At 37.1% G+C, this 144,179-nt stretch overlaps 4 protein-coding genes and 2 long non-coding RNA genes across 7 annotated transcripts; all 6 read left to right on the top strand.

Moving 5' to 3' along the window:
* The first annotated feature begins 2,413 nt into the window (after positions 1 to 2,413).
* LOC129924025 (uncharacterized) lies at positions 2,414 to 3,542 on the top strand. Its single transcript, XR_008775968.1, has 2 exons — positions 2,414 to 2,481; positions 2,950 to 3,542. It is a non-coding gene; the product is annotated as an uncharacterized LOC129924025 (long non-coding RNA).
* A 3,439-nt stretch (positions 3,543 to 6,981) lies between these two features.
* LOC129924027 (uncharacterized) lies at positions 6,982 to 8,217 on the top strand. The gene is made up of 2 exons (XR_008775970.1): positions 6,982 to 7,042; positions 7,504 to 8,217. It is a non-coding gene; the product is annotated as an uncharacterized LOC129924027 (long non-coding RNA).
* A 5,564-nt stretch (positions 8,218 to 13,781) lies between these two features.
* Positions 13,782 to 24,293, top strand: LOC129923879 (cell death abnormality protein 1-like). Of its 2 annotated transcripts, none has more exons than XM_056016667.1 (5): positions 13,782 to 13,924; positions 16,121 to 16,270; positions 17,046 to 17,147; positions 22,977 to 23,055; positions 24,043 to 24,293. In XM_056016667.1, the coding sequence occupies exons 1-5, from the start codon at positions 13,918 to 13,920 to the stop codon at positions 24,155 to 24,157; spliced, it is 453 nt and encodes a 150-aa protein (XP_055872642.1). In that variant the 5' UTR covers positions 13,782 to 13,917; the 3' UTR covers positions 24,158 to 24,293. The 2 variants fall into 2 exon arrangements, with proteins under 2 accessions (XP_055872642.1, XP_055872643.1); XM_056016668.1 differs by having other exon boundaries at positions 16,127 to 16,270.
* Positions 24,294 to 27,279: 2,986 nt separating this feature from the next.
* Positions 27,280 to 59,605, top strand: LOC106065949 (uncharacterized). The gene is made up of 17 exons (XM_056016587.1): positions 27,280 to 27,381; positions 32,048 to 32,121; positions 33,256 to 33,359; positions 35,094 to 35,191; positions 35,597 to 35,638; positions 37,218 to 37,385; positions 38,329 to 38,463; positions 40,891 to 40,955; positions 41,873 to 41,983; positions 44,357 to 44,541; positions 46,231 to 46,400; positions 48,803 to 48,904; positions 49,442 to 49,622; positions 51,594 to 51,684; positions 53,405 to 53,452; positions 55,445 to 55,643; positions 58,766 to 59,605. The coding sequence occupies exons 1-17, from the start codon at positions 27,377 to 27,379 to the stop codon at positions 59,067 to 59,069; spliced, it is 2,082 nt and encodes a 693-aa protein (XP_055872562.1). The 5' UTR covers positions 27,280 to 27,376; the 3' UTR covers positions 59,070 to 59,605.
* A 6,037-nt stretch (positions 59,606 to 65,642) lies between these two features.
* Positions 65,643 to 112,862, top strand: LOC106058458 (uncharacterized). The gene is made up of 18 exons (XM_056017528.1): positions 65,643 to 65,742; positions 69,224 to 69,314; positions 69,787 to 69,887; positions 72,109 to 72,215; positions 74,230 to 74,394; positions 76,025 to 76,168; positions 78,481 to 78,545; positions 81,131 to 81,235; positions 82,211 to 82,383; positions 90,637 to 90,788; positions 96,100 to 96,204; positions 98,640 to 98,817; positions 103,216 to 103,306; positions 105,254 to 105,301; positions 107,262 to 107,402; positions 108,137 to 108,235; positions 109,727 to 109,988; positions 112,483 to 112,862. Exons 2-18 carry the CDS (start codon positions 69,251 to 69,253, stop codon positions 112,601 to 112,603), a joined length of 2,121 nt encoding a protein of 706 aa, XP_055873503.1. The 5' UTR covers positions 65,643 to 65,742; positions 69,224 to 69,250; the 3' UTR covers positions 112,604 to 112,862.
* A 3,027-nt stretch (positions 112,863 to 115,889) lies between these two features.
* LOC106053767 (uncharacterized) lies at positions 115,890 to 143,024 on the top strand. Its single transcript, XM_056017660.1, has 17 exons — positions 115,890 to 115,986; positions 117,599 to 117,691; positions 117,984 to 118,084; positions 119,581 to 119,687; positions 121,450 to 121,614; positions 123,377 to 123,520; positions 124,956 to 125,020; positions 126,208 to 126,321; positions 127,813 to 127,991; positions 131,785 to 131,942; positions 133,848 to 133,949; positions 134,953 to 135,130; positions 137,713 to 137,803; positions 139,376 to 139,423; positions 140,915 to 140,959; positions 141,905 to 142,082; positions 142,568 to 143,024. Exons 2-17 carry the CDS (start codon positions 117,628 to 117,630, stop codon positions 142,818 to 142,820), a joined length of 1,992 nt encoding a protein of 663 aa, XP_055873635.1. The 5' UTR covers positions 115,890 to 115,986; positions 117,599 to 117,627; the 3' UTR covers positions 142,821 to 143,024.
* Positions 143,025 to 144,179: the final 1,155 nt, after the last annotated feature.

The following is a 144,179-nucleotide window of genomic DNA, read 5'->3' on the forward strand; positions in this document are numbered from 1 at the left end:
ATAAATAAAAATGACATGTTAAGAATCGCAGCAAAGATGTCCAAAAGATTTTCTTCCTTAAGGCAAGTAATTTTCTAAAGTACTATAATTTAGGTATATAAAATTAAATTTTGTTTCTTTTGACCAATGCATATTACAGAACAGGGGAATTGAAATTATTGATAAAACTCAACAAAGCAAGTCAAATTTTTTTTTTTTTTTAGATTTATGCATGCTAATTGGAGAATATGTATTATGTTTCAATAACATTCTAAGAATATTTCTACTAATGCTTTTGTAATTTATTTTCCACTTTTGCATAAGTTTGATATAAGTTCATCTCGTGGCATAGCATTTATAGAGCACAATCCTGAGTACGCAACTATCTAAGTTCATTTAAACACAAATTTGGTTAGACAGCCCAATGCTCTTTTCATTCATCTCATAATATTCTTCAGATCAAGTTGCAGAGATCTAAATGTTTCATACAAGAAGAAAGAAAAAAAAAAAAAAAAAGAGGCATGCAGAGAAATGGAACCATCATCTAATAGGGACATGCAAAATATAAAAATCACAGCAAGGAATTTTTATTCTATAAGGCGAGTAGTCTTTTAAAATACTATGTTTTAGCTGTATTTACTTAACTGTTTCTTTCAATGTATGCATTGCATATGAATGGTAGGAAACTCCAGCAAAGCAAGTAATCTGGGTTTTTCTCATTTTTTTTCTTGTTTTTTTTTTTTTTTTTTGCATGCAAGTTGAAAATATTTGTGTTCAACTAAACATAAAGAATAATTTTCAAAAGTTGTCAACATGTTTTTATAATTAATAGAGCTAGAATAATTTATTAGTTCGGTACATTTCAGTATCACTAAGACTTTCAATTCATTCTCTTTGATTTGGCTGCCAAATATTTTTTCAGTTGGAGATCCAACTAGAAATATATCAACATACAGTCAAATGAAGCCGTCTCCTAGGAGTAACAGGTAAGGTTTGAAAGCTACATACAAAGATATGTACAGCAAGATGTCTAATAGTTGCTTAGTTGAAGTCACATTTTACTGGGACTTTAAAATACTTTGATTTAACTTATTTAAAATTAGATTCTTTTGATAAATATGCATGATTTGGAACAGATTAGCTAAGAAACTACAGGTAAATATCAGCCAAACGTAATTTATTTTTTTAATCTTTAGGTTTTATGCATGCCAATTAATGTGTTTTCAGTGTTCTAATAAATTATACTAATTTTATTTTAATGATTAGTTTTGTATGTTGGTAATCAATAAAACTCCCATAGATAAGCAGAGTAAATACAGAACTTTTTAAATTCAATAATATAAATACTAATGTAGTACGATTTTCAGCAAGATTTAAACATATCTTTGGTTAGACTGCCTAATGTTTTATCCATTTATCATTTGAATCATAATCACGTTTTGAATTTTGCAGTTCAGGTGTCTGAGTACATTCTAGCACTATAAAGCAGCATACAGACAAATAAAACCATCATCTACCAGGGACAGGCAAAATAAATAAAAATAACATGTTAAGAATCGCAGCAAAGATGTCCAAAAGATTTTCTTCCTTAAGGCAAGTAATTTTCTAAAGTACTATAATTTAGGTATATAAAATTAAATTTTGTTTCTTTTGACCAATGCATAGTACAGAACAGCGGAATTGAAATTATTGATAAAACTCAACAAAGCAAGTCAAATCTTTTTTTTTTTTTGTTTAGATTTATGCATGCTAATTTGAGAATATGTATTATGTTTCAATAACATTCTAAGAATATTTCTACTAATGCTTTTGTAATTTATTTTCCACTTTTGCATAAGTTTGATATAAGTTCATCTCATGGCATAGCATTTATAGAGCACAATCCTGAGTACGCAACTATCTAAGTTCATTTAAACACAAATTTGGTTAGACAGCCCAATGCTCTTTTCATTCATCTCATAATATTCTTCAGATCAAGTTGCAGAGATCTAAATGTTTCATACAAGAAGAAAGAAAAAAAAAAAAAAATAGGCATGCAGAGAAATGGAACCATCATCTAATAGGGACATGCAAAATATAAAAATCACAGCAAGGAATTTTTATTCTATAAGGCGAGTAGTCTTTTAAAATACTATGTTTTAGCTGTATATACTTAACTGTTTCTTTCAATGTATGCATTGCATATGAATGGTGGAAACTCCAGCAAAGCAAGTAATCTGGTTTTTTTTTTCTCATTTTTTTTCTTGTTTTTTTTTTTTGCATGCAAGTTGAAAATATTTGTGTTCAACTAAACATAGGGAATAATTTTCAAAAGTTGTCAACATGTTTTTATAATTAATAGAGCTAGAATAATTTATTAGTTCGGTACATTTCAGTATCACTAAGACTTTCAATTCATTCTCTTTGATTTGGCTGCCAAATATTTTTTCATTTTTAAGTTGGAGATCCAACTAGAAATATATCAACATACAGTCAAATGAAGCCTTCTCCTAGGAGTAACAGGTAAGGTTTGAAAGCTACGTATAAAGATATGTACAGCAAGATGTCTAATAGTTGCTTAGTTGAAGTCACATTTTACTGGGACTTTAAAATACTTTGATTTAACTTATTTAAAATTAGATTCTTTTGATAAATATGCATGATTTGGAACAGATTAGCTAAGAAACTACAGGTAAATATCAGCAAAACGTAATTTATTTTTTTAATCTTTAGGTTTCATGCATGCCAATTAATGTTTTTTTTTAGTGTTCTAATAAATTATACTAATTTTATTTTAATGATTAGTTTCGTATGTTGGTAATCAATAAAACTCCCATAGATAAGCAGAGTAAATACAGAACTTTTTTAATTCAATAATATAAATTCTAATGTAGTACCATTTTCAGCAAGATTTAAACATATCTTTGGTTAGACTGCCTAATGTTTTATCCATTTATCATTTGAATCATAATCACATTTTGAATTTTCCAGTTCAGGTGTCTGAGTACATTCTAGCACTATAAAGCAGCATACAGACGAATAAAACCATCATCTACCAGGGACAGGCAAAATAAATAAAAATAACATGTTAAGAATCGCAGCAAAGATGTCCAAAAGATTTTCTTCCTTAAGGCAAGTAATTTTCTAAAGTACTATAATTTAGGTATATAAAATTAAATTTTGTTTCTTTTGACCAATGCATAGTACAGAACAGCGGAATTGAAATTATTGATAAAACTCAACAAAGCAAGTCAAATCTTTTTTTTTTTTTGTTTAGATTTATGCATGCTAATTTGAGAATATGTATTATGTTTCAATAACATTCTAAGAATATTTCTACTAATGCTTTTGTAATTTATTTTCCACTTTTGCATAAGTTTGATATAAGTTCATCTCATGGCATAGCATTTATAGAGCACAATCCTGAGTACGCAACTATCTAAGTTCATTTAAACACAAATTTGGTTAGACAGCCCAATGCTCTTTTCATTCATCTCATAATATTCTTCAGATCAAGTTGCAGAGATCTAAATGTTTCATACAAGAAGAAAGAAAAAAAAAAAAAAAAGAGGCATGCAGAGAAATGGAACCATCATCTAATAGGGACATGCAAAATATAAAAATCACAGCAAGGAATTTTTATTCTATAAGGCGAGTAGTCTTTTAAAATACTATGTTTTAGCTGTATTTACTTAACTGTTTCTTTCAATGTATGCATTGCATATGAATGGTAGGAAACTCCAGCAAAGCAAGTAATCTGGGTTTTTCTCATTTTTTTTCTTGTTTTTTTTTTTTTTTTTTTGCATGCAAGTTGAAAATATTTGTGTTCAACTAAACATAAAGAATAATTTTCAAAAGTTGTCAACATGTTTTTATAATTAATAGAGCTAGAATAATTTATTAGTTCGGTACATTTCAGTATCACTAAGACTTTCAATTCATTCTCTTTGATTTGGCTGCCAAATATTTTTTCAGTTGGAGATCCAACTAGAAATATATCAACATACAGTCAAATGAAGCCGTCTCCTAGGAGTAACAGGTAAGGTTTGAAAGCTACATACAAAGATATGTACAGCAAGATGTCTAATAGTTGCTTAGTTGAAGTCACATTTTACTGGGACTTTAAAATACTTTGATTTAACTTATTTAAAATTAGATTCTTTTGATAAATATGCATGATTTGGAACAGATTAGCTAAGAAACTACAGGTAAATATCAGCCAAACGTAATTTATTTTTTTAATCTTTAGGTTTTATGCATGCCAATTAATGTGTTTTCAGTGTTCTAATAAATTATACTAATTTTATTTTAATGATTAGTTTTGTATGTTGGTAATCAATAAAACTCCCATAGATAAGCAGAGTAAATACAGAACTTTTTAAATTCAATAATATAAATACTAATGTAGTACGATTTTCAGCAAGATTTAAACATATCTTTGGTTAGACTGCCTAATGTTTTATCCATTTATCATTTGAATCATAATCACGTTTTGAATTTTGCAGTTCAGGTGTCTGAGTACATTCTAGCACTATAAAGCAGCATACAGACAAATAAAACCATCATCTACCAGGGACAGGCAAAATAAATAAAAATAACATGTTAAGAATCGCAGCAAAGATGTCCAAAAGATTTTCTTCCTTAAGGCAAGTAATTTTCTAAAGTACTATAATTTAGGTATATAAAATTAAATTTTGTTTCTTTTGACCAATGCATAGTACAGAACAGCGGAATTGAAATTATTGATAAAACTCAACAAAGCAAGTCAAATCTTTTTTTTTTTTTGTTTAGATTTATGCATGCTAATTTGAGAATATGTATTATGTTTCAATAACATTCTAAGAATATTTCTACTAATGCTTTTGTAATTTATTTTCCACTTTTGCATAAGTTTGATATAAGTTCATCTCATGGCATAGCATTTATAGAGCACAATCCTGAGTACGCAACTATCTAAGTTCATTTAAACACAAATTTGGTTAGACAGCCCAATGCTCTTTTCATTCATCTCATAATATTCTTCAGATCAAGTTGCAGAGATCTAAATGTTTCATACAAGAAGAAAGAAAAAAAAAAAAAAAGAGGCATGCAGAGAAATGGAACCATCATCTAATAGGGACATGCAAAATATAAAAATCACAGCAAGGAATTTTTATTCTATAAGGCGAGTAGTCTTTTAAAATACTATGTTTTAGCTGTATATACTTAACTGTTTCTTTCAATGTATGCATTGCATGTGAATGGTAGGAAACTCCAGCAAAGCAAGTAATCTGTTGTTTTTTTTTTTCTCATTTTTTTTCTTGTTTTTTTTTTTTGCATGCAAGTTGAAAATATTTGTGTTCAACTAAACATAAAGAATAATTTTCAAAAGTTGTCAACATGTTTTTATAATTAATAGAGCTAGAATAATTTATTAGTTCGGTACATTTCAGTATCACTAAGACTTTCAATTCATTCTCTTTGATTTGGCTGCCAAATATTTTTTCATTTTTCAGTTGGAGATCCAACTAGAAATATATCAACATACAGTCAAATGAAGCCTTCTCCTAGGAGTAACAGGTAAGGTTTGAAAGCTACGTATAAAGATATGTACAGCAAGATGTCTAATAGTTGCTTAGTTGAAGTCACATTTTACTGGGACTTTAAAATACTTTGATTTAACTTATTTAAAATTAGATTCTTTTGATAAATATGCATGATTTGGAACAGATTAGCTAAGAAACTACAGGTAAATATCAGCAAAACGTACTTTATTTTTTTAATCTTTAGGTTTTATGCATGCCAATTAATGTGTTTTCAGTGTTCTAATAAATTATACTAATTTTATTTTAATGATTAGTTTTGTATGTTGGTAATCAATAAAACTCCCATAGATAAGCAGAGTAAATACAGAACTTTTTAAATTCAATAATATAAATACTAATGTAGTACGATTTTCAGCAAGATTTAAACATATCTTTGATTAGACTGCCTAATGTTTTATCCATTTATCATTTGAATCATAATCACGTTTTGAATTTTGCAGTTCAGGTGTCTGAGTACATTCTAGCACTATAAAGCAGCATACAGACAAATAAAACCATCATCTACCAGGGAAGGCAAAATAAATAAAAATAACATGTTAAGAATCGCAGCAAAGATGTCCAAAAGATTTTCTTCCTTAAGGCAAGTAATTTTCTAAAGTACTATAATTTAGGTATATAAAATTAAATTTTGTTTCTTTTGACCAATGCATAGTACAGAACAGCGGAATTGAAATTATTGATAAAACTCAACAAAGCAAGTCAAATCTTTTTTTTTTTTTGTTTAGATTTATGCATGCTAATTTGAGAATATGTATTATGTTTCAATAACATTCTAAGAATATTTCTACTAATGCTTTTGTAATTTATTTTCCACTTTTGCATAAGTTTGATATAAGTTTATCTCGTGGCATAGCATTTATAGAGCACAATCCTGAGTACGCAACTATCTAAGTTCATTTAAACACAAATTTGGTTAGACAGCCCAATGCTCTTTTCATTCATCTCATAATATTCTTCAGATCAAGTTGCAGAGATCTAAATGTTTCATACAAGAAGAAAGAAAAAAAAAAAAAAGAGGCATGCAGAGAAATGGAACCATCATTTAATAGGGACATGCAAAATATAAAAATCACAGCAAGGAATTTTTATTCTATAAGGCGAGTAGTCTTTTAAAATACTATGTTTTAGCTGTATATACTTAACTGTTTCTTTCAATGTATGCATTACATATAAATGGTAGGAAACTCCAGCAAAGCAAGTAATCTGGTTTTTTTTTCTCATTTTTTTTCTTGTTTTTTTTTTTTTTTTTTTTTTGCATGCAAGTTGAAAATATTTGTGTTCAACTAAACATAAAGAATAATTTTCAAAAGTTGTCAACATGTTTTTATAATTAATAGAGCTAGAATAATTTATTAGTTCGGTACATTTCAGTATCACTAAGACTTTCAATTCATTCTCTTTGATTTGGCTGCCAAATATTTTTTCATTTTTTCAGTTGGAGATCCAACTAGAAATATATCAACATACAGTCAAATGAAGCCGTCTCCTAGGAGTAACAGGTAAGGTTTGAAAGCTACATACAAAGATATGTACAGCAAGATGTCTAATAGTTGCTTAGTTGAAGTCACATTTTACTGGGACTTTAAAATACTTTGATTTAACTTATTTAAAATTAGATTCTTTTGATAAATATGCATGATTTGGAACAGATTAGCTAAGAAACTACAGGTAAATATCAGCCAAACGTAATTTATTTTTTTAATCTTTAGGTTTTATGCATGCCAATTAATGTGTTTTCAGTGTTCTAATAAATTATACTAATTTTATTTTAATGATTAGTTTTGTATGTTGGTAATCAATAAAACTCCCATAGATAAGCAGAGTAAATACAGAACTTTTTAAATTCAATAATATAAATACTAATGTAGTACAATTTCCAATATCTCCATTTTTAAGTTAACTAGTTGTTGTTTTTTTCTGTTACAAATGCTGATCATACATAACTAAATTGGAAGAACAGATGAAGTCCAACAGAATAGTGAGGATTTTGAGGCAAGTATTTTATGACTATAGTTCTAAATGAAATAGCAAAGTTTTCTAAAAAAAATATTTTAAGGTAATATATTCATTTGTTTTGGACTACTGGTAATTAAGATGTGACTTAGGATGACAGCCAAGATTATGATTTAAGGTGTTGACATTGTTCTATATATTATTTTTTTGTCATATCTGTACTGTCTTTTGACTAGTAGTTACCACAGTATTATTTAATTATAGCTTTACATTTTAAAGTTAACAAGTTGTTTTTTTTCTATTTCATATGCTCTGCATACATAACTAAACAGGAAGTGTTTTATGAAAATAATTATATTTAAAATAGAAATTATTTATGAAAAAAAAAATGTTTAGGTAATATATTCAGTTGTTTTGATTTACAGACCAAGATGAAGTACGTCCTGCTGATTTACAGACCAAAATAAAGTACATCCTGCTGATTTACAGACCAAAATAAAGTACATCCTGCTGATTTACAGACCAAAATAAAGTACAATCTGCTGATTTACAGACCAAAATAAAGTACAATCTGCTGATTTACAGACCAAAATAAAGTACATTCTGATGATATACAGACCGAAATAAAGTAAAATCTGCTGATTAACAAACCAAAATAAAGTACATTCTGATGATTTACAGACACTTGTATGGGCTGCTTGTAATAAAAAATGATAGCCAAGATGAAACTTTGTGAAATTATTTATTAGCATAGACAAGACATGAATAAATAAAAACATCTGGTAGGCCTAATTAATTATTTTGTTTGATACCAACAAGGGAAACAAATCCTTCAGTATTCATAGATATAGATGAATTTAAAACATTTCTCCCTCACATTTTCAGATTAATTTGATAATATATAACTATTTACTCTACCTAACAAAACATACACAGAAGGAGCATGCTGGGCCCATAACCCAGAGGTTCATGGATTGGAACCTTGCTCTGCTATCACTTAATAAACTAGAAAAGCTACACTTGATAACCATAAATAACAACACCAGATTCATGAGTGAATTTATTTAGACTGTTAACACACATGATACATAATCTAACATTCAATCCCTTAGTCAAGGGGAATCATTACAGATAATTATATAAAAAATGTCAACAACATGAATCAATTTAAAAAATACACAACTAGTCAAATAATTATTTGTAATTGATATCAAATCAGGGAAATAATTTGTACACTATTGATATACTTTTTTGGCAGAGTTCTTCCCCTTTAGTTAAGCTTTTTTTTTTAAATGGAATTTTTATAATTTGCTTTTTAAAAATCTTATTATAGAATGAAGTTGTAGGTGGGTCTTAACTTTATTTTTAATGGTCTCAAGTAAAAAAACTAAGATGATGAAAAGGTCATTTGTTTTGTGGTCCACAGTTAACAAGGGTGTGGTGTGGGCAGCACATTGAACAACCAATTTTACTTTTCCCCAACTATTACCCAATTTGTATGATAGCAGTGAAAGATTCAAACTTTATAGCAGAAAAACATTAAAACTGTATCAATAACAGTAAAGAATTAAAACTTTATTATTGCAGTAAAGCATTTCATTTTATAATAGCAATGAAACAATTAAAACTTTATAACAGCATTGAAAAATTAAAACTTTATAAGATCAGTAAATTATTCAAACTTTATAACAGCAGTGAAAAATTTAAGCTTTATAACAAAACATTTAAACTTTATAATACCAGTAACTTTCAAACTTATTAAAAGCAGTAAATTTAGTGCTCTTGTACTAGTCTAGATCTGGATAAGACGGAGTAGACTATATTTTCTATGTAAATTCTAGTGTAGATATTCTATTTCTATACATAGAATTGTAGAATTTTTGAAAATCTACTTCTAGAGTGACATAGTGAGTAGGGCTTAACTCAAGTTATAATGGTGGACAAGTAAGGCAGATGATATACAGGTCATTTGTGTCTGTAGCCTACAGTAAACATTAAAACTTTATTATTGCAGTAAAACATTTATTTATATTGGCAGTGAAACTATAATTAAAAAGCAATAAAACATAAACTTAATAACAGTTAAAGAATTACAACTTTATAGCAGTAAAACATTTTAATAGTAGCAAGACATTATAAGCTATTGGTCATTGTGCTTGCCACATGACACACTGCTTCTTTTTTAATTCTTTAAATAGCACATATATTTGAGGCTTAGAATTTAGTTCACATTTCCCTTTACAACTCATAAGGAGTTAATAACTTTTTTTAATGTCAATTGGGAGTTTCTAAATTGTTCAAAGTGTTTATAAGAGAACTCGTTAAGAGTTTAGTACTTTATATTTTCTTTTACAGGTCATTAGGAGTTGAAAGTTGTTTTAAAATAATAATTAATCAAAATAATAATTAATAATAATAGTATTAATAGTAATAAAAATAATAATAAAAAATGTATAGGCTTACATTTTGTTCTGCCCATAAGCTACTAGCAGAAGAACAACAAGGTTGCATTGAAGAGTCGATGGGCTGTAAAGTATAGCTAACCATAGATGATACTATAGTGCACCAACCTAATAGAAGAAAGAGAAACTTAACATGTGCTAATTCGACTACAAAAAAAAAGCAGTTGATTCAGTTCTTCGAGAGTCTGGATAACTGGAAGATAAATCTACATCTGAGTTTAACCCACTGTCTAAATTACTCCATTGCACTACGTACAGACCATAAGGTAGACACTAAATTTAGAAAAATGTATATCTCGCCTATTATACAGAGATGATTTAAATCTATATGCAGAAAACGCGCAAAGTTACACACCACAATTAAAACTTAAATGACGATTTGTTTCTTTTGGCCTGTATAAGTAGACCCTATGGTATAGCCATTGTAAAAGTGCCAACACCAACATTGCATTTGACGGCATCGAGGGAATTTAACTCTGCCTCTCTTTACAAATATCTTGGAATAAACCAGAATGCCACAATAAACCATAAAAAATTAAAAAAAGGACTGTCTTTGTAAATATAAGCAAAGATTAAATAAAATCCTCAACACTAAACTGTCTGGTAGTAATCTCATCACTGCAATAAATAGCTGGACAATCCCGACCGACCTGCATGACAATTACAGACTATCAAAAATACTACGAACCAAATTTCAATGTTTAACCACAAGTCCTCCACCAAAAGAGATTCGTCATTGGTAAGAAAAAAACACTCCACGGAAAATTCCCGGCATTATTAGATGGGGAAAACCTTGACAAGGCTGCTTCTCTCCCCTAAAACTGAAGGCTTTGTTACAGCAATACAAGACAGTAGTTAGGACAAAAAAAATACGAGAAACATATCCAAAGACTCTATTGTTGACTAATGCCGAAAATGTGGGTGAGTCAATTGAACACTTAATGGCAGGATGTTCAGCCCTATCGGAATCTGCCTACCTAGGTCGCCATAACCAAGTTGCAAAGCTAATACACTAGCACTTGGCTTTGACACATAATTTGATAGGTAAGGATACTCCTCCTTATTAAAAATAACAGGTTCTCAAGTCTAGTGAACATCTGCCGTACTGGGATATGCCTATTTTGACCGACAAAAGGGTTGATTTTAATCTGCTGCTTATCGATAAAAAAGAAAAGTCGCTATCATTATTGACATAGCCGAACCACTATCTCATAATTTAAGAAAAACTAGTAGGAAAAACAGCGAAAATATGGGAACCTAGGCTTGGAGATTAAGCGTTTATGAAAGTTATCTAAAACAACAATGTACCCCATTGTTATATCAACCGAAGGGATAATGGAACTGACCTCACAGATAGTTTCAAGACCCTTGGCATTCCGTTTGATCGTCAAAGAGCTGAGCTGAAGACTCTTCGATCTCTAAGTTTAAAAAAAAAAACTGTTTGAGCGTCAAACAGTAAAAAAAAACCAACCTGTGTGAAAGTACAGTTCTGTCTGGAAGAGACCCAAGTCAATGCCTATGTAAAGTGAAGAAAAGTAAAGGCGGTTGGTAGTTGTGCTGGCCACATGACACCCTTGTTAACCGTGGGCCACAGAACCAGATGACCTTTACATCATCTGCTCTATAGACCACAAGGTCTGAAAGGAGGAACTTTACTAGTTTAGGACACACACACACACAAAACAACACTGCAATTTTAATGTAGCTAACTTTAATCTCTTCATAGAAACACTATAGCACAGCGGTTCTCAACCTTTTAGGCTCGGCGACCCCTTTTTACAATCCCCAACTCTGCCGCGACCCCCCCCCCCCCGCACATACATTCAGCAACAGAAGAATAGACAATAACAATCCATTTTTTCGATGGTCTTAGGCGACCCCTGGCAAATCGTCAATCGAACCCCAAGGGGGCCGCGATCCACAGGTTGAGAACCCCTGCTCTAGCACTTCTACGCTAGCATAACATACTTCTTATAGATTCTATTTTGTAGGCTAATGGGGCCTATTGGTATGAACATTATTCTGTTCATTTAATGATGATATTTAAAAAAATTAAATTCGCTAATAAAAGCATTGAGCAACTTAATTGATTCAGTTCCGCGAGAGTCCGGATAACTGGAAGATAAATCTACATCCTAGTTTAACCCTTTTTTAAACATGTGAAAACAAAAAAAAATGTCTTTGATAGCAATATTACTGAAGCATAGATGACTAGATGCATGACGCGTAGGACGTAATCATCTTCTTTTTTTTTTTTTGAAGTAGCGTCTGTATTATAAGCAAAGAAAAGATAAGTTATTAAGTTAATGAAGAGTACAGTATTTTACGTGACAATGCTGACCATTCAGTGACCTAAACTTTTTGTCTCCGACGCCAACGTAGGTCTATTGGAGATAGGGTAGGATTGAATTAGGATAGAGTGGCTTCAAAGTGTGCAGCTATGTCCAACGAATGGACACGCTAGACCTGTGTGCTCTATCGATGACATTTAAGGCTCCTCAAACGCTTTAATCAAAGATGCCTTCGTATCATAATGGGCATGCGCTGTCTAGTCTACATTACAAATACATTCTGCTGGGGGCCGGTATGAAAAGTAAAGAATCACTATTTAGGCCTACCATTCGACAGCTGTATCGTGTCTATGGCGAGATTAAAAGAGGACAGCGTAACAGAGGTGCCCACCCACTATAAAGATCAACTCAGGCGCCATTTCGCCCTCACTGGCACAGATGAAAGTATCTGGTAGGAGATGGTCTTTGAAAGAGACAGTTGGAGAGATCTCCCAAAGGCTGCGTAACACACATTTGAGGCCCAAAGGAAAGCCTATAGTGATGATAGGCGCAGAAGACGGAAAGAAATCTTAAATAGACCGCCAGCGGACAACATCTTTGCACGGCGGAAAAATATGCAGGTTACAACTGGGTTTGCATAGTCATGTGAAACACTGCACTCAGCCTTAATCTTCGGAATAGAAGAGATTGCCATTGGTACTTACCGTACTTACTTTCATAAACTAAGATTATCTAGTGTCAATATTCCTACGCATATACGTGATCATAAATAAGGCTTGTCTTCGAGTCCGAAGATTAGTGAGAAATTCATTATTTCCCGTGGCTGCGCAACCCCAGCTGTGACCTACATATTTTGCCTCATCCAGGGCAAGCATAACCATTGTCCGCAGGTGGTCGATTTAGATTTTCTTTTCGTCGTCTGCGTTTGTCCTCGGCAGCAGATTATCCCGCGGCCTTGGTGAGTGACCTCCAGTTGTCTCGTTCCGACTCAGCCAGGTGCTCTCTTCTATGTCAGCCAAGGAAAGTTGACGCCAAAGCTGGTCTTTGAAGCGTTTCCGTGAGGCGCCTCTGTTACGTCGACCACCTTTTAGCTCACCAATAAAAGACTGCCTTTGACATACGTTCGTCTCCCATACGGGATACGTGCCCTGCCCAGCGTAGCTGTCGAACCATAAGAAGTCCCTCTGTACTGTCCATACCGGCGTTCGCAAGGACATCGCTGTTTGTAGTGCGGACTTGCCACCGTATGTCCACGATGAAGTGCAAGCATCCTTGTTGGAAGCGCTCAAGAAGTCTTAGTTGTTTTTTATATAGTGTCCATGTCTCAGAGCCATAGATCATAGAGTTCCTTTAAAGCGTGTATCTAATAATAAGGCTTGTCTTCGAGTCCGTAAATAAATGAGGACGCGTGTATCTATGTCCTATAGACTATAGATCTAGTTCACAGACCTACATATAATATATATAGGTCTGTGTTCTTGTTTATTTTTGTTTGTTTTTTTTAAATATATTTTATGATGCTAAACGGAAATTGAGAAAACAATGCCAACATGACTGTCATGTTTTATGTGAAGTACACGGTGTCGTAGGTCTGAACTCTTTATTTTGGAAGTCGCATTATGTATTTGAGAAGATCACATTTAAATAACACTTAGATTTATACAACTAATGAACGGTAACAAAGCTTTCGTCCTTCTTTATGTAATAGATTACAAGAGATGCTAATAAAGCCCTAGGCGAGTCCTGTGTCTTCATCTAGTAGTCTATGTTATTATAGTTATTATTAATAAGAGACTCAATCAATGAGTTTTTGTTAAGGGTCGAGCTTGCATCCTTTTAGACCAGTGGTTCCCAAACTTATTTGTCTCGTAGACCCCTTGCCATGTTTTCTGATTTTCGGTAGACCCCTGCTTAACTTATATTGCATTTTTGCACATTCACAAACTAATTTTTTAAACTAATTTCTAACTGCAGTGAGTCAAAGAGTAAAAAAGTAATGTAAAGCTACATCATAAGTTAGAGAGATCTTTTTTTTTTTTACAGATATAATTCAAATTTAAAACTATTAAAATAACAATTAATATGTACTGCTGGAATCACCATGCACATTGGAAATGTTTTTTTGTTTTTTTTTTTGTATGTTCATCATCCTTCAAACATTAATTATTAATTCATTAATTTGCCTTATGTATTATTTGTTTTCGCAAAGAGTTTCTCGTGGATTTCTTGATCTTTCACGTTTGACTCAAATATTGGGCCCGCGGAGCTGTTTTCATTAACAGGAGAAGGGGCAAAGGTGAGTTACTGGCGCCTAAACCAGTAAGCTTCGGGCAGGAGGGACTCATCAGCCTTGGCTTGCAGCCCGCCTAGCCGAAGGAAAATAGAATTCAAACCTCTGCTGCTTTGCAGCTATACACCCAAACATGGGAAAGGTTTCGTGGGTCAGCCCTTGGGAAAAATATGGAGCTGAAGACCATTAAGCAGTTTGCAGCTTTATTGCTCACCCCCTCGATGTGCCCTTGAACTGTAGTGTTACTAAAAGAAATTTGTTTCATAATATCAGATGAAGGTTTGTGTAAAACAGTTTTTAAAACTACTTCAAGGACTGGTAAAATCAATGTTTTATCTATAGTGTTTTCCGTATTTGGCTATAGATAAAGAGATCTTGTAAAATGCTCACAAACCACCATCTTTTCTATATGATGTTGAAGAAAGATTTTGTGAGTCTATTCTGAACTTTTTTCTCACTTTTCTCTTTTTATCAGGGTGGCATCGTCTCAAATAATCCTAGAGTGTAATTGGTTTCTTATAGAGTCATAAAAAGGCTCGTATTATAGACAATCTCTTATTTAACAAGGAAATAAATAATCAACGCTTTAAAATCAAGATTTCTTTTTGTTAAGCCTTGGTTACATGTAGACAAAATTAACTATTTAAATAAGTATTTTAATTAAATACAACTATTTTACTTTTGAACAGACTGACAGATATTTATAATTAAGGTACAAATCATTTATAAGTGTTTGAAATAGTTACATTAATGGGGTGTGAACATTAAAGTCATAGACCCCCATGGGCATCTCATAGACCCCCAATTTACTTTTTCACTTTCGTAGACCCCTTGGAAGTCTTCGTAGACCCCTGGGGGTCTATATAGACCACTTTGGGAATCACTGTTTTAGACCATTGGCCAAAGGGAAGGATTTTGCTCAGATATATGAGAGATTGGATCTTCACCGACCTCTCTGTATGGAGACCTTTTCCCCCACCGTCAACTATATTTTATCATTTAATCACATCCGTTGTTGTGAGACACAGCCCTATAACCGGCACCTCTTGGTTTCACTCCATCCCGTTGAGGCCGGCAAGCAAACGAGGGGTTCCTACGTATTTCTATCTAGATGCTAACTCTTTTGTTTTACTATGATTTAGTTCAACTTCACCTTTTTCACCCATGTTGAACCGGTTGGAGCACTACACAAGATCTGTCAACCGTCTTTCTCCATTCTTCGTTGTCCTTTTTCTTGGACAGAGTTTCATTCGATGACAGGCCTGTCCATTCTTTGATGCTGTCTTCCCATCACTTCCTCTTTCTTCCTCTTTTTTTTTCTTATTCCTGGTACTGTTACCTAACGGAGCTCTGTGAATCTTGTGATGTGGCTATAGAGTTTACGTTTTTTTTTTTCACTTTGGTTAGCAGGTCATCGTAGGGTTTAATTGCTGTATTAATTCAGTTTCTAATCTCTTCATTCGTGATGCGGTCTTTGTAAGTGACACATAGGATCTATCTGTAGTGTTACTTATTCAGTTTATATAGTGGAATTAGTTGCTATTTGTATAGATATATGTCTGTAACTTATTTGGTGCTCAGGAACAGGTACAAAGAAGTGTAACCCACAGGCATGGGGAGATGATTGCAGCAAGTCTTGCATCCATTGCGCAGACGAGTGCAACCAGGTGACAGGATCATGTACGAAGTGTCTGTCGGGATACAAGGACCCAGTTCTGCACTGTTCGAAAGGTGATTACCTCAACAATATTGACCTAGTTAACAAGGCAATAATCTGGTAAAACCTTTTCGATATAGAGTTTAGATCTAGAGTTAAACAGGTTTGTCTTATGATGCGGTCTGAGCTGCCTTGCTTTATAAGTTACAGATGTCCCTTCAGATTAATATATATAAGAACTTAATAACATAACCTTTCTGCTGGCTTTGTAGCTGGTGTTGTAGCAGTTGATGTAGCAGTTGATGTAGCTGTTGACGTAATTGTTGATGTAGCAGCTAATGTAGCTGTTGATATAGCTGTTGATATAGCAGTTGTTGTAGCTGTCGTTGTAGCAGTTGATGTAGCAGTTGATGTAGCTGTTGATGTAGCTGTTGATGTAGCTGTCGTTGTAGCAGTTGATGTAGCTGTTGATGTAGCTGTTGATGTAGCTGTCGTTGTAGCAGTTGATGTAGCTGTTGATGTAGCTGTTGATGTAGCAGTTGACGTATTTTTAATGTAGCTGTTTGTGTAGCTGTTTGTGTAGCTGTTGATGTAGCTGTTGAACTAGCTGGTGTTGTAGAAGTTGATGTAGCTGTTGATGTAGCAGTTGATGTAGCTGTTGATGTAGATGTTGATGTAGCTGTTGATGTAGCAGTTGATGTAGCTGTTGACGTGGACCAGGAGCTAGTCTAGAAGTCTCAGAAATAAACTTCATGTCTCGAAACCTGCATCCCCCCCCCCCTCCTGAAATCAAGTTTGATAATGTTAATGTCATAGCAACATACTTGACTCTCCTTGTTCCTCTCCTAGAATGCGATAAGTTTGAGTTTGGGGCTGACTGCATAGGCGACTGCAAGACGAAATGTGGGATGGATATCGACTGCATCAACCGAGTCACTGGACAGTGTCCAGGCAAGTCACTTCTGATGCTATTTCAAAACCTAAGAGCGTGTTAGAAAGAAAGAAAAGAAGAGAGAGAGAGAGAGAGAGAGAGAGAGAAATAGTGGGGAGGAGAAAAAAGAGAGTAGAAAGATAAAAGAGAAATGTTGAAAGATAGAAGGGATGAAAGAAGATAGGGGAACGATAGGAAAGAGTTTGAAAGGAAAGAGAGAGAGAAACCAAAATAGAGTATGGAGCCCAGGTGCGGACTGGCTATATGGGCAAACGGGCAAATGCCTGGTGGGCCGGTACCAAATGGACCGGTCTGGTCTCGACCAAAGAAAAAAAAAACTTCAATGCAGACAACTTAAAAACAAAAGTGACATCAGCAAGACACAAAGGCTCGAACACGTTTTTTTGTTTGTTCGTTTTTAATGATTATTACAATTAATTTTGTTTGAAATTCAACAAGAATATCAAGAAAAATACACTATACACTGTACGTATTATCATTTGCAAAACGTTAGACTGCACTTTCTGCTATGCACGAGAGACACAGGCTGCTGATGTCTTTGAGGCTGTGTTGGGCCCGATCATTTTGCTGGTCGGCATGGACCTTTGATGGCGATCCCTATTTTTTTTTTTTGCTCTTTCCCTCCCCCGTCTTTTGATGGTTCCTTTGTCAGTTAAGGAAAAAAGGAATGAGAGAGGTTAAGTTAGAAAACATTGATATAACGCAACAAAAATTGGTGCTGTTTAACAATACTTAATAGAAATTAACTTGAACATATACACACAGCCGAGGAATTGTAAACCGCCCAACTTATTCACAGCTCAAAATGGGTATAAAGTTCTACTTTCTGCGATTTGAAAAGAAATAGTAAGTTTCTTTTTGTTTATTTTTAAAAACATAGATCTAAAAATACTACACTTGAGGCTTACAAAAAAATATTATTTAATTTTTTAAAAATGTAGATCTAAATAAATTTTTATACTATTATAATTAATGGCAAATTATGCTTAGTATGAAGTCCTTAATGATGAAAATTATTACAATAATTACAATAATTTATATAGCGCTGTCACATCCGATAGTTAATGAAAGGAGATTTAATTTATATTTTAAATAATGGGTCATGGTATATTCATATATATAGGCCTACAAATCGCGTTTTTGAGAATGTACTATGATGAAGCAAGAGCTTTTCACATTAAGTACCTCTTTAACCGTTCTGCTTTCTCTTATATTTTAATGGAATGGGTTGCCTGAGTCAGCCAGGAAACAAATGATTTAGTATATTTTAAGTCACAGATCAACATGCATGACTAGATTGACACATGAAATGCGAAGAACGTAACTATCTTTTTTTTAAGAAACGTCTGTAATCTATAATTAATACTAAAAAGCTTCAAACTCATTAGTCTGCTATTGTATTGTTTATAGTTTCCAGAATACATACATGTATAAATAGAATACATTATGTAATCCTACGAATGCATCCATCCAGTTTTCGATGCGTTATCAAACTTGATATATTTTGTAGAGAATTTGGCTCACCCCTATAATATAACACATGGGCGTAGTCGGGAGAGGAGGGGTTCAAACCATCACTTGCCTCAGACCTCATTGTCTGAAAGGGAAACTTTACTTACTGCCCCAGTGCAGCCAACTTAAGCAAACTACAGTCACCAAATTTTATGAGCGTAGCCAAAAAGGGTTTTGTGTTTACCCTCCCCCCTCCAATACAAAAACTAAAGCATTTTACCATTTTCTACCAATCGCTGGACTCCAGTAAATTTAGTTTTTGAAATTTTTTTAGCGGAAGAGTAGCAGGCTAATTGCAATGTACATAACACAGAATATGCATTTTTTAAAGCTTAAAATAACGGAAATGATGCTTGGTTCCGGGGCTTTGCCCCGGACCCCACTGGAGGAGCTCACACCGCTCCCCAGGTCTCCCTACCTTTCTCTTAACGGTGTGTACTGTCTTTCCACTAATTATAGGAAGAGAGTATTCTAGGGTAGAAAAAACGTTTGAAAGAATGAAAGAATGAAAGATCAGAATGTAATGAAGATTAATTACATATACACACACATTAATATATATTGTGGGTAAAAATCCCACCGAAAATATATGGCATGCCATTTGTGGGCCGTTTATATAGTAATGCCCGGGCCGATTTTGATACCCAGTCCGCCCCTGATGGAGCCTTAAGAAAAAAGAAAAATAATTAAGAAATAGTTATTTAAAAAAAAACATGGCTTATATTAAGATTAATTAATTAATTAATTAATTTAGATCAGTCATGTAATTAATAGTAATAGATCCAGATCTATGCGATTAGAATTATTTTGACCAAGTGTTTTTGTTAAGCGCAATTTCATTCTTTTAACTTTCTCAATACGTCGGGAAAGAGATAGGGTGGATGAGAAGGAAAGGGGGTATCTGTGTGAGTGCTACCGCAATCGCTTTCTAAAGGTATTTATAAAGAAAGTTGAACAACCTGAATTCGAACTCGGGGGCTCACAGTCACGGAGGTCACGGCTCAAGTCATATCAACACAAAACCCCTGTTCCAGCGAAGTGTTTTTGAAAATAGATTTTTTTAAAAATAATTATCTATTGTTAGTTTCAAACTTTAAATTGGCGATCTATTTCTCTCTACTTAGCAAAGAGAAGACAAATCCAAATTTGACCATCACATCAGTCCATTTCAATTTCTTTCCCTTAGTCGATACCAAACATAAAATAATTAATAACTAATAGTTTATAAATAATTGGTTATTATTTTCTTTAGTGATTCTCGTACAAGAAATGATTGTGCAACATTTCAGCTTGATCCGAGTGGGTGTGGGAGAACTTACGTGTACAAACGTTTATCAGACAGACTGACAAACAGACGGACAAAGTTGATATATGTTTTGTAAAAAGAAAGAGAAAGATGACTAATAAAGAGGAATATATACGAAGAGAAAGAAAATAGAATGGGAAAGAAAAAATAGAGAAAGTATAAGAAAATAGATTATAGAAAAGCAAAAAGAAAACAAGGTTAAAAAAGACAGTTTGTGTGGAAACACAAACTCAAAATCGGCCCCCGAAGTGGTCCACTAAGGCAGGCTTCAATATTTTCAGAAAGAACATCCGAATGAAATTATATCAAAGACAAATGAGAGATAAGAATGGAGAAAGAAGGTTAACAGATCTTGTGTAGTGCCCCAACGGTCCCGCAGATCAAAGGATTGGTGAAAGTGAATGTAAAGTTAGATATGAACCTGGCCTAACTAGTTCCCCTTTCAGACCTTGTGGTCTATAGGGCAGATGATGTAAAGTTCATCTGTTTTTGTGGCCTACGGTTAACGAGGGTGTCATGTAGCCAGCACAACGACCAACTGCCATTACTCTTCCCCAACTAATGTCAGGTACCCATTAGAGCTAAGAGGCGCCCAAAGATTCCAAAGTTGAAAATCCCAGTCTTCACCAGGATTCGAACCCGGTACCCCCGGTTCGGAAGCCAAGCGCTTTACCGCTCAGCCACCGCGCCTCCCCTGGCCTAACTGATGTCTTATAATTGATCTAATTGTTTTGAAGAGGCCCAATCTCTTTTTCAAATCCTCAAAAAAAAAAAAAAAAAAAAAAAATTCCGGAAGTTGAAAAGGTCACAAAAATGAAGTTTACAAGATTACTATTCTTTTTAAATTATAAATTAGGTCTAACTTGCAATGCATACTAATTAGCTTTTTCTCATAAAAAAAACTGCTTGCATAACTGATTTTAAAAATTAGATTTTTCGCTTTCAGAAAAAAAAAAGTAGCCGTTGCATCAGAAATTTGAATGGTCTAAAATATTGTGATGTCCGATTTTCAATATCTTTTCTAGTTGACGAGATCTAAACGGGACGGACGGACAGACATTTCGCACAAAACTAATAGCGTCTTTTCCCCTTTCGGAGGCCGCTAATTAGAAACGTGAAAACGAATATGTAAAAATAAGAAAGTTGAAAGTAAGACAGAGAAATGTAGGCCTAATCGTTTAAAATTTGGTAGTAAATATTTTGAATCTAAACCAAAACCCTTTAAAAGAAGTCTACGAGCTTCAAATAGCATACATAAAAAAATAGTGCTTTTTACTATAATCTAATGTGTTTTTCTTTGGCGGGGGGGTGCGGGGTTGGGGAGTAAGTCTCTTAGCAATAAGATATTTATAGTAGCAGTACAAAGATAATGGCAGTAGAAAGATCTAGATAGTGGTATTACAATGATTTATATAGTAGAAGTACATTGATTTAGATAGGGCTAGTACATAATTAGTGGCAGTACATAGATAGTGGTAGTACAAAGGTTTAGATAGCGGCAGTAGAAAGATCTAGATAGTGGCAGTACAATGATTTATATAGTAGAAGTACATTGATTTAGATAGGGCTAGTACATAATTAGTGGCAGTACATAGATAGTTGTAGTACAAAGGTTTAGATAGCGGCAGAAGAAAGATCTAGATAGTGGCAGTACAATGATTTATATAGTAGAAGTACATTGATTTAGATAGGGCTAGTACATAATTAGTGGCAGTACATAGATAGTGGCAGTACAAAAGTTTAGATAGCGGCAGTACAAATATTTAGATAGAGGCCGTACAAAGGTTTAGATAGAGGCAGTACAAAAGTTTAGATAGAGGCAGCACAAAGGTTTAGATAGCGGCAGTACAAAGGTTTAGATAGCGGCAGTACAAAGGTTTAGATAGAGGCAGTACAAAGGTTTAGATAGCGGCAGTACAAAGGTTTAGATAGAGGCAGTACAAAGGTTTAGATAGAGGCAGTACAAAGGTTTAGATAGCGGCAGTACAAAGGTTTAGATAGAGGCAGTACAAAGGTTTAGATAGCGGCAGTACAAAGATTTAGATAGCGGCAGTACAAAGGTTTAGATAGAGGCAGTACAAAGGTTTAGATAGAGGCAGTACAAAGGTTTAGATAGAGGCAGTACAAAGGTTTAGATAGAGGCAGTACAAAGGTTTAGATAGAAGCAGTACAAAGGTTTAGATAGAGGCAGTACAAAGGTTTAGATAGCGGCAGTACAAAGGTTTAGATAGAGGCAGTACAAAGGTTTAGATAGAGGCAGCACAAAGGTTTAGATAGAGGCAGTACAAAGGTTTAGATAGAGGCAGTACAAAGGTTTAGATAGAGGCAGTACATAGATAGCGGCAGTACAAAGGTTTAGATAGTGGCTGTAAAAAGGTTTAGATAGTGGCAGTACAAAGGTTTAGATAGAGGCAGTACAAAGGTTTAGATAGAGGCAGTACAAAGGTTTAGATAGAGGCAGTACAAAGGTTTAGATAGAGGCAGTACATAGATAGAGGCAGTACAAAGGTTTAGATAGAGGCAGTACAAAGGTTTAGATAGAGGCAGTACAAAGGTTTAGATAGAGGCAGTACAAAGGTTTAGATAGAGGCAGTACAAAGGTTTAGATAGAGGCAGTACATAGATAGAGGCAGTACAAAGGTTTAGATAGAGGCAGTACATAGATAGAGGCAGTACAAAGGTTTAGATAGTGGCAGTACAAAGGTTTAGATAGAGGCAGTACAAAGGTTTAGATAGAGGCAGTACATAGATAGAGGCAGTACAAAGGTTTAGATAGAGGCAGTACAAAGGTTTAGATAGAGGCAGTACAAAGGTTTAGATAGAGGCAGTACAAAGGTTTAGATAGAGGCAGTACAAAGGTTTAGATAGAGGCAGTACAAAGGTTTAGATAGAGGCAGTACAAAGGTTTAGATAGAGGCAGTACATAGAAGTGTTTTTTTAATCTTAATGGTAAGTAAAAAAAATAAATAATGTCAGTTTTCTATTTTTATACTTTCTATCCCCCCTCCAGAGGAGCAAGGGTTTGCTTGGTACCTGATTATAACACTTCTGTCAGTGATCTTGTTTGCAGGAATCGTTTACTACGTTGTGTAAGTAGAAATATATACATGTCATTCGACGATTGTCAAAACTATTTTCTAGCATTTAGCCATTAATAGATTTTATGACAGAAGCATAGTTAATAGTTTGTACTTAGTGATAGAGTCATAGTCTACAACCATCTCATGGCAGAAGCATATTTATGAGTTTATTCTTCTTGATAGAGTCATAGTCTATAACTAACTCATGACAGAAGCATATTTGAGTCATAATCTACAAATAACTCATAACAGAATCATATTTATGAGTATATTCTTGTTAATACAGTCAGTCTACTTTGTGTAAAGTCTGACGTTATATGCAAAGATATTATCTAATATAGTAATGAGAAATAGTTGAGAAAAGCTGCCTTGTCTTAAACATGCACTTCAAGCTCGGTTGTCCTGGTTCAAACCCTAACCCTTTCATCCACTTTCAAACCTATTTATGAGGGCAAATGGCCTTCATTTGTTTCTATGGGCAATGGCTTAACGGGGGATCACAGGTGACCAACACAACGGCAACCCGCCGTTACTTCCCCAATATATGCCAGGTGCCCATTACCGTTGGTACGATGGAGCGTTTTGATCAAATAATTTCGGAATTGAAACTCCCAGTCTTCACATGTATTCCAGCTCGAGACCCCTCGGTTTGGATGCCAAGCGCCTAACTACTCGACCACCAAGCCTCAAGGTTTGAACTTTGCGCGCAAAGATTTCCTAGTGTCCAATGGACCTCATTCACCAATGATAATCAAACAACATTTAGTCACGTGATCTTCTTGATAAAACAACGAAAAAAAAAACTGTCACGTGACAACCATCCTGAATTAAACATAAGATCGTAAATTATATAGAAGAGATAGAGCCCCATGTGGCTAAATGTTGTTTGTTTACGATTGGTGAATGAGGTCCATTGGTCCAACAGTAAATGTGTTTGAGATTTCTTTCTTTTGCTTATTAAAATAAAGTCAATTTTTTTCTTGATTTCATTCCCAGCACAAAGAAACAGTCAACTAAAAATCTTGTGCTGAATGGATCCAAGACTTTAACGGCTTCGAAGTCTAAACTGAATGAAAAAGGAACCATGGGGAACCAAAGTGATGATGTTTAAAAACTTTTAAAGTGGAATTATAGTTTCTTGAGAGAGAACTTGGAGTCTGTGTGAAGTGTACGAACGATGAGTCTAAGAAAACATTTTAAGCAGAAAATGATTTCCAAGTTGATTGAATAAAGTCTCTTTGAACAAATATCATCTTCGTGTTAATTTTGTATGGAAACATTACGACCCTGGGAAAGAGAAATGCAGAGAAGACAAAACAAAGATGGTGTCTGTGAAAGTAGCTGTGGTATTCATACTCTCTTGCCTTGACTACTGCAACGCCGTTGATTGCAGGTATTCCCCATGACAAAATCACCAAGCTGCAACGAATTCAGAACAAAGCCGCACGAATAATTCTATGAAAAAGAAGTCGAGATACTGCTACCACTCTCTTGCGCACACTCCATTGGCTTCCTGTAAAAGAGATAATCGACTACAATTGTGGCCACACTTTGTCATCAGTGTATATATAACAAAGAAATGTCCTTGTACCTTAGCGAACTGATTACTCCATATGTCCCTCAGAGAACACTGCGCTTAACGGACTCAACGCTTCTAGTGGTGCCACGTTTCTCCCTAAAAAGCTACGGTCTGCGGGCTTTTTTCAGTGCATGGACCAAAGGTTTAAAACTCACTCTCCATCGATCTCAGACAGACAACACGCTACACTACACTCAAGAAGAACATTAAGACCTACCTGTCTAAAACATTTTTAGATTAGTTTGTCATTTTAGCTCTCGTGTTTATGTTTGTAATGTTATCACAGCGCCCTGAGCTTACAGTTTGTTTGTTTGGCTGTGTGAAGTGTCTAGTGTGGTAGCTTAACTTGTTGCCACAGCTGGCTAGCATTTGTGAAGGGGAAGCAATTTTGTAAGTCTCTCTTGCCAGTACACAGCCTCTCCACAGCAAGTCCCATGCAGTACCTCCTCGTGGCGGCAGATGGAAACTGAGGCTGCGAAGCCTCAGGCTAAACTGCAAGGATCTCGAAGTAGGTTTGGCCCCAAGATGTGAGGCAGGCATGGCCCATCGGCGTGCGGACACGCCCTGTTGCCCACAAACCAAACCCGTAGCCATAGGTCAATAGCCGCACTGCCTTGTGTGTGTGCCCTTGTAGGGTCTAAGGCTAAGGGAGTAAACCCTAACAGAAAATCCGGTCCTGGAGCCCCGTAGGCGGGGGGACAGTAGTAAGACTACTGCTCTCTGGCAAACTCCTGCAGCCACCTGTATAAATGAAATTGTTAAATTATTAGCTCAACAGAACTCAACTAGGACGAGAACGACGATCACAGAAAACACGGATGAGATCTGTCACAGCCTCATTAGACATTGAGTGTTATCTGTCACAGCCTCATTAGACATTGAGTGTTATCTGTCACAGACTCGTTAGACATTGAGTGTTATCTGTCACAGACTCGTTAGACATTGAGTGTTATCTGTCACAGCCTCATTAGACATGGAGTGTTATCTGTCACAGCCTCATTAGACATGGAGTGTTATCTGTCACAGCCTCATTAGACATGGAGTGTTATCTGTCACAACCTCATTAGACATGGAGTGTTATCTGTCACAACCTCATTAGACATTGAGTGTTATCTGTCACAACCTCATTAGACATTGAGTGTTATCTGTCACAGCCTCATTAGACATTGAGTGTTATCTGTCACAGCCTCATTAGACATGGAGTGTTATCTGTCACAGCCTCATTAGACATTGAGTGTTATCTGTCACAACCTCATTAGACATGGAGTGTTATCTGTCACAGCCTCATTAGACATGGAGTGTTATCTATCACAGCCTCATTAGACTCTGACCGAAAGTGGAATAAAGGAGTTTTTAAATCTTTCAGTTTTAGTCCTAATGAAAAGGAGACGACCACTTCGTTCAGATCTTATGTAATCGTGGTTTAATGGGTGCAGGTTGTCTTTAAGAATCGTAAGTTATTTTGGAAAGGCATCTTTCTTGGAAAAGCTCTTCAAGAGATAGTAGCTATACTTGAGTGATATACGATGCTTTTTTAATAAGTCTATTTATTCTACGTGCCAGTGAAGTATTACCATACCAGCAGGTGATGGAAAAGTTAATAAGACTGCTGACGGTTGCTGTGTAGAAAAGTTTGATTATTGTTTTGTCTATGTTGAGTTTTCTTAGCTTTCTGAAATAGAAGAGTCGTTGGTGAATTTTCGTGTATAGATTTTGACAGTGCTAGCTCAATTTCAGTTTGTTGTTGATAGTTGTTCCTAGATATTTATATTCTTGTACTTGTTCTATGGTTTGGTTGTTTATCTGAATTTCTGCAATATGGTCTTTGTTTTTCCTAAAATCAATAATCATTTTTTTAGTTTTCTGAACATTTAAAATTTAGAATTAAATAACTGACGGAACTATGTTTAAGAGCGCAAGTGGAAATAAAAAAAAAATAAAGTAAAATTGTGTGTGCGGCGGGGGGCGGGGTTGCATAGCACAACAGGAAGAAGATTTCTAGACAATGTTTTACTTAAGCCAAATGGCGCTATACATCATCAAAGTCTAGTTTTCCATTATGTCGCATATTGCCCTTTAGATGGTAAATGGACCTATTTTTAGCTGGTAATTTGGTTTGAATTCTAAGTAAGAGAAACAAGGAATTGATCAGTGACCTCTGTGACCTCCATATTGATAGCGATGATTGAACTCCCATCCGACTACTAAGAGAAGGTTGGACTTTGCAAAGACTATAGGCTTCCGATTCAATTCAACTTTATGTCCATTTTGTCACAAAGCACAAAAGCATTAAGAAGGCAGTCTGTTGAAACGAATACAAGCGCAAAAAATATACAGAGATAGGCTACTCGGGACAGCCCAGCTCTCCTTTTCTCTTTTTACCCTCTCTCCTTCTCTTTCCCTCTCTTTCTCTCTCTTTCCCTCTCTCCTTCTCTTTCTCTCTCTTTCTCTCTCTTTCCCTCTCTCCTTCTCTTTCTCTCTCTTTCTCTCTCTTTCTCTCTCTTTCTCTCTCTTTCTCTCTCTTTCTCTCTCTTTCTCTCTCTTTCTCTAGCCTTCTTGCCTCCAACAATGCTCTAATGATTAAAAAAAGGAAAAATTTCCGATTATGTGCACAACATTGCATCATAGTTTCCAAGTGCAATCAAAATAATCTTCTTTTGGAGTTCCTGATTCAGTCTGAAGTTAATGTAGCTGTTCTACTTTTTGCTTTGCTGTTTCAATTATTTTCAATCTCCTTCTTTGAAAGAAAACATGAGGTACCCTGTAGACCTGACTAGTAGAATTAGCTTTAAAGCTTTAATTAAGACTTCTAAAATTTAGTTGTGCCTAGTTCTTGGACCTAGTACTAGATCTGGATCTTATTCATGTCATTCATCTTAGATCTAGTTCTATAATCATAATGTAGCTACAATAATCAATCTTATAACTTATATTCCTACAAAAATGTCTATATCTATGCTTCATTACAATATAATAGTTTAGCATATTGCCGGAGTTTTGTAAGTGGAAGCCCTGTGTACATTTACAAAGGACGTACCAACCTCTTCAAACACCTATATAAATGGACTTGCATGTTCTAAAAAAGGTCTTTTTTGTACAGAGAAAAATACAAAAAAAATAGATGACTTTTAAACTTGATCTTTTTTCCTTAATTTTCATGTATTTAATATGCGTATGTTGTTAAAAAAATATAAGAAAAATGTGTAGGACCTTTTGAAGAGTGAGTCTCTTTGCTGCTATACGGTCTTACGTTGTTTTGAGGCCCGTCTCTTTACAACTTTTCCAATTGGGAGTTCAATTAATTTAATCTGCAAAATACTTCACTGCTGTCTTATTTAGAATACTATTAATTTTGGTGAAATATATTCTAAAGAACAATTAGTTTGGTTGTTTGTGTATGCATATTACTGTTTGGGGTATTTTTTTTTTTTTTACTTTTATTTATTAGTAATTCATGTGGTGAGCAATTTAATTTAAAAAAAATATATATAAGTAAAAATCTGTATGAGCTAAAAAATGAAAAAAAATAAAATTCTACTAATAATTAGCTCAAACATTTGTCTTAGTCTCAAACTGCAAAGTTTAATCAATTCATTTTGGCGCCTTTTTTTAAGCCCATGGAGCTGAAATTTAGCACATAAACTACCAAATATCGCTTTATTAATTACTAGACATATATTACCCGCGACCCGCGGGTCTTTATTTGCGCATTACTGTCGATATAGTCACTGAGAGTGTTTTGTAAACAATTAAACGAAATAATAATGTAATAAGTAAAGCGAATGTGTCAATGTAAAAATAGCTAATAGGCTTAAATCCATTTTTTTTAAAATTAAAACATTTGCTTTTGAATAATCTAGTGGATTGGATTTAGATGTATGTTAAACGTAGCTAATGATCCTTTCACGTTATTTCTCTTTCGCTACGAAAATAAAATTAGTTTTGCGAAAATGGTTTACCCGAAGTCGATACATTCTTATCTATTAAAAACGAAAAGAGCGATAGCTTTGTTAAATAAATGGGATTATAAAGTAACAATAAAACGAAATAATTTTAAGTACGCGAGTCATGAATAAATATAGATCTAGGCCTATCTCAACTCGGCTTCGCAGCTTTCGTAAACAAATGTAGCTTTAGTAAACCAAATTTGAATGTTTATTTGATCAAAATATGAAATGAATGGACTATAATTAGTATGTTTATGTGTTTAAGTATAAAACTATCTGTGCGAAGAGAAGTTTTATCATCTTAGTGTTGAATTAGAGTTTTAGATCTAGGGATGGGATTATAAAGTAACAATAAAACGAAATAATTTTTAGTACGCGATTCATGAATGAATATAGATCTAGGCCTTTAACTCGGCTTCGCAGCTTTCGTAAACGAATGTAGCTTTAGAAAACCAAATTTGAATGTTTATTTGATCAAAATATGAAATGAATGGACTTTAATTAATATGTTTATGTGTTAAAGTATAAAACTATCTGTGCGAGGAGAAGTTTTATCATCTTAGAGTTGAATTAGAGTTTTAGATCTAGGGATGGGATTATAAAGTAAACAATTAAACGAATTAATATTTAGTACGCGATTCATTACTGAATTGTCTAATGAAAGAATGTTCGTCAGGAAATCTGTAATCACAGATATAAGGAACTAATTAATGTAAAAAAATGCTTTTGAAACACAAAATTGAAGGTTAATTTTATTATAAAATGAAATCAATGGATCTTCTTTTGTCTTTTCATGTGTCAAAGTAAAAAACTATCTGCGCAAAGTGTATTTCTTAAAATTAGATCTAGGTCTAAATCCTTTCTATCTTTTCTCATGTCAACATTGTAGACATGGCCTAGATCCATAAAATACTATAGCTGTAATAGAGTCGGACAACTTTATTTTTTTTGAGGGTCTTAAGTTTGTTTTAGGGCTACAATACATACACTACGGTCTAAGTTGGTACCCAAAGAACATTCCTGCCTAGTTTTATCAAGATTGGTCAAGCGGTTTTGATGTCTATAAGTAACATACATACATACATACATACATACATACCCCTCACATTCTACTTTATAATATAGACTAGACATATATTACCCGCGACCCGCGGGTCTTTATTTGCGCATTACTGTCGATATAGTCACTGAGAGTGTTTTGTAAACAATTAAACGAAATAATAATGTAATAAGTAAAGCGAATGTGTCAATGTAAAAATGGTGTGAATGAAGCTATCAAATCAAAACAGCTAATAGGCTTAAATCTATTTTTTTTTTCAAATTAAAACATTTGCTTGTAGGCCTACATATATTTGATTAAAAATTGAGATGAATAGACTTAATTTTGTATGTTCATGTGTTAAAGTAAAAAGTAGATCTTGAGGTAGACATAGATCTAAATCTACACTAATCTAGTTGCCTTTTATAGAGTTCATTCTGTGTTGCGCATGCGTGACCTTTTTTCATGAATGAATATAGGCCTATCTCAACACGGCTACGCAGCTTTATTTAGCGAACAGCGAACGAATGTATTAAAAATGCTTTAGAAAAACAAATTTGAATGTTAATTTGATTAAAATATGAAATGAGTGGACAATAATTAGTATGTTTATGTGTTAAAGCATAAAACTATCTTTGCGAAAAGAAGTTTTATTATCTTAGAGTTCAATAAGAGTTTTAGACCTAGGCCTAGGAATAGACTCAGTAGAGAGATGTGTTAATCACTGTTAATGTGTAACCATTTGGTAATGTCTAATGAAAGGATGTTCGCCAGACATTACCCGCGGCCTGCGGGCCTAAGTTTGTGTTTACTAATCTAGTGGATTGGATTTAGATGTATGTTAAACTTAACTAATGATCCTTTCAAGTTTTTTCTCTTTCGCTACGAAAATAAAATTAGGTTTGCGAAAATGGGATTACCCGAAGCCGATAAATTCATATCTATTACAAACGAAAAGAGCGATAGCTTTGTTAAATGAATGGGATTATAAAGTGAACAATTAAACGAAATAATGTTTAGTACGCGATTCATGAATGAATATAGATCTAGGCCTATCTCAACTCGGCTTCGCAGCTGTCGTAGATGAATGTAGCTTTAGAAAACCAAATTTGAATGTTTATTTGATCAAAATATGAAATGAATGGACTTTAATTAATATGTTTATGTGTTAAAGTATAAAACTATCTGTGCGAAGAGAAGTTTTATCATCTTAGAGTTGAATTAGAGTTTTAGATCTATGGATGGGATTATAAAGTAAACAATTAAACGAATTAATTTTTAGTACGCGATTCATTACGGTATTGTCTAATGAAAGAATGTTCGTCAGGAAATCTGTAGTCACAGATATAAGGAACTAATTAATGTAAAAAATGCTTTTGAAACACAAAATTGAAGGTTAATTTTATTATAAAATGAAATCAATGGATCTTCTTTTGTATTTTCATGTGTCAAAGTAAAAAACTATCTGCGCAAAGTGTATTTCTTAAAATTAGATCTAGGTCTAAATCCTTTCTATCTTTTCTCATGTCAACATTGTAGACATGGCCTAGATCCATAAAATACTATAGCTTTAATAGAGTCGGACAACTTTATTTTTTTTGAGGGTCTTAAATTTGTTTTAGGGCTACAATACATACACTACGGTCTAAGTTGGTACCCAAGGAACATTCCTGCCTAGTTTTATCAAGATTGGTCAAGCGGTTTTGATGTCTATAAGTAACATACATACATACATACATACATACATACCCCTCACATTCTACTTTATAATATAGATTTGATCGAAAGCCAGGTGATCCATCGTGGACCTTAAGGGAACTAAATATTGTATTGTACTATCCTTATTTCTGAGTAATATCCCTTTGCATATGTCCAACCCCATACAAAGGACATATGAAAAGGTAAAATGAAAATGAAAGGGAACTAAAGCAGAAAATAATTTAAAAAAAAAAAAAAAGCATTAACAATTTTTTTTTTTTTTTATAGAAACAAAGCTTATATTGTGGAATAGAATCAATTAGTTTAAATCAGCCAGGCAATTTGCATGCGGGACCGCTTTCAACTTGATATCTGTTCGATTAAAAATATGTGTGCCTTTTTTTCTTTTTAAGCTTGAAGCTTTCTCATGCGCTATGATTTTATCACTTGTCTGGACCAGTTGTGAAAGGGGGAGGGAAGAAGGGGGGTATCTTTGTGAATGTTTACATGATCGTTTTTTTTTTCAATGCATAAAAAAATTCACACAGGTCTCCAGAGTCCTCAAGGGGACTAATTCAACGTAATTAACACATTTGTCAAGTACGATTTCTTTCCCTTGTTCAACGCACCAAACAAAATAATTACTTACCAATAGTTAATTAACTAATTGGTTAATCTTTTCATCATACAGACAGAGTGAGTCTATATAAGCTTTGTAAAATTACATCTCTTTTTCAGGTGTGAACTTGTCTATCAACTGAAATTAACTATTTGGATATGCTTATCTTATCAGATAACTCTTATTACATCAGGTAAGAGATTCTCTTCTCTTCCTTTCTATGGAATCAGAGTCTGATACTTTTAACAACTAATATTTTAAGGTATATTAACTCATTCAGTTAAAACTGTCTGGTAAAAATGAGCCCCCTTTATACTTTGTAGCTCTAATATAAGGGACTATATGGACGTCAAGTTAAATACATCTTTTACAGACTACAATGTAATACTAATTTAATAAAACACATTTTTTTTAAATTAATGTAATAGCCTACATTCGTAGACGGGGCTTTTAGTAGGCTTCATCCATTAGGACCAACTAACATAGCGATCCAAAAGCAACATAAGTCCTATATTTCTTTTAAAGATATAGAGCAACCATACAGTTATCGATACGTCATAAAAAAAAACATAATGATTTTGAGAACGGATAGGCCTGTAACCTATCATATGATATATATACAATTTACGAAATGTACTGTATAGAAATGACTGGGCCGATTTCTACATCCAGTCCGACCCTGGATCCGACCATATTTAACAACGGAGTCAACAAAAAAGCTAGCTTTGGCATTCCTGCTCTCCCTCCTTGACTACTGCAACGCTGTGCTAGCAGATATATCCGATGACAAAATATAGTCCTACGTAAAACAAGACGTGATTCTTCTACTATGCTCCTGCTTCATGTGAAAGCGAGAATCGGCTACAAGGTGGCGACACTTTGTCATCAGTGTATCTACAACAAAGAAATCCCCTTGTTACCTTAGAGATTTGATCACTGTAATAAACAAACTATAAGTTCAGGCTGAAAGAGAACAAAGAAATGCCCTTGTACCTTAGAGATTTGATCACTGTAATAAACTTAAAGTATAAGTCCAGGCTGCAAGAGAATAAATCTCTTTACGGAGAGCCCTGCGCTCAATGGACTCAAAGCTTCTAGTGGTGCCACGTTTCTCCCTCAAAAGCCACGGACCGCGGGCTTTTTCTGTGCACGAACCAAAGGTTTGGAGCTCACTCCCCATTTATCTCAGACAGAAAGCCACTTTCAAGAACTTTTTAGAAAAGTTTGTCAATTTAATTGTTATTACAGCGCCTTAAGCCTACATTTTCTTTGTTAACAGCGCTTTATAAATAAAATTATTATTATTATAATCTTGTTTATTATACAGCTGGTATATCCAATATGGGTCGGACGTTTGTTTTGTCGCTTCCTAAGCTGAAGAGTTCATCACTTGTCCTGGTATTTAGTACATTTGAAGCTGAGAAGCACATTGTGAGTGATCTTTACATAGAAACTAAAAATATTCTTTATGGTATTATACTCGACACGTTGTTGTGCTTTTTTAAAAAGCTGTATGTCTGTCTGTCTGGTAAAAAGTGTATACACGTTATTTCTCCCTAACCCATTCTCGGATCAAGCTGAAACTTCGCACAATTATTCTTTGGCATAGACAAGACATTAATCGATATAAATGAAGACATTTTTTTTTTTATTTTGCTTGTTTTATTGACTCGTAGGCCACAGAAACAGATGACCTTTACATCATCTGCCCTATAGACCACAAGGTCCTTAAGGAAACTTTATTTACTCTCAATGATAGCGAACGAGCCAATATAAACATATGCATCTAGTTTATCACACTTACAGATTTGTTAGCGTTCCATAAATTTAAGACAAAGCTAAGTGCTATTTTAGAAGTTCAGGAGTATATTTTATATTTTTTTTAAAGTATTTTAAGACTAAAACCAAGATTAGGACTAAGAACAAGAGAGTAAAATGGGGGCGTCGCATAGGACTGTACCCATTTTCTAAGGAGAACAAATAGTTAAACTTATGCCCAATGTTATTGAAAGAGTACACTAGATTTTAAATAAATTGTTACTTTTTGTTTATAGTTCGTCCATCGTGGTTTGATGATGACCACTTTTGTCATCCGGGAGGGGGGGGGGCTGAGGGCTTTGCACTGGGGGTTTGTGCCTCCTCATGTGGCTGGTGAGACCTATGTGAGCCCGGAATGTTCGGTTGAACACTGGGCAGGTAATTCCAGCTGGAGCTAGTGTCTCTGGCGCATTTCTTCTGCCAGCGCTGTTCTCTTTTCCTCAGCAACCTGTGCGCCAGTTTTCACAGCGCGACGCCATGGTGCTCTGTCAAGTGCCTCTGTCTCCCAGGTAGCTGGGTCTATGCTGAACTCCTTCAGAGATGCTTTGAGGGTGTCCCTGGAGCGTTTTTTTTTGTCCGCCTTGTGAGCGCTTTCCTTCTCTTAATTGACCATACATTAGTCGTTTAGGGTTGCGGTGGTCTTCCATCATTTTCCGTTATTGATTACATGATTACATGGTCTTTTTCTTTAATAAAAAAAAAACAATCTCTCTCTGTCTCTGTCTCTGTCTCTGTCTGTCTGTCTGTCTGTCTGTCTGTCTCTCTCTCTCTCTCTCTCTCTCTCTCTCTCTCTCTCTCTCTCTCTCTCTCTCTCTCTATATATATATATATATATATATATATATATATATATATATATATATATAATTCTCTTCATGGCTCAAGAGTTTGGACAAGAAGTAAAGGAAATATCACTCTTTTAAATCTGCAAGTCGGACGGCCTAGAGTTACCCTTCGAAAAAGAAAGAGGGGGAGGGAGAACTGTAGTATTCACCCGTCACAAAATAGCAGGGCCGGACTTAACCGTTGTGACCAAGAAGTCATGGAAAGATCACTCTTTTTTATTTCTACCCCACGTAGATTTAAGGAGGACAACTAATCCATTCAGTCACTAAATAGCAGGGCCGGACTCAACCGTTGTGGCACCATATGCGGACCACTGGGGGGGGGGGGGCTAGGGGAGTGAGTATCTGGGAGAAGGTTCCGTGCTGCCTTAAGGACTCAGTAAGCACAACTCTGCTACAGTGTCGGAATATTGCCGTAAAGCAATTTATTTTGCATTTTCAAATAGCTTAAACTGTATCTTGCTGTACACGGGTTTAGATGTTTTTCTTTATTGGTATATAGGTGTCAGTGACGTCATCCTTGCAACCAAGCAGCTTCGATGTTAAAGTTTCTACAGAGACAACGAGGCCTGGCGTGCTGCGACTAGATCCTGACAGGCTGTACGTTACGAAGAGATTAATATTGAATCACCAGTTAACTTTTATCCATGTATTTCCTTGGTTATTTTACGTTCGTTAGAATTATAGCAGAAAGTGGTTCTGCAAAAATATGCAAAGTTATAGCAACTCATATTGATACCTATTTCATTTAGTTTAAATTTTGTTGCAGCCATGGTTATATACATGCACACTTTATGACAAAAAGTAAAAGTACAAGAGTATTTTGTCGGTATATTAAAGCATACAAGTTATCCCCTTTTAAAACCATCTTGCTGATTATGAAAAATGAATACTAAAACATGCTCATTTAAAAAAAAAATATTGCTGTACCATAATGCACTTGAAAACTACTTTTCGAAATATAATTTAAAATATAATTCACTGATGCTCTCTCTTACTTCTCAGAAACTTTTATGAACGCACTACTGTTGGCGCTCGAGAGGTGAAGTAAGTAAACTAGACAATTGGGAGTAGAAGAAACATTTTATTAAGCTTGCGCTAATTTGCATAAAATGAACTTTATTTAAAGTGTGCATTCAATTGATTAAAAAGTTATTATATCCTAAAATAAGTTCCCATTTCAGATTTTGCGATATATAGGGCAGATAATATTAAGGTCGTCTGTTTTTTTTGGCCAACGGTTAACGAGCAGGGTGTCATGTGGCCAGCACAACGACCAACTGACTTTAGTTTCCCCAGCTTAAGTCAGGTACCCATTAAAGTTGGGTGGACTCGGGTGTGCTCTAAAAATCCCGAAATTCAAAATTCAAGTCTTCACTGAGATTTGAACCTAGTACCCCAAGTTCGTGTGCTAAGCGTTTAACCACTCATCCACCCACCTCCCAATACTAAGGTACATGGATATTTTTTTTTGATCTTGTCACGTAACTGTTTTTCTTAAAACCTCGAGATCATGTTGAGGAATCATTTCTCGCCCTCCTGAGTGAAATGGTGACCGAACACCTTAAATAAATTTGTATCATTTTCGCTTTTTAAAGCTTTTATGTAAATAAAAGAAAATCGAAAAAAAACAACAACCTCTCGTCATGGCTAAAGCCTCCTCAAACCGACATACTAACCACTCTGCTAGTGAGTTGCCTATGAAAATAGAAGATTGTATAGTTATATATTGTGTATTACAAACATAGTTTAAAGCGGTGACATAAATAGGGGACTAATTAAGTTCATATCACCATGTACATTCAAGTACAATTTCTTTCCCTTGTTCGTTAGTTAATTAACAAATTGTTTTAAAAAAAACTGATTATAGCTTGATCAGATATTGAGTGCCATAGAAATAACGTGTACAAACGTTTTAGCTGACAGTCAGATTTGATATAATCTTTGTTTTAAAAAAAGACAAATGACTTTGTACTGTAATAAGTCAAAACTCAAGCTAGCATGATGCTGCTACTGCTGCTGCTGCTGCTGATAATGATGATGATGACGATGATGACGATAATGACGATAATGATGATGATGATGATGATGATGATAATGACGATAATGACGATGATGATGATGATGATGATGATGGCGATGATGACTATGATGATGATAATGACGATGATGATGATGATGATGACGATGATAATAACGATGATCATACCCAGCATTTCCAGGGGGGGGGCGTAATTCCTGTCACATATGTCATGAGACACATCATGGACATCGAATCCAGTGAAAAAAAGTACCCCCACGACTTCATAAAAATAAGGTATTGTGGGGAAGTGTGGGTGGTGTGGGTAGCGCGTGTGTGGACAGCGTGGCTTTAGTTAAAAAGGTCCTAATTAATGAACGGATAGGCCAGCAGACCTTAGTTTAATTACAATGTAGTAATTCCTATTCAACGTTGTAACTGTGCTATTGTAATATATTTGCAACTTTCACTAAGGTTTCGTGTTTTCTAACAATATATATATATATATATATAAATAATAATTCTACAATGTAAGTGAACAGAAGCCATTACTTTTTTCCTCTCATCGACGCTTCTCTCAAAACTATTTCAAAAAATGACAAAAAGTTCTGGGTTCTACCGCCTCACCTGCTTTGTGGCGTCCGGGAGCTTCAACTTCAGCACGAACGTCTACATCTATCAGAATGAAACCTACCAACGTCTTTTTGCCTTGGGGGGCTTCATGGCTCTGCCGATCGAATCATGGGGGACAGAATACCACATCTTTACCTTGGCGTGAGTGATCTAAAGTTCTCTTGTTGTTTTTAATTTATAGACATTTGGATTCGTTTTGTTAATCTTGCTAGGATTATTATTATTATTATGTTTGTTATTATTATTATTACTCTATCTATGGCCTACTTCAGTCGCGAAGTGACTATGGATCATCTTATGACGAGATGAATGCCTGGGCATTAGCTGTGGTCGGAACGATGTAGCCCACACATCAGTTCCCCCCCCCTCTCCACGCAGCTGATGTATCCAAAGGAACGGCAGTGCTGATACAGTTTGGTGTCAGCGGCGTCGCAGGTTCTGAGAGGGTGTAGAACTGGGTGCGGCAAACTGCCTTAGAATCGCCAGCTCCTGATTTTTCCTCAGGGTTGACTCCCGAAGCCTTTCCCATGATTGGGTATAGCTGCAATGCAACAGAGGTTTGAATTCAGAGTTTTCCTACGAATACACTTTATTTGTGGCGCACCATGGGGTGGGGAAGGGCAGCTCTCCATGGCGCCGACGTTAAGAGGACGCCAAATGGGTATCAAAAGTTCAATACAAACATTTAAATTTCTGTCGCTACAGATTGTTCCATCTTAATTTCGTTAACATTATATGCAAATTTGAAATTGTTTACTGGGGACTGTTCTTTAATAAATTCAGAATTGGGAGATGGTTTAAGGGGGTATTAAGCGCTGATGCACGGGGCGCCTGGCACCCTCAGTACGCCACTGCTCTCTAGAGCGTCTCCTTACCATAAGGGATAGGGAGTATATGGACCGTGGTTTTAGTGATGCCTCTCGGCGCCCAGCAATTAAACCTTAACTCCAGTTAAAACTCGCAATATTATATATCTTAGTCACTAAGGAGTTTTAAACTCTGAAGAATGCGACACCCAAAGTTTGATAAACGCTGGGTTACATGTTTTCGATAACTTATTATCCCACCCTTTTTGTTCCCTAAGATCTTACTCCTTTCTGCTGATCATTGCCAACGTGAACACCACAGTACATGTATCTCTTTGTGCCAATGTTTTGGGCCAAACAAGCCAAAGTATGTCTCGAAATAATTGTCAAACTTCATCGCATCGACTGAAAAGGTAAACCACCTTTGTTAGTTAGTTACAAGGGAATAAGGCAGCGGTTCTCAATCTTTTATGCTCGGCGACCCCTTTTTACAACCCCCCACTCTGTCGCTTCCCCCCCCCCCGACACACACAGATACAGAATTAGAAGAATAGACAATAACAATCCATATTTTCGATGGTCTTAGGCGACCCCTGGCAAATCGTCATTCGACCCAAAAAGGTGGCGAACCTGTCGCGACCCACAGGTTGAGAACCCCTGGATTTAGGGCTTTCTGGAAGAATTGTGCGCAACTCTCGAAACGGAAATGGCGGAAGTGTTAGTGTTTGTGCGCATGTGCATGTTTGTATTGGATGAGGATTTCTGATGTAACCTTTGAGCGTAGTTTGTTTGTTTGTTTTACATGTTTTCGGATGTACCTTCAGAGTTGAAGATAGTTTACTTCCTAGTCCAACGACGCAGATGAGAGGATAAAAAGTGTTAAAGGTGCCGATGAAACGAAGTGTAGTCAAAGCCCTAAGAGAACCACGTGTTTTCAAATCTTATATTAACTCACTCTTTCTGTCAGTTTGATACAAAGTTTGAGTAAGTTATTTCTCCCACAACCATTTTCAGATCAAGTTAAAACTTTGCACAATTATTTATTGTCGACGACAATGCATGAATCAATAGAAAATAATAATCAATAAGACAATTAATTACAGATAATGAATTATTTTGTTTGATACCAGTAAAGAAAACTATTCCTTCATATTCACAGATACGGCTAAATATGCAGGGTTTGGTCTCCTTAGATAATTGAACACGTCATTTTCCCAGCACCCATTATCGTATCAAGTTAAAAATTTGAACAATTCTTCATTAACATAAATATGACATGAGTCATTGAAAAAAGAACTAACCAATTAGAGAATTATAAACTGATAATTCATTATTTTGTTTAATAGCAACAAGGGAAACTAATACTTCAGTATTCACCACATGTGGCTAAAATTGTTGGGTTTAGTCCACTTAACTAATTGTTGACGCTATTTCTATCCCACGCATTCTCCAATCAATTTGACACCTTAAACAAATATTTATTGTACCTAACAAAACATTAATCAATAAGAGCAATAACTTGTACATTAAAAGTAGATATAGTTTTAAGGACGGAGTTCTTCCCCTTTAGATACGTTTTTTGTGTTTTAAAGATTTTTTAGCCATGCAACTGTAGAATCAAATTTTCTAAGTTCTTTGGTTGGTAGCCTTTAGATAGGTGGCAAAAGTGAGTGTTTAATTCAGACTCCTTATTGCTTAGTTTATGTTGAAAGTCAAAATGTGTCTACATTTCCAATAGAAAGATTGCCAAGCTTGAACTTTTTTAACAAGTTAGAAAATCTACAAACGTTTTCCTGTAATTTGGAAAAGTATTCTTCTTGTTGCATCGCACTATAAATAGCGATGTTCTTGCGAACGCTCGTATGGACAAACTGCAACAGCTACACTGGGCAGGGCAGGTATTCCGTATGGGAGACAACCGTGATTCAAATGCAATCTTTTCTGGTAAGCTGAAAGGTTGTTGGCGTAAAAAGAAAGAGCCGTCCTAAAAAAGCTTTAAAGACCAGCATAGGCGCCAACTTGCAATTACTGACATAGAGGAGAGCACCTGGCATCAGGCATCTCCCGAACAAGACAGCTTGAGATTTCAGACAAAATCCGTGGGGTACACATTGGAGACCAAACGAAAATCCGCCGAGGACAAACGCAAACGGGGAAAAAAGAGAACTAAAATCGACCACCTGCGGACAACGGTTATGTGTGAGACAAAATAGGTAGGTCGCACCTGAAGTACTGCAACCCTCATTTATCTTCGGACCTGAAGACAAAAAAGTAAAGTAAAGCTCCCCTTTCAGACATTTTGGTCTATAGGGCAGAGGATGTAAGAGTGATCTGTTTCTGTGGCCTGCGGTTTAAGAGGGTGTCATGGGGCTAGCACGATGACCAACTGCCTAAACTTTTCTCCAACTAATGTCATGTACCCATTTAGAGCTGGGTGGACTCAGAGGCGCCCAAATATCCCGAATTAAAAATCCCAGTCTTCACCAGGATTCGAACCCGGGATCCCTGGTTCGGAAGCCAAGCGCTTTACCGCTCCGCCACCGCGTCTCCCTGACCTGAAGACAAGCTTTATTAGCAATCATTCATTGACATTTAGACGTGGTACAATACACGTGAAATAATTTTTTGAAACTTAGGGTTTTCGACATTGACATTGTAGTTTTTTTCTTGTCTTCATTTGAAATCAAGAAACACTTTTGTAAATTATGTGGAAAGACAAGCAAAAGATGGTAGCTGAAGGTGAAAGCTGGCTAGAATTCAAATTGTCTAATAGTTGTCCTATAGTTTTGACAGAGTTCCATGGGTTGCCATTAGTGAAGGTTTAAACTTGTTTTATCCAGGTATCAAACCTTGGCACTAATGGAATGTACAGAGACGACCTCCAACAATACAATGTCTTACACAGGTAAAGTCTTCGTCTTTTGCTTCTTTATTTTCTTATTCTCTCTCTCTGTCTCTCTTTCTCTCTCTCTCTCTCTCTCTTCTCTTTTTCTCTCTTTTCTCTTTCTCTCCCTCTTCTAAATTGTGTGCAAGTATGCCTTTTGTTCTATGCATTTTTCTTTCACTCTCACTCTCTTTCCCTCTCTCTCTCTCTTCCCCTCTCCCATTCTCTGTATCACATCAGCTGTGTTGGTGCACGCCATAAAAACGTCCCCTTAAGAAACTATGTGTGGATAGTGTCGTGTTTGAGGGAGAGTTCTTTCATTCCTGCCATTGCAATGGACTGAGGCACCACAACAGAAGTTCTTTTTTATTGATTCTCTTTCGACTTAATCTTCATCTCTAACGCCCGTTTCCACCCAAGCACCACGGTTAAGGCTAAGATCCTATATACGTCTCTGTAAATATGACGCAATGATATATTACTAAATATATATATATATATATATATATATATATATATATATATATATATATATATATATATATATATATAACTCTGCCTTTGGATAGTCCCAAGCCCGGCTGAGAAAGGAGTTGGGTTGGGCGTAGGGCTAGCTACCCTGCCCTGTAGAAAAACCACTAGCTACAGAAACACCAAACAGCAAATTAACAGAAGTCACGGACCTGGTAGAGGATGGACCTCCAGCTGGAAGGCTTATGACGCATGTCGGTGAAAGCCAGAGTCATCTACCAGGACAGTTGAAGAGACTCGCCCAGAACCTAGATGTCTGGAAGAAGCTGATTGGTGGCCTATGCCCCAGAAGGGACCACAGGCAGAAATGAGATAAGATGAAATATATATATATATTAATATGTATACATTAATTCATGTAGAAACTCAATTTTTTTTTAAATAAAAAAAACCAACAACTCACAAAGGCAGTGTTGTCAAGGGTGATAATCCCATAGGTGCATTATCTGGAAACTGTGTCTCTGATCAGGATGAATTAAGTTGTACAAGGAAAGAAAATATAATGGACATTTCTATTGGTAAGTCAGTTATATATATATATATATATAAATTTAGTATGATATTATCTTATATTATATATTATTATATTATACATATATAAGCCTAGGCGCCAACTTGCCTTAGCTGACTTAAAGAAAGCATCTGGTTGCCTGCGGCTTTAGGATGCGACAGCTGGAGGTCACTTACAATGGCCGCAGTATCCACATTTGAGACCAAAAGAAAATCCGCTGCTGAGGACAGACGCACACAGCGAAAAGAAAATCTTAATCGACCACAGGCGGACAATGGCTATGCTTGCCCTGGATGTTGCAAAATATGTAGGTCACCGCTGGGGCTGCGTATCCGCGGGAAATACTGCACTCCTCATTAATCTTCGGACTCGGATATGACCCGCGGACTGCGGGCCTTAGTTTTGAGTATTACTGATCTACGGACGTAATCATCTTCTTTTTTGAAGTAACGTCTGTATTATATAAGATAAGATAAGATCTAGTGTATTGGATTTAGATCTTATGTTGGACATGACAATTGTTCCCTTATTATTTTATATGTAATTTTCCCACGAAAGTGAAAGTGGAAAGTATACAGTGGAAATGAGTTGAACAGTTCAGCCGACATATTCAAATCAACACTGAAAAAAACGGGTTTACCGGAATGGTTAAAAATAGTCGTCCTGTATCTATTTAGACATTTTTTTTTCTATTTTTTCCGGTTTTGGGTGGGACATTAAACATACACTACAGTCTCATTCATGATCTATAGAATATTTATGCCAAATTTTTTATCAAGATTTGTCAAAAAGTTTTGATTTCTATATATATACTGAGCGTCTAAAGGCAGCACGGAAAACCAACTCCTAGACACTCCCTTCCCCCCACTGGTCCACAAATGAGATTGGACCAAAAGCGCTCTGAGCATGCTATATAAGCATGAAAGTAGCGCTATATAAAAGCTATAATAATAATATTTATTGTAAAGTTCCCCTTTCAGACCTTGCGATCTATTGGGCAGATGATCTAAAAGTCCTCTGTTTTGGTGGCCCTCGGTTAAAGAGGGTATCACGTGGCCAGCACAACGACCAACTGCCTTTACTTTACCCAACTTAAGTCAGGCACCCATGACTCAAGGGTGACCTAAAAATCCCGAAGTTCAAAATATCAGTCTTCACCGAGATTCGAGATTCACTGTTCATAAAGGCTGTAGTAAAAATCTTTACTTCTCTGTCCTACAAATGATATTAAGTTGCAAGGCTGGCTCAACTACTAGTCATACATCAATACCCACACGCCTTTTCTTACAGCTTCTCTGTCAATAGATCGACTTTATTTGTATCAAGCAAACCAGATGACATAGAGGAACTGAATTCATTGTCGAATATTATGCAGTTGCAGTTTGTAAAAAAAAAAAAAATCCACAAATTTTTAATCTTTAATGCCAAAGCCTGCAGGACAAAGGACATGTCCTCAAAAAGATAGACATGTCCTTTTGCAGGACATCTGTTGTTGTTTGTTTGTAAAATGTTTTACATGTTTCGGATGTTCCTTCAGTGTTGAAGATAAATCTTCTTCCTAGTCCAATCCTACCGCAGGACGACGGGGGATCGCAGCGGGCAGGGTATGAACCCGGGCCCATCGTGACGATCGAACTACAGTCCAAGGCGAATACCGCACGACCAGGCAGCCATCTGGTAATACTAGCGATTACATTCCCATTTGGATACTTTACAAGTACTCATCTGTGTTTATCATGCAGTGCCAAATATCCAGTGTAGAATAACTAGTGCAAAATAACCCGTGTACAATAACAAGTGTATAATAACCAGTGCCCAATAACAAGAGCACAATAACAAGTGTACAGTAACCTGAGCATTATAACCATTGTACAGTAGCCTGAGCAATATAACCATTGTACAGTAACCTAAGCAATATAACCATTGTACAGTAACCTGAGCAATATAACCATTGTACAGTAACCTGAGCAATATAACCATTGTACAGTGACCAGTGCACAATAACCAGTCCACAGCATTCATAGTACAGTAAACTTGTACAATAAACAGTTCCCTGTGACAGAAACCATTCAAAAGATGACTTTTGGGACAAATCTCAAAGAAGTAACATTGGCACTACCTGTTCGACGGAGCCCAACTTTGAGTTTTAGATGTATTTTATTTTGTCGAAGATATTTATGCTGGTACATATTTCAATGTACATATAGGACCTATAAATATCCTAAAATATGTATGCATTTTATTTCTTCACACATGTTACTTCCTATATATATATATATATGTATGTACTTTATTTCCTCAGATATGTTACTACCCATATATATGTACTTTATTTCCTCAGATATGTTACTACCCATATATATGTACTTTATTTCCTCAGATATGTTACTACCCATATATATGTACGGGCAAGAGTTTTTTACAATTTTTGCTCCCTGGCAAGCCTCCCCGTCGGAAGAGCGGCTCGTGGTGGTCACGTCCCAGAATCAGACCTATGTCTACGTCACGTTCGCAGAGGCGTCTCGTCAAAGATATCAGCTGACACAGGCTCACCAAATTCACTACGTAACTTATTATTCTTAGAAATTAGACTCAATAGAATTGTACAGAGGGATGGGAGACTCTCAAGCAAGTCTATAAATAGGTCACGATGAATTATTTGTTTCGGAAATATAAAAGTTTTGACTTAGAGACAATGACGTGACTAGTAAAGACAAGGATAGGTCTTAGAAATAGAATGAACTATCAGCCAACGTAAACAGACTACTTCTCTGAAGGCGTTCAGCATAGACCCAGCCACTTTGGAGAAAGTGGCACATGACAGAGCATCATGGTGTCGCACTGTGAAAACTGGCGCACAGGTTGCTGAGGAAAAGAGAACAACGCTGGCAGAAGAAAATCGCCAAAGAAGAAAAACAAGGCAAACGACACTAGCTCCAGCTGGAATAACCTGCCCAGTGTGCTGTCGAACATTCCGGTCTCACATAGGTCTCACCAGCCACATGAGGAGGCATAAAACCCCAGTGCAAAGCCCTCAGCCCACTGGATGACAAAGTGGTCATCATTGAACCACGATGGACGAACTATATATATACTACCTGGACATTGTAGAGATAGGAAGCCCTTGATAAACAAGAGTGTTAGCTGAAATTTGATGGTTCCTTTCATTGCTATTAAACTTGTTCGACATTCAGTATCAGCATCGACTGTGTTATATTGATTGTTTGGCCTTTCGCCGGTGTTATAGGATTTCGTTGAGTGTGACCTCCGTTTGGTGTATCTGTATTAGACACAGTGGAAGCGCCTAATAAACAGCAGGCCTATTCACGCCACATATGTGTCATTCCATGCTCACTACGTTCGGTGCTGAATGAGGTTGTAGCCAAGCGTCTCATTAGGTTAGCGCGAGGGCAATCGTTTTAGAGGGTCTGAACACTGACCTGCATCGTCACAACCTGTGGGCAGTTTAGGCCAATAGCTCGTTGCCACGTGACAGGTGTGCACTACCTGGAAACGATCAAGTCGACACTTTAAACAGTTATTTATTGCACCTAACAAAACATGAATCAGTGAACACAGATACTCAATTAGTCATTTTTTTTATTGGTTATTAATTATTTTTGTTTGATAGTGAATAGGGGAAATAACCTGTACATTATTGGTAGATATAGTTTTAAGGAGGAGCTCTTCTACTTTACATGGGCCTTGTTGTTTTTTTTTTTTTCAATTCATTTTTTATATTTTGCTTGTTTTGTTTTTGTATGGTGACGCGTTCCGCGATAAGTGTCAGATATCGAATAATGGATAGACCAAGTCCCCTGAGCCGAAATCATTTTGCGACTACAAGTTCATATCGAGAGAGGGCAAAGAATAAAAAAAAAATATACTTAAAAATACGAAGGTCATATTGAATTTAAGATCGTCCACTTCTGCCATATGTCTCAATATTGCAGCTTTTATCTTCCCTTTTTTGATATATGACACAATTAAATACCAGTAATTGATGAGCTCATTGTTTTTTTTTTTTTTTTAAATTATTTTGAAATGATTCATGTATTGTCTTCGACCGTACTTCGACTTCGAAATTAAAATTTAATTCTAGAAACTCTCGTTAACCATAGGCCCAGAACACAAAACAAACATAACAATTCACAGACCACAGTCCCAAAGGAGAGCCTGAAAAGTTCATAGATACCAGCCATTGTCTTCTTCGTCTCTGAAGTAAAGCAATAAACAGAACGCTCTAATCCACAGATAGATGTGCACATGAATAACTCGATACGTAACGGGTTGATCCTCAGTGACAAGCCGATACACGTCATGTATTTTACATCTCGGTGTAAAGAAGGGCCGCATTTGAGCTCCGGTCAATCAATGGGTATGCTGCTGCCCGTTCACCTGTTTTACAACATGTACACCTTATCGTAAGTAGTCTTCAACAATAAAGCAAATGTAGCGCCGGGACATATATCCCATTTTGCCTTGCAAAGAAGAATACAAACAAGAAAATTATTTAGAAAATTATATATACAAGAAAAAGCTTATATTAAGTGTAATTGTATCAATTAGTTTGGATCAGTCATGTAATAACAGATGCCTTCGCCGGATATTAGGAATTAGGTGGCCAGAAAAGATAACTACTATCAATTTGTGGGAGAGAACCAGACAATAGCCCATAGCCCAAGACATCACAAAACGAAAATGAAGCTGGATAGGACACACCCTACAAAAACCAGCTACCAATGTTGCAAGGCAGGCACTTGATTGGAGCCCATAAGGAAAGAGGACAGTGGGCAGATCCAAGCAAACCTGGAAGAGGTCAGACATCAGTGAAGCTGAGGATACTGGAATGACATGGGAGCAGATGAAGAAAGCTGCTCAGAACCGAAAATCGGTGGAGAGGTGTGGTTGCGGTCCTATGTTTTCCTAGGAGTGCACAGGATTAAGTAAGCCTTGTAATATAGTTGGTTAGAGAACTAGACTATCAATAATAAATATGTGCGATTAGAAATACTTAATGCCAATTGTGTTTGTTTAGCGAAATTTCATGCTTAAACTTTCTCATTACGCTATGATACTTTTACTTGCCTGGGCAAAATGGGAAGGAGAGTCAAGGGAGAGAAAGAAGGGAGTAATTGTGAGTGTTACCGTGATCGCTTTTTAAATGCATTTTAACACACAAAAAAGTACCACCTAAATTCGAGCTCGCATGGAAAGCCTCCACAAACAAATACATTGACCACTTTGCCGGCGAAATGCTTATGAAAAAAGAAATTTTTATAGTATCTATTGTTTGTTTGAGCTTTTAAGCGACCCTTCTCTACATAAGTATAAAGGGGACTAAGTCGACTTGGCCAGCTCCTCTACCACTAAAGCCAAAGCCACCTTGACCTGCAGTATATGTGGACGGGAGTGTCTCTCCGAAATAAGGCTCCACAGCCACGTGAAAATGTGTTCGAGATGAATCATAGTCAATCTAGGATTCAAGGAAGCCAATAGTAGTAGTAGCAGTAACTCAACTTACACCCCCACATCTGTCAAGTGCAATTGTTTTCCCTTGTTTGATACCTAATAAAATAATTAATTACCAAAATGTTAATTAACTGATGAAACCTGGTGAAAACTTAATTTAGATTGGTTTCTCATTTTAGCACTTGTGTTATGTCTTGTTTTGTCATAGCGCATTCAGCTTAAATAATATTTGTTAACAGAGCTATGTAAGTGATCATATGTGCTCGCAAAGCACTCATGTTACCAAGTCATTTATGTTGAAAGTATCAGCGACAGAAACTAGTTCCCTTTACAAGTTTTAATATTTTGTCTGGACCTACGCATACAATTTGTAATTTAAAATTACTCTTTATACATAGCAGATTAGATTTAGTATTGCTCTGAAAGTCATTAAAACACACACACCTTTTGCAGAAAATATAATAGAAAATCTTTACAATATCACTCTAACGCCGCGTATATCTAGTTTCACTCAGCAGAATGGCTGCGTCTAATTGTAACTTTACCCGACTGTATCATTAGCAACTGGCTCAGCCTTTATTCTAGAAGCTTCTAAACGGAAGAGTTATGACGTCATCTGATGTTGTTTGTTTTGTAAAAAAAATGTTTGTAAAATGTTTTACATGTTTCGGATGTTCCTTTAGAGTTGAAGATAATTACTTCCTAGTCCAAACCTCCCGCAGGACGACGGGGGATGGGAGCGGGCAGGGTTTGAACCCGGGACCATCAATAAATCTGAACGACAGTTCAGCGCGCAAACCGCACGACCAGGCAGCCATCATGTTGTGATTGGGAGTGGATTGTCTTGGGAAAAGGGACTGTTTGAGCTGAGCTAGTTAGTTGTAGACGGGACTTTATAGGAGAAGGCTGTAGATTAACACTTGTAGAGAAAAGTCGCATAGTGTAGACTGTAGAGTTATGGAATTGATATGTTTGTTGAAATCTAGTTTATAACGAGCTCAGAAGAAGATATTGAACTTGTAGTACCATTTCATTTCTGTATATGTGTATACTGTGAGTGATTTCTAGTTCCTGAATTAAAGCAATTGTATTTTGAATTACAGGACCTCTTCATTATTAGAATTAAAAGAGATATTTGAATCTCCGGCTTAGGCGTGTTCCGTGTTTGAGTGTTTGGATAAATATCAAAGATATCAATCTTCAATAAGTCAAGTACTCAATTAATCATTGTCTTATCAACACAATCATATAGTAGTCTCAAATCAACTTTCAAATTTAAACATTCAAAAGAAACATTCCCGTGACATCCAGTTACTGTCGACATTAAATCATAAAATCTATTTCTAACCTACAGATTCAACTGGGACACTGGCATATATCACTTTGTCGTCATCGTCATGTTACAAGAGAAAGATTTTTACAATCTAACTTGGTACGGCATGCCCGGCCAACTGAAGTACGTATGAAATGTAAACAAAGAAATTTTAAAAAATATACACACTTTTTTTAGGAATGACACATTGAAACTGTTGAAACGGCTTTGGGATGTGTATCTGAGAGGCTAAAACCAATTGGTAATATTTGTTTTATTCATTTAGGTTTTGTTAGTTATAATACATATTTGTGTAAAGTATCAACATAATCGGACAATAAAATGCATGCGGGAGGAATAGCATTGACAATTTCCCGGTATTAAAGGGGACTAAACCCTACTTATTTAGTCACACTTGTCCAATAATGAAGGACTAATCTGCCTTGCTGGTATCAAACAAAATAATATTAATTACTATTAATTCACTAATGGATTGATGTTTTGTATTAATTCATGTCTTGTCGACGTGCTAAGTCTCAATTTAACCTGAGAAGGGGCGTAGGAGAAATAACGTGTACACAAATTTTACCAGACAGACAGACAGACAGAGTGAGTTGGTATTAGTTTTGTATACATATATATATGTTAGTGGCTGAGTTGTATACACATTACATTTCTTAGGATCTTAGGCACAAGTAAAGTGATTGGAAGAAAAGAGGCGGCCACCTTCTACACGAAGCTGGAGGAGGTCAACGAGACGTCCATCACGTCCAGCGCCAATTTCGGCTGCTACTACTATGGGGTCAGCAGCCTGGGCTCTTACTTCCACGCCGCAGGGTTCCTGTACGACACGGACAAGACGGTGAGGGGCTGTGAAGTGCGATCTCTTTCAAACTTCGTTCTGGGCGGGTGTTTCGTTTTTAACCTTTAGTTGCACACCTTGGTCTATTTTTCTTGGTCTATTTTTCTTGGTCTATTTTTCTTGGTCTACTTCTCTGTTGATAAATACATATGAAATAAATACATTATAAATAAATAAATTATAGCGTTTCTATAGCGCTACTTTTATACTTTTAGCATGCTCAGAGCGCTTTGGTCCAATCTCGTTTGTAAACCAGTGGTGGAGGGGGTATCTGGGAGAAGGTTTTCCCTGCTGCCTTTAGGCGCTCAGTAAATACAACTCTGCTTGAGTCGGGTATCAAACCTCGAGCCCCCTTAATAGGTGGCCAACCCAAGTTCAAGCGTACTTAGCCTCTCGACCTCGCTTCCCACTGGTGCAGGACTGTGCGAATTCTTTTTTTTTTAAACTACAAACCTTGTATCAACTTAATCTGTCTGCTTGTCTGTCTGGTAAAAAGTTGGTACACGCTATTTCTCCAACACGCAATCTTGGATCAAGCTGAAATTGTGCACACCTATGTGTTTCACCGCACAACACAAGAATCAATAAAAAGAATAAACTAATTAGTTAATTTACTATTGGTATTTGTTTGGTACCTCAAACAAAGGAAAGAAATTGTACTTGACTGAAGTGGTTGTATAAGCTGAATTATTCCCATTATTTGGTAGCCTCTTTAAGGTAAGTTTGAAATAAATAATTGATAACTATGCAATTATCTCTTTTCATAATCACCTCAATTTCAGAGTGGTCAGAAAATCGGCTTGAGGGGGCTTGTGTCATGAGTTCGAATTTAGGTCGTCCCTAAGACAATTACCTTAAACTTAACCTAGATTTCCTATTCTTTCTCCTCCCCCCCCCTTTTTTTATTGAGAAAGCTAAAAGCATGAAATATCGCGAAAAAAAAAAACAATTAGTAAAAATATTTCTTATCGATTACAAATCGATGTATTACAAACTTAATTACAAGTCTGATCCAAACAATTGGATGCTGACCAGACCTTAATGTTTTACAGTAAGAGTTCAAGTGTCTCTTAAGTCAAGGTTGCCAAATAGAGCCATGTAAACGGGAAGGGGGAGGGGCTAAACGAGTGTCCGAAATTGGTTTTTAAATTAAATATTAGGCCTTTATCTCATGTCATGATGTCGAATGTCAAAATGCAGGGGCCCCCTAAAGAGATCAAGCCCTTTCCCCCGGGCCTCAAATCACTAGCTAGGCCACTGTGTTTTAATAGTGTGTGTTGAATCTTTTTCGTGATTTCTGCTTGAAGAATTAAAGTATTTTATTTTAACTAATCAAACAATTGGAAGATGATCTATTAGATCAGCGGTTCGCAACCTTTTTAGGTCGGCGACCCCCTAAATACGCGATTCTCAGCCTTTTAAGGTCGGCGACCCCCTAAAACGATTATAAAATCGTAAACCCGTAAAATTTGTTTCGTTAATAGACCTAGGTAGACCCTAATTGTGATTTTGCTTGTGTAATAATATCATAATCATATTTTAAATGTATATATCCGTCATCTATGTTGTAATTACATAGCAAACGCTTTATATGATTGTATTTAGTGTAAAAACATATTGTGCTTGAAAAAAAAAGTTGTTTTTTTTAATGTATACCCTCCATGGTACAAATATGCGTGTTACAACACTTTAGAAATCGTATGACAAAAAAAAAAAAAACTTTCATAGAAAAAAAGTCAAAAAACAAAATTTCTGATTGTCTTAGGCGACCCCTCGAAATGATCATTCGACCCCCAAAGAGGTCGAAACCCACAGGTTGAGAACCCCTGCATTAGATGTAATGTCAGAGAAGACCACGAGGCATTCATCACAAATAATCAACCGATCCAGAGATGTACATTCTTGTTCAGTGGCGTTAATTAATTTCAAACATTAAAACGTTGGTTATGACTGAACCATCTCTTTCTCTAGCTGGACTGTAAGGCATCCGCCCCACAAGATGGAGACTGTGTTGATAATGACTGCGATGGCACGAAGGATGAAGAAGTGCCAAATAAAATTGGTAAAGATGAGGATGAATATTATTAGTTTTTTTATCAGTCTATGCCAAAAATATACGTTGCGTTTTTAGTCTTCTGAAGACGCGGCGTTAAGCTACAGGAGGATACCCCTGGTTGCGTTTTCCCCCCAACATCGGCTTTCATGTTATTTCTACGCTTGGGTTTCGCGATTGGTTCTGTCGGATGACAAGTCCCTCAAACCTCATGCCAGTAGGGGAAAGTTAGCAGTCATTGCTGATTTCTATGAAGACTGCTTACCGCCCAATGCGCCAAAAGGCGTTGCGATATGTAAGTCCTTATTATTGAACTATTTTTTATTAACTACATAATTGTTTATGTACAAAACTGATTGTCAATGTTTCATAGGTTTGAATGTCTTCTCTTCTCATTGTAATTTATCTTAATCCATCTTTAAAAATGAACAGTTCATGGACTAAACCTGTTTTAGGCAAGGGACTTTTCTTTTGGCTGTTACGCTACCCTCGTGAACATTCTCAAGCTGTTTGTTTCACAGGTCTTTAGCTGCCATCTGTACTACCACTGACCCCTAAGTTTGTTGTTGTTGTTTTTTTAACAGCTTTTATATATCGCAAATCACGTGCATAGAGCACATACTCAGAGCGCTATGGTTCAGTCTCATTTTTGGACCAGTTGGGGACGGGGAAGCGTATCTGGGAGAAGATTTTCCGCGCTGCCTTTATGCGCTCAGTAAACACAGCTCTGCTCAAGTCGAGTGTCGAATTTCGAGCTTCCTTGATAAGTAGCCAAGCAATGTCTGATGGTGTTTAACCTCTTGGCCACACATCCTTCCCATTGATCTGCTTAATCAAGAGAATCCATAATGCAAACCCACTTAACTAGCTCCACGTTATGACCAGATTGTGATCGGCTTTCTAAGTCTGATTTACGTAGACTTCACGCTTATTTGCGCGTAAAATATAAGAGATTCTGATTACAAAGATGAAGTTTCAGTGACATTAAATACTTTTTACAAAGCTTTTACCAACTCCCTCTGTCTGTCTATCTGGTATAAAGTTTTTACACGTATAACTCCCACACCCATTCTCGGATCCAGTTAAATCTTTGCACGATTATTAATTGGCATAGTCAAAACATGAATTAATTTAAAAAATCAATTTGTCAACTAATTACTTGAAAACATTTTGTTTGGCACCAACAAGGGAAATTAATTAATTTACAGACACGGCTAAATGTGTAGGGTTTCTTCCCCTTACATATTTGAATACGTTATTTCTCTCACAGACACTTTCTCGGAACAAATTTAAACATGAAAATAAAAAATCCACAAGTCAATTAATTACTGGTAATTTATTATTTTTGTTTGATACCAACAAGGGAAACTAATCATTTAGTATTCAGAGACACGGCTTAACATGTAGGGTTTCGTTTTGTTAGATAATTAAACACGTTGATTCTCCCACACACATTTAAACTAAAAACATGTATTTATTGTACCTAACAAAACAGGAATCAATAATGGAATTAACTTCTACATTATTGAGAGGTATAGTTGTAAGTTTTGGAGTTATTTCCCTTCGATACGCTTTTTTTTTTAAAAACGATTTAAAAAATATATTTTCTTTTGTTTTAACAGTCCACTTACCTATAATATTTATATATAAAAAAAAACGTGATAGCTACAAAATTTATATATAAAAAAACGTGATAGAAATGTATTTGACGTGCCTGTAACATCCACAGACGATGACGGCGATGGACTTGTGGACGAGGATACCTTCTTTGTCAGGAGTGAGTCTTGTACATCATGCTCATCATATAGGTCACAGTGTTGCCCAACCTAACTCTATCTGCGGGCCATTTTAATTTCCAACACTAGTGTCGCGGGCCACATGCTGGAAAAGATACAAAAAAACGTAATGAAATTGACCTGAAACTGTTTTTATTTCAAACCGAGGATCTAGAACTTACATTGAGTTATTCGGATATCTGAGTTTTCTCTTTACACTTCAAAAAAAAAGGCGAAAGTTCTGTTTATATTTTGTTATTCTTGTTTTTTAAAACAGCCTCAGACTTTCTTTATAAAAACAAACATGTTGGCTAGCAATGGTATCATGTTCTACAATAAAGTAAAGATCCGTTCACTTTTTCAAATAGATTCTATTGTCCTATTTCATGAAAGCACAAATGTTAAATGCCTTGGTAGTAATCCATTACAAAAAAGTGAGGGCCCTAACGTAGGTAAGGATACATTATGAACATTTTTTAGGGGGGGGGGAAGGGGAATTTTCTATCTTTTGTGCCGACGTTTCGGCGGGACGGATGGACGCACGTCGCGGGCCGGATCTGGCCCGCGGGCCGTATTTTGGGCATCACTGATTTAGGACAACGATTAAGCGTGTTGTTGTGTTGTCTAACCGAGACCTTTCGTTAAAGAAGGCCTGAACACTGACCTGCAACGTCACATCCAGTAGGCAGTTTAGGCCAACAGCTCGTTGCTACGTCTTACAGACCTGTGGAAATGAGGGGGGGGGGGTGCTCCACAGGCCGAGTGGTTAAGTCGTACTGACCTGTTACATGTTTCCTAAAACATTTTCCTTAACGGAACACATTGCGAGTATTTATCGGCACACTTTGCTTAATTTCTTTTTAAGGGAGATTGATTCACGTGGTGGCCCACTAGCTAATTATTCCAGTAGTTCGTGAAACACCTCAGGGAACACAAGGGTTCCGCGGAACTTAGTTTAGGAAACAATGTTATTGGTTAGGGCTAGGGTTATATTGGTTGATTGAATTTAATACCACAGCTGGAAATAACAAGCTTGAGGAGCCGAAATGATATACATCAATTATTTATAATAGCAATTATTTATGACTATAAAACAGAAAATATTTTTCAAATTCTAGAGACTTGTGGAGTTGCGTAAATACGGATGGCTGCCAGGTCGTGGATGGCTGCCTGGTCGTGCTATTTGCGCGCTGGACTGTCGTTCAGATTTATTGATGGTCTCGGGTTCAAACCCTGCCCGCTCCCATCCCCCGTCGTCCTGCGGGAGGTTTGGACTAGGAAGTAAACTATCTTCAACTCTGAAGGAACATCCGAAACATGTAAAACATTTTAAAAACATTTTACAAATAAGAATATATTTTTCTAAAACGAGCTTATTACCTTAAAAGTTACATAAGCTACTTCAAAGAAGAAGATAGTTTCGCCCTATGCGTGTCCCTAGGTCAATCTAGTCAGACATGCTAATCAATGACTTAAATTCTACCTAGTCCATGATTTTCCTGGCTGACTCAAGCTACCCGATTCCCTGCTCTTATAGCACTGGGAAAGCATGAGCATTTGTAGAAATGTGTCATAGCTTAAGGAACAAAGAATGTGTCTTTATCTTTGTGTCTTTCTGAGTATTTTATTTTAAGTTTTTTTTTGTTTTTTTTTTGTATTTGTAGATTACGGTTCAGTGTTTTATGTATTAGGCCTACTGCTATTTTACTATTTAGTATTCTCTACTTTACTATTTAGTATTCTCTACTTAACTATTTAGTATTCTCTACTTTACTATTTAGTATTCTCTACTTAACTATTTAGTATTCTCTACTTTACTATTTAGTATTCTCTACTTAACTATTTAGTATTCTCTACTTTACTATTTAGTATTCTCTACTTAACTATTTAGTATTCTCTACTTTACTATTTAGTATTCTATGTGAAGGTTCTCGAAATGTAGTGGTTTTAACTAAAGGTGCCTGTATTACAGTTATTGTCGTCTATGATTAAAGGTCACATTCGATTTTCTCCCGTGGCGAATCAGACAGTCACAATGAACCGCAACAAAGGGACTCTCGCTGCGGGGAAGACCTCCCCGAAACCAGAGGAGGTGCCGGCTGTCAGAGCGGGCACGCCTTCGTTTTGGTACGTGGTGATGCTGATCATGTTCATCGCCATGGGACTCGCAGCCTTGACCTCCATGTTTATTGGGTAAGTGAAATGAGGAAGCCATGGGACTCGCAGCCTTGACCTCCATGTTTATTGGGTAAGTGAAATGAGGAAGCCATGGGACTCGCAGCCTTGACCTCCATGTTTATTGGGTAAGTGAAATGAGGAAGCCATTGGACTCCGCAAACTTGACCTTCATGTTAATTGGGTAAGTGAAATGAGGAAGCCATGGGACTCGCAGCCTTGACCTCCATGTTTATTGGGTAAGTGAAATGAGGAAGCCATGGGACTCGCAGCCTTGACCTCTATGTTTATTGGGTAAGTGAAATGAGGAAGCCATTGGACTCCGCAAACTTGACCTTCATGTTAATTGGGTAAGTGAAATGAGGAAGCCATAGGATTCACAGCCTTGACCTCCATGTTTATTGGGTGAGTGAAATGATGAAGCCATGGGACTCGCAGCCTTGACCTCCATGTTTATTGGGTAAGTGAAATGAGGAAGCCATGGGACTCGCAGCCTTGACCTCCATGTTTATTGGGTAAGTGAAATGAGGAAGCCATAGGATTCACAGCCTTGACCTCCATGTTTATTGGGTGAGTAAAATGATGAAGCCATGGGACTCGCAGCCTTGACCTCCATGTTAATTGGGTAAGTGAAATGAGGAAGCCATGGGACTCGCAGCCTTGACCTCTATGTTTATTGGGTAAGTGAAATGAGGAAGCCATAGGATTCACAGCCTTGACCTCCATGTTTATTGGGTGAGTAAAATGATGAAGCCATGGGACTCGCAGCCTTGACCTCCATGTTTATTGGGTAAGTGAAATGAGGAAGCCATGGGACTCGCAGCCTTGACCTCCATGTTTATTGGGTAAGTGAAATGAGGAAGCCATAGGACTCGCAGCCTTGACCTCCATGTTTATTGGGTAAGTGGAATGAGGAAGCCATGGGACTCGCAGCCTTGACCTCCATGTTTATTGGGTAAGTGGAATGAGGAAGCCATGGGACTCGCAGCCTTGACCTCAATGTTTATTGGGTAAGTGGAATGAGGAAGCCATGGGACTCGCAGCCTTGACCATTTTATTAGACTTTCATAAGACATTGACAAAGTTCACCACCAAAGTAAATTTCCCCTTTCAGCCCTTGTGATCTATAGTTCAGATGATGTAAATGTCATCTGTTACTGTAGACTACGATTAACGAGTGTGTCATGTGGCCAGCACAACGACCAACCGCGTTTACTTTTCCCCAACTAATGTCAGGTACCCATTAGAGCTGGTTAGACTCAGAGGCGCCCAAAGATCCAGAAATTAAAAATCCCATTCTCCACCATAACTTGCTTCAAAATTTTTAATATTTTGGCATTACTGATTCATTAAACCAATGGATTCAGGATTTTCTGATAGGGAGAGAGCAAACTGTAATAGTAAATAGCTCTAAATCAACACCAATAACATTAAATTCAGGTGCACATTCAGGAACAGTGTTAAGCCCACTAATTTACGTAAATGAACTTCCGTATTACTTTAGTTCAGAAACGAAAGTCAGACAATTTGCAGATGATCGCTTAACAGGCGCTCAGTAAACACAAATCTGCTCGAGTCGGGTGTCGAGCCTCGAGCCCCCATCATAGGTGGGTAGCTAAGTCAAGCCTAGCCAAGCGTACTTAGCCTCACGCATAGAAAGTAGTTATCTTACTTTTGGAAAGTAACGTCTGTAATCTATAAGACACCTATGCTGAGATGTAACACAAACTTATTAAGAGGGAGGGAATGTGAGAACTTGTGGGGGTGGCTGGAGGCGTTAAAGGTAATAGGTTGAGAATTACTATATTTGGTATCAGCTAGAAATAAAAGCATATTGATACTACGAGCAGCTATGAAATATAAACTGATGGATAATATAAAAAGCAAAAAAATGAAAAAAAACATCAATCAATGTCTGATAAGAGATAGAATACAGAAATAAAAAAATAAAAATAGAGACAGGAAATGTTTGTATATTTAAAAATGGAAGGAAACAGGTGAAATAGCAAAATAGACCAAACTAAAGAAAATCTAAAATTTTTAGAAAAAGCTAGAAAAATGAAACAGTTTGAAAACTGAAGCTGTTAAAACATATAATAACAATGTGTGAATGACAGGTTGAATGGTGTAAGGTTGCAGAATGCGAAAGTCGTGTAATACTGAGCTCTTGCTTCCTGAGGTGCTCTTGACACGTGACAGGACAAATACTATAAACTGACCTAAGTCCGTTTCAGCAGACAAAAGTGAAGTTTATTTTACTACAATAATAATAATACACTGCACTCCTTGTTAGTGCTACAAGTCAAGAAATAATAAACAATCCTATCCGCATAACAGCGGTATCAAAAGTATCCAATATATGTTAGTTACAAATCACGTCCGCATTTCAGCGGGTAACACTGTGTAGAAATATAGATCAACTAATACATGTCTCAAAAGACCACTGGCAACAACTGCCCACAAGTTACTTTCTAACTGAAATTACTACAGACTTCTCTAAGTCGCTACTGTCCATCCCGGACCAAAATATACTTGACCACTAGGTCCAAAGAATAACACTTGACTTCTAACTTGACTTCACTTGTCTGCTTGACTTGACTGACTGACCTGTAAGTCTAACTTTTCATTCTACTTCCTGTTTTCTACATCAGGATTTCCACGTGTCTTTTAAACTCTTAACATGACGTGAACTTTAGATCATGCAATGTCAACTAAGACTGTGACACAATGGCAATGCCTTCTATTTCTAGGATTGAGGATGAGTGCAGTGTTTTACATGACTACACAAACTCAGTTGCGACCTACATATTTTCCCGCAAATTATGCTGACAAAGCCGTTGTCAGATGGCGGTCTGTTTAACTTTTGTTAGAACATGTAAACAGTTAGAAAATAGGAATAACTAGAAAAAGCAAGAAAATAGAAAATGCTAGAATAAAAAAAACCAGCTAATAAATAGAAACAGCTAGGAGAAAAGGAACAGCAAGAAAATAGAAACAGAAAGAAAAAAAAGAAAGTAGAAAAAGCTAAAAAATAGAAATAGCTAAAAAATAGAAACATCAAGAAAATAGAAACCAGAAAATAAAAATAACTAGAAAATAGAAACAATGTATTCAACTTGACGTTTTGTTCCATGGCGCAGGAAACCACCAAGTGTGACGCCCATGACTCGTTTACCCCGAAAGGACGTCGAGTACATGATCCCGGAGGTTGTTCTCTTGGATGAGACTTTCATCATGGCCAGACGGAAGCGCTCTGGTACCAGCGTGGATGAAAAGGACCACTATATCCATTACGTGAAAATGCAGCCGAAGCGGCCAGAAGCCAAGACCAAGGGCAAAGCCAAACTCCAGTCCGTGTTGACGACGGTGGGTTTATCCTTGGAGACTTCCGCGGCTTCTGGGAACAAAAGTTCCGAAATCATCAGCCAACACAGCGAGCGTTGAGCAAAGACAATACGACTAAACTAATCTCTGATCTATCTTTCGAACACTTAAACACGATTTAGTATTAGTGATTGCTTAAATTATTTATCCCCTCCAATTAAAAATTTCTGATGCGGATAATTTTACAAAAAAACAAAAACATAAACTATCGTAGAATCATAGTTTTTTTGTTTGTTCTCTTAAAGTAGAAAAAATTGTTGGCGTATGTAAATAAATAAATAAATTTTAGCTTTTATATAGCGCTACTTTCATGCTTATAGAATGCTCAGAGCGCTATATGTGGACAAGAATGGGGGTATATATGAAAAGGTTTTCCGTGCTGCCTTTAGGCGCTCAGTAAACACAACTCTGCTCGAGTCGGGTGTCGAACCTCATAGGTAGCCAAGCTAAGCCATGTTCAAGTGAACTTAACCTCTCGACCACGCTCCCCACTACGGATATAGATATGGATATATTTCCTATTTCACTGATTGCTATCAAAACAGCCTAAGTTATTGTTCATTTTTTTTAAATTTTCGTAAAAATCAGAAATAAAGTCTAACAACTTACAATGACTTGTTTGTTCAGCACAGTTTTGTTATCGTGAGCCTGTGTGTCGTCAAGGGATTTTGTTATGTTGACTGTCAAAGTACCAGTGACTTGGCGGAGTTTAGGTCATTGGTTAACACGCATGACTAAATGCATGACGCGTAGGACGTAATCATCTTCTTTTTTTTCAAGTAACGTCTGTATCATATAAGAAGAAGAAATACCAGTACGACGAAAGTCACAGGACAGGTGTTGAAGATTCTTCTTTTTCTTCTTCTTCTTCCTCGTTGTCATTAACATGTTGGGACGTTCAGATGACTTGACCAATATACAAAATAAACTGAGCCAAGGGCGTAGCCGGGAGAGGAGGGGTTTCAACCGCCCCCCCCCCCCTCCAACAAGATGAAATGGAAAAGGAACTTTGTGACTGATTTTTGCTTTAATTTTGTTGTATTTAGGTGAAATTTTATTATTAAATAATAACTTGCCCCAGCGCACCGAGGTCGGTTTGGATTTTAAAATCCCCTTTCAGGGCTTTTGCGGTTTAAACCCCCTTCTATAAAAGAAAAAAATAATGAAAACGACAATCCTTAAATTCCAATAGCATGGGGGATCTTGTGTTTAATACCCCATCCAAATAATTTGTTTACGATACTCCCACCCCCCAGATGGTTTTGAGTTTGAAATCCCCCTACATATATTTTTGAGGTTGAAAACCCCCTCATCAATATTATTGTAAAGCAAACTAATAACTACAGTCACCAAATTCTATGAGCATAGATAAGTTGTTTTTTTTAGTTTGTTTAAAAAAAAAATTCAGAAATATTTAGTTTAAGACCCCCCCCCAACAGATGGCTTTGACGATAAAACTTCCTTTTTTCGATATAAAATCTAAAGCAAACTACAGTCACCGAATTCCAAGAACGTAGCCAAGAGAGGTTACAAGTTTCTACCAGCCGCTGGGCTCCATTAATAAAAGGCAGTGAATAACATCTGCCGAAATTGAAAAAAGACTAAATGTGGCTCAACATAGATGGCTGAGACGGATTATAGGAGTTAGTTATAGAGATTGCGTTTCATCCAAGGAAATTCTATGCAGAACTGGGAGTCGACCACTTAGTAAGGTTGTAACGGAGTGTCGCATGAGGTTTGCGGACATGTTCTACGACAAAATCGATTACGCTTACTAAAAGATGCGATGACATGCAGGTCACACTTTCATAGAGAACCTCAGAGCAGTGGACACCAGGTGAATTGAGGGATAACTCGGGCGTTCGAGGCCATTAGGGCCCGAATGTTCCAACGCGAGACTAGTGCCACTACGGTGGTACTGGTCACTGACTCTCGCTCCAGTCTCCAAGCTATGGGTGGCGGCGGGGGAGGGTCGCCCGTAAAAGAATAGGCAATCGGCGCCGCAGATAACATCCGCCGAGCTATTGGAGCTGTCGTTTTCATGCAGTGGGCGCCTTCACATTGCGGCGTGAGGGGCAATGAAACGGCAGACGCCCTCGCAAGGGAGAGTGCTTTAGCAGCCAAACACCTCGAAGCACCAAGCACGTACTTACAAGCAACGGCACAAATCCAAGCACTCATTCATGAGAAGTGGTTAAAGTCCTGGGAGGAATCCGACAGAGCACATGGTGTCTGGCGACGATCCATGGTGGCGACTGAGGAGGTCAGAGCAGTCAATAGTTGCGCAGTGCAGAACGGAACACTGTCCAATTGGGGCATACTTTGCCCGGTTCCGCACGAACTTTGACTCCCGATGCCGTCACTGTGGAGAGAGCGTCGAAACAGTGTCGCACGCCTTGTACGAGTGTTCCCAGCTCCACGAGCTAAGGGGGGACCTGTCTGTGCAGTCACTCGACTTGTATGGTAGCTACGAGGCATTACGCCGAACGGCCCAGTTTCTTGCCAGAGCACTACGGGAGGACTAGTCCTTCCTGCTCTGATTTTTCAATAGGAGTTCATCCTAGGTCGTTGTGCTGGCCACGTGACACCCTTCTCATTAACCGTGGGCCGCAGAAAAAGATGATCCTAACACCATCTGGCCTATAGATTACAAGGTCTGAAAGAGGAACTTTACATGTTTTTTTAATTCCCTAATAATTGAAGAAACTGTAGCCTACACCTTTCCCATACTTAAAATGAAACTTTTAATTTTTTTTTAGACAGTGGTAGCTACAATAAAATGTGCAAAATGCTTACTTATAGTTTTAAATATAGTTGTTTATCTAATTTTATAAATATATTTTTATGTTTATTGTGTGATTCTTTGTTTTTATTTTTTTCCGAAGACTCTCTTAAAAGACTAGAAGAATGATTACTGCATGGCTTTGTTTTATCTCATGTCAGCTCGCACCAGAGACTTTCTCGGAGACAGGTACAATTGTATGACATGAAAAGACAAAAGTGATTGTATTGCCTGGTACAAATCTAGTACACTATATTTCTATCTCTATTCTTGAATTAAGTTGAACTTCGCACAATTGTCGATAACAATTCATAAATCAATGAAAAAAATAATCCGATTTTTAAAATTAATTAGTGGTTGTTAATTCCTTTTGTTTGATATCGAAAAGTGGAGATTCCTCTTGCAGTACTGATCCATGTGACAATAATTGTGCGGTTCTTTCCATTCAATTAGCTTTTGGTTTTGCAGACATTCTTTTGGACCGTTCAATTCTATAATCATTTTTACTTATCCGCTCAACCCTGCCCCGCCCTCTCGCCTAATAAAAAAAAATTTAGCTCCACGTATTACCTCGAGACTTTAATTCAGTGGCTAAGTTCATATAGAACTAGTTAATATACTCTATGTTGCATTTTTTACCGCGCCCCCCAACAAAGTTTCACACAATTTTTTGGGCCTTCTTTTAAAATAAGAATGTTAACCCCAAACGTTTTATAGTACCCTCCACTTTATGGACCCATCACCAAACACCATTCTTATTTTATTTTGTCTTATCTAATACAGACGTTACTTCCAAAAAAGAAGATGATTACGTCTTACGCGCCATGCATCTAGTCATGCATGTTAACCAATGACTTAAATTTCTGACAAGTCACTGGTTTTCCTGGCTGGCTCAGACAACTCATTCCATGCTCTAATAGCACTAGAGAAGAAGGAGTATTGGAAGTCCTGGCATGTGGAACGAATTCTATGTATAGCACCTTTTGGATAGTTTTATTCCCCCACCCCCAGCCCAGCCACAGAACATATTGACCATTTATATAGACCTACCAGGCTTTCAATATCCTCTGCAAAGCATGTCTTCTGGCAAAAAATAAAAGCAACCCATATCAATTCCTTTCAGCTGCTTTTTTTTATTCCAAATGTTAACAACACAAATCACTGACTTTGTCATTGCACTAAAATAACTTGACTAACCAGACAAAAACAAGCACAGTTTTCTAGAACATGTAACAAATTAGAGAGATATAGTCTGATAGAAAGAAAAACAGATAGACTTAGAGAAGAAGAGAAAGAATAAAAGAACAGGAAATGGATAATAAACGAAAATTATGTTTTAAAAGTTTTATTTCAAAAACATACGTATTTATCTGTGCAAATGTCCTTCTCAGTTAGCGCCTGCCAACCCTTATATCCTGCCCTGAATTGTTTTAGATTTGGTTTCAACTCTTTGTATTATTTACTCGTTCTAGCTTAAGTGGTCATCGTTATAAGGTTGAAGAAGAGGATCATGTTAATAATGAAACTCAAGGTACAGAGGCTTCAATAAAGGTGCCGTCTCCGACGACTTCGGAAGTAAAGAATGAAACATTCATTTAGGTGATAGGCTGCACCTTTGATGCAGATGAATGAGGAAATTAAAAACACATTTCTAAGTTTATTTCTCAAACATTGAATACACTGCAATAGAAACAGAATGACAAATTTCCAAGACGAATAGCCATCGGTTGATTCAATTTTAGGTCTAAGTAATTTTAAACATCAACTTGATTATGAGAATAATCTTTCCCAGGGGCGTAGCTAGGAATTTTCCATTGTTTGGGGACCCCGGGGGGGAGGGGGCTTGACTGCTTTGGGGGCCGCTGCATTTTGCGAAATATTTAATTTTTAATGTAAAAAACAATCATTTGGGGGCACCCCTCAAGTGGGGGCCCGGGGGGAATTTTTAAATTCTCCCCCCCCCACCCTAACTACGCCACTAATCTTTCCTTTTAACGATGGCATCCCTTGACATTTCGTTTGTGTATTAAGTCAGGTACATTGACTTTTTATAATTACCTTTTGCTGTTGTTTTTTTCTGGAACAATAAATTCAATGTTAACTAAAAAGTATTAGCTTTGTGTCATTAGAACTTGAATAGTTGGTTTAAACATTGGCGCTTTTTGCATACGTTTGTTTAATTATCTAGTTAAAAAAAAAGAAGTTTCCCTTTGAGACGTAGTGATCTATGGGGGCAGATGATGTAAAGATCACCTGTTTCTGTGGAACACGGTTAACGAGGATGTGATGTTGCCAGTACAACAGCCAAACGCCTTTGCTTTCCACTACTACCCATTTAGAGCTGGATGGACTCAGAGGCACCCGAAAATCCAGAAATTAAAAATATACCAGTCTTCCCAAGGAGTCGAACCCTGGACCCACGGTTCGGAAGCCAAGCGCTTTACCACTTTAGCACTCATCCATCGCGCCTCAATTAAAGATGCCTTTACTCGGAAATGGGCGTATGCTGGCAAGACTACCTTACAAACAACCGATATAGACTGTATAGAAGCACGACTTAACATTAGACGCCTGGGCTGAGTTTGACTTGTATTCCGAATGGCATCTCCAAAGAGAACAAATATAAAAAAAGGTTAATGAATATGTGGAAAAAACAACAACTCTTAAACAACAAGTGACTCATTGATGAGAAATATGTATGTACATGCCCTGCCACCTCTCTCTCATGCCATGTCATATCTCTCATGCCATGTCACCTCTCTCTCTCTCATGCCCTGTCATATCTCTCATGCCATGTCACCTCTCTCTCATGCCCTGTCATATCTCTCATGCCCTGTCATCTCTCTCATGCCCTGTAATATCGCTCATGCCCTGTCATATCTCTCATGCCCTGTCATGTCTCATGCCCTGTCACCTCTCTCATGCCCTGTCATCTCTCTCATGCCATGTCATATCTCTCATGCCCTGTCATATCTCTCATGCCCTGTCATGTCTCATGCCCTGTCATCTCTCTCATGCCATGTCATATCTCTCATGCTCTGTCATCTCTCTCATGTCATGTCATATCTCTCATGCACTGTCATATCTCTCATGCCCTGTCATATCTCTAATGCCCTGTCATCACTCTCATGCCCTGTCATCACTCTCATGCCCTGTCATCTCTCATGTCCTGTCATCACTCTCATGCCCTGTCATCTCTCTCGTGCCCTGTCATATCTCTCATGCCATGTAACCTCTCTCATGCACTGTCATATCTCTCATGTCCTGTCATCACTCTCATGCCCTGTCATCACTCTCATGCACTGTCATCACTCTCATGCCCTGCCATCTCTCTCGTGCCTTTTCATCACTCTCATGCCCTGTCATCACTCTCATGCCCTGTCATCTCTCATGCCCTGTCATCAGTCTCATGCCCTGCCATCTCTCTCGTGCCCTGTCATCTCTCTCGTGCCCTGTCATCTCTCTCGTGCCCTGTCATCACTCCCATGCCCTGTCATCACTCTCATGCCCTGTCATCACTCCCATGCCCTGTCATCTCTCTCATGCCCTGTCATCTCTACCATGCCCTGTCATCTCTCATGCCCGGTCATCCCCCGTGCCTTGAAATCTCTCTTATGCCCAGTCATTACCCTCATGTTATGTCTCTCCTCTAATGCCTTATCATCTCTCTCATGCCCTGGCAACATCCCTCTCTTGTCTTGACTCTGATGATAAAAGAATGAAATCAGCTTGTCACGTGACTACGTAGACCCAGTTGCCCACTCCAAATTTTACCACACGAATGTCTAGTGAACGTGCACATATGGACCTGTTTGAAACGGAAGTATTGGGTCGCTTTAAAAGTTTCGCTTTTTTTTTTGAGAAAAGAAAATATTTAATTCAAAGACTATTATCAAAAGACTTTTGTCAATACACAAAATGAATAGCAATGTAAGAACTAATGCACAAAAGGTAAGGCCAACTTAGACAAATATACACAATTCTTTTTTTTAAAACCATCTTTTATGAAAGAACGACATTTATATACATCCTGGTCCGCTAAGGGAAACAACTAATACAATTGCGTCAAATATCAAAAAAGCTTCTAAAAACAGAAGCAAACAAGTTAAAGAAATTTATCTTTGTTTATATGGAACTTAATTCCACCAGCCCACTCGCATTTAAGCCAACAAGGCCACTCGCATTTAAGCCAACAAGCCCACTCGCATTTAAGCCAACAAGCCCACTCGCATTTAAGCCAACAAGCACACTCGCATTTAAGCCAACAAGGCCACTCGCATTTAAGCCAACAAGCCCACTCGCATTTAAGCCAACAAGCCCACTCGCATTTAAGCCAACAAGCCCACTCGCATTTAAGCCAACAAGCACACTCGCATTTAAGCCAACAAGGCCACTCGCATTTAAGCCAACAAGCCCACTCGCATTTAAGCCAACAAGCCCACTCGCATTTAAGCCAACAAGCCCACTCGCATTTAAGCCAACAAGCCCACTCGCATTTAAGCCAACAAGCCCACTCGCATTTAAGCCAACAAGCCCACTCGCATTTAAGCCAACAAGCCCACTCGCATTTAAGCCAACAAGCCCACTCGCATTTAAGCCAACAAGGCCACTCGCATTTAAGCCAACAAGCCCACTCGCATTTAAGCCAACAAGCCCACTCGCATTTAAGCCAACAAGCCCACTCGCATTTAAGCCAACAAGCCCACTCGCATTTAAGCCAACAAGCCCACTCGCATTTAAGCCAACAAGCCCACTCGCATTTAAGCCAACAAGCCCACTCGCATTTAAGCCAACAAGCCCACTCGCATTTAAGCCAACAAGCCCACTCGCATTTAAGCCAACAAGCCCACTCGCATTTAAGCCAACAAGCTCACTCGCATTTAAGCCAACAAGCCCACTCGCATTTAAGCCAACAAGCCCACTCGCATTTAAGCCAACAAGCCCACTAAGCCAACAAGCCCACTCGCATTTAAGCCAACAAGCCCACTCGCATTTAAACCAACAAGCCCACTCGCATTTAAGCCAACAAGCCCACTCGCATTTAAGCCAACAAGCCCACTCGCATTTAAGCCAACAAGCACACTCGCATTTAAGCCAACAAGCCCACTCGCATTTAAGCCAACAAGCCCACTCGCATTTAAGCCAACAAGCCCACTCGCATTTAAGCCAACAAGCTCACTCGCATTTAAGCCAACAAGCCCACTCGCATTTAAGCCAACAAGCCCACTCGCATTTAAACCAACAAGCCCACTCGCATTTAAGCCAACAAGCCCACTCGCATTTAAGCCAACAAGCCCACTCGCATTTAAGCCAACAAGCCCACTCGCATTTAAGCCAACAAGCCCACTCGCATTTAGGCCAACAAGCCTACTAAGCCAACAAGCCCACTCGCATTTAAGCCAACGAGCCCACTCGCATTTAAGCCCACCAGCCGACTTGAATTTAAGCCCACAAGCCCACTGTGGGACAAGGACTGATTGAAATGTATGTGAAGTTTTGACATTAGATTTTAGTAGGCTTACTAGAGCTGTCATCATTGGCTGGCTTACAATACTAGATCTAAATCGATGTTATTTAATTTCACATTCTATTAAATTTCCATCTTGATTATAGAGAGTGTTGACTAATCTAGGGTGACTCTAGACCTAGGCCAATAATTCCGAACCTTATTTACCGTGGGGTATCTTTAGATTTCCGTCGCGCGAGTCTCAAAGGGACACCAGCGTACCCCAAAATGTCGAGTTGAATGAAAAAGTGGTCAAGAGTTTTGAGGGGATGAAGAGGACCTCGTTACTGGCCAGATGTGACCAGTGAGTCTATTTCTGACAGCCCAGGCTTTGTTGCTCATATTTTGAAAGGTTTTGTCGCTATCTAATCTCTAGATATAAATTAACTTTGATCGTCGATAGGCTGTATCTACATACTCTTATCTATCACTTTCATTAGTATCAATTTAGTTACTACAGAAACGTTGACTGAAGCTAAAAGAAAAATGTTCTTTAAAAAAATGGACTTCTCTTTATTTAGTAGGTTTTAACGAAGAAATATATCATAATCCAAATAAAGCGACAAAATGTTGACCTATATACACATCATATTTCGATTCACTTCCAAACTTCATTTTTTCGTACGCTAAACAGACTTGCCCGTGACATCAGAATCTCTTCAAACAATACAAACAGAATCACACATTTGATAAAATATAACAAGTGAAATATCGTAGCTTTTCGAAATACTGTACCATTTATGCCCTTTGCTCTGTTCTGACTGCCTTGTGGTGTGGTTTGAGTTCGAACCTTGCCGCCGCCATCTTCCGCCTTTCTGCGGAAGGTTTGACTTAAGTAAAAAAAAAAAAAAGTAAAGTTCCCCTCTCAGACCTTGAGATCTATAGGGCAGATGATGTTAAGGTCATCTGTTTCTTTTGCTAACGGTTAACGAGAAGGGTGTCATGTGGCCAGCACAAAGACCACCCACCTTTACTTTCCCCAACTAAAGTCAGGTACCCATTACAGCTGGGTGGACTCAAGGGCTACCTACAAGTTTCGAATTTCAAAATCCCAGTCTTCAACGAGATTCGAACCCAAGAACCCAGGTTTGGAAGCCAAGCGCTTAACCACTAGGCCACCCCGTCTCCTGAAGGGTTGGGATGGGAAAATTTTTTTTTTTTAAATCCGAAGGAAAATCCGAAATACGTAAAGATTTTAAGACAAACAAATCTTTCTATCTATTCTTCTTTTATTTGCACCATAACTTAGTATAGTGTAAATGAGTTGATAGGTCGTAGAAAGAACTAAGGATTAATTACCCTAATGAATCCTGTCGCAAAGAATACAACATATGAATCTTACGTACAGATAATACAGCCTCTACATTTTATAATATTTTAGACACAATTTAGTCTTAGCTAGGAATGGGTTTTCTTCATTTCGGTGAAGACCAGATCTACTTTATCTCTTTCTATCCTAATTAACGATATTATGTTTGATTTGACCCCATTAAATTAAATTACTTTAGAAAGTATACCTTGTGTTACATAAAAAGAGCATGCATTCTCCTATGATTCTATACCAAAAGTAACGTTTTCTGATTACAAACAAAAATGTTATTAAAGTTTAATCATAACGCAGTAGAATTGAAAAATGAACAACTCTGTCTGAACGTGGAAATAGTTACGGAGTTAAAGAGTTAAATCTTGTCAGCGCTGTTGTTTCATATGAGAAACAGTCCGTCATTGTGCACATGTAGTCTATGATAAAGAAATAGATTGTCTTTGGCTGGTCAGTGCATCTGCAAAGTTACTAGGAGACTGTTGGCAGACTTTAAGTTGTTGTTTTTTTTTGTTTGAATATAGTTGAATCCCTAAATCTGTCATTTGAGACGACTATAATGTTTACATGCTTTTTATTGTGATTCTGTTGTTTTTTTCTCTAAGTCTTTCTAGGAGGACAAGACTAGAAGAATGATTGTTGCATGGATTTGTCTTGTTTCAAGTCAACTCGCATCTGAGGCTTTCTCGACAAAAGGTAATATACGTGTAAAACATGACTCAAACCCCCCCCCCCTCCACTCCCCCCCCCCCCCAGAAACTACCCTTTCCCCCCCCCCCCCCCCCCAAAAAAAAAAATAATTATGACATGGAAATACAATCTACGACCTAGTAGCTGAACATGCCTTTTATTGAGTGTGTGTGTGTATGTGTGTGTGTGTGTTTCTAAGGTGACGGCAAGAAGAAGATGATTGGTGGCTGTCCTGTGTGGATGATGCAATAGGAGGAGATTTGTCGTAATGCAGATCTCAAGGGAGCAGGCGACCCAGAGGCAGACCCCCGAATGCGATGGATTGATGATGTGGAGATCTACAACAGCTTGGGGTATGTGCATGGAGACGAGAGGGCACAGTAGAGATCTGAATGGAGGGATATGTTGAGGCAGGACAGAGCCCATTGACCATTACATAGTTTAAAAACCTTTGTTTTCTTTTGTGTTTTCTTAACAGTCAACGTGACGGCACTAGGCAACGAGTTCTTACTGGCGTTCCCTAGACTCCGTGACCCGGCAATCTATTTACTCATGTATACACTTGCTGAGGAGGCTAAGGTGAGTGAACATTGAAAAAACAATAGGCATCTTGTAGTGTTGTGAGATTCAATTGCAAACATTTATTGCAAGTGCTGAGTTAACCCTTAAAACGCGTGTGGTAGTTTAGCCTCTAAACATCAGAATTGTGTATGCACTCATTATAAAACAGTTCAGCACTTTAAGGGTTAAAGGAAACCAGCACTTCACCCCCCCCCCCCCCCCCAAAGCGCACGAAACGAATGATAAAAAAGAATTCTAAGCCTGACGGAGAAGAAGAGAATAGCAGGACAGAAGGACAATATTGAGGACAAAGCCTGACAAAAAAAAAAGAAAAGAATAGATTGAGGACAATCCGAGAGAGAACGACTAGCGGAAAAAATGAGAGAGATAAATAAAAAAGGGGACAGAAATCACGGCCTGAAAAAGGGAGACAATATGTTTATACGAAATAATGTTATAAAAAAAGTCAATACTTATACGATGTGTGATTGTATCAATTAGTTTGGATCAGTTATGTAATTAAATCTATAATAGACCTAGACCAAAAGCAATAAAACTGTGTGATCAAAAATATTTTTATTAATTGTTTTTGTTAAGTTCTATTTCATGCTTTTAACTTTCTCAATACGCCAAGAACGTATAACTTATGTGGACCAGATGGGAAGATTGGAAGGAAGGGGGGGGGGAATGAAAGGGATATATAAGTGAATTTTTACCGTATTCTGTATTTTATAGGATTAATTTATTTTTAAAAAAAAGGAAGGAATGACCTGAATTGGAGCTCCTGGCGCAAGCCTCATCAAGCTAATATTGTATAGTTATCTTTTGTTGTTACAAAATTACTTAAAAGCGAAGACCAATAAAGGGGACTAATTCTGTTCATGCCGTTATGTCAGTCAAGTACAATTTCTCTCCCTTGTTTGAGATTGCAAATACAAGTATTAATTACCGATACTTAATTAACTAATTGGTAAATTTCTTTGAAAATGATTCGTTTGCTGTCAAAAAAAAAAACAGTAATAGGCCCTAAATGTGTCAAATTTAAGCTTAATCCGGAGATTGGGTGTCTGAGAAATAACATTTACAAACTTTTTACCATACAGACAGACAGACAAAGTTGATGTAAAGTAAAAAACTGTAAACTAAACTCACAGTGTATTTGATAAATGATGTCAGTGATATGGCTAAACTAACAAAGTAATAAGGTTGGAAGATAAACTAGTAGCGCAGATTTTCAGTTATTTCACGTGGGTACTCAGTCCCAACTGCAACCTACATATTTTGCCACATCTAACGTAGACATAACCATTGCAGCTTGCGGTCGATTTAGATTTTCTTATTGGTTACTACGACTGTCCTCATAAGTGGATTTTGTTTTGACTATTGTAAGTGATCTCCATCTGTCTCGTTCTAAAGGTGCCTGCAATCAAGTGCTCTCTTCAGTGTCAGTTAAAGCAGGTTGGCGCCTAAGCTGGTCTTTACAGCGCTTCTACAGGGCGCCTCTGTTACACCGGGCTTTCAAAAAAAAAAGACCGTCTTATTAAATTTTATATTTATAATACTAAAAGAACTTTTGCAGTAGCTTGTTATTAACACAAATAACACAAAATAAACAACCGCTTCACTTTCCTAGTAGTTTATTTTGAAATACACAGATACACTTAACTCTTTCTCTCCTAACTGACGATACCAGCGTTGATTCCACTAGAATATGGTAAATAATTACGGAGGGAAAGAGTTAATAAGAATGATAAACTGTGGTCGATTAAAGCACACTCCTGGACTGAATCAATCTCAAAACTAATAATATCTAGTAGTTATAAAAAAAAGACAGCTTAATGTCACCTAAAGGCAGCACAGAAACCTCTCGCAGAAGACACAGTCAGTCTTACGTGTCCACAAAAATCAATTGAACCTTACTGTTGCTAGGAGACGCAAGTGAAGTACCCCTTTAAGCCCAGCAATCCACAAGGGGGATGATATTTCTATGGCCAACAGTAAACGAGGGTGGCATGTGACCAGCACAACGATCGACCCCTTTAACCTTTCCCCTAAAGAATGTCAGGAGGTATCCATAAGGGGGGTGACGTCAGGGGCGTCCTGAAAATCCCTAAGTTCAATGGGTCCATGCAAGAGTAGATCAAAAGTGACAACGCTCTTGGAGAACGGAAACGCCTTATACACATAACGCTTTCAAGAAACAATATCAATAACTTATTTTGATTGGTCTTTGCTTAAGGTAACCCTATCTTTAACGAACCCGGGAAGCTCTGACCATAGCAGGTTCAAGGAACTTTCCGTAAAGAGATCGAAGTCTGTTCAACATCGACTAAGCTCCAAAAAATTGTAAGTAAATTGTAAAACTGTATTTGTATTGCATTGTTATTACAATACTACATAAACTACATATTTTGCTATATTTGTTGTAACTGAATTTATTATTATTATTTATTTATTATTATTATTTATTTACTTGAATTCATTTCAATTATATCTTTATCTTTCTTTATTACTTACAACCCGGTAAGATAACAACCATTCATGCACATCGGTGGATTAAGGATTTTGCATTCAGAGAGAGAGAGAGAGAGAGAGACTCATAAAATGACTGTAACGATTTTCATAGCATTTTAACAGCTGATGTATATCGCTGTGAAAAGAACTATTATCTCGTTGGTCACATGGTAAAAACTCTTGCATGACCGTTATATTTTTTTCAAAGTAAAATAAATGGTAAATTTGGCTTGAGTAATGGTCTTAGATCTAGAGCCAACATCGGTTTTGAAAGGACTATCGCATTATTGAAAGGACTAATCACTATTGCATTCGGGAATTCGAATTATATATGGAAGGTGTAGTTCATTTTTACACTTACCAGCGATTGTATTCTGTTAAAAAAAATTGATGTTGTTTTTTTATTATGAAAAGTAGACTGAAATAGTCCTATATGGATCATGTATTATATGTAAATCTAATTAACCTTTTTGACATGCAGGAAGAGCAAATCAAATTATTTCCACAATTTTCTAGGATTTTTAGCGGCCCCCGTAAGGGGAAAAGCCGCTATCGGGCTTGTACAAATGTCCGTCTGTCACACTCAGATATCAAAAACTAGAAGAGAAATGAAAAACATTATTTCACCATGCGATGTGACTTGAAAAGTTTTGGTGCAACGGCTAATTTTTGTTTTCTAAAAGCAAACCGTTTAGTTTAGAATTTTTCATAAAAGTACACCAATTCTAAAACAATACATAAATGTAAGGGAGATAATGTTACAATATATTGTTACGATCTTCTCTATCAGGCCTTCTGCAAACACTGCCCAAAACAACACAACACATCTAAAACATCAACTTGACAACATAAGCTTCAATAAAAAAATATGGCGTTTTAATAACAACTACATCGACAGCCAATTCAACACAATAGGCTGCACTAACTTGAAATGCTTTCTTGTACTTAACAGAACTGCCTAACTAACACTACAAGTCTCTCTAGCTCGTGCAGCTACATTTTCGAGGACCCAAAGGTACATCACAGTCGTTTAGCTTTTCTGTCCTGGACTCAACTGTCCTTTCTTTCCACATTGTCTCTCGACCGTAAAGGCTCTTGATCACATGACCACAACACAGGTCATACTTGCGGTTATTAGCAGTACTGTCCCTTGTCTATCGACAGCCGTTGACCCGTTGACCTGTGTGATTGGCCTGAGTGGTGTGTATCACTAAGCCGCACACACATTAACCCTTTCAGTCCGCCACTGGAGTTACCACATTGCCCCTTGCTTAGATTTGTCCGTCCCGGACAAAATCTACCTCACGATATGGGCTGTGAAGGTTTATCGTTGCAGGTGGGGGTCTATCAGTGGGATCGGCAGAGGGCTTGTATTTCCATCTCGATGAGGCCACCGGCATTGCTACCTGTGCATGTCTTTTTCTCCTGCTCCCGTTGGTCGTCCTTTGGTTGAGGGGACGTCGCGCACGTTGTCTGGCTTTCTGTCAGTCGCCACCGATCGCAGCCTCATGGCTAGTAGCGGAGCTCTTGATGTCATGTCACTGGCGCTACTACAATGTTAACAAAGAAAGATAATATTTTGTGTATTTTCAGTCTGACGAAGTCTAATAGATTTTTTAAAATGTACAAGTAATGTTCAAAACATTTTATTACTGTCTGCTCGAAAAATACACCAAAGTCAAGAATTCTTTAACATTTCGGAATATCACTTGTGATACTTTGGATTTCATTATTGCCCGCCCTTGTTTTTCACTCAACCAAGACACGTGTGTGGGTCGCCCTGTCAATCTGATGGCAACCCCTAAGTCCATAACCCTAATTTCAATCACCATGAATTTTTGACTAGAGGTATGCCATCAAAGAAGTACAGTCACCACAAGTGCTTGCTGCTGACCAGTGACCAGCCATTCGGTGTCTACGTCCACATGTACGACGAACAATATTCGTTGAGCAGTTTCATGGCGGTTCCAGTTCAAGCCTTTGGGAGAGCCTACATTGCCATCACACATGAGTAAGTACTGACCTTACACTCCCGCTCCACGACACGGAATAGAGATGGCTTGTTTTAATGTTTATTTAGTCATCTTAATAATTGGCTATACGTTTGAAGACAGGAGGATGCTCAGGATCTCTCTATTATTATTTTTAGAGTAGATTTATTGTCCTTAGTCCAGTGCTACTTTTGTGTTAGAGTAGAGTTATTGCCCTTAGTCCAGTGCGACTGTTTGAGAATAGAGTTATTGTTCTTAGTCCAGTGCTACTGTTGCTGGAGAATAGAGTTCTTGCACTTAGTCCAGTGCTACTGTTGTTTGAAAATAGAGTTTTTGCACTTAGTCCAGTGCTACTATTGTTTGAAAATAGAGTTATTGCACTTAGGCCAGTGCTACTGTTGTTAGAGAATAGAGTTATCTTTTGAGTCTAGTGTTTCCCAAATGTTTGAAATATGTGTACCCTTTCTACACTTAACTGTTGGTCATGTGCTCCTCACTTTAAAAGAAATGGATTTATATAAAAACCAAAATATATTTTGTGTTCTTTTTTTTCGTACTTAAACAAAATAATAATACATTTATTAATAAATGAATTTTAAATATGCTCATAATGACGTTTAAATAAACGTAATGTTTCTTTCTGCGCATCGGGTGTGACTAAATGTAATTTCTAATTGATAGTTTACCTTTGAACAAAAGTGTTGGTGAATAGCTAATCTCTTTTTCCTGGACTCTGTAAGAAGTATTTCCCTTTGGTGAAGTGTTTAGAGATCTGCGGTATCCATAGCGTGTAAACCTAGTAATAAATTAAAAGGAACATATTTTTAATAAAATAATTTATATCTTGATGTCGGATTGTCTAAATCTTTTCTAATTTACGAGATCTAAACGGGACAGACGGACGGACGGACAGACCACACAAAGCTAATCGCGGCTATTCCCCTTTCGGGGTTTCTAAAAAAGGGGAACGACCTAAATTAAACTTATGGCTCAAGCCACATTAAGTCTATATTTTAACTATTCTGCAGCTTCGGCTCTTATGAAAATAGAAGATTGTATAGTTATCTATTGTTTCAATATTACTTTAAAGCGGTGACCAGACAGACAGAGTGAGATATAAAAATTATCAAAGCTTGATAAAACCGAAGTCACGTGTAGACCGTCAACATCGGGAACGGAAATTGTGAATGATTTTACTCTTTTTGTGTGAGAACATTGTCAAAACAGGAACTTTTTAAACCAAGTTTATTGCAACTCAATCGTCCTGTCTTCTGTTCGTTCGTCTGGTTACACATTTTGAACGTTATATTCTCCCACCCATTCTCGCATCAAGTTAAAACCTCGAACAATTATATATCTAATAAAATACGAATCAATTAAAAAAAAAACCCAGTCAAGTCATAAATGGTAATACATTATTTTGTTTGTTTACTATAAAGGAAATCAACTTATACGTTTAGAGTATGTGGTTATCAAATTGGATCTCTTTTTTGTTTTTAAATATTTTCTTGTTACAATCTAATTGGTTTTCTTTTAGCAATAATAGCTTTTTTTTTGTAAAGAAAGTTGATTGGTAATTGGTGCAACGCACACACGCTAAGCAACATTTTCTGTATTGTATAAGTGACATAATGCATGTTTTGCTTCTAGCAAACGACCTTTTATCACCGTTATGGCACAGCGGAAAACGAAACTCTTTGTCTCATTCTTTTTTTATTACGTGGGTGATCATGTAGTGGACAGGGTGATCCAGCCAATCAGACCTTTTAAATGGAGAACACTACAGATGGAAAGGTATGTCATCAACTTTATTTGAATATTTCTTGGTTATCGGACTGTGGCTTTTTCGGAAATTTCCGAATGTTTGGCTTCATAAATGCAAGAGTTTAGTAGATTATTGTTCAGGAACGAGTTGGTATTCGTCTTGTGAGTCTAGATTTCAATGCCTAACATGAAATAGATCTATACAATCACTTAATCATGATTCTTTCTTCAATTTGGGGGGGGGGGGTGTTTGGCGTTGTAAAAAATATTTCATTGTTTTTTATTTAAAGTTTATGTTTTATGAAGAGAAAAACAATAATTTTGATTAAAAAAAAACCAGAACATTGCGTAGATAGCCGTAGTGTACAGATAACTTTATTGCTTATTAAATTAAATTTAAGCGTTTTGAAATATTATGTAAGCTTTGATTCTATCTTTATGTAAATCTAATATGGATCATTACCGGATCCAGAACTTTGGAGTGGGGGGGGGGGCGTTTTTTTTCCAAACCCTAACCCTAACGCCCAGTAAACCCTAACGTGCATACAACATATATATATATATATATATATATATATATATATATATATATATATATATATATATATATATATATATATATATATATATGAGAATAAAAAAAGCAGTGTTTCTCATCTTTCGGCGAAAAAACAACAACACCAGTCATGTGAGGCCTTTCTCTTGCAAATTTTGGGGTCTGGGGGAGCGCTGCAAGCGTTTTCTTGCATTTCTCACTGCAGAAACGCATCCTCCTGACTTCTACAGCTCATTATTTATCAGTGGGTTTAGTGGCTGAGCCCCGACGCCAAAAGCGTTTTCTTTCATTCTTCACTGCAGAAACGCATTCTCCTGACATCTACGGCTTATTATTCTTCAGTGAGGTTCGGTCGAAGCCCCGATGCCAAAAGCGTTTTCTTGCATTCTTCACTGAAAAAAAAAAAGCATTCTCCTGGCCTAAAGCTCATTATTCATCCTATTATAGAGTACCTTTTGAATAATGTTGAAAAATATTCTAATATGAATTTATAGGCCCTTAATACATTGAAAATAAAACCGATTTGTTCCTTGAAAAGATAAGATACGCAAACACATTAAGGCTTTGAGGATCGCCGCCGAAAAAACAAATATTCGATAGATAATATTCCCTGGCATTTGGTTACCAATTGTAAATCATTGTGCCAAGTGTATTTAGCTAGAAAAATATCAGATTGAGAAAAGGTTAAGAAGACTAGGAATATCTGGGTTTAGAACTTAATCGTGATCCTTATACTGAATAATTTCGTTTGAATTATAACTTTTCCAATGCAAAGTCTTTTCCATTTTATATTTACTAATCATACAGTTTGAGATTAGATTGTGGTACGACATAATATACAGTGGGTTCACATATCATTACGTAGTTTATATTTTATAGATATTCGACTAATTTTATTCACATACTATTTCTTCATAAAATAGGAACGCTCCCCCCACTCAGAGGGCTGGAGTGGGGAGGGTAGTACATGCAATCGCCCCCCCCCCCTCTTACCCCACCGAATCGGCCAAAATACCAGAAGGGGAGTGACATAATATAAAATTTATATATTAATTCAACTAATTTTGTTCACAAACAATGACATAAAAGTCAAACGCTATCCCCACTCAAGGGTTTTAGGTGGGAAGGGCAGTAGAGGTATTCGCCCCCCTCCCCAATCGGCCAACGGGGGAACGACATAATATAAAGATCGGTTAAAATACCAATAACAAGTTTTAATCATATGGATATTTAATTGGTTCTGTTAGCAAGCTGTGATTTCTACAAATAAATTGGACAGCCCCCCACTCGAAATTTTAAGGGGTGTGGGCGGGATTGATGCCATTGCCTCCTCTCGACCCCACCTATCGGCCAACATCCCCCCCCCCTTGCTCCGCCCCAGTGATACAGATTGCATCTAAGTTCTATATCTAGAGGTAGATCTGGATCTAGACCTTAGGAGTTCTAAATCAGCAGTCAAAATTTAGAAAATGTAGATCAACTTCTAGATCTAGGTGTCTATATAATAAAAGTACCATTTGATTATAAAGTAATAACAATTATACAAGGTTATTACTTCAGACTAACGATCCTAAAGTACATGCTCGAAATCTGTATTTACCTATTATTTTAATTTCTTTTTTAATATCAGCACTCATTGTGTTATCGAGTTTAGTGTTAGTCTTGTATGTTTCTTTTTAAATGTATTTTTAATGTTTTATACTTGGTTTTCTTTCCTAATTTTTATTCTTTATTTTGTATTTCTCTTTTCTTCCTTATTCTCTTTTTTCTTTTTTTTTTAACCTAGCTACCAAGCTTTCTCCTTAACAAAGTGTACAGACAAAATTTTTCTTGCTTATATCTCACTAACAGGTATGTATGAAACATTTTACATAACAACAGAGTGTATTAACGCTCCGTAATTATTTTCCATGTTCAGGTGGAATTATTAATTTTTCTCCCATTTGTATTTCACTACTCTGTCAATGATTTTCTTTTGATGAGAACATGTTTTAATTGGTATATATTATAGATAAATATGTCCTTTTTATATAACACAATTTTAAGTTTACAAACCCAAAAATTTAGTTAGTGTAATGGGATCAAATCAACGATGGTATCGTCAATCAGGAGAGAAAGAGTCAAGTTCCTGGGGGGGGGGGGGGGATGAAGTGGAACATCACGTTCAGTTCTAATCCCTTCAATCGAAAGGAAGATGACACAAGACTTGATGAAAACAAAAACTTAAGAAAAGAGAGGGAGATGGGTATCAGCTAAACAGAGGACACTCGTTATGCATAAAATAGCAGACCAATTTAAATTAAGCAACACAAACATGAAAAAAAAAGACACTTACAAGTGCAGTGATATATACACGAGTCCACAGAGATATTATGTAATTGAGATGAACTCTTTCTCTCCTAACTGACGATACCAACGTTGATTCCACCAGAATGTGGTAAATAATTACGAAGAGAAAGATTTAGGACACAATAGAAATAAACTAATATTAGCTTTTGCTCCTTTCGCTCGAGTTGAGGACGTCGAACAAACAACAACAACCCGCTAACATCTCATCAGCAACCTACAAATGTTATTGTTACGAATGAACAGTGACAGGTAGAGGTCACTATGTGTGACCCCGGCGAGATGACACAGCACCGAGTGTTCTCTGGAATCTATGTGTGTAAACAAAGACAGGATGTGACGTGCCCTCACGTGTTGTTCCAGAGGACGAACAGATCTACGAAGGGGGCAGTGTTGCAAATGAACAGTGACAGTTAGAGGTCACTACGTGTGACCTTGGAGGTCACAACGTGTGACCTCGGCGAGATGACACTGCAGCAGGTGTTCTCTGGAATCGACATGTAAAAACAATGACAGGATGTGATGTTTCCTTCCATGTTGTACCAGAGGATACTAGCAGTGTTTTTCCAACAATAGACAAGCGATTAGTGACTGTATATAAACCAGAGAGTGGATGTGAAAAGAGTCAGTACAGTCGTCGTTACTGTTGTCTACTGTGCGAGACAGTAGAAGAGAGTGGACTTGAGCCATTAAAGTCGATACAGTCGATGTAAGACGTATACGCTACATGTTACAGTGACGAATTGTTATAGTTATTATTCAATAAAGTTATATAAAGCTGAAAGTTGAGTCGTCAAGTTCTTTGCAGTGATTTTTATTTGTGTGCCTACTAGTACATTTAGCCAGAAGATCAGAAATACGTAACATTATTTTGATTCCACCAAAGTTTGCTTATTCAAATGTACTGTGTTTCGTGCCTACACTCTTGCTTCACCATAGGCCGACATTGCACCAATCAAACATAAACAAATCTTAAATTGGTAAATACTATATGAATTTAGGATTTTTTTTCTATGTATTGCCATGTAAATCCCATTAGAGAAACAGACATTTAGAAAATAAATATCGTCAAAATAAAAACCTAGCTAGATTGAAGTTCGGTGCAAGATGGGTTCCATCGCATTGTTAAATCAAAGAAAAGAAAGAAACGACAGATTGGTCAAGCTAGGAAGTCTTGTTGATGCACCAGAAGAATCGCAAAAAAAAAAAAAAAAGTTCAAAAGCAAGATTATTTCTTAATGGATCAAGTCAGAAGTGCACGACCACTGTAACACGTGACGGGAAGTCTGAAGCTTTTCAAATCAGAAACGACGAATGGTGGCAATTAGACAGAAAGAATCAGGAAAATCTGGCACGTTTTTGCATGGGACACCATCAGATAGAAATCTATTTCGCAAGGATCCGAGAGAACCACGATCCCACAATGTCGAAGCTGCTAGATGGAATACGAGACAATAGAACACATCCTCGACAACAGCAGCATGCTTAAAATTGATTTCTAAGGTACAATGAGTCTTGAGAAAGATCTGTTTGGAAATCGGCAAAACCTACCAAATACTGCCAGGTTCCTTGGCCTTGCTATAAAATAGTACTTTCAGCATGGATCTTTAGTGTAATGTAGGCTTACAAATGATTCTTCAAAAACGCAAGATGAGATCCCTCTATAAGAGTCCAGTGCGTTCTTCATAGGTCTACAGTCTCATTGATTAGAATTAGGTCTTAGCATTGCAAACGTCTCTCCCGTGACAGTGCATTTCTTAGCATTGCAAACGTCTCTCCCGTGACAGTGCATTTCTTAGCATTGCAAACGTCTCTCCCATGACAGTGCATTTCTTAGCATTATTTTAAGAGAGTAAGCCGTCCAAAGAGCGCACTTGTCTGTACTTTTTGGGCTACAAAAATCTAACAGGTGTAATCAGTAATAAGTTAGAGTGACAGAGTGACCCATTTCTAAAACAAAAATGTAGTCATCGAAATTGTTACATTGTACCAAGAAAGTCGGCTTTATGAAGACAAAGATATGGTTGTTTAGACGTACTCTCTTTAAACCCTTCCCCTTGAATTCATACAAAGTGTTAATCTCTCTACAGGAAGTAAAATTGAGAGCGGCCATCCTTTTGGCGTCATTTCCGGCAGCTGCAGCTTCATTGAAGAGGATTGTGAAAAGCCAGAAAAAGCTCCCGACATGAGCTCAGGTATTTTGTTGCGGCCCACGAAAGGGGAAAAGAGGCTATGAGTTTTTTATGGAATGTCTGTCCGTCTGTCCGTCCGTCCGTCCCATTTAGATCTCGTAAACTAGGAAAGATAGTGAAATTCGACATCAACATTTTTTAGACCATTCAAAGTTTTGATGCAACTGCTACGTTTTTCTTTTCTGAAAGCAAAATATTATATTTTTAAAATCATTTAGGCAAGCATTTTTTTTGTCATAAAAATACACCACTTTTACAACTATTCACTACTGATAGTAACAAATACGTAATGCTCTCTAGTAGGGGGGATTATTACTTTATAACTTTTTTATCAAAATCTTTTTTGTTTACATTAAGTTCTGCCATACTCACTACTACATTTACACAAACGGAATGTTTAATTTTTTTTTTAAAGAGAAAAAATCTATTTAATATGCTTATAAGTTGAACATAATTTAAAACAACAATTAATAAGTAGTTTTTCATATTATTGCGTGAACAGCAGCGTGCATACTGTACAGTGGAACACAAAACTAAAGAATTTTTTTTTTAACGAAATGTTTTTTTCTTGAGGATTTGAAAAAGAGATTGACCCTTTACAAAAAAATTAGCTCAATTACATATTCATTATAAGACATCAGTTAGGCCACTTTCACTTTCGCCTATCCTTTGGTCTGCTGTACCGCTGGGGCACCACACAAGATCTGTCAACCTTTTTTCTCCATTCTTTTCTGCAATTTTTCTTTGATAGATTTTCATTCTAATGTTTTTTTCTTAAAAATATTGAAACCTGCCTTTGTACCTGCCTGGGTGGACCACATCGGGGGGCCGATTTTGAGTTTGTGTTTCCTCACAAACTGTTTTTGTAACCTTGTTTATGAGTTGTTGTTTTTTTTTAGCCACAATTTATTATTTATTTGTATTGGAACGATTTATACATAAATAGAAATCATATTTAAAATCTCTAATTTTCCACAGAAATGCTCCTTCCCGTAAAGATGTACGGACTACAATTTGTCTTAGTTAACTCCCGTAAAAGAACGGTCAGAGATTTTATTTGGATTACAGCTTCTGAACCGAACGCACGTTTAAACTTCTACTATTACAATTTTAAGCAACAAATTTATTTAAAAGACCTTGTTGAAGCTAAGGTAAGCAAAGTTCTCAAAAACTAAACGAGCAAATACAAAAAAAATAAATATTTTTTTTGTAAAGTTTATATTATATTATATCCATTTTTAGCGGCCCCCGAAAGGGGAAAAAGACGCTATTAGTTTTGTGCGAAATGTCTGTCCGTCTGTCCGTCCGTCCCGTTTAGATCTCGTAAACTAGAAAAGATATTGAAAATCCGACATCACAATATTTTAGACCATTCAAAGTTCTGATGCAACGGCTACTTTTTTATTTCTGAAAGCGAAAAATCTAATTTTTAAAATCAGTTATGCAAGCAGTTTTTTAAAGAGAAAAAGCTAATTAGTATGCACTATAAGTTAGACCTACATTAAAACGAATAGTAATCTTGTAAACATCATTTTCGAGAACTTTTTTTTATATTGCTAAAGTATAATTTTTTTTTTCAGCCTTCGAATAAGAGATTGATTCTCTGGATTACTTGTGTTTCTGTGGTTTTTCTCTGTGATTCTGTGGATTTTTGTGTGTTACTGATTAGAGTGGACGGCGCGAGGGTTGTGTACTTTGTAGTGTAGTTATCGTTTCTTTTCTGTCTCTGTACTTGTGATAAACCCCTTGTAAAAATGTCAGTTAAGACATTTTTTATTGAAAAAAAGGACCTGGGTGGTGGACTTGTCCACGCCCCAGGTACCTTGCTTCTAAAGCTGTCAGGCCAAGGGGCTGTTAAGGCCACTATGGCGAGCCTAATAGAGTGCCTGAAACTAACACCGGACGAAGTGATTTCTCTCTATCGCTTCGAGAACCCTTTGTCTGGTTCCTGGTCCCAACATCCGCCTGAGTGAGAACCCGTATACTAGGGAAATCATTTGGGAATGAGAAAGACTTCAAGGTAGATGTCTGTACCTTAGAAGACGAAAAAATCAGGGTTACCCTTCACTGGGTAGCACCAACCATAAACAAATCAAAGATAGGAGAAATCTTTGGAGCCTTTGCAGAAGAAGGCTCCAAGATAGCCAATCAAGCTAGGCAACTCAGATAAGTGGGCGGCTTAGATAAAACTCCGCAAACAGACTGAACTCCCCCATTATATTCATTTACGAGGACGATCCTCGTGACCATCCCGGGACGTAGACAACAGTGCTGGCATTGCGGACAGGATCAGCACTGGTCCAATCAGTGTCCAAATAGGGCGAACCCCAGACGGGACAAAAACCCCACAGAAGGTGCAAAGGAGGTAGTAGGGAAAATCTCCTATGCCATGGCCCTTAAAGGGGAGGGAGAGAAAAAGCAATCCGAGATTGATCAACAGCTAAAAAAAGATGGCTTCACAATGGTTGAAAGCAGCAAAGGAGGGGGAAAAAAACAAATAGAAGCTATGGGAGCTACTCCAAGTGGACTCCCCCCACCTAGCAGCCCTGAAAACAAATCTAAGCAAAGTAAAAAAATTAAAACATCCGGAGGGGCAAGTTCAGCACCCACCACCCCAACCAAAATAACAAGAAAGAGGGCCCTCTCTCTCTCTTCCTCATCAGTGGATCTAAACGAGGATCCAAGGGTAGAGGAGGAGAAAAGAGAGGAAGAACAGTTCAAGCTCGAGCTGAACTTTCCAGACTCCCCGTCAGTGCTAGTCATAGATGAGGGCGAGGACCCTAACACACATTCAAACACATAAACAACAAAGCAACTCTTAAAGATAAAATGCTTACACACACAATAGAATAACAAACACGCAAACCAATCACACACACTCATGGCAGACATCAAAATTTTGACACTCAACATCAGAGGGCTTAACAATAAACACACATACATAGCACACCTCACAAGGAAATACAAGCCAGATTTTATCTTTCTGCAAGAGACCAACACACATTTAGAGTACAAGGCCAAAAAAGCAGTCAAAAAAGCAGTCTCTCTTATGGGCCTCCGGGAGGGTTATTTTAGTTTAGGTAGAAAGCCACGAGGGACAGCCATTTTACAAACATCCAATAGGTTTTCAATCACACACTCATATCAAGACAATAGCGGGAGGATAGTAATAATTAGGACAAGCTCACAAAAACACACATACACGTTAGTCAACATTTATGCACCCGCTTAAAAAAAAAGAGAAACACGAGTTTTTTGGAATGCTAAGTGACATTCTACACACTCAGTACGCAGGAGAAAATTTGATAGTAGGGGGTGATTTAAATTACATTGATTCCCAATTAGACAAGCAAAACACAAACACAGAGGGTCCTGCTCCTCGTGTAACAATTAAAACTATTTGGGGGGGAGTCATCAAGGCTTTCCGGTTAGTAGATGCCTATAGAGAAGTAGAGGTCACGGGCCGGGTCACCACGTTCAGGGACAAGGCACACCAAATAGAAACACGGATAGATAGAGTGTATGTGCCAAGGGCGTGCGAAACAAAAAGTGTAACACATCTCGTAGAGACGTTACAATATACAGACCACAAAGGAGTCTTAGTGGAACTGCTGAACGCAAAACTAAAAAAGAAAAAAACAAAAAACACCGATCTGGAAACTTAACAACGACCTCCTAAATGACCCGCTCTATTTAAAAACAATCGCAAACCTTCTCAAAAATATAATACATGACTCAAACACACCCCATTTCAAAGTCACACAAATATGGACGCTAATTAAAAGCTCCATTAAGCAGCAAAGCCTAATACCGGCCACACTAGTCAACTCAAAAAGGAAAAAAGAAGAGGAAAGACTTAAAAATTTACTAACACACGAAGAAGACGAAGCAGCCAAAAACATATACTAACACAACTAGAAGAACTATTTAACTATCAATACAAAGGAGCGGAATTGAGGTGCAAAAGTAAAAAAATAACCGAAGGGCCTAACAAACTTTTTTTATCAGCAGAACAAAACATTCAAATTGACAGAACTATTGACAACAGTATTGATAGTTAAGGAGAAACTATACACGACCTGGACAAAATAACAGACACATTTACGAAACACTTTAATAATTTGTACGACAAGGAACAGACGGACGACAACGCACAAAAAGTATTTTTACAGAACTGCAAAGAAATACCAATGACAGAACAGATAGAGACAGACGCTCCCTTTACGCTAGACGAACTGAGGGCTGCTTTAGATACAACACAAAACAACAAATCTCCTGGCCCAGACGGTCTGACGTTTGAATTTTACAAAGCCTTTTTTCCCCAAATAAGACCCCTACTATTAAATCTATACAGCGACATGTTAGTGACAGAACAGTTACCTAGAGATTTCAACTTAGCATACATCACACTTCTACCAAAAAAACAAGAAAACAACACCTCACCTAGCGACTTTCGACCGATCTCACTTCTAAACACTGACTACAAACTCCTGACGAAAATGATTTTTCTTAGACTAAAACCCCTCATACCACACTTAATAGGACAGGACCAATACTGTAGCAACCCAGACAAAAACATCGACGAACTTAACCATTTTTTAAGAGACATTATATATTACTGTAAAGACAAAGACTTGAAAGCAGCCCTCTTTTCTATTGACCAGGAAAAGGCCTTTGACAGAATAGACCATGACTACCTTTTCAAAATACTAGAAAAGACGAAGACAGATGGAAGAATGAAGAAATACATAAAGCTAGTTTACACTGATGCCACAAGCAAACTCATAATAAACCAAACCCTTAGTGGCAGTATCCCTATTAGAAGATCTGTTAGACAAGGGTGTCCCCTTTCTCCCTTTTTATACACCCTTTGCCTAGAACCCCTTTTAGAAACCATCAGGCTAGATAGTGGAATGACGGGGATAAGAATCCCAGGCCCCACGTCCGTAGTTAAAGTTAAAGCATACGCTGATGACACCAACCTTTTTCCCTCCTCAGAAAAAGACATAGCCGCAATCATAGATAAGTTTATTCAATTTGGGAGGGCAAGCGGGTCAAAAATCAACATAAATAAATCTTGTATTATGGGATTGGGCAGGTGGGAAATCCCCTCAAACATCCCCTTTAACCTTAAAATAGAGAAGGAAATTAAAATATGCGGCATCACGTGGACAAGCAACCTAACATATTACCACACACAGCAGTGGGAAAATATTTTAAAGAAAACCAAAAACACACTTAAAAGATTTCATTATGCAGCAACTACTATATTTGGTAGAGCAATACTAGTAAACAACCTGGTCATCCCGAAGATAGTTTATTTAGCAAACATCACAGAACCTCCACCAACTTTTATACCAAGCATAAACACAATCATTAGGAATTTTATATTTACAAGCACTATCAGAAACATTAAACACACAACACTTATACAAAACAAAGAGGATGGGGGGATAAACTTACAGGACATCAGAACCAAAATACAAGCACTTAGATTAAAATACATAGGACAAGTAGCCAAGAACCCAAACAATTTTCCATTAACAATATACTACTACGGCTTAAGGTTAAATAAAATAATTTCAATAAAAAATGACACCCCACACCACTTTGGTACAAACACACATCCATTTTACAGATCCATATCAAGAATACTCCCCGGCAATGAACATCTAATACACAGTAAATTAAAAGACACACACACAACACTTAAGAAACAATTACAAGAAAGATTATTCAATAGGATCAAATGGAGTAGAGAGTTAGGTGTAATAGATTTCAGAGACACTTTTATAAACCTACACAGCAAACACATTACACCCAAAGCCAGAGAAATAACATACAGACTAATCTTCGGGATGACCCCTGTAGGAAGTAAGAAAAGAAATGTACACACATGTGTTTTCTGTCACACAGATAATGGTAACAATGAAAGCCATATGTTTTTAAAATGTAAAATATTTGATAATGTTAGATGCACTATGAAAGACCTACTAGAGGCAAACTTGATAATGTTAGATGCACTATGAAAGACCTACTAGAGGCAAACTGTAACACCAATGTTAATCTTAACCTAGCTATTGTTTTAAATAAATTGCCTAAAATCAAAAGTAAGATGACTCATAAATTTAATCTAATAATAGTGAGTGAATACAGAAGTCTTGTGTGGCACAGTAGAATTAAAGTTGTTAATAACAATGTATCTTTAAATCCTTATAATCTAGAGTTAATATTTAGAAAAATAATTGAACATAGAATTGATAACTATACTGGTTAGATAGAAATTGTAATTATTGTATAATTTATTGTCCTTGACTAAATTGTCAGACCTCAGAGATAAAAATCTAAATAGGCCTACTGTAATCAATCTGTAAAGTTACTCTATTGGTATTATGTCAGTTAGTTTAAGTGGTTATGCGAGTGTGTGAGTGTGTGTATGTACCTGGGTTAAAGAGTGTTTGGGCTGAGAGATGCGGGATAGGAATCAAATTTAACTTTATTTATCTATGGAAAACTACTAAAGAACTGTCTTTTAAAGGGAAGTCAACACTTTTGAAGAATTATTTCTCCCTCGCGGTTACGTCCACTTTGATCACATGATCGGAGAGCATGTCACAAGTCAACAACAAGTGTGTCTGTACAACACTCACAGAACACGGCAAGCCCGTGGAAACGTAACAAGAACAGTATGACAATGTCTATATCTTAGCGGCAGCCTCATGCTAGACATACTGGGAAACAAAGGAACAAGAAAACAAGACGCAACTGAATGGAGCCTGCGAAGAGACTAGACACAAAACTAACCAAAACCAATAATCCTAAGGAATATAGAAAAGGGCAGACAATTTAAAGTCAAGAATCTTTTATGAATAATGTAATATTTTAAGACAAATTAACTATTTTTTATTTATTTATTAATTAATGTTTTTTATTTTTATTTTTTTAAACCCATCGTAATGAGAGAAAAAAGAATCCTTAATCGACACCCCTATCCTGAAATAATTTACACATGACCCTAACAGAACCCTGAACAATTGTGATACAACAGTACCTTTGCTTGGTTAACTGTCTCAGAATAACTCTAACAGACACAAGGGTGACCTTGATGATTCTAGAGTAGTCCTCTTACATCTCAAGGAGACCTTTAAAAAATTGTCGTGAGAGGGATTAACCTGTTCCCTGATCAGTCTTTTTTAAATACATAAGGCATACAGGGCAGCTGTATATATATTAGCTTGCCTTGTCTAATTACTTGCTACTACCTGGGAACATAGCATTGCTTCAAAGTCAATTTCCTGAAAGATTGTTAATGTTGCTGTGCAACTTTGTTAATGAACTCATTTATGTTGAAGATTGTTACTGTTAAAGCAATAATACTGAGTCTACTTATCAAGGAAGTCCTTTTTCTCTGTATTACTTCGTAGAAAAGATAAGGTTCTGTTGTGTAAAATTAAATATTATTATATGTCTAAAATACTATTTGATGAGACAGAATGGAGGCTTAGGATGAAATCAGTCACTTTTTCCTCTTCGCACTACCACCAAGTTCAATACATTATGTCCCCTTTAGCCATAAAGTGACAACGACAAATGCCAAGTGCTTGAAAGGAAACATAAACTAATTGGAAACAATTACACAACAGAGTTCTTTTTGCTTTGTTTAGTTTTTTTGAAAATGTCTACAAGATAAGATAACTTAAATTCAGTTTAAATACAATTGACAACCTTAGCGTTGTCAAACTAGTGGATATTAAATGAATTGTAATTTCTTAACCACTCTTAGTTTTTTTTTTTTTTTAAATGTCTACAAATTAGTGGATATTAAATGAATTGTAATTTCTTGACCACTCAGGTTTTGTTTATTTATTTTTTTTTTTTTGAAAATGTCTACAAATTAGCGGATATTAAATGAATTGTAATTTCTTGACCACTCATGTTTTATTATTTTTATTTTTTTTATTTTCTTTTTATTTTTTTTGAAAGTGACTACAAATTAGTGGATATTAAATGAATTGTAATTTCTTGACCACTCATGTTTTATTTTTATTTTTTGAAAATGTCTACAAATAAGTGGATATTAAATGAATTGTAATTTCTTGACAAAAAAAAAAAAGAATAAGAGATTGAGCCTTTTCAAAAAATTACATCAACAATAAGACTTCAATTAGGCCAGGAGAGGGGCGGTAGATGAGCGGTAAAGCGCTTGGTTTCCGAACCGGGGGGCCCGGGTTCGAATCCTGGTGAAGACTGGAATTTTCTACTTCGGAATCCTTAGGCGCCTCTGAGTCCACTCAGCTCTAATGGGTACCTGACATTAGTTGGGGAAAAGTAAAGGCGGTTGGTCGTTGTGTTGGCTACATGACATCCTCGTTAACCGTAGGCCACAAAAACAGATGAACTTTACATCATCTGCCCTATAGACCACAAGGTCTGAAAGGGGAACTAGTTAGGCCAGGTTCACATCTAACTTTGCATTCACTTGCACCTATCCTTTAATCAGCTGTACCGTTGGGGCACTACACAAGATCTGTCAACTTTCTTCCTCCATTCTTATCTCTCATTGGTCTTTGATATAATTTCATTTGGATATTCTTTCTGAAAATATTGAAGCCTGCCTGGGTGGACCACTTCGGGGGTCCGATTTTGAGTTTGTGCTTCCACACAAACTGTCTTTGTAGTCTTGTATCCATTAGTTTGGATCAGTCATGAAATTAAATTTGTGATAGATTTAGTAGACTAACAATAATAAATCTATGCGACTATATATATATATATATATATATATATTTACCAATTGTTTTTGTTTAGCGCAATTTTATGCTTTAGCGTTCTATCAATAGCCTGGACCAGTTGGAAAGGGGTATAAAAACGGGGTATCTGGGTGATCGCTTTTTATCTTTTTTTGTTGTTGTTGTTGTTGTTTTTTGAAAAAGGGTACTCAGGCTTCTCAAGCCAATGCGTTAACCACTCTGCTAGTGAAAAGTCTATGATCATGGAAGATTGTATAATTATATGTTGTTTCTAATTTATGTTATGTTCACTAAGTCTTAGACGGCAGCCCTATATTAAGGGGACTAATTCAGCTTTTTCCAACATGTCTGTTAAGTACTATTTCTTTTCCTTGTTTGAGATACCAAACAAAGTAATTTATTACCGACAATTTATTTAACTAGTTTGATTTTTTTTTTATTATTATTAGTATTAATAATTCTTGTGTTGTCAGGTAAAAGAAATGGCTGGAAAATTTCAGTTTGATCCGAGATTGGGTGTCCTTATCTGTCTTTTAGTCTGTTAAACCGTTTTCATTATGTTTTTTTTTTTAAATAGGGGTCAGTCGGTTATCTGGAGACCGATTTTCCATTGCCATTATTGTAAGATGTTTCTGATCTTTTCTCGTCTGACAGCATACCAACGTGATGGGTTACATTGTCAGCGACAAGCCTGTTGCCATTCACTTGTTTCTGAACTACACGTGTCAGAGCAGCGAGGATATGGGCGGCCCCTCATTTTCTACGATAGTTCCGAATGAGCTTTTCTTCAACGTATATGCTTGGTTGTAAGTATCTGACTATATAATTCTCTTTATTTCTAAAGAGTATAGACACCAAGTAATGCAAAGACGGACTAGAGTTACCCCACGTCATTTTAGAGGCGAAAAAAAAAAGAAGGGGGGGGAACAAGTAGTATTAACCGTCACTTTAATAGCAGGGCCAGATTTAACCATGCTGACCAAGAAGTCATGGAAAGAGAACAAGTAATCTACTCTGTACTCGCCCGTCACTAAATAGCAAGGGCGGAATTAACCCTTGTGGGGCCCAATGCGAAAAGTATTGCGCGGGGATAAGTTTGCGTAAGGATACGGATAATAAGTGAAAATTAATAGTTTGTATTAGAAAAAAAATTTGTCTTTACTTTACGAGCTTTGCGTGTAGCGAAGTCATACGTTATATCATAAAAATTATGTTTCGTACATATAGCAAGAATTATCAAATGTTTCAATCTATCTACAAGAATTGTTGACCTTAAGTAATTCTTCATTAGTTTGAGGCGCAAGAAACTTTTTTCACTAGATTCAGCAATTACGGGTATTGCATAATGGTGTGTTTTTTTCTCGCGCGTAAGATTTGCGTTTTCCATATGGAATGACACCCCAAAAGGACAATTTTATTGTATATATTTCAGGAGATTCGTATGAGTTTTCAAAAGGTTTTAATAATTTCCGGATATTTCAATGACTTTTTTTTGGGTATATTTTGCAATTTCAGGAGATTTCCTGGAGCTCCGTGTAAATCAGGAGGCCGCTAGAAATCTGTTATAAGTTATAAAATGGTTTGATTCAATAATTTATACACCTAGAATTAGCGCGGGTCCTATGAAAGTATGGGGCACACTGAGAACGCATAGGTTGCAGTGGCCTAAGTCCGGCCCTGCAAAATAGCATCGCATGTTACGCCGCCGGTCGACTAGTTAGGTATAACTTTTATGTCTTTTTTTTTTAGAAAATAAAATTAGTATTTTACTTGTCTGTCGTTCCTTTTCGTCCAGCGTGTGTAGTAAAAAAAAATGCCAAAAAAACATACTAGTGCATAGGACTAAGATGATTGATCAGTTTGACTTCATCTCGTCAAAGAAATATTCGAAATATTAACTCTTTCTCTCCTAATCGACGATACCATCGTTGATTTGACCTCATGAAATTAAATTAATTCTTTATTTTATTAACTTCACTCTGTGTTAAATAAAAAAAGAGCATGCTTTTCCCTTTAGACCTATACCTAATACCAACATTTTCTGATAACAAACAAGAAAGCTATTGAAGCTGAATCATAACAGGGTAGGGAGATAGTAATGAGCGAAATGAAGAAATCCTTCGAAACGTGGAAAAATAATTACGGAGAGAAAGAGTTAATTAGATGCACGATGTAAATAAAACTCTATTATTAGTGGGAAAATGTATAAAACATGTTGTGTTATGGAGTATGTGTGTGTGTGTGTGTGTGTGTGTTTATGTGTTTCTATTATTAGTGGGAAAATGTATAAAACATGTTGTGTTATGGAGTGTGTGTGTGTGTGTTTATGTGTTTCTATCATTAGTGGGAAAATGTATAAAACATGTGTGTTATGGAGTGTGTGTGTGTGTGTGTTTCTATTATTAGTGGAAAAATGTATAAAACATGTGTGTTATGGAGTGTGTGTGTGTGTGTTTCTATTATTAGTGGGAAAATGTATAAATCATGTGTGTTATGGAGTGTGTGTGTGTGTGTTTATGTGTTTCTATTATTAGTGGGAAAATGTATAAAACATGTGTGTTATGGAGTGTGTGTGTGTGTGTGTTTGTGTGTTTCTATTATTAGTGGGAAAATGTATAAAACATGTGTGTTATGAAGTGTATGTGTGTGTGTTTATGTGTTTCTATTATTAGTGGGAAAATGTATAAAACATGTGTGTTATGTAGTGTGTGTGTGTGTTTGTGCGTTTCTATTATTAGTGGGAAAATGTATAAAGCATGTGTGTTATGGAGTGTGTGTGTGTGTGTTTATGTGTTTCTATTATTAGTGGGAAAATGTATAAAACATGTGTGTTATAGAGTGTGTATGTGTGCATTTATGTGTTTCTATTATTAGTGAGAAAATGTATAAAGCATGTGTGTTATGGAGTGTGTGTGTGTGTATTTATGTGTTTCTATTATTAGTGAGAAAATGTATAAAGCATGCGTATTATGGAGTGTGTGTGTGTGTGTTTATGTGTTTCTATTATTAGTGAGAAAATGTATAAAACATGTGTGTTATGGAGTGAGTGTGTGTGTCTTTATGTGTTTCTATTATTAGTGAGAAAATGTATAAAGCATGTGTGTTAAGGAGTGTGTGTGTGTGTGTGTTTATGTGTTTCTATTATTAGTGGGAAAATGTATAAAACATGTGTGTTATGGAGTGTGTATGTGTGTATTTATGTGTTTCTATTATTAGTGAGAAAATGTATAAAGCATGTGTGTCATGGAGTGTGTGTGTGTTTATGTGTTTCTATTATTAGTGAGAAAATGTATAAAACATGTGTGTTATGGAGTGAGTGTGTGTGTCTTTATGTGTTTCTATTATCAGTGAGAAAATGTATAAAGCATGTGTGCTATGGAGTGTGTGTGTGTTTGTGTTTATGTGTTTCTATTATTAGAGGGAAAATGTATAAAACATGTGTGTTATGGTGTGTGTGTGTGTGTGTGTGTTTGTGTGTTTCTATTATTAGTGGGAAAATGTATAAAGCATGTGTGTTATGGATGTGTGTGTGTGTGTGTGTTTATGTGTTTCTATTATTAGTGTGAAAATGTATAAAACATGTGTGTTATGGAGAATGTGTGTGTGTGTTTATGTGTTTCTTATATTAGTGAAAAAATGTATAAAGCATGTGTGTTATGGAGTGTGTGTGTGTGTGTTTCTATTATTAGTGGGAAAATGTATAAAACATGTGTGTTATGGAGTGTGTGTGTTTCTATTATTAGTGGGAAAATGTATAAAATATGTTGTGTTATGGAGTGTGTGTGTGTGTGTGTGTTTATGTGTTTCTATTATTAGTGGGAAAATGTATAAAACATGTGTGTTATGGAGTGTGTGTGTGTGTGTGTTTGTGTGTTTCTATTATTAGTGGGAAAATGTATAAAACATGTGTGTTATGAAGTGTATGTGTGTGTGTTTATGCGTTTCTATTATTAGAGGGAAAATGTATAAAACATATGTGTTATGGAGTGTGTGTGTGTGTGTTTATGTGTTTCTATTATTAGTGAGAAAATGTATAAAACATGTGTTATGGAGTGAGTGTGTGTGTGTGTTTGTGTGTTTCTATTATTAGAGGGAAAATGTATAAAACATGTGTGTTATGGAGTGTGTGTGTGTGTGTGTTTGTGTGTTTCTATTATTAGAGGGAAAATGTATAAAACATGTGTGTTATGGAGTGTGTGTGTGTGTGTTTGTGTGTTTCTATTATTAGTGGGAAAATGTATAAAGCATGTGTGTTATGGAGTGTGTGTGTGTGTGTGTGTGTTTATGTGTTTCTATTATTAGTGAGAAAATGTATAAAACGTGTGTTATGGAGTGAGTGTGTGTGTCTTTATGTGTTTCTATTATTAGTGAGAAAATGTATAAAGCATGTGTGTTATGGAGTGTGTGTGTGTGTATTTATGTGGTTCTATTATTAGTGAGAAAATGTATAAAACGTGTGTTATGGAGTGAGTGTGTGTGTCTTTATGTGTTTCTATTATTAGTGAGAAAATGTATAAAGCATGTGTGTTATGGAGTGTGTGTGTGTGTTTATGTGTTTCTATTATTAGTGAGAAAATGTATAAAGCATGTGTGTTATGGAGTGTGTGTGTGTGTTTATGTGTTTCTATTATTAGTGTGAAAATGTATAAAACATGTGTGTTATGGAGAATGTGTGTGTGTGTTTATGTGTTTCTATTATTAGAGGGAAAATGGACAAAATATCAGGAGCACAAGCCAAAATTAAAAATAATCTTGCAGCGAGAGACGACCAAACATTATCCAGCGAGGTAAATGATTTCTATTGTCACGTCCACACGAACGATGTTAATTATCTAAGACTTAAAGCCCTGGAAGACGTCAAAGTTAGCAACTGTTCAGAATTAGCGATGACTAAACAGCAAGTCTGCAACATATTTAAAAAAAACGTCAACCCAATGAAAGCTGGTGGGCCTGATGGTATAAAAGGGGGCGAATCTTAAAGAATGTGCATAACAACGGAATATTTCCTAGAGATTTTTTTCCACTTCATTACTGAACCATGAGATACCATCTGTGTGGAAGTCGTCCATAATTGTACCTGTGCCAAAGTTTTCCAAACCAAAGGAAATGAATGACTTTAGACCTGTTTCACATTTACAATTCACATTACTTCCATTGTGTCTAAATGTTTAGAACAATATGCCTTGTAAAAATGTTTCTTCTGAATAATCTTTGTAGTAAGTTGGACCCTTTACAATTTGTTCACTAAAAGGGTAAAGGTGTTAGACGATGCCATCCTAAATATTTTAAATTGTGTCTACAAACATCTGGACTTAGCTAACACTTATGTAAGATTGTTCTTTATTGATTTCTCATCAGCTTTTAATACCATACAACTTCATTTACTCATTGACAAAATGAAAGCGTTGAAGATTAGTCCATATACAATGTGCTAATGAAATTTTGACCCAGTGATCTCAGAGGGTCAGGGTAAACAATGTAATATCAAATGCACGCATAGTTAACACAGGTACGCCCAGGGAGCTGTGAACCAGAGAATGAAAATATATTCAGTATCGAAGCCATACATAAACGTGGTGAGAACCACTGCTTTTAAAAAACATTGATTTTTTGTTGATGGAGGTCGGTTTGAACATTATTGATATACCAATTACCATTCGACAGCTGTCCTATGTCGAACACCTATACCGCAAGCTTAAAGGTGGACGCGTAAAAGAGGTGTCCCCCCAGTTAGCGCTATAAAGATCAACTCAGGCGCAGTTTCGCCCTCACTGACATAAGGGAAAGTAGCTGGCAGCAGATAGCTTCTAAAAGAGAGTTGAAATGCACTCCAAAGGGCTGCGGGGCACAAATTTGAGAAACAAATCAAAACCATTATTGAAGACAGGCGCAAAAGACGGGAAAAAAATTAAATAAACCGTCGGCAAACAACGAAAAATAAGCAGGTCTCAACTGGGTTTTACGTAGTCACGTGAAACACTGCAATCATCCTTAATCTTCGGACTCGAAGACATTGTCATAATTAGTAATAATAATAAAAATAATAGAACAGATCAAGCTTTTCCAGGTCAAGTTGATCTTGTATCGTAATGTTTTTTTTTCTTTTGTTTCACTCAGAAATCACCCAACATCCAATATCATCGTAAGTTACATAAACCTTGTTATACCAGTGGCGTTTAGCGTTGACAATGTCCAATGGAACGGTGGCTCCATTCCTTATGCGTGAGTATATATTGTTGAGTTTAAAACCCTTTTCGGGCGTTCTTTAAAACATCGGATGGACTGCCTGGTCATCGGTATACGAGTTCGAATGTCGTTCTGTCGTCTCAAGGTCCCGTGGGCATACCCTGCCCGCTGCTGTCCCCCGTGGTCCTTCCGGAAGTTCGTACTAAGAAGTAGATTATTTTTAAACAAGCAAACAAACTGTACGTGCTAGACCTTAACAAGTATTTGAGTTTTAGATTGTCACATCAACTTTAATAAACCTAACCTAGGGTAATAAAACTTGGTATAATTTTTTCCAGTAAGGAAATTCCCTCAAGTGCAGGTGTCAGAAATAAACATGACGTAATCGGACACGCGTCCATCAATAGCGTGACATCTGACAGGAAATGATTGAAGTGGTTGAAAAGCTAGCGTCTATGGCGGGGTTAAGAAAATGTATCGAGAACCCTGGAGATAGAGAATCAGTTTGGAGAGAGTAACTTGAATAGATAAGACCAATATTTGTTATCAGTTTGAAATAAGATCTTGTATTTATTTGAGTCTATTTATTATCGAACTTTGGAAGAAATTTATTTATTTTGATACAGTTTACTATTGTAAATACTGTGTACATCGCTGGGATTCCCAGTTATCGAATTAAAGTTCTGTATTTGGCTTAGCCCTCGGCACCAAAATCAGACTGATGCGCTCTCTGGTCATGGCCACATTTTTATATGCTTGCGAGTCGTGGACGTTGAATGCAGAGCTTGAGAGGAGGATCCTAGCAATGGAATTGAGATGCTACAGAAGGACCCTAGGATAGCTGCCTGGTGGTGCGGTTTGCGCGCTGGACTGTCGTTCGGACTTATCGATGGTCCCGGGTTCAAACCCTGCCTGCTCCCATCCCCCGTCGTCCTGCAGGAGGTTTGGACTAGGAAGTAATTATCTTCAAATCCGAAATACGTAAAACATTTTACAAACATCACATTCAAAGACCGCATCACAAACCAAGAAATCAGAGACAGGGTTACTGTAGCGATCGGAGCCCATGACGACCTGCTAACTATTGTAAAAAGACGAAAGCTTAAAACCTTTGGCCACATTACAAGATCTACGGGGCTCGCAAAGACCTTCCTTCAGGGAACAGTGCCAGGTAAAAGAAGAAGAGGCAGATAGAAAAAGCGATGCGAGGACAACATTAAAGAATGGACGGGCCTGCCATTGAGAGAGGTTCTAAACAAGGCAAAAAGAAAAGGGAGGAATGGAGAAAGACGGTCGACAAATCTTGCTTGGTGCCCCAACGGTCCAACAGACTAAGGGATAGGTAAAGGTAAAGGTAATTTTGATTTAAAAGGATCTTCGTTTATTGAATCTCTAAGACATATTTATATCTAGATACACATCTACAGAATCCCCGGCACGTCACAGTAACTTCTTGTAACATCTGACATCTCAAGAAAAGATCTACAGCATTAGCACCATCAACGAATTAGCACTTTCAACAACAAGAGTACTGTGACATAGATATATGTCATGATCTTTAATGGTGTTGATGTCACAATCTAAGATGATGCTACTGTCACGATCAGACTTGAACTATATTGCACCATTAATGACCGTGATTGCCGAGGATCTTGAAATGATCTTTCGATAAGATGATCATATAGAAGTAGACAGATCTATGTTGATAATATGATCATACAGAATGTTGGCAATTGATAAGAGGATCATCTAGGTCTAGGAGTTACAACTTGACAAATATGATCTAAGTACGATCTAAATTCAATGAAGAAACTTCTCTTCGTTCAAAAACAATTACTTTAATTAATAACTTGAAAACACTATACACAAATAGTTACAATGGTTAAAATGTACTTGAATAACTGATCTATTTAATAATATATCTGAGTCTTGAAACGAATAAAATGTATATTCTTAACTACATACAAGTTAGATCTTATCTCTACAAATATTTACAACCGACTGAGGCTATTTTGCATCTTCCCCGGGTTTCAGCTTGTAATCACGTGATCAACAACTTACTCCTCCCAGACCAACCAATCATTGCAGTCTAATGTTTCCCTGCTATTTCGAGCTAAGTCGGCGAACAACTCAAAATTGTTACCATATATGGTCATAGTGTACGTGACAATATACATTATTTTAATTGGAGTAGACAAAACAAGGAAGTTTATTTATTATTATTTTTTTTTTTTTGGCTTTAAATTGTCAACTAAATAAAAACCAAAAAAATAGAAGAACTTTAAAATATGAGATTCTGCAATGGTAAACTGTGCCACAAAAATGCCATCTAGCTTTTTAAAAATATACTTATTCAGCACTTTCTTTTAGTTCGTACACCGGCTGCTATTTATAGGCTTTCCTCAGTGTCTGCAAATCTTCCATAACAAAGAAATATGGACATTGAAAATATTTTATTTCTACACTTTTAGAAATATATCTAAGCATGAGGGTGTGGTCAAGTTCGGCTACATCATAGTGATCCTTGAGTTGGGGTCTACTAGAGGTGAAGCATTTCTGGAGGCCTCCTTTAACTTTGGGTGCTACTTTTCGGGATATAGTAAAGGATCTTTCTTGCAAGCGGCTGGGTTTCTCTATCAAGACGAAAAGGTGAATCTATAAGTATGTTTTTATTAGTTTAAATACATCAGGGGTAGCTTGAAAGAACAAGAAGTCAATTTGTTAACATTTTTTTTTATTGTTTACATAATCTTTCTATGTAAACTTAGTCTAGAACAGCGGTTCTCAACCTTTTAAGCTGGGCGACCCTTTTTACTATTCCCCACTCTGCCGCGACCCCCACCCACACAGCCATAGAAGAATAGACAAAAACACTCCATATTTTCGGTGGTGTTATGCGACCCCTGGCAAATCCTCAATCGACCCCCAAGGGGGTCGCGATTCACAGGTTGAGAACACCTGCTCTAGAGCAATAACATTTTTTATTTTTTGTTTTGTTTTGTTTTATAGATAAGATTAGTTACTTTAACTGAAGCATTTCACTTTGTGTGTGTGTGTGGATCGAAGCAATACGGCAGTATTAACTTGTTTAGTAAATTAAAATAGCATTCTTGCATGAAATCTTATTTAGAACGCTGAAATAGATACATTTAAAAGTGGTGAGGTATGATATTCAATTGCACAATTGAAAAAGTAATCAAATTTATGCATGAGTAATATCCAAATTTAGAATCGTTTACAAAGTTGACGGTCTCATAATGGGAAACAACTACATTAAAAGAGTCGCACTTTCGTATAGATTACCTCTCCTTTGAAGTAACGCAGCTGACAAAATAACAATTACTCATTTCAAAAAATAAATACATAGTTCAAAAAGACAAAACCTCCATTATATAATTATACATAAAATTAAATATAAATACTGTTGTAACTCTAGGTTAGGCACTCAACGAATAGGCATGCAACTCAACACAGTGTAACAGGAAATAAATACAGGTGTTTATTCACTAGGACAAACACATAGCATCCTTCAGCTTCCTCAGAGTCTTTCTACTAATTTACCAGTCCTTTAGACAGCAACCCGAATGTGGACCAACGACAGCCTTCCCCGCTTCGCTCCAGGTCCCTTCTACAACCTTCAGGCAGCACCAAAAGCTGGCTTCTTAGTTTCCAAACATTCAGACTCTTCACAATCCCTGATGCAATGTTATTATCTCTCTCCTAGTGTCTTCCTGTTTACGTTCACTAGTGCGCTAGTCCGCACCTCAAGCACTGGTGCAAGGCAGGGTTACAACACTGCCCCCACCTTAGTCTTTTCGTCCCGAAAAGAAACATGTTCACGGTTGGCCAGTGCAGGTGGAGGTCGGTCAGTGGGGGTCACAGATTGCATGGAGCGTGCTCCCCACAAAGCAATCCACACTGCTCTCTGCAGGTGTCGCTTTCTCCTTCTGCTCCAATTGACCTGCCTTTGGTTAAGGGGAAGTCGTTTCCGTTGTCTGGCCTTTCTCTTAGTTACCACCGACGGCAGACTCATGGCGAGAAGCGATGCAGTGGATGTCATAGCGTAGGTCATCAAGACCATTTGTCTTACACGTTGCTCCAGCAGGCTTTCTCGATGTGCCGTGGGCCCCCAGGAGGCCAGGTTGTCAAACACGGTATAATCTTTAAGCTTGTCTGAAAGACATATCTGTGGGGCACGTTTACAACGTCCTATGTGTCCATCTGCTGTACCACCATCAGCGCTTCTCTTGCTGATACTGGTATCAGGACAAATACTTAGTTGGCAGGTCTTCCGGTGCTCAAATTCTCCCTTTGAGGAGGTCCCGTCATCACAGTTATTGTTCAACGTCTGAGTGTAGGCAGGAATCACGATAGCATGATAAGATCTGTGCTCAGTGCTTTCACAACAAATGTTAGGATTCTTGTCGTAGGAGCCAAGCTTGCACGGCTTGCTATTACAGTCATAGATAGCGCCACCATCAACGGCGTCTCCGTTGAGTAACGGATTGTTTATACATGTCGACATGGTAGCCATCTGATCGTCGGTCTTGCTCATCACGGTATCAAACGTTTCATCAGTCTTGTTCAGCGTGGTACTGATACCTATCTGTTTAATCATGGTACAGATCTGCTCGTTGACCTCTTTTAGTTGTACCTGGAACGAGTTCATCTGATCTGTCACGGTATTCATGAGCTCTCTGATATCTGGTTGTACTTCGAACAGATACGAGTCCGGATCTTCATCTTCGTCCAGCAAGGCTTGTCGAAGGCGTTCTCTCATTTTTTCTTTGGCACAGAAGATCCTCAGCTCCCTGGCTCGGAGCTCCTCTTTTAACTGTTTACAGCTTAGTTCATCTAGCTTCCTCAGCGTTGTCATTGTTTCCTTTCGTTGAGCTGCCTAAATCCCACTTCTGATACCAATTGTTGTAACTCTAGGTTAGGCACTCAACGAATAGGCATGCAACTCAACACAGTGTAACAGGAAATAAATACAGGTGTTTATTCACTAGGACAAACACATAGCATCCTTCAGCTTCCTCAGAGTCTTTCTACTAATTTACCAGTCCTTTAGACAGCAACCCGAATGTGGACCAACGACAGCCTTCCCCGCTTCGCTCCAGGTCCCTTCTACAACCTTCAGGCAGCACCAAAAGCTGGCTTCTTAGTTTCCAAACATTCAGACTCTTCACAATCCCTGATGCAATGTTATTATCTCTCTCCTAGTGTCTTCCTGTTTACGTTCACTAGTGCGCTAGTCCGCACCTCAAGCACTGGTGCAAGGCAGGGTTACAACAATACAAATAGAAATTATAAATAAACAAATATCGGTCTTGAACTCGTACTATCGCAGTCAACTCATACGTCTATATGTGCCTACGTCCATATGTGCCTACGTCTATTTGTTTCTGCGGCGATATGTGCCTACGTCTCTATGCTCCTACGTCACCATGTGCCTACGTCACTATGTGTCTACGGCCGTAATGTGACTACGATCCTATGTGCATACGGTCATAATGCTCGGCATGCGCCTACGTCTATATGTACATACGTCCCTATGCGCATACGCCCCTAGGTCCCTATGTACCTACGTCCTTATGTGCCTACGGTTCTAATTCGCGTACGGTCCTATGTGCCTACGTCCCTATGTACATACGTAACTATGCGCCTACGTATCTATGTGCATACGTCTCTAAGTACCTACGTCCATATGCGCCTTCGCCCCTATGCGCCTAGGTCCCTATGTACCTACGTCCCTATGTGCATACGTCACTATGTGCCTACGTCTCTACATTCCTACGTCCTTATGTACATACGTCCCTATGTACATACTTCCCTATGTGCATACGTAACTATGCGCCCACGTAACTATGTGCCTACGTCCCTATGCGCCTAGGCCCCTATGTACTTTACGTCACTATGTGCCTACGGTTCTATATGCCTTCGAATGTGCGCCTACGTCCTATGTTCCTAGGCCAGAACTATTTGTATTCTTTTTTTTTATTATGTACTGGCACTTTCATTATATAGCCAACTACGGACAATAAAGATTATTATTATTATTATTATTATTATTATTATTATTATTAATATTATTATTATTACTTCTAGCTCTAGACTGCTGATTTAGAATTAAATCTACCTCTAGATCTAGAATCTAAATGCAAAAGACATTAGGTTTACATATAATTGAAGCAAAGCTTAGATACTCTATCAATATTCTTAAAGCAACTTTAAATTTAATCATCATCATAATCACACTCCGTTTGAGTGAGGGCTTGAGAGGCTCAAAACCTCTCATGCTAAAGCCCTGGACAGAAACCCTGCTGTCTTGCGTAGTGCATACACGTCACCATACAGGTCGAGAATTTTTGGTTTCCCAGACCTGTCGAGGCGGAGATCATCAAGTCTGGGGCAGTCAAACACTCCGCAGCGGAGGCACCGTGAATCAAAATTTGGCCATAGCCGTGAGAAATATGAGCCAACACTACAGTGGCCTGTCCTGCACTGTGCCATAATAGCTTGATCAGGCCTGGACAGCCCTCACCACTGGAAAGTGCGGCAGGGCACCTCAAGCGCTCCCAGACTCCGCGGGCTTTTTGCGGACTTGCCCCAACACTTAAACCACTTTTCCATTTCTGTTGAATTATAGCCAGAGCATGTAGGAAACTTAGAACCTGTTCGGTGGGTGGATTTTCCCTCCTTTGTGGGCCAAGGAATCTGCAATAGTGTTGCCAGTCACACTTATGTGACTCGGTACCCATTGCATTATTACAGGGGTGCCATAGCGTTGCTTTATGCTGTGTAAAGCCATGATGACAGTGTCGATATTGTGGGGGACATTGTCCAGTGACCACAACAATCTGTGTTGCCCTCAAATGTCCCTCGCCGAGTTGAGATTTTTAAGTTCAATAAACCATTTTATTATCTATACATTACGGCTGACTAAGCCATGTTTTCTTTTTAAAATTGCTTTTCTCTTAATAGCTACTAAATGTTGGATTAAACACAATAGAACACTTATTTTTGTGTGTATTTCCTTGTGTTCAGTATGACTGTAGTCCTTCTGACCAGCGTGACGAAGACGGTCTAGACAATGACTGTGATGGAATTGTCGATGAGGAATATAGAAATGGATTAGGTAAGATGAAAACCAAACAGTAAATGAAGTACTGATGGTCACGCCTGAATGCTTGATTGATAGTGTCTCGGTTAGAACACCTAGGTCATTCTTCGACTAAATAATATTTTGTATTGGAAGAAAACCCCTCTAAAACTTGCCTTTTTTTAAAAAAAAATATTCCGTTAACATTATATTCTCGCAAACTCTCAATTAGGACGAGATTGACCTATAAACACGGAGTAGGACATAATCCAAAGATTTTAACTGAGTCGAAAATAAGAAACCACAATTTAGGTTCCACAGCCTGCTCTTCCAGAGCCTATTGAAAATGTTACAGTTGAATGTTTGAATATTTAGAACATTTTAATAGCGGAATGCACATCCACAATAATGAAGGCTTACATTTCAACATTCTCAGTTTAAGTTTATCTAATTAGTAAAGTAATATTTATCCCCCTTACAACGTTAACCAACGAATACAAGTGTACACAGACTCCATAGAGAAAATTTTTTATTTACTAGTCAACCGGCGGCGTATCATAGGCTGCTATTTTACAGGGCCGGCCTTAGGCGTTGGGAAACGTGGTCGTGAGGATAGGTGCGCTTGAACTTAGCTTGGCTTGGCTACCTATGAAGGGGGCCCGAGGTTCGACACCCCACTCGGACCGAGTTGTGTTACTAAGCGCCTAAAGGCAGCACGGAAAAACCTTCTCCCAGATACCCTCTCCCCCACCGGTCCACAAATGACATTGGACAAAACCGCTCTGAGCATGCTATAAGCATGAAAGTAGCGCTATATAATAGCCATAATCTTTTTTAGGCTAATGCAGCCTATTCGACTGCAGTGGGGCCAGCACTTTCATAGGAACCGCATTTTCATAGGACCCAGGCTAATTCTAGGTTTATAAATTATTAAATTAAACCATTTTATAACTTATAACAGATTTCCCGTGGCCTCCTGTCGATTAACCAGAAGCTCCTGAAAATCTCCTGAAATTGCTTAATATTCCTGGAAAAATCTGAAAATTATTAAAATCTTTAGAAAACTCATACATATCTTCTGTAAAATATAGACAAAATGTGTCCTTTTGGGGGAGTCATTCAAAATGGAAAACGCAAATCCTAAGCGGGATAAAAAAAAAACGGCATTATGCAATACCTGTAATTGTGGAATCTAGTGAAAGAAGCTTCTCGCACCTCATCTAATGATGACTTGAGATCAACAATTCTCGTAGATAGATTGTAACATTTGGTAATTCTTGCTATTGAGCGTGATCTATGTAGGAAATATATTTTTTTTATGATATACCGGTACTGTATGTCTTTGCTAAACACAAGGCTCCTAAAAGTAATTCTGTACTTAGTAAAAAATGAATAAAATGCAAAGACAAATTTATTTTCTAATACAAACTCTTAATTTTCACTTATTATCCGTATCCCTACCCAAAACTTAGCCCCGCGAAATCCGTTTCGTATTGGACCCCACAATGGTTAAGTCCGGCCCTGCTATTTATTGACGGGTGAATACAGAGTAGATTACGTGTTCTCTTTCCATGACTTCTTGGTCACAATGGTTAAGTCCAGCCGTGCTATTTAGTGACGGGTGAATACTATTTGTTCTCCCCCCCCCCTCTTTTATTTTTTCGCCTCTAAAATTACGTGGTGTAACTCTAGTCCGTATGACTTGCTGAAATAAAAGAGTGATCTTTCCATTACTTGGTGTCCAAACTCAAGAGAATTATATATAAAGATGTACGTTATCAGTTTACTTTGTACCGGAAGTGGAATCACATGCATGTATCCATGCATCCGGAAGTGACATCAGCTGGATTTAAATCAGCTACTTTTTCACTTTCGTAACGTTTCTTTTTTTTGTACAAAGTTATCCGGGGATTTAGACTATTAAACAAAGTGTCATTCCATTGAAAGCAAAGAAATTTGTTTCTATTTCAATCTGATCCTCAGACGACGACGGCGATGGACTTATAGATGAGGACACGTATAATGATTCAGGTATTTTCTCGTTTTGTTCATGTGTTAGTTATTCTGTCAATGTAGCAACCCTTCCCCCCCCCCCCCCGCAATCTTTATTATTATATTACCTTCACCTTTATCTATTCCTTAGTCTGTTGGACCGTTGGGGCACCATGCAAGATTCGCCGACCGTTTTTCTCTATTCCTCTCTGTTTTCTGCCATAGAACCTCTTTCAAAGGCAGACCCATGCATTCTTTTATGTTGTCCTCCCACCGCTTTCTCTATCTGCCTCTTCTTCTTTTTCCTGGTACTGTTCCCTGAAGGAAGGTCTTTGCGAGCCCCGAAGACCTTGTAATATGGCTATAGATTTTTATCTTTTTTTGTTTACGATAGTTAACAAGTCATCATGGGGCAGTAACCCTAACCCTAACTAATATATATATATATTGTTAGGTATTTCTTAATCTTCTGGCTAAATGTATTAGTTGGCACACAAATAAAAAACACTGCAAAGAACTTGACGACTCAACTTTCAGTTTCATATAACTTTAATGACTATTAACTCTAACAATTCGTTACTGTAACATGTAGCGTAGAAGACTGTACAATATCTGTCAGTTTACAGTTAGCTATACTTCGTTGCAATTCATCTCTTCACTTCGTTGCAATTCTTCTCTTCTCAACTTGCATCGAGCCGTATTCCACAGAACAGACCAACGACACACTTCCCAGTGTCGCTCCAGGTCTCCCTAAGCTGAACCAAGTCGTACTCAAGTCTACCACATCAGAGCCGCACACGTCTTACATCGACTGTATCGACTGTAACGGCTCAAGTCCACTGTAGTTCGCTGTATAGACTTTAACGACAATTGTCCACTCCAGTTAACTCTACCCTAGTTAACTTGCATCGAGTCGTACACATTTCTCTTCCACTAGAGCCGCACACGTCTTACATCGACTGTATCGACTGTAACGGCTTACTCACGACTGACTTTCACATTAACTCTCTGGCTTATATAATCGCTTGTCCAATATTGCAAAAACACTGCTAGTATCCTCTGGAACAACACGGGAGGAAACATCACATCCTGTCGTTGTTTATACAAGTCGATTCCAGAGAACACCTGCCCCCTTCGTAGATCTGTTCGTCCTCTGGAATAACACGTGAGGACACGTCACATCCTGTCCTTGTTTATACGCGTAGATTCCAGAGAACACTGGCTGCTTTGTCATCTCGCTGGGGTCGCACGTTGACCTCTACTTGTCACTGTTCATTTGTAACACTATATATATATATAGATAGATAGAGAGAGAGAGAGAGAAAAAGAGAGAGAGAGAGAAATATATAGATATATATATGTCTAATTATATACGTATTCTAAAAGCTAATGTTACGATCGCGTCTTTATGTCACTTTGTAACTGTATACGAAATCATTGTTTTGATTTACTTTTCTGACTTAATGAAGTCTTCTAAATATGTATGTAGTCTTGTTATCGTGAAATTGTGTATAATGTAAAAATAAATGCGACTACGTCGTCATTAAGTATTATTGTCTCATCTTAGTTGTCTTAATATAGCTGTCTCAGTACTGGGCTTTGTCCGGGAAGTGGGGTTCTCTACGAAGATCTGATTTATGAATTTGTGAACATTTACATTAGATTTTTACCAAATTATTAAATTTTTACTACCTTTACTATTTAAACTGATTTTAACCTTGATTTCAATGATTTAACTGTATAGAATTTAGCCCTTGTTATGTAGAGAGAGAGAGAGTAGTTCTTAAGGGACTGCAGGCACGACATGGCCTAAATTGTGCCGATGTGCCTAAAATCAAAATCAAATCAAATTAAATGCTTGAGTATAGTTGACTCTACTCTCTCTGTTTATAAAAAATATTTTTAATAATGTTGCTGGTATTTGTTTTTTTCTTTCTTATTGGATGATAAAAATAGAATGCTCATTTAAAATCTGTTCTGCTTCTTCCTCTCTGTCCAGATTGCGGTAAAACCGGCAAATGGGGGAAAGGTTGCCTTATAGCCTGCGCGGACTTTTGCTTAGATGACTGTGACACGAACACTGGTGCATGCACGAGCTGCCTGAGTGGCAGAACCAATTCGGACAACTTTTGTTTAGATGGTAAGACTTATCACATATTGAATTAGTTAGTGAAACCAGGAAACATACTAAATACGTTAAACATTTCAGACAAGGATGTATATATAGATTTATTCTCCTTATTACGTATTGACACTTTTTTTTCTCACTTCCCATTTTCGGATTAAGGTGAAATTCAACATAATTATTCATAATCGATGACAATACACGAATCAATTCAAAAGCTACCCAATTAGTTAATCATTTAGTAATAATTAAATAATTTTGTTTTTTTATAGCAAAAAGGGACATAAACTCTGCAATTTTCACATAAATAGGAGTAATTGCCGGTTCTTTGCCTTAAATAGGCTTTGTTTTTAAAAAGTTTTCTTTCTCTATTGCTTGTTACTGTCTGAGATTACACGTAAATTTCTTGCTTTCGCCCCTTTATATGTGAGAGATAACAGTTCCGTCTGTTAAACACTTAGTTTAGTTTAGAGACGCGCTTTAGTAGACGGGCTTTGAACGAGACATTTTGGTAGGTTGAATATAATTTATGTGAAACACTACACTCATCCTTAATCTTCAGAATCGAATGACATAATGACATAATGTAGTTTCGTTGATTTTAGACTCTTAGCGGGAATAACACCATTACAGTTACAGGCTCGACTGTGGCCCATACTGTAATAAAGTTCGTTATCTCGCTATAACAGTAAGTGATTCAGTAGCGACCTCTTGTGGTGATGAATATTTGGATTTTTTAATTCTTTTAGAATGTCCAAAATTTACTTACGGACTAGATTGCATGGAAAACTGTTCTGAGAAATGTAATGGCAGAGACTGTGTTGAACGTTCTAGAGGACAATGTTTATGTAAGTTGTTTTTTCTTTATGTATGTTTAACAAAGACATCTTCTTCCCGTCATCTTTTTGCCGTTGAGCTCTTTTTGTTGTTGAGCTCTGATCTCTTTTTGTTGTTGAGCTCTGATCTCTTTTTGTTGTTGAGCTCTGATCTCTTTTTGTTATGTTCTTGTTCTTGTTTAAATATAGTTCTACAAATGACAAATGTTTATAGTTATTTAAGTCTGTAATGTCTGAGGACCTAACTGCTGAAATGTGGACCTAGCTGTGGTGAATCTTGGTGCAACTTAGCCGTTGGTCAAAGCACTGGACAGCTTGGCCTTGCTAGCCACAGAAAAATTCGTTTTCCAAATTTAGAAGGACGTTTATTTAAAATTATTTAAGTTTGTAATGTCTGAGGACCTAACTGTTGAAATGTGGTTAGTCTTGGTGCCACACAGTCGTTGGTCAAAGCACTGGTCAGCTTGGCTTTGCTAGCCACAGAAAAAGCGTTTTCCAAGTTTAGAAGGACGTTTATTTAAAATTTTTAAAGTTTGTAATGTCTGAGGACCTAACTGTTGAAATGTGGTTAGTCTTGGTGCCACACAGTCGTTGGTCATAGCACTGGTCAGCTTGGCTTTGCTAGCCACAGAATAAGCGTTTTCCAAGCTTAGAAGGCCATACTTTCTCAATGTTTTATTTTGTGCATGTTTGTGGACTTTATAGATACAAAACAAACAGTAAACATAAATGTTTATATTGAAGATATGGTAAGAGTGGGATGTTTGGCTAAGCAGCAGGAACGGCTTCCTATCAAGGAGACTCGAACTCGTTTCCCAACTTCCACTGGTTCCACTAAAGAACTTGGACTTTAAAGTACCGAGTATGAATGATAAGTACCGAGTATGAATGATAAGCTATTATACTATATGCAAAGTATTTTCTTTAAAAAATGCGATTGAATAACGAAAAAAATATTGATCAATAGAAAAGAAAATGCAGTTAAAAATGTTTACAAGAATGGGAAGTGAGGGTGCGGTGGCCGAGTAGTTAAGCACTAGGCTTCCGAACATGGGGTCCTGGGTTCGAATCTCAGTAAAGACAAATTTTGTGTTTTGGAAAATCTTTCATGAGATCTGAAAGCCATGCTTTTTAAAATTATTTTATTTAGTCTTTGTTCTATCACCAGTGAAATATTAAGTTATAATGGTTTAATTTAATAATTTACACCTAGAATTAGCGCGGGGCCTAAAAAAGTGTGGGGCCCCACTGCGGTCGCATAGGTTGCAGTGGCATAAGGCCGGCCCTGAATTAGCGTCTATTGTTGAGCTATCAAAATACTAATACATTTGACCAGCAATATTCAGTGCGCTCTGGGCTGTCGTCACGGCTGTCACAAGTTCGATCCTCGTATGCTGCCATCTTTGTCCCTCTGGACGACTGAGCTGGGACGTCAATATAATCGTCTCTGAAGGAACGTCTAAAATATATAATATTAAGTTATTCAACTACGTCCTGTTTCAGCACTGGACAATATGTCGAGTCCGGTTCCTGTAATGACATCAGATATGTACGACACATCGGAACTGACCGACTCATTCACACTGTCCGACACATCAAATCTGGCCGAAACACCACGTCCGCTTGACCCGACAAAAGAGAATGACACGCAAGACACAAGAGAGCATCCCGAGAGTGAGGACACACAAGAAGAGGACAGTAGCGCATTATGGGTGGTCATTCTGGCACCATTGCTGATGGGAGTCTGTGGAGTCATTTACATGATGTGAGTAGGGTGACGGTAGGTCTAGTGTCATGTATCAGTTTTAGAACCCCTGTAATATTTGGTGACTAGTGGTCACTTAACTATTGCGTGCGGTCAGCATGAGATTTTTGCTTGGTCAAGTGGACACCTCAGTTGTTCTTAGACTCTCAGAGCGAGAGGAGTGATATGGTTATTTTTTTGACAGCAGAGTTATGTATTAGTATTGAAGTATTGAAGTTATTATACTTGATTTGAATTCGGGATTATTTTCCTTGGATATGTATAATGTGTGATGGCTGAAGTTGCCAATATCTTTTGTGATTTGTTTCTATATGTAATAAAATCCATGTCTGCTGACCAGAGTGTTTATTAATAATTCTAAATGTTGTCGTTGGAGATTTTAGTATATTAGTGTTCTCACGCACCTGCAATTCTAGTGCGTGTGAGAAAGTATTTAGTTAAGAACATTATAGTAATACCAGAAGAGGTATCTACAACACTCAGAGACATTCGCGTCATCACGCCTGCAACAAAAACAAGGCCGTGACATCTAGTAGAATCTGAAAAACATGTCTATGTCTATGCTAACGCTATGCCTCTATCGACCACTTATATAGACCTACTATGTATTCAATACCCATTCTCTGGTTCCAAATAAACATATTAAAAACTTATATAGACTCTTCTTTCAATATCCACTTTCTTTTGCCAAAGAATATATTGGCCACTTATATAGGCCTTCCATTCTTTCAACATCCACTCCCCTCTGTCAAAGATAGTTTGATCACTTATAGTTAAACAGACCACTAGCATATTTAGAAAATTTGAATGGGGGAAAATCTTTTCTTGGTAACCCTAACCCTAACGCCCAGTAAGCCTTAACCCTCTTTATGAAAGCGAACACAGAGCATATATATATATATATATATATATATATATATATATATATATATATATATATATATATATATATATATATATATATATATATATATATATATATATATATATATATATATATATATATATATATAATAATAAGTCTTGTCATGTCAACCGAGGGAATAATAACAACTGACCTCACAGATACTTTCAAGGCCCTTGTCATTCCTAGGAACATTCTCGTAATCTGTCAGAGGGCGGTACTTCTGCAGACCTGCCACATCACCAGAAAATTCCTCGGTGGAAACTTATAAAGGGACTACGATGAATTTTGTTTCTCTTTAACGAAACTCGACCCTGGCTTCGCCAGAGAATGAATACTCGCTCTTTTATAATAATAATAATAATAATAATAATTGCAGAACATCTTCAAATTGTGTAAGATTTAAAAATACGATCAAAACTGCTCGCCTCCAGCAACAAATTAGTTTCCTTTCTACGCAAATATGACTCCGAAGCAACCCCTCTGAACCTACACAATGCTGATGTCAATGTCGGTTTGGACAACGTAGGGCATGAGATTCGCCAATGGGAAGAAAAAACACTCCACGGAAAATTTCCGGCTTCATTACATGGGGACAACATCGACAAGGCTGCTTCCTTAACATGGCTCAAAGCAGGTCATCTCTACCCTGAAACAGAAGGCTTTGTTACAGCAATACAGGACAGAGTAATCAGGACAAAAAATTACGAGAAGCATATCCTGAAACTCAATGTTGTCGACGAATGCCGAAAATGTGGAAATGTGGGCGAGTCGATTGAACACATTATGGCAGGATGTCCAGCCCTATCAGAATCAGCCTACCTAGGTCGCCATAACCAAGTTGCAAAGTTAATACACCAACACCTGGCTTTGACGTACAAATTGATCGGTAAAGACACTCCCCCTTATTATAAATACTCTCCGCAAGAGGTTCTCGAGTCTACTGAACATCTGCTGTACTGGGATAGGCCTATTCTGACCGACAGAACGGTAGATTTCAATCACCCTGATCTGCTGTTCATCGATAAAAAAGAAAAAAACCGCTACCATTATCGATATCGCCGTACCACTGTCTCATAATTTAAGAAAAACTGAGATAGAAAAACAAAGAAAATATGGGAACCTAGGCTTGGAGATTGAGCGTCTATGGAAATTGTCCAAAATAACAATATACCCCATTGTTATATCAACCGAGGGGATAATAACAACTGACCTCACAGACACCTTCAAGACCCTTAACATTCCTGGGAACATCCTCGTTGCCTGTCAGAGGGCGGTACTGCTGCAGACATGCCACATATACAGAAAATTCCGCGTTGGAAACTGATAAAGGGTCTACGATGAATTTTGTTTCCCTTTAACGAAACTCGACCCTGGCAGCACCAGAGAATGACTACTCGTTTTTTTATAATAATAATACTAATAATAATAGCCTTTATATAGCGCAACAAAAGAAATCGTAGAACATCTCTCAGAGTTTGATATTCTTTACTTTGTACACTGTATTTTCAATCTCCTGCCTAATTGTAAACCATTTCTCTATGACAATACAGGTGTCAACTCCTTTTTTTTGTTGTTTCTTCGCTCTAGATTTAGACGTATTCCTAAAAAGCTCGATGGAGAGGGGCCCGTGGGTGATCAAGTTCAAGATTCTCCTGGAAAAGAGCCGTCCAGTTTGACTTCAGACACAAGGAGGGGAACATTAATTTGAGCCGCTCCAGTTGATGGGGGAAATAAAAACACATTTCTAAGTTTATTTCTCAAACAAATACATTGTAAGTGTAACAAGACGAATAGCAATAGGCTGGTACAAATTTTGCGTCTGAGGAATTTTAAAACATCAACTTGATTATCTGGTTAATCTTTCGGTTTGACATTTTTGTTTTGTGTATTGTGTCCGGTACTTCGACTTTTTATAACTACTCTTGTCTTTTTTTTTTTCTGGAATAATAAATTCATTGTTAAACTAAGTGATTTAGTTTCGTGTCATTCTCGTTTGAATCAGGAAAGTTGGTTTGAATATTGACGCCTGTGCAAACATTCTTTAATTTTCTACCGAACTAACAACTCAACATCACTAAGTACAGAAAAATGATGACCAATAACCAATGACTGGACACACTCTGATTGAAAGCAGAATAAATGAGTTTTTTTTATTTAAATGTTTCTGTTCTAGACTTAATGGAGAGGAGACGACCACTTCATCCAGATCTGATGTACCTGGGTGTATATTTTCTGGGAGGATTTTATATGTTTTAGAAAGGCTTCTTTCATGAAATTATGAAAACCGAATTATACACAAACATAATCTTGAAAAGATATAAACTTAGACAATAGGGTTTCAAAGATATATCTGTATCATTTTGTCTGTCTGTATGTATCTGTCTATCTGTCTGTCTGTCTGTCTGGTTTGCGTGTTTACAGCTGTTGCACTAACGAAAAGACTGGATCATTTCATTAAATTGGGACATCTTGTTTTATTTCATTTGGCTTTATAAATATTTTTTTTAACAAATATCAACTATATACATAAATATTGTCGTGGGGAGACATACACACACATATTTATATATATATATTAGGGGTGCACAGGATAGTACTTTTTGATATATATATATATATATATATATATATATATATATATATATATATATATATATATATATATATATATATATATATATATATATATATACACAGTTTTTGTGACTGTACGTATCGATACGGCGTACTGCACCTTTTTCAATGAGGGAAAGAATTATTACTTTTCTTGTATTTTAACGTTTATTATTAATATATTTTATTAGTAGTTAAAAGTTAGGCAATCCATCACTGAGTACCGGCACCTATTTTTTTTTTTTTTTTTTTACAAAAAAGCACTGTATATATATAAGACCTAACAGAAAAGACAAATCTACTTGAAAGAATTAAGTTCGTGTTAAAGTATAATTTCTAAAAAAAGACAGACGTTTATTTAAAATGATTTAAGTTTGTAATGTCTGAGGACCTAGCTGTTGAAATGTGGTTAGTCTTGGTGCCACACAGTCGTTGGTCAAAGCACTGGTCAGCTTGGCTTTGCTAGCTACAGGAAAAAAAATGTTTTTCAAGTTTAGAAGGCCATACTTTCTCAACGCTATTTTTTGTGCATGATTGTGGACCTTTAAGTATGAAATTAACAGTAAATGTAATTTTTTATATTTAAGAGAAAGTATTAGTAGGATGACTTGCATTAACCGCTTGACATCCTATCAAAGAGACTCGAACTCCAATTCCGACTTCCACTGGTTCCACAGGAGGCGCGGTGGTTGAGCGGTAAAGCGCTTGGCTTCTGTACCGAGGTCCCGGGTTCGAATCCTGGCGTAGGCTGGGATTTTTTATTTCCGGGATCTTGGGTGCCTCTGAGTCCACCCAACTCTAATGGGTACCTGACATTAGTTAGGGAAAAACAAAAGGCGGTTGGTCGTTGTGCTCGCCACATGACACACTCGTAAAACCGTGGGTTACTGAAACAGATGAACTTTGCATCATCTGCTCTGTAGATAGCAAGGTCTGAAAGGGGAACTTTACCTTTTTACTGGTTTCACAAGTTCACAAAAGAGTTTGGACCATAGCGTGCTGAGCAAGACTGATAAGCTATTCTACACAGTAATTCTAAATAACGCGTTCAAACAACGAAAAAAAAATAGATCAATAGAAGAGAAAATAGATCAATAGAAGAGAAAATAGATCAATAGAAGAGAAAATAGATCAATAGAAGAGAAAATAGATCAATAGAAGAGAAAATAGATCAATAGAAGAGAAAATGCAGCTAAGAATGCTAGCAAGAAGGAGAAGTGGGAGAAAGAAATATATAATAATACTAGTCGGCCGGCGGCGTAGCATACCCCGCTATTTTGCAGGGCCGGCTTTAGGCCTCTGCAACCTATGCGACCGCAGAGGGCCCGCACTTTCATAGGACCCGCGTTAATTAAAGGTGTATAATTATTAAATTAAACCATTTTATAATTTTAAACAGATTTTCCGCGCCCTCCTGTCGATTTACCAGGAGCTCCTGGAAATCTCCCGAAATTGCAAAAGATACAAAAATGTCGTTAAAATATACGGAATATATAGACAAAAATTGTAATTTTGGGGTGTCATTCAATATGGAAAACGCCAAACTTACGCGCTGCATTATGCATCAGCCGTAATTGTGTAAACTGGTGAGAGAAGCTTCTCGCGCCTCAAACTAATGAAGAATTAATATATATATAAGCATATGTATCAGACACTGTCAAAACATATACAAGAAAATTCACCAGCGACACTTCTATCTCAGAAAGCTAAGACGATTTAACATAGACAAAACAATAATCAAACTTAAACTATCAGCAGTCTAATCAACTTTGCCATCACCTGCTGGTATGTTAATACTTCACTGGCACCAAGACATAGGCGCCGTTGCATTTTCACCCTTCTTTCTACTATTGTTGGGTATTGCATCTGCAAATCCGAGACCCTTCCTTTATGCTATCTCTCCATGTGGATCTATCCAGTGCCTATTTTTCCCAGTTGTTAGTGACGATTTTGAAGAGCTTCATGTCGCGTTTGCATACATCACTATCCGTAAAAGTGGACTACCAGAGTCTCTCCTGCCTTTTGTTAGATCGCCATACAGAATGTAATGTGGAAGTCGACCTACTGGCATTCTGCAAAACGTGACCAAGCCAGCCAAAACTTCTATTGCTGATAACACAGCGGATGCTCTGGCAGCCTGCTCTTCATAGCACTTGCTCATTGGTTATTTTATGTTGCCACCTGATTTAAAAGATACGCCTTAGGCATTGTCCCACACTCTGCAACCGTGACATGGTACCCATTGTCTTGTCCATAGTGTTGTTCAACATACAAATCAAGATGACAGAAATGAATCTATCTTCTCAGAGAAAAGAGTTACACACATTACTTCCATTTTCCGCTAAGGGGAATAACTCAAATAAAAAAACATAAGACATTGCATTACATTACAGTTCAGACATTCGTCGGAATTAAAGAAATGATTGCGACTTATATTTTTTTCTGAGCTTGCTTATAAACCCACAAGCCTATTCACAAGTAAGCCCACTCACTCATATAATGACACAGGATCTTAGTAAAAGGTAGATCTATATAAACATTTGATATACGATTTTAGTAGATATAGGCTAACAAGATTTAAGTAGATCTAGGGTACTAAATCTAGTTCTAACTTCTAGTCAACGTTTTAGTAACAGGGCCGGCCTTAGGCCACAGCAACCAATGCGTTCGCAATGTGCCCCATACTTTCATAGGACCCGCGCTAATTCTAGGTGTGTAAATTATTAAATTAAACCATTTCATAACTTATAACATATTTCCCGCGGCCGCCTGATTTACCAGGAGCTCCTGGAAATTTCCTAAAATTACAAAATATACGACAAAGTCCTGGAAATCTCCGGAAATTATTAAAAATATTTTGAAAACTCATACAAATCTCCTTAATATATTGACAAACATTGTCATTTTGGGATGTCAATCTATATGGAAAACGCTAAACACGCGATACGTAAAAAAGGCATTATGCATTACCTGTAATTGTGTAATCTGGTTAAAGTAGCTTCTTGCTTAGATCAAATCATTCTATCTAGTTAAAAATTTAGATCAATTCATTCAGTCTGGTTAAAAACTTAGATCAACTCATTCTGTCTGGTTAAAAACTTAGATCAACTCATTCTGTCTAGTTAAAAACTTAGATCAATTCATTCTGTCTGTTAAAAACTTAGATCAACTCATTCTGTCTGTTTAAAAACTTAGATCAACTCATTCTGTCTGGTTAAAAACTTAGATCAACTCATTCTGTCTAGTTAAAAACTTAGATCAATTCATTCTGTCTGTTAAAAACTTAGATCAACTCATTCTGTCTGGTTAAAACTTAGATCAACTCATTCTGTCTGTTTAAAAACTTAGATCAACTCATTCTGTCTGGTTAAAAACTTAGATCAACCCATTCTGTCTAGTTAAAAAACTTAGATCAACTCATTCTGTCTAGTTAAAAACTTAGATCAACTCATTCTGTCTGTTTAAAAACTTAAATATACTCATTCAGTCTGTTTAAAAACTTACATCAACTCATTCTGTCTAGTTAAAAACTTAGATCAACTCATTCTGTCTAGTTAAAAACTTAGATCAACTCATTCTGTCTGTTTAAAAACTTAAATATACTCATTCAGTCTGTTTAAAAACTTACATCAACTCATTCTGTCTGGTTAAAATCTGTACACATTATTTCTCCCACTTCTCATCTTTTGTATCAAATTGAAATTTTGCATATAGCCGAAGACAATACAAAAAAAATAAACATATAGTTAATTAATTAGTAGTTATTAATTAATTTTTTTATAGAAAAAGGGAGATAAATCTTGCATTATTGAAACATATGGCAGTGATTATGCAGTTTTTTCCCTTTACATAAAATTATTTAAAAATATATTTTACATCTTGACTACCTGGTCGTGCGATTTGAGCGCTGGACTGTCGTTTGGATTTATCGATTGTCCCGGGTTCAAACCCTGCCGTGAATCCCCCGTCTTGCGGGAAGTTTGGACTAGGATAGGAAGTAAACTATCTTAAACTCAGAAGGAACATCCAAAATATGTAAAACATTTTACAAACCTTTTTTTTTGTGACTCTGTTTTCGTCTTCCATCTAGAGACTCAGTTGAAGTACAAGACTACAAGAATGATTAGTTCATGCATTGGACTTGTCTTATGTCTACTCCCACCAGGAACTTTCTCCATCAAAGGTAATATGTATGTAACACATAACAATACTAGTATTAAGTTAATGTTCTATTGGGGGCTTGGTGTTTGGGTGGCTAGTCGCTTGACTCACAAACAGAGAGGTCCCCGGGTTCGAATCTCGGTGAAGACTAACACCTAATGTATAAAACATGTAGCAGTTGTGTTACGGAAAACTTTATTTATTCTTTTCTCTCCTTTCGGCTTAAATATCCAATAGATATAAATAATTATATATTTGAACAATTATATTTTAAAACATTATGTAGTTAATATTTTGCATTTTTTTTTATACAGTAAATGTGACGGCACTAGGTAATGAGTTCTTACTGGCGTTTCCAAGACTTCGCGACCCGAACATCTATCTTCTAATTTATACACTTGCTGAGAATATTACGGTAAGTTTTATTGTTCAGTGCTAGGAAATAATTGCCTTTTTTTAAATGACACATTGTAGTGGCGTTTGATTCAATCAACCTCCTTTTTGTATTTTCGTATTGTAAATGGGGAGTTTAGGTTTACTAGACACTTGCGTTACTCGGAGGAGAACATAAAAGAATGACTAAAAGGAGGACAGGGACGGGAAAAGAGGACAAAAAGGAGGACAAGAGCCTGACAAGGGAGGATCAACCAAAAGACAAGAAAAAAAAAGACAACTAAGCTCACACTGTATGTGATCAAAAAGTTTCTATTTCAGACCTTGCGATACGTAGGGCAGATGATGTAAAGATCCTCTGTTTCTGTGGCTCACGGTTAAGGAGGGCGTCATGTGGCCAGCACAACGACCGACTAAAGTCAAGTACCCAGTAGAGCTGGGTGGATTCAGAGGCGCCCAAAGATCCCGGAGTTGAACATTCCAGTCTTCACCAGCTTTACCGCTCAGGCATCGCGTCTCCCGTATCAAATAAATACTAGCGATAAATCTAAGGCTGTAAACTTTCTATATCAGGTATCATAGTAGTCAAACCAAGTGACATATGGTTGGGGGTAAATATACGTGTAATACGGAAACGCTGCCAGAAGAATAGTGTCAGAGAAACAAGCAAAAGAAAAAAAAAAGATTAATTTAAAAATAAACAAGATTACAAAGAGAGTTTGTGTTATCACATAAACTCAGAGGCGGTCCCCGGAAAAAAAAAGTGTATCTAAGGGAATGAAGTGCTAATTAATGCCATTTATCTGAAACAGGTTTAAACTTGATCCGATAATAGGCGTTCGAGAAATAACGAGAAACAAACATTTTATCAGACAGACAGACATAGTTAGGTAGGCATTGAAACCTTCTCCTAGATAAGCCCTCCTCCGCAACCCCTCTCAAAAGCCTACAACAACTAGTAGACCATAGCCCATGGAGCATGATATAGCATAAAAAATAAGTAATGCGCTAGACCAGAGCAATTAAAATACAATATTTGATATTATCTTTTTATGACAAACCGTGGTCGAGTGAATCAACCACTAGGCTGCCTGAGGAAATTAAGTTGAAAACCTAATGAAATCTATGAATTGATTGTGAAGGTTAGATCTGTGTTAGCTTAGCGTCGTCAATCTTCAACATACGTGTCTACAAAATAGATTTTATCAGAGAAAACTGTACCCATGAATAATGTTTATCCTCATCACCATCAAACTCCATTTGAGAAAGGGCTTGAGAGGCTTAAATCCTCTCTTGCAAAAGCCCTGAACAGAAACCCTGCTGTCTTGCGTAGTGCTTACACGTCACCATACAGGTCGAGAATTTTTGGTTTCCCAGACCTGTCGAGACGGAGCTCAGAAAGTCTGGGGCAGTCAAACAGAATAATGAATAAGATTAAAGGAGCATTGAAAAGCTTTATACAATAAGTAGTTGTTAGAAACAACACAAATTACATACGATCTTTGATTTATGTCTAAGGTGAGAATATCTTTAACAAACCCAGGCAGTTCTAACCATAGCTGGCTTGGGGAATTTTCAGTGCTGAAATTGAAGTCTGTTCAACATCGGCTTGACAAAGACCAAGCGTAAGTCAGAAAATAGTTTAGGTAAACTGTATTTGTTTAGTATTAACTATTAAATTACACTCTCCAGCATTTATACGTATTGATGAAGATAGGATCCAAGTTAAATCGCAGAGAGAGAGAGAGAGAGACGGAGAGGGAGAGAGAGACGGAGAGGGAGAGAGACGAAGAGGAAGAAAGAATACATCAAAAGAAACATAAGAGAGAAATAGTGATAGAGTATTTTTCACACTTGATTTTGTGGGCTCCAGAAGGGCAATGTCCCAAAACAGCTTCCGTTGCTATTAGAGCAACACGACGAGACTCTCTAACCCACGAATGTTTTATTGTGTTCCACGATAGAAATGCACTGTGAACTCTGTACAGAGCATTTCTATATGCAGCATAAGTAATACAGATTTAGTTTATTTGTAACTCAATTCCAACAAATTAAATAGTTTGGCTTCCTTTAGACGCGGAGAGAGATATTGTAATTCATGCAAAGAACCGAAACTAGAACTTTTTGGTGACTTTAAAAAGAAAAAAAAGTCACTTAATTCAATTGGCGCTACTTGGTCTCATAGAACTTAATTTTGTTTATAATGATTGTCTTGTAAAATAAATTTTACGAAAGATTAATTTCTTTATTACTAAAAAAATATGGCGGGCCATCGATAATCTGTATATTTGATTCTTTACAATTCAGGCTGAGTGGTTAAGCACTTCTGGGGTCCTGGGTTCAAATCTCGGTGACGACTTTGATTATTAATTTCGGGATTTTTAAGGCGCCGCTTAGTCCACCCAGCTCTTCAGTTGGGGGAATGTAAAGGTGGTAGGTCGCTGTGCTGGCCACTTGACACCCTGCTCGTTAACCTTTGGCCTAAACATGATCTGCCCCATGCTGACATGCCTGTAGAGCAGATCTAAATTCCAACAGTTTCTCTAAGATTTGTTTTCATTTCACCAGATCGCCCAATATTTTAATTCGCACTTTAGACTAATCACAATGTTATTTACTGTAAATTGACTTAGGGGGCGCGGTGGCTGAGTATTTAAGCACTCGGCTTCCAAACGCGAAGTCCTGGGTTCGAATCGCGATGAAGACTGGGATTTTGAATTTTTGGGATTTTCCACCCAACTCTAATGGATCCCTGACTTCAGTTGGGAAAAGTAAAGGCAGTTGGTCGTTAACCATTGACCACAGACACAATGACCTCAAAATCATCTGCTAATAGATCGAAAGGTCTAAAAAAAAAAAAAGGAAACTATAAATTGACTGAAACACTCCAAATATTTTGTCTGCCTTGATTTCAATATTGGCTTTTTATTTCCTCATCCTGTGCGTTTCAATCCTCCGAAGCTGTTGTGGGCTAAGATCATCTGACTTCAATTCTTAATAATTACTTCACATTAGCCACAGAACATTACAAGTATAGACTTAATAACAGCTTTCACTTCTATAAAAAACACTTTATTCCTCTCTGGGAAAACCGTCCAGTCTTCCTAAACGTCGCTATTTCTAATTACTGTTTAAAACAGCCTACTTCTATACTAACGCCATGTTGGTCTCTTGTTCTCCTAAGTCTACTACGTCATTAGTCTGTCTTACTACGTCCCTACTTTTACCGTCGCTAAAACAATACACAATATATGTGTGTAACAAAACTAACATACTCTCTAATCTAGTACATAACAAGGCTAAGGATTATGTCTGGGTAGCTCTTGTTATATAACTGAAACTTTGATACCCTAACCCCTTATCTTAAATACCATTCATTTTTACTAGACCAACGCCATCGAAGGAGTACAGTCACCACAAGTGCTTGCTGCTGACCAGTGACCAACCGTTCGGCGTTCACGTCCACATGTACGACGGTTCACGATCGTTGAGCAGTTTCATGGCGGTTCCGATTCAGGCTTTTGGGAGAGCCTATGTGGTCATCACTCATAAGTAAGCAGTGACTGGTCAACCCCATTCCCTGAAATAAGTAGGGATAAAGGGTCAAATCCTTAAATAACCTGGCAGTAAAAAATACATTTCAAGATAAAAGGATGCTTATGTTTGTTTCTTTTGCAAAGCTTATACCAACTTTGTCTGTCTGTCTGTTTGTCTGTCCGTATGTCTGCTAAAAAGTTTTAGCTATATTTTTCCCCACTTTCCATTCTTGGATCACGTTAAGACTTTGCACAATACATCACTTCACCTGACAAAACATGAATCAATCCAACAATTAACCAACAAATTTATAAATAAGTGACAACAAAATATTTTGTTTGATATCGAAATAAGGGGGATAAATGCTACTTGATGAGAGACGTGGATGTATAGATGGATTTATTTCCCCTCTTTATATTGTCACATTTTTTTCTCAACTTCCCATTCTTGGATCAAGTGGAAAATATTTGCTTAATTAGTCCTAGACGATGACAATACAAGAGACAATAAAAATTAACCATTAGTGAATTAATCAGTTAGTAGTAACCAATTGATTTTGTTTCATAAAGCAGAGATGGAGTTAAGCCCAGCCATCGTAAGATAAATGGCAGTAATTAGCGTTTCATTTCCATTAGATACGCCTTGTTGTTTTTAAAGTTTTCTCTACAAGGCTTATATACGTTTGTACACGTTAATTCTCCAAAACTCAATCTCGGATCAAGCTGAAAATGTGTGTATTATTTCATGTACCTCACAACACAAGAATGGATTTCAAATAATAACCAATACATTTATTAAGCATTGGTATGTAATTATTTAGTTTGATATCGAACAAGGGAAAGAAATTGTAGTTGACTGGTGTAGTTGTATAATTTGAATTAGTCCCATTCATGCTTTGTAGGTCGCCGCTTTTAATTTTTGTTTGTTAAAAAAAGTTTTTCGTAAAAATATTTTTTTGTAATCAAAGGTTTAAATACATTTTTGTAAAGAAAGTTAGTAGAATAGAAGTGATTGGTCTTATGGTGAAGCTCCACCTTCGTGGTCGAAGATGAACACATTTCTCATTCACTATGGACTCGAAGATGACTGTAAAGTCCAATTCTCGCTTTAAAAAGTCGGCCACATACATGGCATGGGGTGGGTTTGGTCAGTTGCAGATAGGCCTGCTTCTTCTCTCAGCTTTTTGTTGGTTCGGCGCTCTTTCAGCCTGGCCACTCTTTTTGTTTTGAATCTTGAGTCTACGAGACTCACAGCTCCACGCCATGAGGAGCGATTGAGACTGTCTTTAATGCGATTTTATGGACCTCCCTGGGAGCGCTTTCGTGCACTCAACTCCCCGTACATAAGTCGTTTGGGAAGGCGATTGTTTGGCATGCGGACTACAAGTCCCGCCCATCGAAGTTGGGTCCTTGCTACTGTTCATGTTGGACAGATTTAAGATTTTTGTGTCTGGTATATGTTCGGACCATCAAACCTGGATACTCTTAAGACAGCCTAGGTGGAAGGAGCTTAACGTTTTGGTGTGGCGGGAATATAGGGTACAACTGTACCTGGCTGTCTGGTCGTGCGGTTTGCGCGCTGGACTTTCGTTGGGATTTGTCGACGGTCGAGGGTTCAAACCCTGCCCGCTCCCATCCCCCGTCGTCCTGCGGGAGGTTTGGACTAGGAAGTAAACTATCTTCAACTCTGAAGGAACATCCGAAACATGTCAAACATTTTTACAATTAATAAAATGTATGTCTTTATACAAGTGACTCATTGTACTACAATTTTTCAGGACTCGATCTTTCTTCACTGTCGTGGCTGAGCGCAAAACCAAAATGTACGCTTCGCTCGTGATCAATCCTAGCCACGATCTTGTGGTAGAAGGGGCGGTCCGACCCGTAGGCGCTCACAACTGGACAACAGTAGAGCTCGACAGGTAAAGCTTTCACCACTGATCTTACATTCATTTAAACTAGTGACATTTTTCACTAGCTGAGTGGTTAAGTGCTCGGCTTCTGATTCTGGGGTCTTGAACTCAAATCTCGGTGAAGACTGGGATTATAAATTTCCAGAATCTAGGGCGCCTCTGAGTCTACCGTATTCCTTTCTTTTTTTTTTTTAATTCTCTTTTTAACTTTTTTTTTTTCATTGCTTATTAAAAAAAATAAATTCTTTTTTGTTTCTTTTAATTTTACTTTTTCTTTTCGTGGTTTGTTTTTCATTCATTCTAAATTAGGTTGTTTTCTTTTATACACTTCTACTTTTAGTTAGCAAACTTTTCGTAAATTTAAAAAGTACCCTGGAAATGGTTGGATGGTTATTCTGAAAACAGCTCTAATGATTTTCCTAGAAGGTTGACTGCTTTTTTTGTTCTAATTGCTCAATAGATATTCATCTTACAATTAAATTTTGCTTAAGTCCTTTTTCTTTATTTAAAACACGTTTTTAACGGGAATTCCGGCATTCGACTCAAATGTTTCAGTAAAGAGTTGAAAAAATAGATGAGACATTGACGAACATTTTGCAAACAGTCATATAGAAATCATAAGCTGTTAAAAGATGGCCTCTTAGAGAGACAATTGAAGAGCTCTCACAAAGGCTGCTGTACAAACATTAGAGTCATTAGACGCAGAAGACGGAAAGAAAACTTAAACAGACCGCCAGCGGACAACGGCTTTGTCTGCACGAAACGCAGGAAAATATGCAGGTCGCAACATAGTTTGCGTAGTCTTGCGAAACACTGCACTCATCCTTATTCTTTGGAATCGAAGACATTGCCATTAGTATTAGTATTATTAACAGAAGTTTAATTGTACAACGCTCACGCCAAGGACTCTATGCAATAATAAAGCATTAAAAGTAATAACTATTAAAAAATAAAAGTACAAAAACACAACAACAATTTTTTTAAAAAGAAAACAAACAAAGCTTATATTAAGTGTATCAGTTAGTTTTGATCGGTCTTGTAGTTAAATTATGTAATAACCCTCAGACGACAATCAATAAAGGGGACGAATTCAGCTTGTACCACCACTTCTGTCAAGTGCAATTTCTTTCCTTTTTTGAGATACTAAAAAAAAGTAATTTATTACCCATACTTAATTAACTAATTGGTTATTTCTTTTTTAATTGACTATTATGTTGTCATGTAAAGGAAATAATGGTGCGAAATTTCAGCTTGATCCAAGATTGGGTGTCGGAGAAATAACGTGTACAAACCTTTGGCTAAACAGATAGACTGGGTGAGTTGATATACAGTTTGTAATTATAGACTTAATTAGCTTTAGCAAAGGGGAATTTATTGAAAATAAAATTTTCTTTTTTGTTTTTTTTAAGTTTTTCTTAGTTTTTTATTTTCTTTTTAAACCCAGCTACCAGGCTTTCTCACTGACGAAATGCTTTGAGAACAGGTCTCTGACGGAAATCTCTCTAACAGGTAAGTATGACACAAGTTTAACAACCAAGCTTTAAGCGTTACAGAGATTCCCATGGGGTCAGAAGGAATGGGGGAGAAAAAAGTTATCTACCAGTTTTGATGGCGTCAATCGTAGGAAAGATGGCAAAGGGCAAGAGCAGAGGGCATGAGCAGAGGGCATAAACAGAGGGCATGAGCAGAGGACATGAGCAGAGGGCATGAGCAGAGGGCATGAGCAGAGGGCATGAGCAGAGGGCATGAGCAGAGGGCATAAACAGAGGGCATGAACAGAGGGCATGCACAAAGGGCATGGACAGAGGACGTGAACTGGGGGCATGAACAGAGGGCATGAACAGAGGGAATGCACAAAGGGCATGAACAGAGGGCATGAATAGAGCGCATGAGCAGAGGACATGAGCAGAGGGCATGAACTGAGGGCATGAACTGAGGACATGAGCAGAGGGCATGAGCAGAGGGCATGAACTGAGGGCATGAACTGAGGACATGAGCAGAGGGCATGAGCAGAGGGCATGAACAGAGGGCATGAACAGAGGGCATGAACAGAGGGCATGAACGGAAAGGTAATCATGTGCCTTGATAAACAAGGTATCATAACATCTAAAGAAAATGGGGTGGAGGTTTAGCGCGATCGATTCGGCAGACGCTTTTGTCGGGCAGAAAATAGTCGGCTTTCAATGGGGTACACAAGTCAAGCAGAATATAGTCGGTTTTCAATGGGGTACACAAGTCAAGCAGAATATAATCGGTTTTTAATGGAGTACACAAGTAGAGCAGATTATAGCCGGCTTAATTTTCAAATTGATATCCCATATTCTGTTCATAACATCATTTTACAAAAGGCCAGAACTGACGTCAACAAGTTGTTTCAATCCTCCAACGGTATTTTGCTTTCGCCGGAAGTTAGTACATGTAATGGCCTAGTTTAGTTTCCAGGAGGTTGTTGGTTTGTAAGTAAATATTGTGCATAGATTAAGTGACAGTTAAAAGAGTTAACGTAGCCAGACCGAGACAAATTGTTATAAGAGGCCTGAACACTGGACCAGCCACGTCATAACCTGTGAGCAGTGTAGACCAATAGTTCGTTGCTACGTCTCAATTCCCCACAAAAAGCTAGAAGGGATAATTTTGTTTCTCAAATGCACAATTTTCCATTAATTCATAAACATTGTTATCTTGTGTTACTTTAGGGAGTATAATTGAGAGCAACCATCCTATAGGTGTCATTTCCGGCAGCTGCAGCTTAAATGACAACGGATGTCAAATGCCAGAAAAGTCTGTCACGTACTCCGACATGGCCGCAGGTAAGTTTTGTTTTATTACAAGCTTTATCAACTTGGTAGATATAGTTTTAACGGCGGAGTTCTTCCCCTTTAGATAAGCTTTTTTTAAAAAAAGAGATTTTTCATATTTTGCTTATTTTGATATTGTTTTGTCTTACTATTTTATTTTGTTGTTCACACAATAACAAAAACTGAGGAGTTCTTGAGGGCACAATCTTAGGTCCACTTCTATTTTTAATTTACTGTGGTGATTGTGTTTGTATGTTCTAGTTGATAGAAGCTTGGGTGTAATATTTAAGGAATTCTATGTTTATTTATTACTATTTCATTGGTCCATTGCTTGGAACAGAGTGACGGCCCTTGGAGAGATTGTTATTCTTATCAGAGGCCTGAGTTTTTTGGAGCATAGTCGTATAGTATAAGTACTATGGAAGTCAGTTTTCATAACTGTTCATATTTACTAGTTAACATTTGATACTTTGTCTATACCTAACCCTAAACTTGATGACTTTTATTAAAGTTATATTTCTATTACTAATTCATCTCTGGCGTCGCTTTGAATTATTGAAGGAAGTACGTTTATGTGTCAAGTCAAAGCCAAGCCAGGAGTTCACAACATTTACTTTAATGATTTATTAAAAATTGGCATTACCTCAGGTTCAAAAGTCAGATTATTTGCAGACGATTGCATTAAAATATAGAACAATAAAAATAACATAAGATACAGAAATTTTACAAAGAGAATTAGATGAATTACATTAAATTGGAGCATGTCTTTCTACCCAGGGAAATGTCGGTTATTAAGAGTAACAAAAAACAACAACTAAAACAAATTAATTCCAGTTCTTATTCACAGTAAACCAGTAACACAGACTACAAACGTAAAATACCTAGGTGTTATAATAAATGAAAGACTGTCATGGAATCCCCATATTGATGAAACTATCCAAAAAAAAAATCAAGCAAAGCATTAGGGTTCATTTTTTTAAATTCTATAAATCAGATAAGAATATAAAGCTAAAATGTTAATTAACTTTTGTTTGGCCAATAATAGAATATGCATCCTCTGTTTGGGACCTAACTCAAGAAAACATTAAGAAACTGGAACAGACACAAAATAGAAATTTAGAAAGCCGTCAGGAGAGAAGACTCAAAATTAATGTAGCAATTATACATAAAACCCTGAACCTTATTCTTTAAATACATAATTTAATAAAAGACTCTGAAAGGCACAAAGATAAAGGCACATTCCTCGTTGCATATACTAGGACAAAAAATGTGTGCAAGTGCTCCTTCTTTCCTAGTGCTATTAGAGCATGGAATGGGTTGCCTGAGCTAGCCAGCAAAAACCAGTAGCTTGGCAGAATTTAAGTCATTGGTTAATATGCATAACTAGATGCATGACGCGTAGGACGTAATCATCATCTTTTCTTTGAATTAACGTCTGTATTATATAAGATAAGATAAGCACCCCTATTCATTATGTAGCTCGGTATCTCTAATGTTCCACAGAAATGCTTCTTCCGGAAAAATTGCTCGGGCTAAACTTTGTCATCGTCTTCTGCCGTAAAACCTCGAGCTTCGACTACATCTTTATAGCAACGTCCCAACCGGACACCCTCTTGCTGATCTACCACAACCAGTCGGCAGAGCCAAATAAAGTGTATTTCCCAACAAAAGGTACACAGAACGTAAGGCGGACTTTTTTTTTCCAAATTTCATTTAAACCTTATAACTGAAGTTGCCTTACTTAGAATCTTACTTTACTGCTTACTTCTAAACTTAATTCCTAGCGTACTTTTAAAATTACTTAATAGCTTACTTCACAGCTTACTTTTAAAATTTCTTCATAACATACTTCTAAACTTATCTCACATCTTACTTTTAAAATTACTTCACAGCTTACTTCTAAACTTGCTTCTCTACTTAGAACTGACCATACTTCTGATAATACCTTACTTCTGAAAGTTCTTTGGATATAGCCATACTCTGGAAGCTATTCTAAAATTGCTTTACCTAAGATTGTTTGGACTTCTGAACTCTCTTTTGATATTATACTTTGAGATATGACCTTATCTTAGATATTATTTTACTTGTCACATTAAATTATCTCAGACATTACTTTACTTATGACATAACCTTTCTTTGGGCATTACATTGCTTTTAATATTAAGTTACTTGTAACTTACTTCTGAGCTTACTTCTGAAGTTCTGACATTGCTTACTTCACTTGTGACCTTACTTCTGACCTCACTTCTGACCTCACATCTGACCTTACTTCTGACATCATTTCTGACCTCACCTTTGACCTCACTTCTGACCTCATTTCTGACCTCACTTCTGACCTTACTTCTAACATCATTTCTGACCTCACTTCTGATCTTACTTCTGACCTCACTTCTGATCTTACTTCTGACCTCACTTCTGACCTCACTTCTGACATCATTTCTGACCTCACTTCTGACCTCACATCTGACCTTACTTCTGACATCATTTCTGACCTCACTTCTGACATCATTTCTGACCTCACTTCTGACCTCACATCTGACCTCACTTCTGACATCATTTCTGACCTCACTTCTGACCTTACTTCTGACCTCACTTCTGATCTTACTTCTGACCTCACTTCTGACCTCACTTCTGACATCATTTCTGACCTCACTTCTGACCTCACATCTGACCTTACTTCTGACATCATTTCTGACCTCACTTCTGACATCATTTCTGACCTCACTTCTGACCTCACATCTGACCTCACTTCTGACATCATTTCTGACCTCACTTCTGACCTCACATCTGACCTTACTTCTGACCTCACTTCTGACCTCACTTCTGACATCATTTCTGACCTCACTTCTGACCTCACATCTGACCTTACTTCTGACCTCACTTCTGACATCATTTCTGACCTCACTTCTGACCTCACATCTGACCTTACTTCTGTCCTTACTTCTGACCTCACTTCTGACCTTACTTCTGACCTTACTTCAAACATCATCTTACCTCTGATCTTATTTATGACGTTACATAACTTATTACTTGTAACTTTATTTTACGTCTGACAATTCTTCTTGCACAGCCTTGACACTGCTCTTCCTGTTCACGTGACTTCTATCATGGCCACACTTCTGACATTCTTTGCTGATCTTCCTTTCGAACTTAGTTCAGAGCTCTCCTTAAATTATTTTGAACTCCTGACTTTACTTCCGACATAAAGCTGATACAAGTTTGACAGGCTAGATATCTAGATATATTTAACTAGAATCGCGTGACACAACGTACAGAGATAGTCTGTTAATATATAATATAACATGTACGCAAAGGCCCTGACACACTCATCTATCACTAATTCTCCAACTGTATACGATGGACACAAATTGTGAAAATGTATCCTGTTTTTTTTACTTTCCTTGCGTCTAGGACAAGTAAACCATTTTCACTATCAAAACTAATACGGTTACATTTACCACAAACGATTTTTATTCGCTATTTCATTAAAATATTCGGGGGGGGGGGGTGCTATAGGGGAAATTATAAATATTCAATATTAAACTTCTTTACGTATTAAATACTCTTTAAACTCTGGTGTCCTAATTTCAACTGCTCTGCCTGGCGAGTATTTTGCATTTGTAGACTAGTGTGTTTTGTCATATAAAGACGACTTGGGCAGATCTACGTGTTTGTTTATGAGTACAAATGTAGAAGAAGAAAGTGTAAAAGATATTATTTTAACTATTTTGTATGGTGAGGGTGAAGATAATACAAGAAAAGTTACTAGAATTCTTGGATGTGAGAACGTTACGACGCTCCGACATAGAGATAATGAACTATTTTTAATTTTTTGAATTAGGAAGCGGACAAAAAGGCAAAGACTGTATGTCGTATCGTTTTGTTTAGGGTAGGGAAACCGGGGTGGGGGTAAATTTTAGGCCAGAAGTAAGTGTTTATGTGGGGGGGGGGGTTGTTATAAGCAGTCCGTTCTTAGTCTACGTAGGTTACTTTAACTTAAGGACCAAATGTATGTTAACAGGGCGTTAAAATGGAGAGGGAGGGGGGAGGTGGTTTATCATGAAAATCTTAAAAATCCTTCTCAGGGCGCCATGGTGTGGGCGGAGAAAAAAAAGGGGTGGGGGGGGGGAGGGATCTGCGAGAAGGTTTCAGTGTTGCCCTTTTCAAAAATGAAACGTCGCTCTAATCTGAATTCGAGCTCCAGCCTCCTCGGTGGAGGGCCGACGTGTTGCTATCGAAGTATTCTTCTTTTTCTTTTTCTACCTCGATATCATTTTCACGTTAGAGCATTCAGATGACTAGACCAATATATGACATGAACTGCGAAAAGGTTTCCAAATCAGGGAGCTCTCCATATAGTTTTGTTTCAGTTGGGGTGTTTTGGGGCCAGTGTCTTCTACGGGCCTAGCGGTTAAGAGAAGTTTTAAAGGACATGGTCAGTACGCTCTGATGACAATCCACAAGTGCAGATTATCGAGGTATCCAAGTATGAATAAAAATTTTAGGTTTTAATAGACAATCGTTAGTTATAAAGCAATATTAATTAATTACGACTAACCGACTAATTAATCGAATGTTGTTTTTTTTTTGCACTCGTGTGATGTCATAGACAGTGAAAAAATTATGCAAAGTTTCAACTTGGTCTGAGAAAGAAAAGTTTCAGAAATAACATGTACAAGATTCCACAAGGACATAAAGAGTGAACTGGTTTGAGATTAGTACAAGGCATCACCGATCCTTTTATATAGGTCCATAGAGAGTTGAAAAGACGAACATTACTGAGACATTGTATGTAGGATATCTTCTAAGGCTTAAGGTGTGTGTGGGGGGGGGGGGAGGGAATAAGTGACTCTGTAATTGTAACAGACACTGTAGCTCAGAATTCGTTGTAAAGATCTGTAGATAGATTTAAAACAGTAAATGTAAGGTTCCCCCTTTCAGACCTCGCCAACTATAGGGCATATGATATTAAGGTCACCTGTTTCTTTGGCTTGCGGTCAACTAGCAGGGTGTCATGTGGCCATGAACTTAACTGGACCTGGGGGGGGGGGGGGGGATGGGGGGGGGGGAGAGTTAGAATCCCTTTATTTTTAAATCTGGCATTTATTAAATATTAGGAGCAAACTAATCGTTCTATACTTTGTATAAGGCCATAGGTAATCGGAGGCCCTAGGCGAAGTGCTAATACCGGTCTACCAGCAGTTTGGTGCTACAAGTCAACGACCGGTAACAACACCTAGTCCACCCAACCCTAATGGGTACCTGGCTTTAGTTTGGGAAGGAAAAGGAGGTTGGTCATTGTGCTTTCCTATGCCAAAAAAAAACAACAGATGACCTTAACATAATCAGCTCCATAGATCGCAAGGTCTGAAAGAGGATATTTTTTTTTAAACTGGCCAATACTCAAGTTCTACTAGCTTTGAACATTTAAAATTTTTATTCAAACTAACACTTTTAACCTATCTTATCTGCTAGGTTACGCTGCGAATACCTGAGACTTATGTCACGAGCACCTACCCAGTGGCTATTTATTACTATGTGACCACCACATGTCAGGGCAGCGGAGACAAAGGCGGCCCCTCCATTATGACGATAGTGCCAAATGAGCTTTTCTACAACCTATATGCGTGGGTGTAAGTATTGATTGGGTTTTGAAAGTCACAACTTACAAGCGTAGTGCATCCAACTTTTGACTCAAGCGTACACGAACTCACCCTTTCAGTCAATCCGGTACAGTTTGTGTACAAGTTATTTCTCCCTCACCCATTCTCAGATCAACTAAAAACTGTACACAATGTTACATAGCTAGTTTAGTTCGAAGCAGGACGTTTTGGCGCCGCCGTTTTGGCGACGCCGTTTTGGCCCCGCCGTTTTGGCGCGAAGGACGTTTTGGCGCGAGCCGTTTTGGCGACGGGACGTTTTGGCGCGAAATATATTATGTACGTTTATTGTATTATTTCTTTTAAAAGAGTTATTCATATCTATGTTTTGCACGAGTGTTTGTGTTAAGACATATTTTTCACGAACTAAATGTAAATGTGTGTTTGTTTTTCACATCATTTTCTATAATAAACATTTTGGCTTGTGTATGTGTGTTTATTAAGAGGCACATATTTATTTTCAAAAAAGTTTTTTAAGATATTACTTTAAAATTAAAAACAAAATGAAACGATGATAGACAAAAAATTGATGCAATTATTTGTTTACATTAACATTGGTTTATTTAATGACTGTATGGTATCTCCAGCTATGCATACCAAACACTTGCTAATAATAAGTAAAAATATAATACATGTACCATGTTTCTCAAAATACTTTAAGTTAAGTATACATAGACACCATGGTTATCTGCCTAAGTCGCTGGAATTCAAGGGTTCATAAAAAAAAACTACGTGCTTATTAAATTATCGTCAAATGATATCTCGCGCCAAAACGTCCCGTCGCCAAAACGGCTCGCGCCAAAACGTCCCGTCGCCAAAACGGCGGGGCCAAAACGGCGTCGCCAAAACGGCGGCGCCAAAACGTCACGTACCGAGTTTAGTTAGTTGGGTTGCGCATTTTATTTATTAGACTGACGGTGAACATACATGTTATAGTGACGACATAGACTTTGGGTTTAGAGATTAGAATAGACTTTTATTAATCTGTTACTGCTAGATTCTCAAGTGTCAAGCATCGTTCTATAGTGACAGACTAGACTGTGGCCCATTCTGTAATAAACGTTTTGTTTGAAGTTCACCTTGAGTCACCTTGGTCATTAAGTCTGTGTTCCTGTTTAGTACCTGTTCAATCTTGTAACGTTATGTTCATGTCCCGAACTCGCAGTCGTAATACACTCAACAAGGTACGCACGCACTTGGTCTAATTAAGCATCTTCTAGAAATACTTCAGTTACATCTGACTTACACATGCATCCGTTACAACAAATTATATGTTGTACATAAGAAAACACGAATCGATGAAACATATTACTAATTAGCTCATGAATTATTATTTATCATTTTTTTTTAGTTTGTATCGCACAAGCGAAATAAATATTTTTTAATGATAGATGTTAAAGTCATTTGTTTCTATGGCGAACTGTTAACGAGCAGGATGTCAACGACCAACCGCGTTTACTTTCCCCAACTAATGTCAGGTATCCATTAGAGTTGGGTGGACTTCAGCGGCGCACTAAAACTCCCGAAATTGAAAAACCCAGTCTTCACCGAGATTCGAAACCAGGACCCCAGATTCGGAAGCCAAGCGCTTAACCGCTCAGCCACCGACCCTCCATGTTTTCATGTATCTTTTCTGTATTTTCTTTTTTTTTTTAATATTCTTAAACTTTCTTTGGGTCCACCCAACTCTTATTGTTACCTGACTTAAGTTGGAAAAAGTAAAGTCGATAGGTCGTTGTGCTGGTCACATAACACCCTGTTCTATATATTTGCCCTGTAGATCCCTAAGTCTGAAAGGGGAACTTATTACTGGTAGATGTGGAGTTATTCCCATCGTTAGGTTTACTTTTTCATTTGTCCTAATTTTGTTTCACTCAGAAATCCCCCAGCAGTCGATGTCGTCAATTTCATAAGCCTTGTCCTACCTGTGAATACTAATGTTGAGAAAGTGCGATGGAACAATGGATCAATTCCTTATGTGTAAGTCCGAGTTTAGATTTATACATTCAATCTGAAGATCATTTCGTCTTAGGTCTGTAGGTCTATAGATCTGTACGTCTTAGGTCTGTAGGTCTGTAGGTCTTAGGTCTGTACGTCCTAGGTCTGTAGGTCTTAACGTTTTAGGTCTGTAGGTCTGTACGTCCTAGGTCTGTAGATATATTAAAGGAGGAAAAACATTAAAAAAAAAAGAAAAAAAAAGAAAAAAATATATATAAATAAAGTGTACCTGTATTAATTAGTTTGTATCAGACATGTAATTAAATTTGTAATAGATGGGTCAAGCCTTCTTAGGCATCTCAACATGGTAACCGATTACCAAAAAAAAAAACAACCTCTACTACTAGAAATGCTATGAACATGGTAGATGGTATAGCTATCTATTGTTTTTAAACTCTCGTCCTATTTTACATACAAAGAAGTGTGGTCGAGAGGCCAAGTGCACATGAACTTGGCTTGGCTTGGCTACCTAAAAGGGGTCTCGAGGCTCGAGGTTCGATACCCGACTCGGACAGAGTTGTGTTTACTGAGCGCCTTAAGGCAGCACGGAAAACCAACTCCTAGATATCCCCACTGGTCCACAAATGAGCATGCTATAAGCATAAAAATAGCGCTACATAAAATCTAAATCTAGATTTAAAAAAATAAAATTATATGTTACATAGGTTAGGGTTGAAAAAGACCAACAACTTTACTTCTTTTAACTACTTTACAAAACAACGCCTTGATCCAACTGTCTACAGAATGGTTTGTATATTATTAATATATATTATTATTATTATATATATTATTATTATTATATATATTATTATTATATATATTATTATTATATATATATTATTATTATATATATTATTATTATTATATATATTATTATTATTATATATATTATTAATATATATAGTTTTAAGGTAAAGTTCTTCCCCTTTAGATAAGCTTTGTTCTTTGAATAGGGACTTTTCATATTTTTTGTCTGCTTTTCTAGAAATATGACTGTAAATGAAGTCTGGGTCCGTTCAAAATACGTCTTGGTGACACTGGAAATGAGGCCCGATAGTGGTGAGGCAGTTCTGGAGGCACCGTTTAACTTTGGATGTTATTTTTTCGGACTTGGCTATGGATCTTTTTTCCAAGCGGCAGGATTTATATATAACGACGAGAAGGTAACTCTTTACGTCTGCTGGTTTTCAGTTTTCTTCTTCATTTTCTTGTTTCGTTTTTTTATTTTGTTTCACTATTATAAAAACATTCTTTTTCATAAAAGAAATTGTACAAGTTTAACTCAAAGTAAAGTTCACTTTAAGACAGGGGTTCTCAACCTGTGGGTCGCGACGATTTGCCAGGGTTCGCCAAAGACCATTGAAAAAATGGATTGTTATTGTCTATTCTTCTATTGCTGTGTGTTTGCGGGGGGTAGGGGGGTCGCGGCTAAGTGGGGGATTGTAAAAAGGGGTCGCCGAGCATAAAATAAAAGGTTGCGAACCGCTGCTTTAAGACCATGCGATTTAGAGTGCAGAGGATATAACGGTTATCGGTTTCTATGGACGACATTAATGAGAGTCTACTTTGGCAATACTGAGATCCTTGCGCGAAAGGGTCTACCCAGCATCTTTACAGTCCTCAGACAACGCCGCCTACGCTGGCATGGTCATGTTCGCCGGATGGAGGACAATTGCAACCCGAAGGTCATTTTCTACGAACAACTAGCGACTGCCTGAAGAAAAACTGGTTTCCCCCCCCCCCCATCTCCGTTACGTGGATATAATCAAACGAGACCTCAAAACAATGAACATTGAGACTGACCGTTTATGAAGACATAGCCCTAGACAGCACTAGTTGATGAGAAGCGGTGACCAAGAAAGCTATAGACAGCGAAAAAACATGGGCTTCAGGACTGAAAGATGAGCGTACCTCTTCCACCAAAGCGAAAGCCACCTTAACCTTTGATATGGCTGGCTGGTCGTGCTGTTTGCGCGATGGACTGTCGTTTGGATTTATCGATGGTTCCGGGTTCAACCCCTGCCCGCTCCCATCCCCCGTCGTCCTGCGGGAGGTTTGGACTAGGAAGTAAACTATCTTCAATTCTGAAGGAACATCCGAAACATGTAAAACATTTCACAAACATATATGTGAACGGAAGTGTATCTCCAAAATATAACTCGACATTCACATGAAAAAGTGCTCGAGATGAACTAAAGTCGTTCTACGCCTGAAGGAGGCCAACAAAACATTTGGCACAATGACCTACCTAATTTATTATCTTGAACTCATGTCATATACCAATTAGAGTTGGACTCTTGCTAAGCCATTGTATCCTAGAACTATCAGTTCGGAAGTTAATCTTTTTACCTTTCAGTTACAAAGCTAAAAATTAGCGTGTGTGTATAAGCATAAGTTTGTTGGTAGGAATAATATTCTCATGTACATGTAATCTAGATTATATCTGAATCTAAATCTAAATATCCGTATAGAATATGGATCTAGACCTAGAATCAAATCTACATATATATATATATATATATATATATATATATATATATATATAAAGCTTGTCTTCCAGTTCGAAGGTCAGTGAGGAATACAGTATTTTCCGTGGCTGCGCAGCCCCAGCTGTGACCTACATATTTTGCCACATCCAGGGCAAGCATAACCATTGTCCGCAATTTAGATTTTCTTTTCGTCGTCTCTTTTTGGTCTCAAATGTGTATCCCGCGGCCTTCATGAGTGACCTCCAGCTGTCTCGTTCCGACGCCGCATGCAGCCAGGTGCTCTCTTCTATGTCAGCCAAGGAAAGTTGACGCCTAAGCTGATCTATATTCTTTGCCCATTCACTATATTCAGTTCGGATTTTGACTTAGAGGCAACACTATAATACATTTAGAAATAGTAGGTCTACCATAGATCTATTCAAATCTAGATCTTTACTGTTATGGGTAACTGACATTAGTTGGGGAAAAGCAAAGGGGGGTGGGTCATTGTTCTGGTCACATGACTCCCTTGTTAACCGTGGGTCACAGAAACAGATCATCATCATCTGCCATTTAGACCGCAAGATCTGAAAGGGGAACTTTCTTTTCGTTTATATAGATTTGTATCTTCATCTAGATTTTATATATGATCATAGCGGACTGAGCCATAAAGAAATAATCCCTGGTAATACATTTTATTGACTTATAAGAACAATAAATCGAATTGGGAATCTTAGAATAAAATACAACAACATGGAAATGAGAATTAAAAAAAAAAATTTAATATACTTAGTAAATGACAAAATATATGTTATAATGAGCCAATAGTATATATATACTTTGTACCATTGCGCTAATCCATCAATGAAGCCAATGTTGTCTATGAAATAGCCCGTGGCCTTAAAAAAATGAAATATACCCCCTTCCCTAAACTTTAGTATAAAATGTGATCAATTTTACGAAAGAAATGTATTCGATGTACAATCTTCAAAAAAATTAAATAGTTCGCTTTCAGAAAACTAAAAAAAGTAACCTTCGCATCAGATCTTTGCAGAATCCAAAATATCATCATATCGGAATCTCAATATATTTTCTAGTTTCTGAGATCTAAACAAGAAGGAAAGGACCGACCAGACAAAACGAACAGATGCTTTTCCCCATTCAGGGGCTGCTGAGAATTGGAAATAACTACATTAAAACTTTAACCGTGGAATTATCTTATAGTTGTCTCCCCTTCCCATAAATATATTTTTACGATAATTAATTTTCTTTTTCAGTTTGAATGTTATGTTTCTGTCAATGATCCAGACGACGGCGTAGACAATGACTGCGATGGACTTGTTGATGAGGAGTATGTAAATTTGTTAGGTAAAGACAAAGCCAAACAGTAGTGGAGCCTTAGATAGTCAGCTATGGTTAGGGTTAGAGGTCACGGTGAACTAAACGTTGTCAAGGACGCTAAATTGAAATGTACAGTTACCCACTAAAAAAAATAATAATTAGGCCATACTTAAAGCAATATCTTAGTATCAACTCTTTTTTGTAACCGCTAATTACCTGATTGGAAAAAAATAAAAAGATTCATATATTTAGAAAGTCTAATACTTAACTCTTTCTCTCCGTAATTATTTTCCAGGTTCCGATGGAATTATTCATTTCACTCATTTGTGTTCCACTCCCCTGTTATGATTAAACTTTAATAACCTTTTTGTATGTAATCAGGAAATGTTATATTAGGTATATAATTATAGAAATATGCATGTTCTTTTTATACAAAACAAAATAAAGTTATAAAACCAAAAAAATTAATTTAATACAACGGGGTCAAATCAACTTTGGTATCGCCAGTTAAAAGTGAAGGAGTTAATTTATATTACTATTAATTTGTAATACAAACACAAGAGCCTAAAAAATTTGACTCAGCAAGACAATAAAGTATACAGTAATTGATCAAATACCTTTGGGGGAAAAAGTATTAGTTATCAATCAACACGTTCTTTACTTTGTGCACAGGATGCACCATAAATCTAGTTTACTTATTGTTTTCCCACCATGTATGAAGATCTTCGCTCTCAATGAGGCCTGACTGTCTGGTCGGATTGACATTTAAATATACAGAACAAGCGTAGATTTAAAGGCCGACAAATACGTTTTATTACAGGTGTAGACTTTTATTATTAGAACAAAAAATCATTGAAACATCATAACTTTATTATTATACTCCCTGGCCCAACTTGCTATAACCCAGCGGTTCTTGACCTTTTATACTAGGCGACCCCTTTTTTACGACCCCCCACTCTTCCGCGACCCCCCCCCCCCCACACACACACATATAGCAATAGAAGAATGGACAATAACAGTCCATATTTTCGATGGTTTCAGGCGACCCCTGGCAAATCGTCAATCGAACTCCAAGGGGGTCGCGACCCACAGGTTGAGAACCCCTGCTCTAACCGGCAGTAAGACGGGGACTGGACTAGAATGTGTTTGGTATCTCAAAAAACAAAAAATGAAAGAAGTTGTAATTGACTAAAGTGGTGGTATAAGCTGAATTAGTCCCCTTTGTAGGTGGTCGTCTGAGTCTTAGGGAATACAAACCTGAAAAATAGATAAACTATACACTCTGCCATGTTTATAAGCCCTTCACTAGCAGAGTGGTTACGGTGTTGGCTTGAGCCTTGACTTCGAACTCAGGTTGTTCCTCCCATTTTTAAAAAATTTACTATTATAAAGGCTTTAAAATTTTTTTTACTCTAGATCTATTACAAATTGAATTACATGACTGATCCAAACTAATTGATACAAGTATACTTAATATAAAGCTTTGTTTTTTAAAAAGTATTTTGTAAAAATATTTTCCTGTTTATATTATCGAATGACTAAAAATCCTCTGAGAACATTATCACGATTTTTTAATTTTTTTTTAAAATTTATCCTCAGATGATGATGGCGATGGACTGATAGACGAGGACACTTACAACGACTCAGGTATTTTCACGTTTTGGTTAATGGTTATTGTGGTGTGTACGTTTCCATGGTGACGCTGGGTAACTCTAGGCGATTGGTTCTGAATGATGCAAGATAGGTGGCATTGTCGTCAGCGGTTTTAGCTAGGGGAGACGACTCCAGAACGTGAGACTGGCAAGAAGTGTTTATTGTAGTGAGTTAGTTTCAGAATACAAAGCAGTGTTCCATAATGTTTGCATATTTATATTTTAAGATACGTCAAGTGTTTCCTACAAAATAACTTTAAAATATGAATATAATTAAAATAATAAAAAAAATAGTGACTTTATTAATATTTTAAGATATCTAAAGTAAAATGACTGAAAAATGTTTTTTTTCGAGCTATTTTATTCTAGCAAAAAGACCGAATGATTTTTTTTTTGCGCTATTTTGTTCGCACTATTTTGTCGGGGAACCAGTTATATATATATTCTTATTATTAATATTAAATACATTTTATTTATATGCCTATATTTCTATGTGATTCTCGTGGAAAATTAGGTGGAGGGGATCGTCAATAAAGTTACTAGACCTGGGCGCGCGTTTCGCTTAATACGCATGATGCAAACATGTGGTTTTAGGTCGGTGTGTCTGTCGACTCCACAATTCTCTGCAGCACCAACTCATTACCAAGTTTGTCTTCCAGCAGCCTCACGTTATTTCGGGTGGCATCCCTGAAGTGTTCCTCAGCATGGTCAAGTTGTTTTTTTTGATAATGTCAATGTGACTGTTGATGTGCTGTAGAGTGGTCACTATGGTAATTTGGACATACTGCAACATCTGGAAAACTAGTTTTAAGGACAATGAAAAAGACAAATCTGAATTGCGTGAGAGGCAGACCCTGATTACACATGTCAAGTTTGTCTGGTTTCAGTTGCAGCTGTTATATTAATATCCGTTAAACAGCCAGAGATTTTCACGGTCTATCTATCTATGTATCTATGTATCTATCTATGTATCTATCTATGTATGTATGTATGTATGTATCTATCTATCTATCTATCTATCGATCCATCCATCCATCCATCCATCTATCTATCTATCTAATCTATCTACCTATCTATCTATCTATCTATCTATCTATCTATCTATCTATCTATCTATCTATCTATCTATCATTTTTATTGTTTAATATTAGCTTTAGTAAAAATATTTAAATTAGCCAATTGTTCATCAATATTCAAGATAGCATTCTGAAGAAAAGGTCTTGAATAAGTGCCCTTCACGATATGAGCATGATTTGTGTGTTAAAAACATTAAACCCACTTCCATAAAAAAACAAAAGATTATAAACTCTCTAAGGCAGATACATGGATTAGGGTTTAATTTAGTCTTTAGGATGAGAACAACTTTTGCCATTAAATTTACGTAAAATACAAAAGAAAAAAATATATAAACATATATATAACTTTTAAACATATTTAATTAAAAGCGATTTAATACATATATCTTATCTTATCTTATATAATACAGACGTTACTTCAAAAAAGAAGATGATTGACCAGTACGGCAAACTAGGTGAGAAGTTTTATGTTGAGTACACAGACCTATATATATTTTATATCTAGACCGGAAAACGGAAACTAATTCTTATCCGCGATTGTTCAACTCACAGACCTATATATAGAGATTATTATGTATGAATCGCAGACCTATATATTCACGCAAATTAATGAAATAAAGCCATTTCCTTTTAGTTTCCATTAAGATACTATGAGAGAAACCATAGATCGAAATAATTCATGTCTATTGATTCTAGTCATCTTATGTACATTTAAATAGATTGATTACCTAGATCTTTCTAGATTATGTATCTAAAAATTGCAAAATAATGATTATGAGAAGAGTGTGCTCTTTTTTTCGATGTTCAGATACTAGATCTAGATCTACTTGTTACATAGGTTAGGGTTGAAAAAAACAACAACTTTACTACTTATCATTACTTTACTAAACAGCGCCTTGTTTCAACTTAAAAAAAAAAAATTCACAACATTTTTTGTAATGTTAAAAAATCTCCATATCCAGTCTAAATATAATATATATAGGTCTGTGGTTGGGTCTTTCTATACATTATAAATGAAGCATAAAATTTAGGAGATAATAAAACTGCATTGATTTAATGTGGGAAACGTGGTCGAACTTAGCTTGTCTTGGCTACCTAGAAGGGGGCTCGAGGTTCGACACCCGACTCGGGCAGAGTTGTGTTTACTGAGCGCCTAAAGGCAGTGGAAAACCAACTCCTAGATACCCCCTCCCACAAATGAGATTGGACCAAAAGCGCTCTGAGCATGCTATAAGCATGAAAGTAGCGCTATATAAAAACTATAATAATGTATATATTGGAAATGATTTCACTACAATGTAAATGCAGGTACTGTATGGGTCTAATTAAAGACTGTATATCTTTTTTACCTATCGTCTAAGCGGTATGATATATAATGAGCCAATGACGTCACGTTTCAGCTCTGGACAAAGCAGATAATGACAGACAGAACGACAGCTCAGCACAGCTTAAAACCACACGAGAACCGTCTGACAAAATGAAACTTCCGCCCGAGAATTCAAGTTTCTTAACTTGGACAGTTCTGTTGCTGATTTTGATTTCAGCTGTTTCTGGAATCCTGGGAATCTTGTTCATAAGGTGAAGAGAAAGAGAGACTATATATATAGAGAGAGAAAGGAAGAATTAAAGAGAAATAAAGAGAGAGGTTATTGAAAGAGAAAGAGGGTGTTGGAGAAAGAGAGGGAGAATATTAAGAGAGAAAGAGTTTTAGAGAAAGAAGGAGAGAGGCTTTTGTGAGAGAAAGAAAGAGCTGGAGAAAAAGAGAAAATATTAATAGTGAAAGGAAGAATTGGAGAGAATTAAAGATAGATATTATTGAGAGAAAGGAAGAATAAAGGGAGAAACAAATAGAGAGAATAATGAGAAAGGAAAAATGTAAAAGAAAGTGAGAGGCTTTTAAGACAGAAAGGAATATTAGAGAGAATGAAAGGGAAATAATATCGAGAGAACAAAAAATTAATTGTAGAGAAAGAGAGAGGGAATATATTGAGGGAGAAAGAAAGTATTGTATAAAATAAGAGAATATAACTACTTTGTTTTTTCTCTCATTTGACTCGTTCTAGCCCAAAAGCTCTGTCAGCGAAACATGAACCAGGCGTGGTTGTTACAGGCGAGGTTGTTACAGGCGTGGTTGTTACAGGCGAGGTTGTTGCAGGCGTGGTTGTTACAGAGAAACAGATGAGCCATGTTGAAAATGATCTTCCGCCCGACCCAGAAGCAACAGCAGATTTACCTTCACAAGAGAGAACGTCAGTTTGGAGATTGAGTGTGGAGTCTATTTTTAGAAACTCTTTTACCTCGGATTCGGGGGTTTAGATGCTGGAGATACTGAAGTCAGGCCTGCTGACACAGACAATTAGAAAAGACGATCTCTGATCTAATTTTCAAAGAGTAGAAACAATGCGACGCAAAAACAAATACGCCAAAGATCAACAATGTAGACAATTTTTGATTTAATTTTTAAACGCCCTCTGAATTTCATATGCAAGTAGCTTGATAATTAAAACGAATCTATTTTTTTCATCGATAGCCTCCCTTCAGTATTTTTGATTGCACCTATTTTATTTCCAGAATTTTACATATGATAACGATATTCCATAGTAAGGGTCACGGGTGCATGCGCGGGAGATAATTTTAAATTCATAGTCCACATCGATTATTTCTCACCGGACCATGGCCTCTAATGTCACACATTTTCTAAGCCATAATATGTCTCACCACTTTCCTTGGACACACTAGCCATCAAGTTCATTAGATGTGGAAAAATATACTCCAATTACTTTGCTAACTGTAGTGATTAAAATTATTGCCAGATTACTACTTGGCAGGGCCGGTCCTAACGATTGCGGGGCCCTATGCGAAACGGATAGCGCGGGGCCCAGTCTGGGTAGGGATACGGATAATATGCCTAAGTGATTTTGTACTAAAAAATAAATTGGTCTTTACATTTTATTCATTCTTTACTTAGTTCAAAATCACGATCAAATTAACTTTACTTTACGAGCCTTGCGTGTAGCGAAGTCATCTTCAACATTCTGTTTCCTACATATATCACTCTCAATAGCAAGAACTGGCAAATTGTTTAATCTATCTTCGTGAATTGTTGACTCATTAATAGCCTTCACCAGATGTCACAGTTACGGGTATTGTAACAAAAAAAATATTCTGAGTTGTAACAAAGTAGTTTGGGGAAGCAGCGTATCATTCATTAATGGACAGATAGACCTAAGCTAATGTTTTCAACGTGGTATTGGCGGTGTTTGGTAGAATATGCCTAAGAGATGACAATTTTGTCTTTTTTTTTTTCAGTAAATTTTTATGAGTTTCCAGTAGATTTTAATAATTCTAGGAGGTTTCCAAGAGATCGTGGATAAACAGGAGGCCGCGGTAAACCTGTTATAAGTGGTAATGGTTTTATTTAATAATTTACACCTAGAATTAGCGCGGGGCCTATGAAAGTGTGGGGCCCACTGCGTGCGCATAGGTTGCAGTGGCCTAAGACCGGCCCTGCTTGAGAGCCTGTATAGAAGCCAAAGCGGTCTTGTTGATATACTCTTAAAATACAAGTAGAAATAGATAAACGACAAGGCCGATTTACAAAACACACACACACAGGCCCTATGATATATTAGATAACGAAGTAGAAAGGATCGGCCTCAGTTCAACAGTATTTAC

This window comes from Biomphalaria glabrata, chromosome 18 (genome assembly GCF_947242115.1).
Source record: "Biomphalaria glabrata chromosome 18, xgBioGlab47.1, whole genome shotgun sequence".
In the NCBI taxonomy this organism is placed as follows: Eukaryota; Metazoa; Mollusca; class Gastropoda; family Planorbidae; genus Biomphalaria; species Biomphalaria glabrata.

Coding starts and splice junctions, on each gene's coding strand:
- LOC106065949 (XM_056016587.1), top strand. Junction 35,192..35,596: donor CGACTAGATCCTGACAGGCT/GTACGTTACGAA, acceptor CTTACTTCTCAG/AAACTTTTATGAACGCACTA. Junction 44,542..46,230: donor AGGCTCACCAAATTCACTAC/GTAACTTATTAT, acceptor TCTAATCCACAG/ATAGATGTGCACATGAATAA.
- LOC129923879 (XM_056016667.1), top strand. Junction 17,148..22,976: donor AGTCACTGGACAGTGTCCAG/GCAAGTCACTTC, acceptor TCCCCCCTCCAG/AGGAGCAAGGGTTTGCTTGG. Junction 23,056..24,042: donor GGAATCGTTTACTACGTTGT/GTAAGTAGAAAT, acceptor TTTCATTCCCAG/CACAAAGAAACAGTCAACTA.
- LOC106058458 (XM_056017528.1), top strand. CDS start 69,251: ATGATTGTTGCATGGATTTGTCTTGTTTCAAGTCAACTCGCATCTGAG. Junction 78,546..81,130: donor TGCTTATATCTCACTAACAG/GTATGTATGAAA, acceptor ATCTCTCTACAG/GAAGTAAAATTGAGAGCGGC. Junction 81,236..82,210: donor AGCTCCCGACATGAGCTCAG/GTATTTTGTTGC, acceptor AATTTTCCACAG/AAATGCTCCTTCCCGTAAAG.
- LOC106053767 (XM_056017660.1), top strand. CDS start 117,628: ATGATTAGTTCATGCATTGGACTTGTCTTATGTCTACTCCCACCAGGA. Junction 139,424..140,914: donor GGACACTTACAACGACTCAG/GTATTTTCACGT, acceptor TATATAATACAG/ACGTTACTTCAAAAAAGAAG. Junction 140,960..141,904: donor TGACCAGTACGGCAAACTAG/GTGAGAAGTTTT, acceptor GTCACGTTTCAG/CTCTGGACAAAGCAGATAAT.